The sequence below is a fragment of the Rhopalosiphum padi genome, chromosome 3 (genome assembly GCF_020882245.1).
Source record: "Rhopalosiphum padi isolate XX-2018 chromosome 3, ASM2088224v1, whole genome shotgun sequence".
NCBI lineage: Eukaryota > Metazoa > Arthropoda > Insecta > Hemiptera > Aphididae > Rhopalosiphum > Rhopalosiphum padi.
In genome coordinates, this window is record NC_083599.1 from 52,053,499 (window position 1) to 52,175,170 (window position 121,672).

Genomic DNA, 121,672 nt, shown 5'->3' on the forward strand with positions numbered 1-121,672 from the left:
AAGTATAATTAATCAATAATCACCCACCTAACGAAAACGGCATCCGTTCGATCAACCAGATAGTCACCATAATGAAGAAACAACATAGACCATAATATAGGTACTAAGGTCTACGAGGAACAATCATGTAACGAAGCTTCAGCATTATATCAGTAAATAATTATAATTCACATTTTCACAACATAACCAGATAACCATGGACATTTTTCAATCAACTAGCATCAAACGGAAAAAATAGATCTTCTTCAGACACCGGAAGTGATATCGATTTAATTAAAGTTCGAAAGTTAAAAATCGGTATTTAAAAAGTATAAATGACAAAATTTTATCATTATAATATTTATAAATATTACAATATTAATTAAAAACTGATTTTACATGCTGGAGTTGTAGTAGATCAAGAATTCCCAATACCGGAAGGCAAGATACTAACTTTCGATACTGATAGCTCACCACTTTTTGTTATAGCAGAAACATAGAATACAAATTATATTATTCTATATATATGTAATCTGTGGTTGTAGCTATATAGATACACATACATAATATTAATATATAAGGTACAGGTATATTATAGATAAAACGAATAGTACCTACCTACGCTAACTATTAAAAACGATAGCGAGCGCAATTGAAATAAAAATGAAATACATTTTTTTGTTTTAGCAAACGGAAACGATAGTGTGTATACGACTAACCTATACGGCTATAAGGCTATAACCGATTAAGTATGGAAATTGGAAAATAAAAATAATATTTTGAGAATTAATACAAGATGTGTATTGCGCATTTGTGCTATAATATATAATGATACAGTTAAAAATAGAAATACGATAATAATTAAAAAAAATATTAAATATCTCGGAATTACCACAAAACATTATTAAAAATTCATTGAATAAAATATTATACGATGACTATGTCTTTATGTGGAATATAAATTATTTGAAATAAAAATAACTAACGATAATAACGATCGTGTAAATAAAATGAAAATTATAATTTTTAATACCTACGTAGTGACTAGAGACAACAAAGGTGCATTTGGTATTTTGGTATCTACATTGTACTGTCATTATTAAACAGTCGACGAGTTATAAGCTATATGATCGAAAATTATCTTGATATAATGTTATTAACTTATATTACTACTGTCGTTATTATCGAACGGGGAACGATAATAATATTGGGATGTGAGTAAAAATTAATTGGATTGCAACTCAGATATGACGTAAAAACCGGTAAATGTTAGTTGCGTCCCGATAACAATATGCTTACATGAATAAGTCGCGGTCCGTGTTTCTGCCGTGTATACGTTAATTGCGTCCGACGAAAATGCGTTACTATTTTTACTAATATTGTACCACAACTATTGAGACATACAATGAACTTGTGTTATTTCACCGATAAGGCGATAAGACGATTAGCTTTCGAGTGCACGAATAAATTGGTGAATTTTTCATTTAAAATGAAGGTTGTGAATAGACGAATAGTGAATTAAACAATATTATGTACCACGAAAAGTAAAAACTTAGGCGGTAATAAATTTCGTTTTCATAAGCTTTTAAAAAATTATATTGAGCGTTGGTGTTGCACCCAGGCCCCAGTGGCAGCGCTACACGGAGGCAAGGTTGTGCAAGTGCCCCCCTTCAACATTTGATTTTGCCCCTCAATTGCCCCCCCCCCCCTATAATTTAATGTAAAAAATATGTAAGTAAATAAATTAATTGTAAATCATTACTAATATATAAAATAGTATTAATTACTTTAAAGAGTTTTACTGTTATATTCAAATTAAATATGCTTTTCATACACATTTAGAAATAAAAATACTCAATAAAGTTAATTCTAACTTTACACTTTCTAAAATCTCAAAATCTCAAAAATAAAAAGTTATGTACGTATTATTAGTTGTTACATACAAATAAAATAAAACGGAGGAAGTTTTACTGTAGTACTTTTGTGATAATAATCAAGTAGGTTATTATAAGTATTTTTTGATTATCCGTTTAGAAATATAACACATTTTACCCAAAACATTTTTAGCAATACTTTCCTGAAAATATGGTAAAAACAAATTAATGGGTGATACTAAATCACCTATTAATTTGTTTATACTGTATATTGTATACATACATAAATGCTAAAATGCCCCACCACTCACCAGAAAAAAATTTAGTCCCCTGCAATAAAAAATATCTGGCGGCGCTATTGGTTGCACCGTCAAAACGTGTAATGCTTTGCAAAATTGAATAGTTTTTCTTTAAATTACCTAGTTAATTCTATAATTAAAAATCTTAATGAACATAATCATGAACCATTACCAGAAAATATTTTCTAATCTGGGGCTTAGTACGGAAAATAAGATAAGAAAATACTGAAATAAGTAATTTATAACTTTTAAGTAGTTTATAACTTTTTAACCTTTTCTTAAATCCACAAGACGTTGAAATCTGTTTTACTAAAATCATTATGGTTATACAACCACAAGATGCAAGGATATTAGAATTCTTATAAGTTCCAAGTTATAATAATTAAATTAATTTAAAATATGCAATTTGAAATTTAAATAATAATACATGTATAAATAATTTAAAAACCAATATTATAATTGTTATGTTGACAGTCCTAAGTTTATTAAAATGGAAAGAAAAATATTAGTAGACAATTTGTAACATAAGTACATTTTAAATTTTAATATAAAAAATAACCGGACGCCATTTACATAGGTATATATGCACCAAAATTACACCAGACGCAAATTTTAATTTTTGTACATTTTAAAATGGTACATAATAATAGTTATAACACTTATAACTCATAAGTCACTTGAAAATAAAAATCTAGTACGCGGCAGAATAATGCAATAGGCGACGTAAATCAGATTACATGAATCGTAAATGTATCCACACGTTTTAGGGAACTCGCTCGGGCCAGTAACAAGACTCTTGCAAGTTGGGACGTTTAAAGTAGTAACGTCATTCCGACTTCCAAACAACTAGTGGGCAGTGGCTACTGTTCTGAGCAGGCTCGCTTGCCGTTCATCTCCATCACCATTGCCTGGATCAAATTTTCCACCACGACCAGCTGAGCTTCGTGTGTTGGTAGTCGAGCTTTCTGGATTAGTGGTTACGATGTACAGAAGCGTATCCAGTGGCTATTTCGAACTCCTTAAATATTATACGCAAAATATGAATTTTAAAACTAAAAACGAGAATTAAATACACCGATCACTGAGTGTGAAATGTAAATTGTAAATACATCAGCGTACTGCGTTGTGCACGATCGTCTACGACTACTACGGGTCTTCATAATTTCTCGTTTATATCAATCGAAAGTTCAGTTCGTATTTATTGCAAGATCCTACAAAGAATATTGACGAATACGTCAAAATAAAAGATAGAAGAATTTAAACAAACATTATACTATCGCAGTACGGATAAACTTACTAGTTTTAAAAACGTATTAAAAATTCCCTAAATATAAAAAAAAATGTATACCAACATGTACCGTCATACAAATTATTCTTATAACAGGGATTGACCTGAATTTTGATACCGAACATACCTTGAGGCGGGTAAACGCCAGTGGCGAAGCGTAAGTTTTTAGTTGTGGAGACATTGAATAAAAATTTTGTAACATTAAACATTGAATACGCTTGGATTCCCCCTTTTTATTTTACCTATTCGATAATACATTTTTTTCGTATGAGTAATTAATAATTCCATCGTTCAAAACGACATTAATTAAATCATCAGCCACGAGGACAAATTACTATATAAAAACAACAAATATTAAGAAACACGTAGGTACCTATCGGCTATCGCAATTTACAGCGGACGATGGCGAATGGCGATGTCGATACTCGGTAATTGAGGAACAGAGGAAATCCGAATGGCGAGACGTGTCTCATAGCGTAGATAGTAAACCCCACTTACATTAAAATCCCCCCTGTACCCGCGCGATCATAATATTGGGAGACGTCTTTTTGATATAATACCATATTTGGAATGATCCGCACACCAGCTCATACTAGCACGGCCGTATCAAATCTATTTTAAGAATTCTTAAAGACTAACTGTCAACAACAACTGTACAACAAAAAACCGATTTTAACAAATATTAAAACATATTAAATTATTTTTAAAATATAATTAATGACGTTCAAATTTGTAAATATTTTATAAAACAAAATTCTTTGTCCTGTGTTCTAATTTCCTAGTGGGTAGACGTCGTCTCGTTGTCTCCTACATGACGCTCCGTCACTGGTAAACGCTAAACGTACTCGCCGCCACACGACTACGGAGTTGTTGATGTGAAATGTGAATATCAAAAGCGGCCAAGCGGAATATCTCGACTTCCGGTAACCCGCCGCGGTAGTCTGTCGATAATAATAACCAGAACAGCAATGACGACACGAATCGACCAGAGTGGACAACATCAGCTGGTCGTATCTTTTTTGGCTTTTTGCGCAGCCAACGCGCAAACGCCGAAACGCGACTGCAGCCAGTGCAGCGTAGCAGCCGCGGGACGGCGCCTTTGCGCGGTGTTCATGACGTCGGTCGGTCTTCACGCGACAGTTACTTTGATTTTATAGACTGGTCATACTGATCGCTATGACCGGATAACTTGTCGCCCGACCGGCTCGTGCCGTATGTCGTATGAACTTGTTATTAATATTTTTATCAGACGGTATCCGGATCGCACCCGTGACGCGTGCGACGATTTGCCAACGTGCTCGTGCAGGTTGGAACAGACACACGAGCGCGCGCACGGTAAACAATAAACAATAACGGCGAGCGCAGTTGTGCTTTGGTCACAGTCGCAGTGTTCTCGTGTCTCCACTTTTCGTCTTCTCCTCGGCCGGCGGTCGAATATCCGATCGTGTCTGCCCTATTGATTTTAATCGATTAACTGTTGCGTAATACGCCGTCGACGATGTCTGCCGCGGTGAAAATAGGAAACCATCGGCAGAGCAGACCGGTCCGGAGGCCGAGTCACAACGGTCGCGACGACGTCGAATTGACCATGCGGATTCTGTTCAACGGCCGGGTACGTAGCATAATATATTTTTATTTCGATTCACTCGTTTATAAAAGTGCGTTACACGTGTGGCAATGAGGTCTGTATCTCCGCGACGTTTGTTAACGTTCAATATTATTTTCAAACGATTTTGTTTTCATTAACCGTGTAAATAATATTATTTATAATTAACCTTAGCGTTATTCATTTTTATTTTTTAATGTTTCGATTTTGATTACGAGTCATGGGCGAACGACAGTTATAATCATTCATAATATAAAGTTTTGAGTAAATTTACTCGAATACTTCTATAGCAGGGGTGGCCAACTTTAATAGACTTGCGATCGACATCTGAGATTTTCTAGGTTGTCGCAATCGACCAAAAAAAAAAAAAAAGTTGTCAATAAAAAAAAAAATATGTATATTATATATGTACATGTGTGTTACACTTCTTTTATTCGATATCTGTGTATAATCTCATTTTTCATAGTTATTTATTGCATTTTCTAAATTTAATTTTTATATTCGTTGATATAAAGATATGCAAATTTACAGAAAAAATTCAAAAATTCAAGAAAATACGAAAGGGAGTCGCGATCGACCGGTCAATTGCGATCGACTGGTTGGCCACCCCTGTTCTATAGTATTTAGAATATTTTTTTAATTCAATATTTTGAAAGTATTTCAAATACTATCTTGGACGTTATAGTCAAATACTTTAATGTAAATATTTTCAAAATTCAAAATAGTAATTCATAACACTTCAGATAATCTGAATCATATTGTTTTTTAATATCTAATCATTGTATTATTTTAATCATAATTAAAATCAAACGATTAAGCGTTCATTTGAATATTTTTTTAATATTATATTTTATTTTGACTTTTTATAATATTAATGTATTTCTGTATTTTGTATTTTTATTAAATGCAATTATTTTAAATGTATTTTTATAAGACTAATAATACATAGGTACTTATTAAATATATGTTACTTATCATATGCATTTCATTTTTTAAGTATGGTATTGGATAATATGACCAACAAGAGAGCACAGGCGCACAGCTAATGTTACTGTCTTATGTTCATAGGCACGAGTTTTAAATTTTTTTTTTTGGGGGGGGGGGCTAATACTGTTTATGCTCTCTGAGATATATAAAGGTGGAAGGGGATATATACAAGCCTTTTGGAAGGGATAATCCCCTCAAGCCCTCCTCAAATTGCTCACTTTAATATTAAAACCATAAGAATTTGCTTAACCTAAATGTTGTGTATAAGACAAAGATAGCATAATATACATGTGTATATTTAATATGCACTAAATTGTATATTAAAAATAAATAATAATATTTATAGTATACATATTAATATTTTTAATATATTACAATATGTTGGATATAAACAATAAAAAATAGACATTTTAGTAGGTACTTAGGGTAATATTAAGGATTGATATTATAGACTATTGTGTACCTATCTTAAAAATACAGTTGGTTTAGTAAAATAAAAATGTACATTTTATTTTTTATATTTTATATGTATTTTTATGATGAAATCTTTATTTTTGATTCAACTTTAGGAAGTTGGAAGTGTAATTGGCAAAGGAGGCGAAACTATAAAAAATATAAGAAACCTGGTAAATAGTTAAAAACTGTTCAACCTATTATGAATATTATTAATTATAATTTAAAATATTTGTTTAGTCTGGTGCTAGAGTTATAATCTCTAATGCTTCAACTCCAGAACGTATTGTTCTTATCAATGGAAATAGAGTTACAATTTGTAAAGCTACTGAACTTATTGGTCAAAAAGTTGATGAAGTAAGAATTTTTATAAAAAAAATTAAATTTTAAATTTACTTCTTTAATTTATTCTAGTTTTTTGAGAGACAAAATAGTGAATGGAATGGCCCAAAATCACCTTTGACACTTAAGCTAATTGTGCCAGCATCTCAATGTGGTTTCATAATTGGCAAAGGAGGAAATAAAATAAAAGAAATCAGAGAATCAAGTGGAGCTGCCATATTAGTAGCATCGGAGATGTTATCTAATTCAACTGAACGTCTAGTTTCAATTACTGGTACTACAAGCACAATATCTCATTGTGTTTATCTAATCTGCAATGTACTGATAGATGTAAGAAAATATAGAATATTTATTTTAAGACCTTAATAAATTGAAGTATTGTGTTCTGGAACACATACAAGATATAAAATGTCTTATATATATTAAACTTAATCTAGGTATAGGTAATTATTAAATAATGATAGAGAATACTTTGATTTATAAATTTATCTTATATCTATACTCATATACACTATTCAAGATAAGAACTGTACTTCGTGGCTAATTTGTGTGCAGGGTCGTGTCTTCACTACATAACAGACTCAATTGAGGTGACTGACTAGAATAACTTCACTGTTGCACTCGTGGCCAACAAAAACTGGTCACTGCGCTATACAGTTCTTATCCTGAATAGAGTAATATAATACTATAAAAGATAGATAGACAAGTAAGAGGCTCGAGGAAATTTAACTATGGATGAATCTTATGGTACTAATTTCATTTACATTAAATTTATTGTTAATGCTACTTAACCTAATTTGCAACCATATTTTAATATTTTTACTAAATAGTAAAATTATTCCTAAATACTAGTTAATAGTGTTTTTTTTTATTATATTTTTGTTTTTGATATTATTGTATGTTTTAAGATAATAGTATAAGTATCTATATAATATAATTTATAAATTTTCAGTCCCCGCCTCGTATTGCATCAATCCCTTATCATCCATGTAGTGTGAATTCAGGACTTGCTACTTCTACAGTTAATAAAGATGTAAGTTTCCTAAGCATTAAAATACTAATTTAAATCTAATTAATTTTTTTAAACTATTTTAACTTTAGTATGGAAAAGAACACAATATTCCTTTTACTAACATTGCAACTCTTGGGTTAGGAACTTCGTCAACTGAAGGTATCAATCAAGCTGGTATGTACTAATATAATTTTCAATTTTAATAACAAAAATTAACCTACTTGAAAACATTAAATTAATATTTTCACCTTTAAATTTTATAATAGGTCAGATTATTGGAGCTATTGGTTTGAAAATTATTAACTATTTTGTCCCAGTAGAGAACAAGTCACTTTTACCTATGCATACTGACAGCAACAGCCAATATTGCTGATGCCAATGTTATCTTATCAGTATGTGAAAACGGTGAGGATGCACAGGTGCAGGTTTGAACACATTTTGATCAATGAGCGGCTTGTTCTCTTCTGGGACAAAGTTTAGATCTCTCTTTAGTTTTTTTTATTAGGATAAAAAAAATTATGGTTAATTGTAAAGCCACATTATTTTTTTAATAGCATTTAAATTTGAAATTCCAATTAGAAATTTAGAAATTTACAATATAAAATTTCTCAAACAATTTTTATTATTTTTTAGTAACTAAAAAAAAAATATTCACCATAGAAATTTAAAAATAAAATAACTAAAATAATTATTTTTCTACTTGTAATGAAAATATTTAGACATTATTTAAATTGAAGCTAATCATATACATTTTAAATGTTGTTCCAAATATATTAATATAAACATTTGCCTGGTCAAAAAGCTGTATATTTATTTTTTTTTCTTAATAAGTTGTTCTTATAACAATTTAAAATATGTATATAAAAAAAAAAAATTATGCATGATTCTTTTTTCACTATTTTAAGATATATATTGTTATTTATATAGGGTAGAACAATAATCTTCTTCCTGGTATCACAACTCTTCAAGAGTTTTTGCTGCCACTGACACTTCCTTCCATTCTTCTCGATATTGTACTTTTTCTTCCTAATTTGGTACTCCTAGTTTTCTAAGTCCTGCTTTATTCCATCTATCCATCGCTTCTTTGGACATCCTCTTAGTCTTTTCCCTGTGGGTTTCCACTCGACTGTCGCTTTAAGGTACTCCTAGTCTAGTCTTCTCATCATGTTCCCAAATCATTTGATTCTTTGTGCTTTTACAAAGTTGGTTATACTTGGAACTCTTGTCAATTCTCGGATCTCTTGTTTCTTCTTCTGCGCTAACATCCCAGTTCGTTGTGTAGCTATGTGTTTTTAAATGTAATCATTAACAGTATAGTAGACTGATATTTTCAATGCAATAAGCTTATCATTACATAGTCATTTGCATGAGTTTTTATTCAATTAGGTAAATACAATAAATAATAATGCTTTTAGCCTTGGCTGCATTAGCTGGAAGTCAGTTAAGAACAGCTAATCGTCAAAACCAAAATGTTAGTGGAGAACATAAAAAACAAAATGCCAAATCAAATATTGAGACAATATCAATGACTGTACCTAATGACTTAATTGGGTGCGTTATTGGTAAAAGAGGAAGTAAAATTGCAGACATTCGGTAAGTTGTAATTAACATAGTATTCACGATCTTAAAAAATATGTGTTATTAATTAATAATTAGTAATCGATTGATTTAAGGTGAATTTTGTAATGTATAAAATTCTTTTCCTAAATTAATTAATTTCATATTATATATTATATTTTGGAATAAGATAAAACATTAATTGATCTAGTTATGATAAATTAATACTGTGTACATAATTTCAAACTCTTTTCTTAAGCAAATTTTTTCTATTACAAAATATTTAATTAGGTAAATTTTCATATTGATTATAATAGCTTAAGATTATAAAGTCAAATTATAGTTTTTTACTATGTAAAAATATATGTATATACTTATGATAAAAATAACATGTTTTATTGAAAAGATACTCTTTATCTAAAATCTAGATCAATTAATGATAACATTGATTTATTAAACAATATAATTAATAGTAAATAATATATTTTATGTTTTTCTATGTAGACAAATAAGTGGTGCTATTGTACATATATTTAAATTTGAAGGAAATAATGAAAGTAAAGAGATTGTAGATCGCCGTATAAATATTACAGGAAACAAAAAATCTATTTCAGTTGCCAAGTACTTAATTGAAATGAGGTACCAACTTTATTGTTATACTAAATACAATATTTTCGGGATCCTAGTTGAAAATGAACTCCTAGTGATATCATTAATTCCCTAATATTGAATTATATGTCCTTTTTTTTTTTATCATTAATCCCAATTTCTTCTTTAGTGTGGAACTGCAAAAAGCCAATCTTGAGGATATAAAATCACCCTCTAGTCCTGACAATGGTTCCAGTTCAACTGCCTCCACTCCAACTGTGGCTCCTCAACTATTTGCCAAGCCAGATTCCATTAATACCATATCTAGCTTATATGCTTATATAGCCTTATCCAGTGGTGCCAAACAATCCTCTCCAGTACAGACCACAGGTGTCCATCGCCCAAAAAATTCTTTAAAAAGGAAGCGTAGTCCTTCAGGCGAAAGAATCAATGCAGAAAGAACAAAGTTTGCTCATTACTGAATGCCAATTGATTCCAAATCCGCAAATAATTGCTGTTCATACTCATTTTGATTTATTTATTTTTAAGTAGTTTTTTCATTTTGTTATTTAATTATTTTTAAAAAAAAAGGTTTTAATTTTTGAGTGAATAAAATTCTAAAAAGCCATTTTATTTAAATTTAAAAAGATATTTTATTTTATTTATGGTTATGTTCAAAACAAAATCTATGTACCTAACAAATTTCTTGTGTAGGTAAAATTAATACATTTTAACAATTTAGTAAACCATTTTTATCTATTACATTTTATTGTTTCCAATTAATAATATTTCACTTTTTAGTTTCCAATCAGTACTTAGTTTTAAGTTCTTGCATTATATTGTTGTAGGTAGTTCTTATTGATAATAAGTATTGTATTCCTTATTTTACTTCTTAATTTTTAACATATTAATATGAAATCCAATAAATAAAATTTGCCCTGTTTATATTTGTTGATATTAATTATTCTTAATTTGTAAGAAAGGACAAAAAAAAACATTTAATTCAAAATTGTTTTGCTTATTTTTAATTATTTTTTTTAAGTTTATATTGTTCATATATAAGTACATCAGTGTTCATATTTTTAATTTATTGCTTAATAATTTTATGACTTTATGTCCTTTTTTACATACTGACTTGTAAATCTAATCGCATATGAATAAAAACATATTTTTTTGTTTGATAGAACACATGTCATAAATTAAATTTTTAATTTGTACTTATGTTTTACATCGTTGTTTTATAGTTTTAGAAACAAGTATACTCAGTTATGGAGACACTTTTATTTTTTATAGTTTGGCTAACAACACTATACTGGTTATATCTATGCCAATTAATAAAATTCGATTTCATTTATACCTAATAATGCACAATTTAAAAAGTTACAAAATATTAAATTATGGTATAGTTAATTAGATTTAGATCATATCTAGAAAATGTTAATTACAAACAAAGCATCTTCTTGAACCAATAAAAAAATGAGAAGACATACCTGTAAGGATTATTCATTATTGTATACAATTCTAGTAATAGACTATAGGCTGTAGCTATACCAATTATCTCGCCTACTGCTTATTGATTGACATTTAAGTAGATAAGCAATGGGGGTTTTGTTTTTCAGATTAAAATATTCATGTATGATATGGTGTTAATCTTAATACACTTAAATTTAAATAGTGTTCCGAGTAACTAATTCTAAATTGTTTTAAATTTATTAGGATCAGAAAATTAAATTGATACAATAAATACTATAGTTTTGTAAATTATATTGCAATTTAACACTTTATATTACATATTTTAAGCTATGATATAAAGAAACATTCTACGTACACACATATTTAAATTTCAAAGTATAATAGTTATATACTTATATGGTTAAGTTGTACTTAATAATGGGTAACATAGAATGTGTCTCAAGCAAATGAGATTCACTAGGTATATGAAATATTATTTTGGCATTGATATAATTACATATTATTTTGATATGGTTATGCATTTATTTTTTCAACCAGAGAAAATAAACTTTTTAAATTGTATTTAATAATTGTTAAACGTCAACACAAACAGCAAATAATGTTAATGTAATTTTATTTTTTCAAATTATCCATTCAAAAAGATTTTTTAATTATTTTTATTTTTCATTGTCTCACAAATTTTTGATCATTAATATCGAAAAAATAAAACGCCACGACATAGATAAAATTATCTTCTATTTACTGTGACAATTTGGTTCTACTGCAAGTATTATACTCGTAAGTTTGTCTCACCCAAAACCGTTCATCTTTAGGTATCATCTCACTATTATTTGTCAATACTGACATGGAACCATATTAAAAATACTTTGAATAAGTATTTAAATAAATTGTGATTAAAAATTTTCATTCTTCTAAATTTTTATAAAAATTGTCTATATCAAACCTCTTAGAGATTAAATAATGTGTGTGGCTGTGTTAAATTTCATACCAACTAATAATAAGGACCTTTATTATTGTTATTTTTCATATGTTTATTCTTAATATAAATTTTTGTAATGTAGCAATGTTCATAGAGTATTTTGAATAGATGATAGTGTATTGGAAAACAATTTTAACAGAGTACCAATATTGAAAATTTTCAAAAATGTATAAAAGAAATATTATTTGTTGTCTATGAATAAAAACCATAAAGATTACACAGTTAATATAAACTTAATGTACCTACATAAATCACACACCGACATCTTTATATTTACTATACAGAGTTGACACGTCAGAATAAAACTGTTAAATTGAAGCTAATAATAAAGTAATAATGTTCTATTAGTAACTAAATATAATACAATAAAGTATACTGATATTTTAAAGAATCAAGATAATCATTTGAATTCATAAAAAAATGTGATTTATAGTTTTAAGATAATGTATTGAAACTAAGAGTATATAATAATAACTGAACTCATTAAACATAGCTATTTACAAATAATAACAACCCATAAAAAGAATAATAAATTGATAATATAGTATGTTGCTATATTATAGGTTCCTTGTCATCAATCAAAAAATCCCTCATTAGATAAATGTGAACATATTTTTTCTTATATATTTATGAAATTAATATACATTTTTTTAACTCGCCAGTGTAACTCTTTATTTTAAAAATTTAACATTTTTTTTTCACGAATGTCACTAATTTGAGATTAAATTAAAAATACTTACATAAAAAAATATATTCTTAAAAAACATATTATTAAATTAAAATAAATAATAAAAAACAAGAGTCACATAAAAAATACTAGGAACCTAAAACTCTATTAACTAACATAATTTTCATACATATTATAATACCGTAACCATCTTAATAATTAATAACTTACAATGCCATATTATAATGATAAGTATTTTATTAAAAATAATAGTAAATATAATAAGTTAAAAAAAAAAATAAAATTATGTACATTGAATAATAATAATAATAATAATAATAAAAAAACACCATTATTCTTTTTCATTTAATTAAAAAAAAATTCCTAAATGTAATGAGGTATAAAATTAAGATAGGTAGTATAATTTTGAAAATAATTACACATGGAACAATCACTCAATTTTTTTATGTATATATAACTAATAGGTCTTTTTTGGTTAATAGTGCAACAGTTATTATTATTCATTTAATATAAATAGTAATTGGTAAATAAAAACCAATACAGTGTATGCAATTTTTAAATTTAGAAACGCCATTATAGAATAAAAAAATAAAAAATTAGATATTCATTATATTTATTATAGGAAAAACGGTTTGAAAAATATTTTTCATTTTCATATCAATTTTTGTATTTAACAATTTTATAAGTTTCAGTAGTTTAAAAAAAAAATTTTTTTTATAGTTTAATATTCTTACAAAATAAATCATAAAAATAGAAATAAACAATAATAATTTAAGTAAACATATTTCAGTAAGTAGTTGGTTAAAACATTAATAACTTATATATTTATATTTTATTAGGATTGACATTTATTTAAGTAGTAAAATCATTATTTTTAAAGCAACGGCAATATATATATATATATATAACATTTTTTATATAATATTATGAAACAAAACTATTTAAAATAATTATCATGGTTGATTTATAATAGTCTGATTAAAAATTGTTTATAAATAATATGTATATAATAACAAATTATACATATAATTGAAATTAATACAAAATATATTTAAACTATGTATTTAAATCTCCAATAAAACAGTAAATAAATTAAATTAAATTTCTAATAGTACTTTGAAGTATAACTTGATTACACTCGAATAATACTGAAAATTGAGTTAGAAAACATATAACGGTTTTAAAAACCATTTTTATGTTGTTCTATAAACCTACTTGAATATTATTATTATTATTATTATTATTATTAATAATAAATTTTATTAAAATAAAATTAATAATATATACATTTATGAATATTTAATAAAATTATGACAAAGTTACGAGTTTGGAGAATTATTTTTTAAACATGACATTAATATTATAAATTAATTACTGTTATAGTTAAAAATTAATTATTTCACAGTAAAATAAAATATTAGGTCTTTAACCAAATGTAAGAAACAAATTATGTACTATTAATGTACGTTAAATGAATAGTATATATATATACTATTAATTATTGAAATAGATTATGTGAGATGATAAAGTTACATAGACAGATGAAAATGACAAGTAAACAAAAAAAAAAATTGTGATATGTTTTGGAAACAATAGTTTTGTGTTCATTTTATCAATCGTTGAATTATAAAAATCTAACATAATTATAATTTTAAACTATTAGAAGAATATTAATCTATAGAAAAACAAATCTTATTTATTAAGCTATTTCAAATTGGTTAAGAAATGACAGTATTTTAAGATAAGAATAAAATAATAATTATTTTATTTTAAATTAATGTTTTCCAAACACGCTCTTAATCATTAATTCATATACATTTCTAAAATGGTCAAGTGATCAATCTAAAAAAATTGCCACGAAAAATAATAATTCATAAATATGAAAAAATCTCTACAAACAATTCTGTATACATTTTTTAATCTAATTAATAATATTTAAACGTATAACCATTAGATATAACTATACAAAATATAAGTAATGGTATTATTATCTAGCAAAATTGTTAGAAATCATGTAGCTACTTGAACATCGTGTGATGATGATTCAAGAACTTCCATTAAAAATGTATCAATTGGTGAATCCCCAATAAGTTTATAGAAGAATAAATGTTCCAGACATTTTAAACCAATTGAACGCAACGAAGGAAGCCGAAGAAGTAGTTTAGCAAATCGTCCAGGTTCTTCTGGATGTGTTGCGCGACAATATTCTTCTAAGGCAACATAAACTTTATCACGTAGTACTTCTACTTCATTAACAGACTGTAAACCTTTTGAACCTAATATAAAAATAAGGAGTATTACTAGTATTAGCAATAAAAATGATAAATTTATGTTTTTAATTAACTATTAGAAAATTACCTGGATTAAAAAGAATAATAGTACGCAAACAGCCAAGTTCTGTTCTGTCCATACCCATATCTCTCATTTTAGCAACGAGTTCAGTAAGTACACGATCAAATATAGCTTCAACTCCAGCTTGATGAGCAGAATCTCTATCGACAGTAAGTCCAGTAGCTAAGACTATACCATCTTTTACACTGATCGATCTATGGGAAAATGCTGCAATCATCAACTCATTCCAACCTACAAATAAAAATGTTGTATGCTATAAAAAAAATTGAAACATGTATAATGTATATTCACTAACCAGCTCTCAATAATAAAACTTGATCGCCAAGAGGTAAATTTTTAAAATGCGGTATATGTTTGGCCCACTCAACGAGTTGTATTAATTGTTTGTCAGTTGCTTGACAAATTGCACCAACAGTATGTTGAGGATGCTGAAAAAAAAATGTTTTGTTAGCTACACTTATTTACAGTAGAGAGAATAATAAATAAATCCTCACTTGTTGCTCTATGTACTGCTGTTCAGTCTTTATAGCATCGGCTTTATTTTCAGCCCTTAAAATGAGTTCCACTGGCATGTCAGTATTAGAACTACTTGTGGGTTCAACTTCAATATTATTATGATCTCGATCTTTTGTACGTTGCCTTTCTTCCTAGAATATAATATTGAAACATATAGACGTTACTTATCAATTATAATAGACAAAAATATACGCTTTTTTGTACTTAATATTATTTATGTTTTAACCAATATTCTTACATATTATTATAAGAGTAGACAACTTTATATTTAAATCAAATTAGTATACAACAAGCAATAAGGTTATTCCTTAATAATGTATAAATACATCTGAAGAGAAATTTATTTAATATAATTAAAAAGTCAAACTATCAAAAATTAATTTTATTTCTTTAATCTTTTTGTATAAATATTATTTTATAAACACCAAACAGTCCCATTTGTATGATTTCATTTAAAATCTTGTTATTTTATGAACAAGATATGCATGATTATGTGAAAAATTTCAAATGTGCAGCGTAATCATTAAACATTTTATGAAATTGAATAACTGATTATAATTTATATGGTTGTATTTTTGTGTGAAAATTTATGTCGATTTAGTTTCTGAGATCTGAATATAGTTTTTAAAGTAATATCAAATTTCAATTTTATGATGAATTTAATTAAAATAAATTTTGTTTGTCAAGGAAAATATGTCTGGGAGTCAGATTTAGATTGTTTTAATAATCAATATATAATGACATTAACATAAAAAATGAATTGATATTTGTTTTATTATTTCTCAACTATAAAGGTGTACAAATCAAAAAAATAATGTCAAATGTTTATCAAATTAAACAATTTCCGCTAAACAATTTTATACCTAAACATTTCTTAAAAGTTTTCACAACATTATAATTAGTTTATTACCTACTCGTATTTAATTTTTATAAAAATATCACAAGAATTCAGAGCACCCACCCATTTTAAATAAGCGTCAACATGGTGATATCTGGAGGCTAAAAATAATGTATCTACTACCTAAACACCATTAATGTTTTATTAGTTTTATATGCCATATATACAGTACAAGCACAGAATTGTCTCAAACTGCTTGCAAATAAAGTCGGATAATAACAATAACGTACCTGGACGGCTTCTCTTTTCATGCCCATGGTCAAACACTTTTGATACCTGCAGTACTGGCACCGATTTCGTTGGCGCTTGTCGATGATGCATTTGTTTTCTTCACGACACGCATAAGACAAATTTTTCCTCACGGTGCGTTTGAAGAACCCTTTGCAGCCCTCGCAACTATATGGAGGTAAATATATTAATTAGCATTTTAGATAAAAAAAAATAAACAAGAATGTTACCTGTAGACTCCGTAATGTTTTCCACTAGCGCGGTCTCCACATATGGAGCATAGATGTTTTGAACCACTAAGTGGATGGTTGGGCGGGTAATTCGGAGAGTCTTGTACGTTGCAAGAATTATTCATCATACTGCTCCGATCAACGCTGTATAATCTATATAAACCAGAAAAATGTAATTTAAATTCATTACAAACCTAGTCTATTACATTTTCATTATTAAATATCATAATTTTTTTTAATTATTGATAAGGAACTACTAAAGTTTATAAACAATGTAACATTAAAATTATATCTAAATATTTTTAATTCTAATATATACAATATATTACTCTCTGGAACTTTTTGGGATGGTATAATAATTTTATATTACAATGTAAATTAATGATTGAATAATAAATACATTTATGCACATAAAATATTATAACTCATTATAAATGTATTATTCAATAATATATGTTTCCTATATGAACAATATGTCTGGCAAAAACTAAAGTTTATATTATGTTAAACATTTTAATATTTTACATAAAATCAATTATACATATTATATATATATATATAAATATAATCTAATTTTATTCTTGAAGAATAAATAAAAATAAAAACTACGATAAGAATGTTAATGAATTATGAACATATAATTACACTTTTTAAATAAAATAGATCAACCAAACATTTTTAACTCCTATCCAAAAGTAAATAATTTTGAGCATTTTATTTACAATTCAAGAAGTCACGGTTGTAATGTGAATGTATGTACAAAAATATTAAATTATAGTAGACTCCTGCAGCAGCAAAGACATTTGAATTCTAAACATGTAAACATTTATATTTATAAAGATCAATCATCAATCACATTATACCAACTAGTATGTATAGTGTATACTGTATATAGTATTTACTACTAATAATTATTATTATACTTTACTACACATTAAGCCCTCTTATATAGAAGTACTTTAAAGTACTTTAGTGGTATGAGTACTAATGATTCACAATGAAATTGTTAAAGAAGGGGAACAGTAAATATTTGTAAAGTACTGATGAGAGCTTTTTAATTTTTATATATTTTTTTAATATATATACCCAATAAAATTAATATTTTGTTTTATAACACAGTTAAAATAAAAATACTACAATTCATCACTTGTTTATGGTTTAAAATAATAAAATTTGAGTGATAAAATTAAAATAAAGTAGGTACTTAATAGGTTTTAACAATAATACAATACAATAAGTACTACAATAGACAATAATTATACTAAAAACATTTAGCTAGTCACTAATGTTCATTATATTAAAAAAATATAATAGTTGAGGTTAAAACGCATATGGTACTTATTTTAAAATGTTATTATTATAGTACTTAAATCTTACTTAGAGGCAAAAAACATCATACATGGCATGTTATAAGGTATTTCAAGCTTCACTTAGAATGTCTTAACAACACCACAAAAAATTTGAACAATTTTCTACAATTATACTGTTTTTATTCAACCATACTGTATACAACTGAATATATTTAAATTAAATTATTTATCGATTTTTCATATTACATAATCTCTGTAACTTTTAAACCTTACTTATGCTGATAGAAATACCTATGGATGATTTGTAAAAAAAAACGTATTTGAATAAAAACGATAAACAAATATCAAAACAATACATAGTTTCATATAAGTTCGTTCAATGTTCAAGTTTCAAACAATGCGTTAACTCAATCCATCATTAAAATTTACCTGTCACTTGAATACATGGTGTACGAATTGGAATACATTTTTAACGTCTTCGAAAAATAACAATTTAACATAAAAATAACAATAATCGTTAAAAGACACTATTTGAACCGAACATCGAGTATATAACAAAGCCGAAGACTGAACACACACTATTAAAATATTATGTTCATTGCACAGTGCAAATAATACTATTATGATAAACAAGCACAAAATATTTTGTCAGCCAAAATAAATGTTTGTCTTTGGTTTACTGTGATATACACTACGTACACTGAAATATGTACCTACTATGCTAAAATTAATTTACAACTGAGACGTGCACACGACGAGAGCATTGCGAAATGTAATAGAACGAAATAATTGATGAATACTTGTTAGTGAAAAAAAAATCGTATAAACACAACAATGACGATTTATATTGGTTATAAATTTATAATATTAGGTCATTTATGTTTGTTACACGTCGACGGCGCATTATTGATAATGTTAATAATATGTACATCGAGTGAGTTCGGTGGAATATTAGATAATATTATAGTATTCAATATTTACATTATAATAATATATAGAGGAATTCATTATATATTACCTATGCTATGGTAAGTTGGATTTCCACGAAAAAATAAGATACTACCTATTTAATTAAATGTAAATGTATACGTGTACCTACATCGCTGTATACATTATACATTTTAAAATACCGTCGTATACATCGAATCAGACGAATTCAATTAAACAGTTTGATAATGAGAATATAATATCGGAATGAATGATTATCAGTTTTTTATCGACCGGTTTTATGATTAGATAGGTATACACATAAACACATATATAATATAGGTATACATATATGTAAATATTATTCATGTATGGGGTATCAGTATAGATAAATAACACAAGAATCCGGATTTTTATGGAAAAAAACATTTCATATAAAAGCCTATATTGTGCTTATACTGCATAAGAATAAAAAAATATTCGAGTGAGACAAAACCCGTAGAATCTATATATACATACGATTTTATTTTGTACATATACATAGATGCATAATACAATATGGTAAGAACTAAGAATATTTCCTATTATGAAACGTAGGTATAATGAAATAAAAAATATTTTGTAACAAGTACATTCTTTTTGGAATTAATTTTGTCAGATTAAATCAGGTTGAGAGTTCAACATGAGCCTATAGTAAAAATAGTTGTACAATTATTAATAATTTAATAACTAATAACTATCATAATTATTATTAATAATTAATAGAAATAATAAAGCGACATGCAACCTATATAATTTGGTTTATTCTGTTTTTAATATTTGTAATTAAAATATATTATACCACATGTCCAGTGTCAACCTCTTATCCACAGATAAACAAAATAAATTACAGGCATAATAATATTAAGTTTTGAAAAATATAAATAATTATATAATACTGCGTAATATATTTTTTGTTTTCCAGCATTTTATAAAAAGATAAGTATAAATTGGTTATTATTCCCTTTTTATGTGAGTAGCGAGTTATAAATATTTTCTAGCACAATATTTACCTATTTACCTATTGCGCGGGCGTTTAATTATATAATTAATTTATATTTTACTCGACTATGATGCTTACCCTGCAGGGCTTAGAGGATCTCCAGGGGGGCTGAAATTAACCATCAGAGTGGCCGTATCGGGTTTGAGGTCTAAAGGAGACTGAGGACCCATTGAACTCAGTGACAGATTATTGTCCAATCTTAAACCTGTAAACAACATAAATAAAATATTAATTATTAACTATAAAATATATAAGAAATACAACTTAAATGATATTATAATATTCTATACTCTAGTATATTACAATTATATGTGCACAAGTGATCCCCGTGTATGCAAAACCATTGTACACAAATTCGATCAAAATCCTACCTACGAGTTACTGGATTATTAAATGTATTTATTTATCTATGTATTTCATATGTATGTACTGTAATGTGTATGATGTCAGAGAACAAATATTTTCAGAAACGTTAAAACTTTTAGACATGATCAATCGAGAAAATAGTATTCAATGTCAAAACTCAAAATATAAATGCAATAAAGTCGGGAAAAATAGTTAAAAATGTAAAAATATGCCTCTAAGGCCTTAACCAGTGAAGTGAGTTTAATAAACGATTTTTTCCTGAGTATTAGTATATGCTTACATTTGGATCAGTTTGTTTGAGTACTATAGGTGAATGAGCCAATAAAATTATGAGTCTAAATAGTAAATAGTCTAATAAACGACGACTCTCATCGAAGATACATAACGGATGACGTAGATTGCATGGATTACTGCAACTATCCGCACGACAGTATATTATTAATTTACGAATTATTATGACAAAAAATTAAACTAGTCAATCAAGACATAATATTATTCGATATATTAAAATCAAATATTATGCATTGTTATATTTATCTCATTTAAATGTTTTCTTGGAAAATTGCCGTATATACGACTATGACTTTACGAGTGATAAAGATAATCGGCGTACGATTTTTTTTTTCATGCATATATACACGAAGATCTTTTCACGTACACACGACACGTTACAATAAATACCACAGCTATGAGTGATGTTTCTCGAAAATAGCAACAATATAATGCTGTATATATGTCTACCAGTACAATATAATATTTTATACATTATACTCGTACATATTATGTAACATATATATATATATATATATTATATTCTATACTGCGTTACTGTGAAATCGTGGAGCTATAGAGTAACATTGTACATATCGATATATTATAATATATAGTGTACATAATGCTTATTATAGTATTGACTACGTGTAAATTGAAATATCCATATATGATAAAATGTACACACTAAAATATATGGTAACCTCGGGAAGAACTAAAAAACGTAGTGTTTTGTTATTACATAAACGTAAATTAATATTATAAATTAAAAATATACCAACTAATAAAGAATATATGTAACCTATACGTCATCATATATATTGCAAATGTGCACATTAATTGCAGGTAATAAAAAATATTCTATTAACACATTAACCACTATTTTTATTCCGTCGAAATTATGCATAATATTATATATCAACTGTATTTTTTGGTTGCGGTATTTATAAATGCAAATTGATAATAATAATAATACATTAATTATTTGTGGTATTAATCAACACAACACGTATTACATACGCAGTATCTGTATGATGGATATCAAGTTTGTATACCTGGCAATCATAGAAACATTAGCAATAATGACTAGGTAGGTAGATACTTTAATAGGTACAATATAGGTAAATTATTTTAACTTTGCAGTCTATTTTTAGCCTTGCGCCAAATGCGCTTAGGGCAATCGATATGGTCAATATTATTATGTCACATTTATGTCGCTCTGTTTTCCCCGAGTATATCATATACTATAAGAGCGAAAACTCTCCTCGACCTTCACCTCTACAAATTTAATGTAAAAAAAAAACACAGGTAAGTAGCATTATGATACGACCTTGAATACTTTTATTCACTGCATAATAGGTATCCTCTTTTCAACCGTTGACTTATATGCCCTTGATTTGTTATATATAGTTAACAATAAAAAAATACATTGAAAGAAAAATGAATAAAAACAAATTTTAATTTATATTATCGCATAATAATAACATATATTTTCTGTGTTGTATATTCACAAACAATAACTCGACAGCCAATATATATACAACCTAACAGAAAAGCATATAGTGTTTTAGGCAATGAAATAGGTACACTAAAAATATAGTGTTAATTAACACAGTGTTCAAAGTTAAGAATTTGATAAGTTTAAAATGATTACCTATCATCATCATTAATAATAAGACGTCTGCGATAATGTTTTATACGCAACTATCGGATTACACTAATTGTTTACGAAGAACAGAGTCGAGAATATTAAAGGTAGGTAATATATATAATATAATATAATATAATATACCCAGTACCGGCAGTACCTACATTGATACAATTAAATACGAGTACCAGCTACTCTTTAATTAGGTTGTACATTCACACATAAGAATCGGATAAATTAAAAAATTGCAAAATTTTACATTAATTTATATTTTTATCAAAATCTGTAAAAAAACTACTTATTCTAAAAACATATATATATATAAAAAAGTTATTTAAGATCAGGGAACACTTCAACATATTATATTTTGAGTGTACCTTGTCGTTGTCATTGAGTAGATCACTGTAACGGATGGGATAAATTGTAATTCAATGATAAATTATTCCATATGAAAAATGATGCGGAAACGGTGAGTCACTGATCTCGTTCTATAGATGTTTATTTCGATCTTTCTAAAAAGCATTGAAGTTATTTTTACTACAAAGCACCTATTTGCTATTAGACCTAATTTGCAACAAGAAACCACCTTTAAAAATGAAGATTAAAGCTTTTTTACTGTTCCAAAATATGACAAACATAAAAAATAACATGATTAAACTATACAATACACATTACTTCGCTTATCAGAATCAAAAGGAAGGGATAAAATAATAGAGGACATTAAGAATAAAGCCAGGTTATAGCAGGTTTACACTTTAAAGACGCAAATTTATATGCACTAAAAAATCTTAAATATACATAAATAAATGCACTAAAATTTTAAAATATGCACGAAAAATAAAAATATGCATAAAAAATTATTATAGTAAAAAAAGTTAATTTTAAATTTTATCTTGTTATACTTATTTTATTTTCCCGATTATTGATCGAAGGTCATATTTGGGAAAACCGTTTATACCTACAAGTACCTATAAATTCAAATGTTGTGCTCATTCAGTATATCATAGGATCAACCAGAATAAATATACAAATGCATTCAAATCCGCGCTTTAGCTATCACTATTTTACGCACACACATAACATACACTCGTACTGACGTACTCTACCTCTATAGATTTTCAATTTAGGTACCAGTTATTAGACGATCACATTATCCATAATTTCATCGATTTTTTTTGTATTTTAATTTTTAAGTGATGAGCTATAAGTATAGAATATAGATACTTTAAAACTCTATCGTTTTTAAATTTAAAATTTATCACAAAGTAAATTTACACGCATATATATTGTAACATATTACGTTAGTATATTATGTAACTTATGTGTGAGGGTAAGAAAGACAGATAATAAACGCGTGTGTAAAATATATTATTATTTTGTTTTTATTATATTCGTTCCGTATAAAATACGCGCATATTATAATTATAATATAATATAATTTAATTGCAATATAACATATCATAATATCATAACTACATATATTCAACAACGTTTCGACCTATGATTTAACAGTCGTCTAGTCAGCAGATGCAGAAGGGGTCTCAAGTATTATTTAATACTACCTATACTAAAGATATTTAGTAGAGAATATCATAATATCATATAGTAAATTATATACTGCGGTCCATTTGTACTAGAAAATATTTAATGAAATTACACTTATATGGTACCCTTGTCCCTCCTGCAAATTTACCAGGTGATCTATCAAACGTAAAACACTCATTACTTTAAAAACTATAAACATTTTTGAAAATATTTTTTCTTGCATCATTTTAAGTCGTTAAAAAATAACCTTTTATAAAAGAAATTATAGTATTTTTCACTTTATTTAAAGACAATTGTATTTTTTTATTCCTCATTCCAAAGCAAAATATTTTTGAGAGTATACTGTTAGTAGTCTTAATATACAGTTTATAAAATCAATACTATTAATAGCATAAAAAATCCATTATTATTATTCAGTTAGAAAATTAAACAGTCTAGTTGTTAAAAATTCAAGTATATACTTGTATTGTGATAATATTACATAAACGAACAATTTGTATCTTTAATGATATCTGTTATATTAATATGACCCCCAAAAATTAGAATTAAACTATATTTTATAATTTTTAAAGTATTAATTATTTCATTACATCAACAAAGTTAGATATTAATTTAAATTCATATTCAAATATTCAAACATTTTATCATAAATCTAAATACTTTCGTTTACTTACTTTAAATAATATTTATTTATCAGTTCAATGCAATTTTTTTAATTTATTTGAAATAATTATTATGTCATTGGATTATAAGCTAATGGTTTTAATGAAATTCATAATTAATTGAAGAAAACTAGAATATCAAGAAATCAATGTAATCAAAATTGAATTTTGGACGGTTATGAGTTATACGTATTTAAAAAATAGATGAGCGGAGTGGAGTAATTCAAGGAAACCTTGCAAAATATTGATCCACTTCTCCACTCATATACTCATATAAACTAAGATTCTTACAAGCTATAATTATTCGTCTCGTCAACATACCGCTTTTAATTTACCTACCTCCTCCACTAACTAGGGTTTAAACTTAATAAATGAACCACTTTGGCGCTGTATGTTTATTGCCAATTCTGGCCCCTCCTTTTCTATCTCACAAACCTACGTACTTTTAACGATTATATTTCACTGTTATATAATATCACACTTGTAATTTTAATAGTATTAATATTAAATTTAAATCGGGCTCACGCCAGTATTGTATGCTTAAATAAATAAATAAATATGCTTTTAAAAATGTATTTGTTGTCGATCATATTATAAGGGTAAACAACTAAAAAATAAAAATCCTTTGAAAAGCGTCAAGTGTTTTTCGGAAACAACAAATGTCTCGCGTTAAATGGATCACCCCATATTAATAATTATATTTCAAGTTAATATAATTATGATGTGATGGAACAAGATACGCAATATACACACGCGGTACTTACACCGTTTACTGCATGTATATATTATACTTTATAAACGTTTAGTGTACCTATATGCACCGTGGGTCCGTGGTTTACGAACCATTGGCGGTGGAATTCCACACAATAACGTATGGGAAAAAACACACGTAGGCACATCCAAATGAAATTTTCACGTATGGGGGTAACCCAATCAAATCAATTGCAACGAGGAACGGCCTTGACATTTTGACAACGTCTAATAATGGAACGAGCGGACGAGAGCTTTATATATATATATTTATTTTACACGCGACTATAATATATACTCGCTCTCGTATGTACACGTGTGTTACGTGTAAGTATAAGTTAATTATTTACGAAATGCAGCGAACTGCAGCACCCGGACGGAGTCGGGTGGGAGATTTCAATGCAGTTATAAGTATGTACGCGCGCGCGCATTACAAAAACGCACGTCGAGCGTTCGTTTTATCGAATTTGTACAAGGTCAGTGCTCGCGCGACGATATTGGACTACATGTCGCATTTCGAATTCGAATACCTACAATACTAATTAACCGACAAGTATCTAAATCAAAACGATACGAATATATTGTTATATGTTGTTCTATAATATTATTGTATATATTATACTATGTAACCATATAGGTATATTAAATAAATAAATAATAAATTAAAGAAAACGGTATGGATATATCTCTTCCCCGCCTTACACGTCCACGACAGAAGTTGACGCACATACATATTGGGTCATCGGGCAGTCGCGGTATATGGTATAACGTATATACACACTGTGGATTGCTAAATAGACGTAATATTATTATACGACGTAGGTATTAGGATTGGGTTACACAGAGCATTCAGGGTCAAAACCACATTTCCGCTTCAGATATATCTGCTTTAATGCATTCCATTTTTGATTTACCAATTCTAGACATGCAGTATAGGTAATACGTCTTATTAAGTATATAATGTATATTATGAACACGATGATGTGTACGACACTACGACAGCAAAATCGGTCGTTTTTAATTAAAAATAAATCGTTATTGAAACAAAAACGTGGGTATTATACAAGTACCTAACTTATAAGTATATATACGTACGAGACAACAATAAAAATAAACGTTGGTAAGTTAAAACTCAATACTATATGTATCATGCGTATTGTATACACCAGAGATGGTCAACTTAATTATGGCGATACAAATAACATTTAGTTCTAAGAAAGTGATAAAAAAAGTCAATTTTTATGTAATCTAAACAGCAATCCTAGAAAATTTGAAAATATCCCTTGGTAAGTTTATGTTGTACCTACATTCATAATAGTATAAATAAAACACAAATAATATTATGATTTTTTATAATGATTCAACACAATACAAATATTATACATAACGATTTATATTGTATTTTAACCGAATGATGCAATTGATTTTAATATCAGATAATAATTTTACTGTTGTAACGTCGACATTTTTACGCCAAATTTCCATTGTTTTCTACTGTTAAGTAAACTAAAAAAATGAAAAGAGGAATTCACGAGAAAATATCACTTATAAAGTTATAAATAATAAAACAAATATTTTTAATTCAAAGGCCTCACAAAATATTCGAAAAGTTAAATTTAAATGATCTGATTTTTAGTTACGATAATAAGCAAAAAATAAGTTTTGGACTCTATATGGAGTTAATTGACAAGCTAAATTATAATTTATACTGAAATCCGCCAATCCAATGTCACCTTATTTAAAAATATAAATTGTTTAAATATCCCAGCTACTACAGATTACAATACACAAATAATATTAATTCATGTAATAAAATTAATTAATTTTAGGTTTTAGAATTTTTCAAACAAGATATACTCATAATCAGTATCACAACAGTATGACAGTATGAGTAGGAATGAAAACAGAGATTTAAATATGTAAATTATAAATACAAATGAAAATATGTATGATAAACGTTATAGGTATAATATATTAATATAACTATAATAATCAACTAGGACTTCTGAGTTGTATTATACGTACAATATTTTATCCACACTATCGATACCGTATTATTTAATCATTATTAATATTTTATGTAATAAAACTGAAAAAAATTACACTGATATACTGAAATTGATGTCTGAAAACAAATAAGATGTACCTAGCATGCATCTTTTGCATCTTGAACCTATTGTATACATATATAGCAAAATTTACGTCAAGAACAACTCATTCCACTTTGTTATTTTTAATATTGAGTAAATTGATCTATTATCAAATTGAAGATGTTTATAAATTGCTTCAAAATTATAGTACTAAAAATCGAATGTAAGGCCTTGATAATATTCTTACATTTAATTTAAATCTGAAAAATAGGGCAATTCACTTAAAAATTAAAAATAACAGAAAATTAATTCTTATTAACGTATACTTTACTATATTATGTTCTGCAATATGCAATAGAAAGATGGAGACAACAAATGCAGGTATGTCGTCCTTTTAAGGAGTTTAATATAGGCAATATGAAAAAAACATTCGTACGGGCCGGTTGATTGCGTATTAAATGATCATTAATGTGCGTCTACATAATATCATAACTTTAACACGCGCATGTACATTTTAATATCATACTAACCATACTGTAGATTGCAAGACTGTTTTTTCTTACTAATACTTTTCGTTGTTCATCATAGTCTATCTATGTATAGGATTTCAACAACTTTACATTTTCTTTTTAAACTGTTTCTCTTATAATATATCTACTCCTATATTTTCCACGAAATATTTATTAATATTATTTCATATTTTAAAGAATTTCGATTGTACACAAGTACATTAATATAAAATTCAGTTATTTAACGGTTAAGCAACCCATCCCTTAAATTATTTTGATTATTCAAGACTAACTCTATATAATATGTTGTAATATAAAAATTAAATCTTAGCTATATCCATAGTTGTTTAATACAATATTTCTTACTTCAATATACTAGAGTTTTTTTAGACATTATTCAGAGAACTATAAAGTGAGTATTTTTAAACAATAATAAAAAGTAAATAATACGAGTTAACCACATTTTTGCATTTTACGAACTAATGCAATACAATCATGAATCAACCGAGAATTCTAAGCAAATCAGTAGTAATATTTTCTAATAATAATGATTATTTCAACTATATGTGAAAATAAGACAATTAACGCATATACATACATATATATATATATATAATTATTATACATATTTATATTGATGGGAGATGAACGCACCAATTTTCCATCGACGAAGCATATGAACTACGAAGAGCAGCAAAGGGCATATTCTGGGGCATATTATTCATTTACCTATAGTAATTATAATTACTAATAGTAACTAACCATGTGATCATCTAGATGTCTATTATGATGATATTAAGTGAAAATAAGTCTACAAACAACAAAACTCGAAGCAGAGTAGCAGTTAAATATACTTAATATAGACTACTACACTAGAGGATACCAATTGGTAGCATATATTGGCAGCATTAAGCCGGTTGTCATATTGTATCACGTCCCGTATATTTGATACATAAGTAACAAAATGGTAACATGTTAGTATGTTACATACAAGTTTAATTTAATGTAGGTACACTATTCTACATGACAATATTGTGCGTTAATGGGGTAGTACTAATCAGAATAAGTTGTTGACTATCGCAATAGTGAATTTTATTTGTTAAATGTACCTACACCATTGTTAATTACATAGGTAATAAGGTAATATATACTATAAATTATATCTTTGGTATAGGAGTGAGACAATAATGATAAGTGCTACTAGTTTGGTATATAAAAGTGTACAGTGTATTTATATATTATTTATAGTTGTAAATGATATTTAAGATTTTATTTTTTTTATATGACACATGTGATCCTGTAATAATCTCATGCAGATAATATGTGCACTTAGTGGTAAATGTGGTAGAGGTTAAAAAACATTATCAAACCCTCATAAAATATAATACAGTTGCTTTAACAGAAAAAAAGAATTATACATAAAACTATAAAAAAAAGTTGAATTTAAATTGCAAAACTATGAAACCTGCGTCGGTACCTAATTGAGCAAACCTAATAGATCAACTTTCAGAACTAATATTTTTATATTTATATAAATAATCTATAGTTATACAATATAGTCAGTATTACCTAACCTAACCTGGGGGTTAGTAATAATACAAATTTATTTCATTATTTAGTAATTGTATTATTTTTATCAAATTAAACATAAGTTTGCCAATAATAGAACAATAACTTGATATTTCATAAAAAAAAATATATTTTTTTTATAAATAAACATTGAGGCAACAGGTACCAGTTAATCGTGAAAAATAAATGGTGGAAATGAAATTTGCGAAATGTTATCATAGAATGAACTATATAGTAATTGTATCCATACATTATATCCTCAAGATAATTACATTTCCAAATAATAGACTATATATTATTTATTAATTTGTGTTTTAACTATATTTTTTAAAAATTAAATACATATCTAAAATATTTCTAAAATTATATTTTATGATGATAAAACTACCTAAACGTTTATGATTCAATCTGCACGATCAAAAATAAAATATTAAAAAATAAAAAAATAAAAACTTTGGGCAATTAAATTGTCATTTCAACGATGATATTTTAGAAGCCAGTCGGTAGTGAAAGATTGAAAAAGAAAAAAAAATGTAAACTATTACATTTGAAGTGTTTGCCAAGGATTGAATTACTGCTGCTTACTCGTAAAATGAATAAATAAACATTAAGAAATAACAGTGAACGAAAAAACCACTATAGTAGCTCGTAAATATTCACAAGAGTCGACGTCGCAACACGTGTGGTACGCAACGACCGGAAAAATCACATAAAACAAGGAGGAGGAGATGACGATATATAATATATATCAAAATAATACGGTAAAAATGTAAGATAAATATGGACTCGAGTCGACGACGACTAAAAATAAATTTACGTTTATCAAGTGCATCAAAAAACAGTCAGACGAAATACTATTATATATCATGTGTGCACATATTGTTATACCTTTGACACGACAAATCTGTTGGGAAAAAACTCGATTAAAAAAAGGACTCGCCCAAACCCATTTCGTTTGTTTTAATCAATCACTACAAGTATATGACGTATTTTCTACAATATTTCAGTAAAAATATTATTTTTTATCACACTTACGAAGTAAGTCTAATTTTTAACGCCAGTTGAAGTATTAGCAATTGAAATTTTTCTGTCCAACGGACAGCAGTAAATGCATCCCGGCAGGCGGAACAAATATTATCCAAAGTAGATCATATCACATATCGATATTTTTTGTCTAATATAATATATCAAATTTTATACCTAGTTGCTGGTATAATAGATAGGTTACTCTAGTGATGTTCTATATGTTTGGGGAATCAATAGACACCGAGAACGGTAAGAATATAAATGTCTGAATAAATGAATAAATTATGTCATGTATAACATCTGCAGTAGTTTAAAACAAATAGAAAAATGTTACCAACAAGGCAATAACAGGAAACCCTTTGGTTTTTCGATTTTGAGTGGACACAAAAATGTTTTCAGAAACACGTGTATTGTGTCGCCAAAAAGGATTAAATTTTGTGGGATTTAATTCACTACATCTCCGATTTATCAAGATACAGAAAGTTGCTGTACTGACGGCTTGGTGTACCTACACCTAGCATCACAATTGTACGGTGAGAAGTAACCTATTTCAGTCGTAGACGAGTTAGAAATACACTGAAATACTATCTTTCCATAAAAAAGTATGAGTAGCCAATACCTACGTACCTATACGTTTACTATTAAGTATTATTTGTCATCTTTAACGCAATACCGAAACTACTTATACGTCAATATTTCGGTTAATTCATAAACTATAATAAACTGTTTGACTTTTGGCGTTAATCTGCGCGATGACTATAGATTCACCAAACTGTTTCAAATATACAGAACAAAACACGAGAGTAACCCACCTGCAGTAGTTAGATGGTTATAGGACACTCTTGTACAGTCACATAGAAAAAATTGAAATCGTGAACAGTAGAAAAGGTACTATTTTGGAACAACAAAATAGAAAAAAATGTATATATTTTACATGATTATAGTTACAAATTTAAATAGATAGTTTTAGATGGTAATATGGTTTTATTGTGAATTTCAAACAAATAAATAAATATATTATAATGTGTAGAAACAAAATAAAAAAGTCAAAGGAAGTAGATCTTGAAAAAACGCTTAATATGTTATCATTTTACACTGTTTGGCAAGTTGTTCATTTTCTTTATATATTTTTTACTTTTAAACCTATTCAAATGAAAATAAAAGCCCTGAATTTTTAGTTTGTGGTTTTAAAATTGTCCATAGTATGTCAACTATCAAAAGAGTTCACTTCGCTCGGGGTGCCCACATGGAGACGTTCGTGTATATACAATATTAATCTGATAATTGGACAGTAAGTTATCCACTTTCAATCGGGCCGAAAAAAGCCATTTATTATTCGACAAAGGTCGTTACGCAACGCTTCAATCGATATCGGAAATTTAACTTTCTGATGTGCAGACGCGTTAATTAATATTTTATTCGCGATCGTTTATCGATTATCGTCGTTACTGCGCGAACTCTGGTCTTTTCGCAGCAGCGGTCGCAGGGACGCGACTTTTGCCACAGCGTTCGATCGTTTCGAAACAATATATTTCACATGCAGGTCCGTCGTCCAAAAGCCCAAAGGCCGCCGCAACAACTGCTGCACGTGTCGGCAGAGCGCACATGCGCCGACACGCGCTCGTAGGTCGGTGTTTCGTGTTGCGAAACGTGATGGTTTATAACAATATCAACATTAATAACATATACAATAATTTTACAACGATTTGTTGTGTTATCTGCGAACAAGGGCGGGGCGATCGCGCGAGCGTATTACGACATAGCGGTGATGTGTACTCGAGTACGGATGAGCGCGGCTGTACCGTCGTGTCGTCATCGCGCCGCGCCGGAGGAGTCGGGTGCCGGGCCTACCGCCGCGAGTTTTCCAGCCTGCACGCGCGCGCAAACACGTACGTGTCCCGCGCGAGAGATATGACGACCTTGAGGTGCGAAATAGGAAGCTCCCGGTAGGTCAGCGGAGCGGAGAGGACGGGCGCACGGCGGCGGCGGCGACCTTGAAGGTGGCAACGCGCCCGCCCGCCACCGCTAACGACCGTATCGTCGTTGTCGTCAATCATTTTTCACTCCTTTCCCGCGCCGCCACACACCGAAGACGACCACAACGCCCCCCCTCCCCCCGACGGATATTATTATTATTATTGTCACGATACATAACTATTATGATTATTATTATTATTATTATTATGATTATTATTATGGGTAGGTACGCGCAACGTACGACATACGTCACGTAGGTACACGGGGGAATCGCGATGATAATGTGACAACCGCGGACGATGGAGATGGTGTATGCCTACATCATTACTTATTACGACCACATTATTATATTGTGCAATGTGAATAATAATATAAATTTATAATACGAATAGTTCTATAAGGATCGATGGTGTATGTAGAACGCGAGCGAGCGCGTTTGTCGTTATTATTATACCTATTAAAATATTGTATTTAGGTGTATAAATAAACGACAACGCGGCTCAAACCCATATAATGGCAGCGAAACATAATCTCGACGTGGACGCGCGCTGATCGATTTTGCTATTAATTTTTTTTTCCGACAACCTCGAGAAATACAAGGTGCCTATACGACGGATGTGGTTACACGTACACTGGTGTATGTAATATTGTGTTATTACCACCTACGATTTTGAGACGGACGCGTAGTTAATCAAACTCTAATGTGGATAAAAAATAAAAACGTCCAAATCGAGAGCTGCGTTTGACACGCGCGGCGGATCGACTCGAGATTTCCCATCCGTGGATTACCATATTTTGTGGTTTTAGACTATATATAACACGACAGCAGCAATGGTTATTAATAATATAAATACGATCGCGATACGATTTAAAAAAAGCTTATATTATAAAACGTGATCGGAGATTTTTTTTTTATGACATTAATTCCAATACCGCAGAGTTGACGCGTATTTATCCTACATCAAATGAATATCAAATCAAATTCATATTATAAACAATATATAATTTCATCTAAATGTATGCAGCCGTGCAGCAAAGTGGTTAAAACTAACGAAACGGTTTCGTAACATTGATTATTCCGTTTCTTTTTATCACGACTGATTTATTCAGCGATACGTACATTTTATGATGAATAAAATATACATTGAATTACATTAACTATAGTTATATATAACACTCGGCAATATAAAATTCGTATACGCGAGTAGTACGATATAGATGACCCAAGTGAACAAAAATACGTATTGTGTATTATGCATGGTGATGAAAAGAACTCTGACAACTACCTTATAAATACATTATTATTGTTATTGTATTTGTATTGTACTATATGCCTATATTGTAGGTATCGATTTCAGTTAATACAAGTACAAGACGTGTATAAACTTATATTATCGTTACAAAATAAGAATTATTAAAGTAATAGTTTCAATAACATAGAAAGTTTATGATGCAGCGTAGAAAAATAATTTTAATTAAATTAAGATAATTTTTATACTCAACACACCATACATTCATGCATACTTATATTTTATAAAATAATATGCTTACGAAAAAAATAAAAAATTATTATTAGATGATTGTAAATTTGAAACCAAAAACTAAAAACTGTTGACTAAGTATATAGTTACCCTATTTTATTGATAGACAATTTGGTTTCCGAATTAAGCTGTTTTTCACCAAAATAATAATTCATCTTACAATAATCAAAACGACAGAAAACCCTGGACGACCAACGACATTACCTACAACAATTTTGCTATATATCACTTGAAAGTTAATAATTTTAAAATGCAAACCACCAACACACTTAACATATCACTCTCGGACAAACGATATAATATATAATCTGGGTAGTTCACGGAAAATTATGATTTAAAGATTTCCGCGACTACAAACAGCGAATGGAACGTTGGAAAAAACCACCTCGAATTGTTTGATAAAAATCACGTTCTACATTATTGTATAATATTATCGAATAAAACAATAACTTTTGTGAGCATAACGGAAATCGAAGAGACGAAGAATGATCGCATTCAGACAAATTTGGTTAAATCCTTTGGTAATATTTTAACGAAACTCGTCGAACAGCAGAATATTATTCTCGTCTTGCCTTACACACGTAGTAAATAAATAAGTAGACCTTATTTTTCCCCCGTTTTGAGCCGAGAAGGGAATCGGCTCCGTGCGACCGTTATATAACAAATAACTGTACAAACATATTCTAGAAATTCGGTCGTTTAATCCGGTATACACACAGACAATAACACCCGCAGAATCTTGAATTATATATACCGGTATATCGAGAAATTATTGTTTGACATGTCCTAAAAAACGTCAAATAATATTTAATTTGTATACAACGTAGTCAATGTCATCGTCGCATGATATACCGTATGAAATAATTATATGAAATAGGGGAAGGAATACATAAAAAAAAAGAGGGGACGTTACACATTTACACCTGTATTACACAAGCTTTTTGAACCGGTGTCACAAACGAATTTCTTTATTTTATAGGTACCGGTATATGTTCTTTTTAACGGGAAATTCACACCGGATATTAAACGAACAAATTTCCAGACATAATACATACATGTAGGTACCTATATATAATCATATTTTATAATATAAGATATAATATACTAATTATAATACTACAACATTCGCGTATAACGAGAGTCGTCGCGTTTTTTACCTCTGCCCCAGTGGTGCGCGGCCCTGCTCTGTATGATGGCCGACACAGACATCATGGGTTTTTCCTTCTTGAACATGATGTTCGAGCGCTCGGCCCGGCCGGCGTTGTGCGGGTGCTGTTGCACGGCGGACGACGGAGACGGCACGCGCTCGCGACCCGACGGACGACGACGCGACAATAATAATAAAAAACGTGAAATAGTATTTGAACGGGCGACAAAAACAATGACGACAACAACGGTCGTAGGTAGGTACGCGCGCGGCCGACAAAATCGCAAAACGCTGCGATAAAACAATTATATATTATTATCGTGACGTTATAATATTATATATAGTGTTGGTGCTGTGCTGCAAGAGCGCCTGTTCTCCGGACCGCCGCGGACGACCCACTGATCCCGCGAGCCGGCCGACGCACGCCGATATAACTATATTACGGCGATGTACCTCTGCCCACCCAGTGACACAGTTTTGGCGCGAGTGGCACACACGCCGGAGCATCAGCGGCGGCGATATGTGGTGGCGACGGCGCGACAGCGACAGCACGGCGGCGAGTAGGTACGCGCCGCAACGGACGGCAACCAAATAAGCACGCTGCTCGGTCGGCGGCCGGAGACGAAACCTCGCCGCCGCCGCCGCCGCAGCGCCCCACCATTCGCCGCCCCACGGCAAACCGACGCGAGACTGCAATACACTGCTACTAGATTATTATTATTATTTATTAATATACACGTTGTCGTTTACCGGCGCTGCTACAATGTTGTCTTTATAAAACATTCATAAGTTCGTAACGGCTATATCTGTTACGCCATACATCGTCACCCGACCCTACGATCACCTCTTAATCACCTTTATCCCCTCTCAACGACCCCATAACCCTTATAGAGAGTCTATAAGGCTCAGACGATGACGGTTACCGACATAATATGCTCATTTCCGCCAAAATACAAAATATATGAATGTTTTTTCCGACATCTTATTTACGCCGAATTTACCATGTGTAAACATTTTACAACAACGACTTGGTGTAATTCATGTTTAAAGACAGAACATTATGCTATAAGGAGATATCCTGGCTAAATCAGATACATTGTAATTAAAAATATTTTCAAAAAATTAATTATTCGCTGTATTCCACCATAAACAACAGTAAATGATGAGTTATAATGTGTAAAAAATTAATGGTACTAAAAATTAACCGTTCGTGTAACTGAATAGGTAAACTTTCGGGCGGAAACCGTTTCGACCAAAGCCATTTTAGTCGTTTTAAAATTAAGCTGGCAATGATTATTAAATAATATTTGAGTTTCATTTATCGTTACCTAGGTCCCAGAGAAAATCATGGGGAGGCAAAACACAATAATTATTATAGGTACAGACTCGTAGTTGTCGTGATCACATGTTATCTTCCGATTTCATATATACTTTTTTATCTCACTATCGAATTAATGACAAAATAGTTGAAGGACATCTATATTAATATTATGAAGAAGTTTCCACATATGAATATAAGTTATAACAGTTACCTACATGACGTATAAGTTAGCAGTCACTAGTAATCAAGTTTCGAGTTATGGACAGTTTTAGTAAAAAATATTTTCTTAAATCAATATTGAACGATGGCTAAGTTTAAAAAAAGTAAGCGAGATAAAAACATGGTGGCTTTTAATAAATAAAAAATACAATTTTGTTTGGAAAATTCATTCGCGATGGGTGAAACGTATGTGTAATGTGTTCAGCTATACATGTTTTACACGTTTAATTCTAAAATGATGAATGAAAGTAATAATGAAAGTATATTTTAAATACTGACCACCGTCGACAGGTTAAGAAATATTAAAAGGAAAAACAAGAATATAACAAAAAAAAACATATACTGTTTACTGTTATATAAATTTAGTGAAATCATTAGGTAGGTATGAGTAATGAGTTTGTAAAAAATATGTGTAAAAATTTAAAAATAATAATAATTTGTATTTTGTGATGACTTTACAAAAATTTTAGTAAAAAATAATAATATATTATATTATTTAATAACTATTACCAGGTCCTTTGGTCGAAAGAGCCTAAAGGGGTATCTGGGTGAAACGAGAAAGGTTGATTGCGAAACAATCCACCCCCAAATGTTCGTAACATCTAAAATTTTAATAGTATCTATAATATTGAACAAATTTAAATACCACTTTACATTTACTATTTCAAATAGTTTATTTGAATTTTGAATCCATCTATTTAAAACGGTTCATTTTAAATACCTATCGTAGTTTACTAAATGTACTATTCGCTGTTTTCTATATTTTAATTTTTAGGTAATATTTACCAAAGTACATTATTTGCCGATCTGATTATATATTATGAACCTGCACAAGTTGTAAACATTTTATCACTTATACCATGACTATAATAATTACGTCGTTGTTATTGAGTATATAGTGTATATACTACATTACTATATAGTATATATATAATATAAATAATAACACAATATTATATATTATTGTATATTATTTACGTTGATTAGAATATCCTCGAAAATATCCGAACGCCATTAATAACATGCAAATTTGTGGTCGGGATAGATTTCTTATATAGTTTTCCTATGATACGAAATATTTTATCATATAATAAATCGGTAATATAGGTATATTGTACATGAAAAATGTTTTTATCAGGAATTTTACGAAAACAGTTTAAAAATGTAAGTTCAAGGACAAAACATAGTATTACGGGCATTAACCGCACAGAAGCTTTTATGTACATGAATCATGCAATGATCAACAACTGCAGCATATTAGGTATAATATGCAAACCGCGGGCGTCCATTCTCTTCATTGACCAAACGCAAGAATTATAATGACAACGAAAAACTGCTCAAAAGACAATGTTGAAACGGATATTCAAGAATCCTTTAGTGTCTTTTTTTATTTAACAGTTTTAATAATATATTTTATACATCATGTATATACTATTATATATGTTTAATGCCTATACCACCATTAAAAATCAGTCTACCCATATAGGGATAAAATTAGAATTCACTATGATTGTTGTATCAAATCTGACTTTAAGTACCCATGTTTTTATTCTAGTTATTAATTTATTATTTATGATTAATATGATAATTGGATTTTAAATAAATTAAATGACTTCTAAGTTATAATAATAAAAGTAATAGTTAATAATGATTGATGATTTTTAATATTAATTATAATTTTTAATGTAAAAATTATAACACATATTAAATCAAATTATTGTACCAAACTAGATTCAATATAAAATACTACTGATGCTTAATAAATGATTACTAATTAGTTCAGTATGTTTGTATTAAACATCAATGTTATTAAATATTTGTATTGTTAAATTGTTTGTTTTAGTGCTTAACTATCAAGTTATCATTTATTTAAACAAAATATATTCAACTATCCATAGTTTAAGTCTTTGTCTTCAAAACTTGACAAATTAATCAAATATTTTATCATAGTTGAATAATATTTCAATATCCTTTTACAATCACTTTGATCTAATTTTAAAAAAAGTAACTCACTATGTGTGTAATATACTTAATAATATTTTGATATACTATTATTTAATAAATAACATATATTTAGATAGAAGAGGAAATTATAACCATCCACTGACTACAAGGTTATAACTATATTGTAACTGGTATCAGTAGTATCTACTAAATGTAAAGTATTGGAATTAGTAGAATACATTATAGAGCTTGTGCTAACGTGCAGTTGTGCATAAAATGTGCAGCTCTAATTTAAATGTTGTGCAATTCATAAAAAATAATATGATTTAAATTTTTAATAATTGATTCTATATATATGAGCTTATAACATATGTATCATTTGACATTATTTTGTTTTCCAAAATTATTAGAAATTATTATGATTAAACCATTGATAATTTATCTATGATTATCAAGATATTAAATATCATATATTTAAGATAACTCATGCTCATGACCGCTATGTTACGCCGCCAAATATTATGATTGTACTCAAATTAATAACCATCACCAAATGGAAAATAGTGATATCGAAGAGGTTGTAATAAAAAAGAAAAAAATTTTGTTACTTAAATTGTTAATAGTTATGATAGTATGTGCTATTAATTAAAAGTGAGCTTCAAATTTTTAAATTTTTATCACTTCTGTAAAATAAACAGGATGTGCAGCTCTTAATATTTCTTTAACGCAAGCTCTATACCAGGGGTCCCCAATTAATATTTTTGAAGGGCCACATTAGGGATCTGAAAATTTTTCACGGGTCATCAAAATTCTAAGTACAATTTACATTATTTAAAAACCAATAATATTTATCAAAAATAATAATTTACAATAATAACACATATAATGTTGTCATAATACGTGTTATTTATTATTTGTCTGCGGGCCGCCATTTGGTGACGCATGCTCTATACTAAGTATGTTTTGTGGTAAGTAAATACTTTGCTGCGAAGATTGTGCTGCATTGAATGGATAACTGTGAAATTGTAAATAAACTGAGAAGTATAAGGGTATAACAAAGTGCTTGTCTTGTCAACCCCCATTATGGCTATGCCTATTGTTAAAATATGTAAGCCCTCATGAAGTTTGGATTTAGGGAAAGCAAATAATACAGTTTAAAGCGACAAAAAAAAAAATATATCCTACAATTTGATAAAATTATAAACTGAGAATTAATATGTAGTCTAAATATAGTATATATTATAAGTAGAAATAGTAGGATCTATGCATATGAATACAAATGGACAATAATGTACAATAATATTTATACATAATCTAATACAGTGATATATTGATTAATTAATTATTATTATATAATATGGGATTCTTATTCTCATGTCTCTATTTTACACATTTTATTAGTTAGTAAAAAGTAATAAAAATTGTCTTATCAGCATAGATCTGAAATTGACACAGCTGTCAACAGACAACAAAAATAATATATTTTGTTTCCTTACAATACATACATAATATTATGAAATACAATAAATTCTAAATACTGATCAGAGAAATGATTAATAACTATAAATAACTATCTATTAATACGAGAAACCTGCAAATGCATATTACCTTGACACCCTCGGTAAACTGGTGACTTGTCTTGTCGAACCAAAAGTTATATTGAGACTCACTTTAAGTATATACATTCAAGAATTAGCATTAAATATTAATTTTATTGGAGTCGAGTATTCTTCTAAAATGAATTAATTCTTATTGAGTAAAGTATTATTATTTATTTAAATGTTCAAAAATAATTAAAAAAAATAGTTGTGTAATATATGCTTACAAACACTTAATTTTGTGTTATATAATATCCTACTAAGCATATTAAAAAAATATATTGTGCACGTATACAAATCTATAATAACTGACTTAAATATTTAGCATTGAACTTGTCAAAATAAATTTTATGATGAATAGAGTAGTTTGAACACTATGTACTCTTAATACTAATAATAAATAATGTATAACATATTTTAATAAAAAATATTACCTACAAATGAATTTTAATTACTATGAAACAAGTTAAGTAATATCTGTTAATACATAGTAAAATGTAAAAGAATTTTAAAATGCTTCACTAGTTTTTATAGTAATCATCAATTAGTAATATTACATATTACTATTGTCTAAAAAAAAAAAACAAATTTGTTAGATTATTTTATGATTTCATGGAAAAAAAAATAATAATTTAATAAATTACCCATGCAGTTAAAAGATTTTTAAATATTGTATTATACTAGGTAATATTTATTTTATTAAGTTACTGTTAGATATATTGCAATATTGTAAATTTAAAAAAAAAAATTAATAATTAAAAATATAATATAACATAATATTAATTTAAATTATATAATTTTATTTCGAATTTGCTAATATAAAATAATAACAAAAAATACTTATGTGACTAATGACTGCCCTGGTGTTAATGTTATTTAAGTGTCCATAAATATTATACCTATACATAATTCTGTATATTAGTATATTACATTTGGTATTTTAAATTAGTTTTTATTCTATGCAGTTATATATTACTACTATTTGTTGGTTTTTATTTTTTATCAATGAAATTTGAATTCAAATAATGTAAAAACATTAAGGAATAAGAAGCTGCCATGCCAACATTCGTTTTCTCTATCTCCCACATAATATAAGAACTAAGTTATTCTATATTTCCACAGTTACAACTCTCTAGTTCAATTTAGGGCAAAGGCCTATTATATATTTTATAAAAAAGAATATTTCTTGAACTGGATAGATTTTTAATAATTTTTTATAAATATAAGCATGTTTTAATATAAAATTATTTTAATTATAAATTGTATAAGGGCGAAAATATGTTAAATGGCCAGGAGAACTGATAGATCTCACTACGACTGTTGATAAATACATTAGGAGGTTGTACTTTGAATTGTTAAATATCTACTCATAGGTGTGTTTACCATGTAGGCCTAGGCACTTCCGGACATTTTGTAATTGTGGCCCTAAACTTTTATTCCCAGAATCAGGTGTTTTATCTGATCTTACTAGAAAAAAGGTAAGTTTTGCTAAAATCTGTCATAAAAAAAAACCTGTTTAGTAATATTATTTATATATTAAAAAAAAATTATTTATCTAAAATAAAATAGTTTTTAATTTGTGTGTAAAAACCAATTATCATATTATATTAGTTAAAAGTTATTGCCTTAACTCTATAAATCATAAATAAAAACAGATACTATATTAGAAATACTTTTTAGGAATTGGGAGTTTACCACTGATTAACATTTTGTGATTATGATTTAAGCATGCGCATGGGCGAGCTGGACGAGCAGTATGACTATAGAAGTGCTAAAGAGTCTATACTCTATATCTAGTATAGATAAATGGCTTATCGCCTAGGAAATAGGAAAATTAATTTATCGTTTATTACATAATTACACATTTATATATTACCTACTAAGTTTATATGTATAGTTACATATAAAAATATGCATTAGGTATGTATTAAAATTTTATTTTTAACTTCAAAAATATACAAGTACCTACCTATGTCTAGTACATTAATGTTTTGTTTACATACAACTAGATTCTATTTGTATAGGTATATAAAATTAATACAGTTTTAAATTTACAATTAGAATTTATGTAATATGTTAAAAAAAATTAGGTGCACTGTCCAAGTATTGGGGCACTAATTTTTCCAGGCTCGACCGAAATTTAATGTCTGCGCACGCCTATTGATTTAAGACCATCAGTATACGGTACATAGACATAAATATATAATTATTCTTAATTAAACATTATTACTTTTTTTTTAATATTATATACCCTTAAGTACTATAAAAATTGGTTTCTATAAATTAATTATATGTTATTTTTTTTTTACTTAAATTAATAAATAAATATAGAGCAACTTATTTAAAATAATATTATGTAAATACAATAAAATACATATTATGAATGTATTATGTACAAGTATATTTATATTTTTTCACATTCACTATGGATAACACTAATTGTAGTCATCTACCTTATTATTAAATGCATTATAATTTGGATAGCATTACGATTAAACTATTGGTTTTTTTATATCTCTCATAAGTATTATTTCATATGTATGTATAAGTCATACATTGTCAAATTGATATTTTAATTATTCAATTTTTTAAATCCCAATTTTTTTCTGCGTTACAAAAATATAATAGACACTAAATGTCAAGGCATTAATAAATTTTAACTAATTCATTATTTTTATAATTCTTGGCACTTATATATTTATTTTAATCTTTTAAATTACCTATAGAGTAACAAAATATAAAAACTTGAATTATAGGTTTTAATGTTAATTATGTGAAAAATTTAAAGCGATCCAATGACAAAATTATGATTGAAAGGATAAACAGTTTCTTTTATAAGATATTAAATGAGTACCTCGATGAATATCAACCATATGTATCAAAGTACCACTATTATAGGACATAGATGTCTAAATATTTATTACTATCATAGCTACTAGAGATAATAATGTTATGTAGTCTGGTAAGAATAACAATTATTATACTACCTACTATCAGTTATCAGTTGTTTAGTATTTACTATTTACATATGTTTGTTTATGTATACTGAGACATGGTCTATTGACTTGTTGTAGCAATATTAAATAGAATATTTTACATACATAAATTCATTATAATATACTTAATAAATGGCATCATAATAGTTACTATTAGCTGTTTTAATTGTTGTTATTAATTATATATATGTTACTAAAATGGGTAATTACCTAGTCACACAAAAGATGACAATGCATTATATTTAAGTTTGACACGGATACGGACTTAAATAAAGTTTAGAAGTAAAAAATAAAAACTGTACAATTTTAACATATATAAAATACATTAATAAGAAACTAGTTACCAGTCTTTAAATAATGATTAAAATTACCTAATCGAAGCATACTATCCTGAATGAATTCATCTTAATAGCTTGAATTGACGGGACACGTAAGCATAATAAACTGGATGAATTTACAACAATATAGTAAACATCGGATACCTACGTGAACCATACCGAGTGATTTAAAACAATGATGAAAAATAAAAATATTCTACACTAGAGTGTGGCCTACCGTAGAGTACGTTCAGAAATATGTGATACACACGCACACAACATTATTACTCGTGAAACGCATAACCGAGGGTTTTAGATTATATTTGCTGACGTGAGGTGCAAATGCACAAATACTAACACTCCGTACACCGTATCGTGTGGTGGTCACACACTCTTTCCCCGAGGGTTTAAACGTTCTTAAGAGAGTGTGCACGGGCTTTGCGATGAGCATAGAACATATTATTCTTACCTCGTTCGGAGCCGTCCATGGTGGATCGACGGAAACTGCGGTGGCCGAACGACAGAGGGTACGACGAGCCGCTGCTGCTGCTGCTGGTTGACACGCTCGGACGCGGTTCCCGAAGACCTTTGGGCCGGTGGTGTTCCAAAGTTATTATCGCCGCGAACGGATGCAAAACAATATATTATTATTATTATTATTATGAAGTGGAAACGATATTATTACTATTATTATTATTATTGTTGTTTAGGAATTGGGCGGCGGGTGGGTGGGGAGGACGAACGAGCGCGCGCGCGCGTTTAAGAAAACACACACGAAAACAGATAACGCGTCGATGTGCCAAGGTTGATGAACTAGGTCATTGAGCCTTTTGGTGTTACGCACCCGATCGGTTCTCGCGCACGTCGAAGACGGATGGCGTTCGACAGAAGCGCAGATTTTTTGTTTTTCTTTTCGTGTCGCGGTGGCGGCGTCTTCGGCGGGCCCGACGACAAACGGTCCGAAAACGTAAGTCCGACTACGCACTCGGGGGACGGGGCGGGGAACGGGTGCCAGGTGATCGTGGTGAGCGCAAGCACGAGATCGTGTCGCGGCGTGGGGGGGGTGGCGGTTATCAATTGGTGTCGCGGCCGGAGGAGGAGATACCGCCGCCGCGACCTGTCGGACGGCCGTGGCGGTACGGTCGACGGGGTATCTGGTCGTCGGTGTCGGTATCGCGGCGGCGGGGACGGTCTGGTAGCGCTGCGGTTGCGCAATGCTCGGTATCGACGGCAACCGGGAAGTATTCAACAGCAGTAGTAGTGGCTGTCGACCCGCCCCGCATGACCCCGTTCCCTCCACACCGTCGTACGACGACTGTAAACCACAATATTATAATGGTATAGCCGACATAGCTGCCCTATAACAGCATCGACAGTCGCGCGTTGTCGTGTAATGCGTTTCGGTAACCAGTAGTAACCACACTCGCCCGTACTCGACGACGTTTGTATTCTGTAAAATAATACTATACAGTTAGTACTCAACATGGGCTTGTGGGAGTTGTGCTAATGCTATACCCACCTACCCACTTGTTTTCAACCCACACCGTCGTCCCCGCGCAGACGAAACGTGTGTGCGATCAGTCTAGGGCAGAGGACTTGTAGCCATTAAAAATCACTGAATATGCATTTATAGGCAAAAAAATAAAAACGAGAATATTTTTATTTATTTTTTATATTTTAGATACCTATTTAACAGAATTTATTATTTTGAATTAGTTTTATTTGTTCTACGTATTACAAAATTTACAACTAAAATATATTAAATTAACAGCAATACGACATCACGTCGTAAACGATTATCTATATACTATAAATATACCACAAATTAGTCAATAATCATCGTCTTATCGGCACGCTCTAGGAAAAACGTGCGCCCACGGACAGTTAAAAACCATATACCTATTATATACGACAAAAATTAAAAGTAAATTTATGGTTTGGCTGTATTGTTTAAAATAAAAACATCAGCGGAAAAAAAACTAATAAAATTATTATAATTAAGTTTAGTATGTGTCTGCAAAAGTATAAAATGGATGAAATATACTTCAAAAACGAAAAACTCAAGATATAAATTTATGTGCAAAATAAATTTTAAAACCAGCTTTGTAAAAGCATAAAGCGTATTTATTTCGTAATCTGCTATTTTTGTGACTGTGTAAAACAAATATGCAAATGCTACAAGTCCTAGTGATCAATGTTATGTTTTTTACTTGTACATTATATTATGTATAAAATATACGAAAAGGACTGACAATGGGATGGCCTATAAAGTATAAAGACCTTACAGGCGTACGGTTATGCCAAGACTATATTGTAGTTTATTGTTTTCAAGGCGACTATCGTGCGGTGCGTCGACACCGATAACATATTATATGATATCATAATTACCTATTATAATAATTTATAATAGTAAATTAATAGTATTATAATAGTATTAAAATAAAACTTTTCATTCCCACTTCCCACCAGAAGCATTATGCTTATAACAGAGACGTATCTAAATTCTAAGGGGGAGAGGAGCTTGGGCCCCGGGCGGTAAATTTTGAATTGTAAGGAGTATAGTATTTATAAAATACGGTACTTAGGTTTTTTTACCTGGGGCGCAAAATTAATAAATACATCTCTGGCTTTCAGGGAAGTCTATTAATTATTCTTATTAATATTAAGTTGCATATTATGTATATGTCGCATCCACTTAGTGTAATCGTATTTTTCATGAAATGGATATCCATTTCATGAACTACGATCATATTGTGTAACGTGTAAGTCAAATTTTAGTTCATGAAATGGACATATATTTTATCCATTTCATGAAATAGAAACTCTTATTTTACACTTTGTGTAATATCTATTTTAAATTAATTCATCAATAGATAACTTTTTGTGAAATCGAAATAATAACATTGATACGATAACACGAATCTAGTATCTTTAAATTGTAGGCATTAAGATATTAAATATTGGTATTGTAGAACTTATTGTACTACTAATATGTTATCGACAACTGTTATTGATAAATAATCGCATCAATTGTATGAGTCAATAAATATAGCATTCTGGAAAAGTTTTGTATTATATCATTTTTATTTTTATTTTTATATGATGCCAGTACGTTCTCTGACTTGATGCGAGCCGTATATTACTATTTATTACAAAATAATTATTTTATATAAAATGGAATTTGATTCATTTTCTGAATTTTATGAAAAATTAAATGCTTATTACGTAGAAAAACCTGGGAAAAAACCACCTACGAAAAATGAGGTTCAATTAATAATTGAAGAAATCTTAGCAGCCAAAATAAAAATGTAAGTAATTGTTAAAATATTTCATATTTTTGGGGGACAAGGTTTTTTAAGTTGTATTTGTAAACGCCAATGTGAATCAAAACGATGTGCTTGTTTTAAAGCTTCTGTAAAGTGTAACAGTCGTTGCCATAAGTCATAACTTTAATATTTGTAAAAATAAGTAATAATATTATTATTATAATTATTTATATTTATATAATATATAATTTATTATTATTATAAATAATTATAATAATCATGAATAAATGTAATATATTAAAAGTTAAACTTAATTTAAACTGATTTATTAACTGACGTATTTTTTCATAACACAAAGAGTTATTATTTCGATTTCACAAAAAGTTATCTATTGATTTAATTAATTTAAAATTTTACACAAAGTGTAAAATAAGAATTTCATTTTATATGAATTAAAATTTGACTTACACGATATGATCATAGTTCATGAAATATTTGAAATGGATATCCATTTCATGAAAAATATGATTACATTAAGTGGATGCGACATATATATTTCATGCAAAAAAAATAAAAACACATACCTATTAATATGTATTATTATTAATAATAATTAGTTACGTAATAATATACATAACAATCGAAAAAAAATTCACAAAAAGCGTTAAGGTACCTACTACCTACATAACTTAGAAGATCTGAAACCCTGCGTAAGCTTATGTCAAAGACATTGATTTACAGTGACGGCCAGGGCCGTAATAGCGCATAGGCACTATAGGCACTGTGCCTAGGGCCTACGAACATTTTTGGGGCCTACTAAAATAAAATGTGTGGCTACTATTTTTTTTGTTACAATTATCTTGTTTAATACTTAAATACGCGCGAGGGATAAAGAAATATTCAAATTGGTGTAAAATAAGTTTTTTTTATTGTTTTAACAATTTAATTTTCTATATATTTGTAGACTGAGTAAAATTAATTGTTTTTAAGATTTATTAAAATTATTATCATATAAAAGTTTAGATTTGATCTTTTTTTGTTTTTAAAGGATTAACATCGAAATTCAACACTTCCTCTTCTAAACAGAAGGTTTTATACCCATTACCCATTTAAATACTGGGCATCGCAGTGCTGTATAAGCGCATGGGAATTAAATCACTGTGCCTAGGGCCAAGGCTGCAACTGAAAAAAATTTCGGAGGGAATGAGGGTTCAAAAATTTTTTTAAATTTAAATACTGAACATTTATAGTCAATTAACTTTATTCATCACTATAAAATATTTCTATTTTTAAAAAAATCTTGGGGGGCCCGGACCCCTGGACACTCATACAGCTACGGCTTTAGTGCTTTACCTAGGGCCTACGACTGTATTAATTTGGCCTGGTGACGGCACTACGTATTTTTGGTCCCTGAGCAATATTTTTGGTGAGGCCCTTAATGGTTATGTAACTAGATGGTAAATACTTAATAATAATCATAAAATAAGTAGACGCATGGGGCCCCCTGACCACGGGGCCCCGGGCATTTGAACGGAGTGCCCCACTAGCGCCATCACTGTTGATTTATTTTTGAAAATATAGACACCAACCGACATCTGTATCGTTTTAATTTTTAAAAATAAATATAATAAATTACCATGAGTGCGTCCACGACGAAATGTTTTTATCTGTTTGCCGTCTTGTTGGTACACAAATACTATAAATGTAATTTATAGTATTTGGTAAAATTTAATATCATCGCCCATTAGCACATGTTACGAGTTTACGACTTGCCCTGCATGATTAACATTTAACTCTCGAATCAGTCAATCGACTTTGTTTTTTAAATCGACTTTATCGTTCAATCGTCTATCGCGCTTGTGATTTACGTTTGCAACGTTCGGCACGATACTGACCAGCGAACGTAATGTACCTATAATTTCATTAAAATAGGTATAAATAAATCGTCTATTACTTATTAGACACATTTTGTCTGTTACCTATACGTGGTAGTATACTTAATTTAATTATTAATATAACACTTTATAATTAATATATATTTCTTAGTTCTTTGTTTTTCGCTAAATCCCTTCATTTGTCACTCGCGGTTCGTTGTTGACAGTTCGGTTGTTCGACGTTTGCATTTAAATTCGGTCATTATTCACTTAGGTACGTGGTTAACATATTTATTCGATTCAAAGAAATCTCGACTTGGAGAATAAGAATAACATATTTAATATTTATATGCCCGACATGGCATTTGTAAACAATGATAACGAATGAACGAAGTGAACTATTCTCACTACATTGATCAGCTCCCAGAATACCTAATTTGAATGAATTTGCATTGAAGTGGTTATTAAAAGTATTTTAAAAATTGAGTTGTGGTCCGTTGGTAGTTAGTTACAATATAGGTACCTGAAATAAGTGGATTTAATGAAAATGGTCAATATAAATCTCACAATTGTTTATCAAGAGAATATTTTATTATCAGTGAAACATTTTTCTTATTGCTTTGTATCCAAGTAATAGCTTATTCAGTATTGTGATCTAAATATAGAATGGAATGGAGATTATTAAACAGAATAAAAGTAATCCAACCAATTCCCAAAGGAAGTCAGGTGACTATATAGGTCATAGACCTTTATTATTGTTATTATTAATATTATTATTTTACAAGATTACGTAGTCATATCAGTGTCATACTACTAGATTTATAAATCTGTGAATATGCTAAAATAAGTAAAATATATAACATAAGTAAATAATAATATCATGTTTTTAATTCTAAAAAATTGATTTTAATAAATCATTATTTTATCTTTGGCTGTAACAACTGGTTTCACAGACTACCTATTCTAAAATTTTTAAATAACTACCTATCATTATTTATAAAATAAAAGTTTGTTAGCTAGTTTGTTCTTTAAATTGTTTGATGGTCGCACTTTCTCAGTTTTTGAGTTTCTCTATTGTGTTCAACTTAAATATCACAACAGTACATACAACACATACGTAATATGCTATTTTCAGTGGCCTACCTAACTCATAGGTATTTTTGATTTTAAACAATTATTTTGTATTTGGTATATTTGATTGTTTGGATTTTTTTAAGTTAATCTAAAGTTAAATAGGTAGGAAATTAATTGATATTTTATAAGGAATTGCTGTTATTTATCAATTTCAAATGTTGAAATTCATAAAGATTATAACCTAATAAATGTTAATAACAAAACTAAAATAAGTTGAAGCATTACTTTTGGTGTTTATTCAATATTGTACAATGTTTCACTATAATCTGTAAATCGATAAAAAATTTTTCTTATTATTTTAGTTTTCTATAGTTATAGGATAAAGTATGATCAACTAAAAAAAAAGAAATGATTGAATTGATGTTTAAATACTACTGCCAATGTTGCCTTGAAGATTGGCCACCAATTCACAATATATTTGCATATTAAAAGGTCTTTCTGCAATGTATGCTATACACATATGCTATATTTACAGAATTATGCTAAACCCTAGTATGGTAGATACTGTGATGAAGGGGAGTGCTTTAGTAACTTAGTATATAATATTTATGATTCTCATTTTTTTTTTCAATTTTAAATGTCTGTTTATTACATTAATTATAGACCATTAATGCAGTACAAGAATATTTACTATCAGAAAATTATAATTTTTAATGTTATTTTTTATAAGTTATAAGTTTTAAGTAGAAAAATATAAGCACATTTTTGATTTTTAGAAGTAATATTTATGTCTGATAAAATATCAATAATTCCATGCAATGATGATGGAACAAAACACATTATTATAAAGTCAACTTGATAAATAATATAGGTAACACAACCTTAAGAAAAAAAAATTATATATTAGCAAATATTAACTGACTAAATTATAATTATGATAAATCATAATTACAAAAGTAGAAAAATTAACTAAAACTCTAAAATGTATAAAATCAACCAAATAAAAAAAAAGTAATAAATAAAAATAAGAGAAAAAAATCATAATTAAATAGAATATTAATTAATTAAATTTTCCAATTATTTAATACTAAAACGATTTTGGATACAACCCTCTAACACATATTGTTCAGTCAGTGGCACTGAACTCGGACTTTTTTTTGTGAAGCGAAATCTATAATTGCTATCAGGTAACAATTATAATATATACATAACACCTTATTTAACTTTATTAACTTGTTAATCCCAAGAACTCATCTGTACGCAACCACTCACCTATTTAAGAAATTAAGCGATTGCTTCATATGACATATTAGTTCGGCGCCACTGTGTTCAGTAGAAAAAATGACTACTGCACAAAAATTGCATTAATTAAAATCAAACCAGAAACATTCTTTATCAATTAAAAAATGTGAAGAATAAATAATATTTTACCTACTATTATTTAATTTAATTAAAATAACTTTAAAATGTGATTTGGAATCACTTTTAACAAATGCAGTCTTTTTGAAATAAATATTTGACCAAAATAAAGCTTTTACTGATTTTAGGAAACTATAGTTAGACAAAAATGTTACACAATACTCAGTTATTATAACGAACATAGTATAATATGTATAAGTAATGGTAAAAAAAAAAAGTCGTATTACAGAAAATCATGGATTGTTAGTAATTAAGTATAAAATAAAAATACATCATTGAGCAAACCTCATTCATCAAATTTGACTGAATAAAAATTAAAACTAAACGACATTAAATGGCTATAATTTAAATCAAATCAAATAGGACTACTGACTAGATAATTTTAATAAACTTAAGCTATATTAATTTATTGAAAACAATAACAAAAAATATTATGAATCATTTGATGTAAGTAGAAGTATAATTCACATAAATGATTAAGATGTCAAAATATGTATGAACGTATTATGAGTTTTTTCGATGTTTAAAAATGTTAAACTAGCATTATTTGTTCTTTAACAAAAATATACCCAAACTCAATGTTTGCTAAAAAAAAATATTCTAAATGTCACAAGAATATCATAAAAACTATTCTAAAACATCAAACAGAAATTGGTGCAGTTCAAATAAATCAATTCACAGTAATAAGTAAGTTATTCCAAAGATAATAGTATACAGTATACTTAATAAAAACAATAAATACTTAAACATAGGTAAATCAAAGATAAAAAAAAAACTAAAGATTTTAAAGAATTAAATTGCAAAATATAACAATTTTCACAAGATATAAGAATTCATTGCTTAAAATAATTAATAATTATTCGTATATAATATGTATTACTGGATAACACAGTTTTTATTTTGATGAATCAGACCAGATCTATTGAGATCCCTCACAATTTTATCATCTTCTTCAATTCTGTAAATGAGAAAATACATTTTTAATATTATTTTATTCATACATTTCAATTACTAAATCTCTTAAAATATTATAAAAATTACTTACGCCCTTTCTTGAGAATCTAAATGATGTACTAACTCATCTCGTTTATTCACAATAGTTACTAGTTCTGCTAATAATAAAGTCTCACGACGTTTTTGCTCTTCTGTCTTTTGCCAATCTAGAAATTAATAACATTTTTTACTTGAACCATTTTTACTGAATGTTAGATAAATCATACCTTCAATTGCAATTATACTTCTAAGTTCTCCTATAAGTAATTGGTATCTTCTTTCTAAATCATCTTCTTTTTCTCTATAAAACAAGTAATCACATAGTTCATTGTTTAGAAACTTATTCAAAATTAATTCAATAACATAGTTAATAACTATCTAAATTATACAAATTATAATTATTAAATAGAAATCCCCAATTAAAAATAAAATAATGTTAAAAATTGTTATCTATTAAAAATCAATTTGATCACCATTATATATTATATATTAATAATGAATATTTAAAATATCTATTGTATTTACACAATATCTTTAATAATTTAAAGTATTAATTGATTTAACAAACATTATAAATATTAACATTTTGGTTAATAATGTCTTCTTTTTTTTAATTGCTGGTCTGTAGATAATTTAATTTAGAGAAAAAAATATTTTTTTTGTATAAACTATATGGTTATTAATTATTATATAATAACTAATAAGTTCCGGAGAAAGTAAAAAATGTTATAATTTTATAATAATTTCATTTCAAACACCCCTAAAACATATTTATGTTTCAATTTTCTATGTTATCTGAACGTACTTAGAAGTTTTAAAATTGAAATAGAGAAATTAGTTTTACCAAGGATTTGCACGTTGCACACAATTTAATAACAAATGCAACTGTTTTAAATAAAATATATACTTAGTTGGATATGCCATTAATTCATTAAATTCAATTTTATCTAATATTAATATTATAATATCATGTTTATAATTTATATTCAATGTAATATTAATGATTTTTCTACCCTTTAATTAATAATGTAAATATTTTAACAATTTACCATCTGCAATTGTATGTAAGAATTAGTTATTTAATACATTATTGAGATAAATTAATTGTTTGATTTTATTGTAAATATGTTGATTACATATTTATGTTAAATTATAGAATAATGGATTAAAGACTAATTTTAACATATATTTTATTTCATATGCATAATTACATTTTTTAATTAAATTTTTTAATAAATTTATTGTTTATATCTTAACTTTAAAAAAAAAAATTGACTCCCTTTGGCCCAAATATTTATCCAAATGAACATTTTTTTTTAAATATTAATCATGATTACTGATATGTATTGAAGTAATATTATAAGATATTAAAATCCTATTATTAATTAAATAGGTATATAATTTAAGATTAACTTTATTCAGGACTACTTACAAAATGTTTAACTGCATTTGGCGACGTAATAATGCATTTTTTTTGTTTACAAGTGTAAACCATTCTGTCATCAGAAACTCTTCCCGTTCTCGATCATTTCCTATAGAGAATAAAAAAACAATGTCAATCATCTAACATAATTTTAAATTTATAAATATGTTTTGTTTCTTTACCTGTATTCATAACTCGTCTTAGTTCTACTTCCAATTCATCTGCTTGGCAATCAATTTGTTTTTGTTCACGTTCTAAAGATTCCATTTCATTTTGAATGTAATTGATTTCATTCTTAAAACTCTATTAACATATTATGATAAGAAAAATCATTGGATTTGAAATCAGTGTAAGCAATATTTTATTTTATATCTTACATCTTTTGATACAGAACTTGCATCCAATAGAGATGTGAAAGATTGCAGTTTTTGAGGACTACTTGAGTCCAAAGCTAAATTACTGCTATTTTTACTGGACTCATATGACTATTCAAATATATATAAGGAATTATAAAATATTATAATGATTAATATTTTTAATAGTTATAATTATAAATTATACCTTGTCAAGGTTGAACAAACTAGTTTGAGATCTATCTGAAACTGGAGATACTGAACTTCTAGCACTTCCATTATTTAGACTTGTAATTGGAGATGATGAGGTTGAAACATTAATATTTTTACGCGCTTCAGCTATTAATTTTTTAGCACGATCTCTTAACTGTTGCTGCCTTTCTTCTTCATTCTAAGAAAAATAAATGACATACCGTGTTAAATAGAGTTGAAAGTTAACAAAGTTGATACATATTTATTTTTTTATTTTTTGGACTTAATTTTAATTTTATAAAACCACATACTTTTATATTTATTTAAAACAAAAATGTTTTAAAGCATTCAAATATATGCAATGGATAAAAAAAAAAAACAATGTTATTTACACCAACCTGACTAGGTATTTGAGGTACAGATCGTCTAGCGGCTTCTCGGCGAGCTTGTTCTACAAGCTGACGAGCTCTTTCTCTAAGCTCAATGTGACGATTAGTTGTTATTTTCTACACACATACAAATAAAAATCATGCAACTCTCAATCATATTAATAACAACTATAATTAATTAGTAATTAACAAAATTTATCATTAATACAGGAATCTTAATAATTTTAAATGTTAAGTATTCTAAAAAATATATTATTTAAGAAAAGTAACGCATTGTGAACACCAAGGGATTTTATTCATTTAAAATACTGAATACGAGTGCTGAAACTTACTTTTAGATAAAATGTTATACTTTGTAAGCTTTGAAGAATAATTATCAAGGTTGTGAATTTAATGCATTTGCATGCTTATTTTGCTAAATCATATAAGAAAATGGATTTGGCCAAAATTTGTTTTGTGTTACACAAATATAAAATCTTATTTTACATATGTAATGGCTTAAGGTATATTAATGAATATTTTTATGATTTCTTCGTACTAATGCATCTTAATACTTATATTTTTAAAGTCAATGTAAAATAAATTGCCATTAATGTTTTTGTTTAAATTGTGACTTACATGTTAAGTAGGTTATTAAACTAATCTAATTTTGCTAAACATTGACCAAATCGAGTATTATTGTATTATTATTAATTATAGAAGTTTTTCAAAATATCAACCACGTGTAACTTTGTATAACCAAATATAACCATGTTGAAAAGAAAAACTTTAAAATTGTTTTTGAATTAATAATTTGAACTTACATAATTATATCAAAGAGAAACTAGGTAATTTATGTAAATAAATTACATTTAATTTAACATAAATTAATTTATATTTATAATAAAATGTGTATGTGTAAAAATACTGTATATTTTGTAGTGATATTATCTATCAATCAAAAATTATAATTAAACCTTTAAAATAAATGTTATTTAAAAGACAAATAATAAGCAAACATAAAATTGTTATTTAATATAAAATATATTTTTTATAATACATGTAGAATAATATACCTGTTTAGAAGAAACATGGTTTTTATAGGTTTCCTGTAATGACTTTGGTTCACTAACTTTGTCACCTGAACTTGAACTTTTTAAGCTCTAAATAAAACGCAATCATATTTAAATTTAAATATTGTTGTTACAAATAAAACTTAATACCTCAATAGTTGATAGAGATCTTGTTAATTTTTTACTTCTTTCACTAGAATCTAGAGATAAGCTGAAATTTTTAATATAAAATTAATAAATTTATATTTTTAATGAATAATTTAGTATTATCATACGTGTCATCATCAGAAGTTAAAGGATCAGTAAGTTGCCTCTTAGTTATCTGAGATGATTTTGACGATTTCCCCTGTTAAAATGTTTCAAATTTTAAATACATTGTGTGTGGGATGAAATTGTAAAAATATTTAAATATACCTTTGGAAAAGATAATTTTTCTTTAGATGGAGATAATACTTTATCAAAAATACTTTTTGATCCATTTAAAATTTTATCTGTTATGTTATCTTTTGTAGATGTTATTGAGGAATAGCCATTATTCAGATCATCGATAACATTATCTTTTTTACTAAAAAATAGTATATTATGATAGTTTGTTAGTGAATCTGCGAATAAAAAAATATTTTTTTGTCCAAATATCTTACTTTTTATTATTTCCAAATGAATTTTGGTCTTTATCATTAGAATCATTAGTTCTAAAAATCTCTTTTTCAAATAATTTAAAAGATATATCTCTATCAGGATTATTAAATCGGCCAATCATATATGACGATTCGTCTGCTGTTTTACCAATTTGCTGAACTTCTAACTCATGTCCTAAAACAAATTTAAATTAGTATTAATACATAGTTGTGTTTAAAAACCATCTATTATTTTTTACCAGTAAAATGAGCTCTTAATTGATATAAATATGTCATAACAGCTAATTTATCGGGAATTGTAAGAACACCCATATCAGAAGGTTCAATAACACGGGATATGCCCAATTGTTCTCCGGCATCAAATGCAGCTTTACAGTTTCCTCTAATATCGTGTGGTTTTAGCGCATCAAATTCACTGAAATTTTAGCAAACATACAGTTATAAAACAATTTTTTTTAATGGGTAAATATAAATTTAATAATAATAAGCTTTTCTTTAAACAGTACTGTCAAAGAAATTAAAATTTATTAAGACAAAAATCTACAATTTTTACCAAAAATAATATTTTGCTAGAAAAATTTAGTAGATGTACTACTATTACTACTACTACTACTAATAATAATAATAATAAATGTATTTGTGTTGGTTAAAAATTTAAGTTTAATTTTTCAGATAAAATATCTCAATTATTTTAAGTAAATACTTAAGTTCCATAAAAATAAATTGATCTTAAGTTCTGCTTACACCAAATAAATGTATGGAAAAGATTATATTTGCATGTTATAATTAAAAGTGATATTAAAGTTATAACTTTAAAAATAGATTGAAATGTCTTTTAATTCTTAAACATGCACATCTTTTTTAAGACATTTTTAACAATTTTTATGTAGAATCTTTTAAATGTCTGTTGACATTGTTTGCTGTAGATCTTTTAATGTTCATGAATCATGATTATTGTTGCGTAAAAACAGAAAACAAATAATTTTAAATTATCTTACAGAATATCAGGGCGAAAGTAATGAATTATAGCGCAAAAAGCAAGGCCATTTCTCCAAGAAGTTGTAAGATTGGTAACTTTTACACCAGGATATCCTTTGGTTATGTCTTTACACCATTCAAGTAGATCTTGACCAGGTGTAGTAGTTTCGGTACCCTTAGAAGAATTATCAGTATGGACCTGAAAAAAAAAGATATAATAAATAACAATGCAGTTAAAATATTTACAACAAAGTAATTGATAATGATAAATTAACATAATTTTTAAAAATTATTATTTCACTTACATCTTTTAAGTTTAATGGTTTTAATGATGGTCGAGTGTTCTTTATACCTTCTCCAGAACCAGAATTATTTCTTTATAAAATACATAAAAAAAACTAATTAGTAAAATTTGTTTTTTATGTACTTTAAATTTTTTTAAGAATGTATGTAGTTTTTAAATTACTATAAGGAATTATAGTATCTGCTATATAGTTTATTATATAGAACTATACACGATAATTCTTTAATCGAACACTCATTATTTCAAAAAATATTTGTTTTAAATAAATAAAACAATATTTTTTAATTTTATACTTTTTTGAATGAAAACAAATTTTAATTAATATTTTTGAGCAAAATATTGTTCAAAGTATTTCAATAGATAAAAACTGAAATTTGGACAAATAGTTTTCGAGTTTTAAGAATTTAAAGTTTCAGTTAGTGGAGAATTCCTCTCCACTAGGGTAGGGAATACCACGCAAAATTTTAGTCTACTTTTTTGCTCACCGTATAGTACAATAATAATTATTATCTAAATAATATACATTTGTATTTTGTATATTGTCTTACATGTATGAAAGATTATTATAAGTAGAATTATTTTCAGAATTTGAATTATCGCTGATTGATAAATTGAAATGTTTAGTATTCTCTGACAAATCTTCTTGTTGTGAAAAATCATTTCCTAGTAAGACAAACAAATAAAATAGTTTACTTCTTTATTAAAACACTATTAAAACAGACAACCTACCAACAGAACTATCGATAATTTCAGGATCACTTAAACTATTTGTTAAAAGTTCAATTTTGTTAGTCATAAATGATACATTGTTCATATCTTGTTTAAATGAAGAATCTGGAAAAACATTAAAATAATAAGATTAAATAAATATATTTTTATGTATATTTATACACATTAAGATCAAAAAATAACTAAATAATAAACTACCTTCAATATCTTCTTCGTCAAAATCTTCAAGGGGGGCAATATCACTATTATTTGTACTAAGAAGACTAGCCATACTCATCATATCCTCATCACTAAAAAAAATATAAAAACAAGATTAAGTATCTACATATTACTATATTAGATTTTGATAAGTTATAACAAGAGCCCACAATTTGATATATTTGCATTATTTTTTTCTCGTATCTACAGAAATTTGATTCATGAAATATAGAATCTAATAGTACAATTTTTATTTTGAATTTTTAGGAAATGTTATGCTTATCATTTTTTAATATTTATTATCAATTTTATTCATTTTTCTACTCTTTTATTTTATAAATATCAACTTTTTCTTGTTGAAAGTTACTTTATTGTAACACATTCAGTTGCGATTAACTTATCGATATAAACATATATTCATTATATTTATATTTTGTTGTCAAACTCAACAATTATTTAATAAATTGTAGGTAGGTACGAACTAGGTATGTTATTTATCGGATATTGCAAACCCGTGTTTGACATTATTTGTATCTCTGTTTTTTATTTAAATTTGTGTTTGACAGCATTGCCAGTTTAATAGTGTCTACTGTATAAAGTTTAAAGTGCTGTATTATGTCATAATTATTCATTTTAAATTTACATTTAAAATGCCTAAAATTAAATCACGTTAAATAGTATTTATTGATGAATTTGGAAAAGATCACAGGATTGTTTTACAAAATTAGTTAAATGAAGGTTGTTGCAAACAGAAAATTTACTGTGACAACATGTGTCTCGCATTACACATTAATGACCAAAAAAAAGTATATATGCATAAAGATAAAAATAGATAAAAATTAAAGATTTTAAAGATAAAAGATAAAAATGCACGAATAAAAATATTCCCGACAAACCAATCATGAGAAAAGATTAAAAAAAAAAGTTAGAATACATGAAAAGAAAAAAAATGTAGGTTTCTATTGACGAATCTACTAACATAGAAGAGTTTAATACTGTAAATGTTCTCAATTAAATTCACCAGAAAAGATTGTCTTATTCATACCGATATTCTTGAAAAAGTCAATTATAGCACAATTTTCAAACTTTTTGAAAAATATACATTAAAATACAAAAAATTTCAAAAATATTGATGTAACAAACAATCTAGATAGTTTACCAGATGATACGAATATCAATAATATCATATATTTTAAATACATCCATGTCACATCTGTTGAGGTAGAGAGAAGTTTTTCGATTTACAAAACACTTCTGTCAGATAATGCCATTAATTTTTGTTTGAAAATATTAAGAAAACTTTGATTGTACAGAGTAACAAATTGGAAGGTAAAACAAATATATAAAAATGATTAAGTTAAAGTTTTCACTTTAATTAAATTAGAGAATGTTATTTTGCTCTATGGACTGGTTTGAAATAACAAGAAATTCAACAAAAAATAAATTTTATAAAAAGTAGTGTATATTTTTTTTCAAGTACCTATAAAAAAAAAATTAACTATAGTATATAATATACAGTTTTATTTAGTTAATTTATAACTATAATTTGTATCAAAACAATGTTTATCAATTCTTATAGTAAAATATACATTTTTTAACATTTATATTATGTCATTTTATGCATTTTGTTTTCAAAATGTTTAGGTTATTAAGTTCTGAGCACTAATTGTAACTAATAAGATAAACATATAAATAAATAAATTTTAGATACTACAAAAATAAAACAATAATCTTTTAACTTGTAGGTTGCAATAATAAGATTAGCCCTTATGGAAATATAATAAAATTATAGTGTAAATTAAAAAATAATACGAGAAAAGTTTAGTGTTCTAAATACTGATTGGGAATTTTAAAGATCATAGCACAAAAATATCTTAATACTTTTGGTTAAATGATAGCTCAAAGCAAAAAAATGAAGAGATATTCAATAGGCAATAAAAATTCTTAGAAGAGTAGTTAGAACAGAAATAAAATTAAAAAAACTTAGAAACTTAATTAAATCTAATATATGGTAATTATTGTAAATAACTTACGTAGCTTTTCCTTCTCTTAAAAATACACTTGTTATAGTCATTTCAAGAGATGCAGAAGTTATTTTTTTTGAAGTAGGTTTAAATACTAATGTTATTTGGCTTTGTGTAGAATCTACACTAGCATATTTTTTCATATTTAACACGGCAACTGCTATTTGTCGATGTTTTCCTAAATTACTCACCTACAAAAATAAAATATAAATATAAAATACATTATAAGTATTTGGAAATAACATGGTTGTAAGCAATGTTTATTTATTTTGCAAATCATTTATGAATGTCATCATTTATATCAAGCAGTATATTAATGAAATTTATGTTATAATAATAATCAATGAGATAAATGTGATAAAGGGCAAAGCTATCATTTTACTTCCCTTTAAAAGCAGAAATATTTAAATTTTCTAACATAAAAGATAATTATAATTAACAATTTAACATACATTTATAAAATAAAAATACTTTTACCTTAAGTATATTTATTTCACGTTTCTCTTACTGTATAATAATAATTATGTTGACGTATTGTCAATGTTATAACATTATCTGGATTGAAAAAATAACCCGATAATATTATTTCATTAATTATGAATTTATGACTAAAGGATTATTATCATTCATCACATTATTTTTATTATTTTTTTTCAAACAAATTACTATATCTTTCATTTAAGTACTCTTATATACTTAATTATTTAGTATTTTTAAGACTTGTATAAAAACAAAAAATTAAGTTATGGATTTGAATTTTTGATTTTGGAAAACAATTCTATTGATTACCCACTCTCCCAATTCACCAGATCATTATTCATTACTGCTAATAGTAATGGATCATACAATACCTATCAATAAAATTTTAAAACTATATTATATAAGTAGTTTGTACGATAGATTAAAGCAAATATTAATAAGAACACTAATATTTAATAACTCAAACGTATTCCTTTTATAAAAAAAAGTGAACATAACAAGAATGACTTTATTAATTACATATTTAATTTGAACTAAAACTAATTCAATTTTAAATCGTACTTTTTAAACAATATAAATAAGAAACACAGTTCTTAATACTTAATAATGGAATAATCGAATGAACTTTCAATATGCACCATTGTAGGTTCAAACTAGACAATGGGCAGCATCTCTCTAGGCAAGCAACTATTTGGGAATAGAAACCACCTTACTTCTAAATGGCATAAACTACAAGTGCCTAAATAATAAATTCTATCAAACAGGCAATCAAACTAGGCCTTCAATTCTAATAGCAGTCAAATAAAAAAAAAACTTCTTAATGAAAGATAATTATTATTTTTTGTGAAATACATAAGTAATATTTAACTATGCTCAACTGTTGTACTAAAGTGTACAAGTTAAATAATAATAATAAAATATCACATCATCAACAATATTTAAATAAATATAGAAATCTTGCTTTAAATATAACATTATAGCATTACACCTTGTTCTTTATTACTTACATCTTCAATAGCAAAAGTCCATTCTTTGTCTTCATGCTCATTACTCCGAGGGTCTTTAAATAATGTTACAGATAGCTGTTTATTTTCTGGGACTGGCCAAATTACTACTCCTCTTAGTGGGTCTCTCATTGTAGGTTCCCACGGTAATGCTTCACTAACAAAACGACGGCTTCTGCGACTTAGTACTACAACCAATTTGTTTGGAGTCCTAAAATAATATAGTAATAATAAATTCATAAAAATTGATAATTTGGATGCACATTAAAGATTTCAAAACATTGTTTATTTTATAAATATAGAAAAAATAATATAATATTGTAGTATTTTAAAATGAAATAGCAGTTTAAATCTAAAATTGTATTTTTAAAACTTTAAATTATATAGTATAACAATACTTAGTAAACAAACCTATAAAATATAAATAATGTGTAAAATGTGTATAAAATAAAATGTAATACAGATAAATTAACTTTGATTTAAATGTATTACACTACTTTAACATAAGTCAAATTTTATACTTTGACTTAATAATAAATGTATTTTTAATTATATATAAAAATGACTTAAAATATTAGACATATAATAGAATTATAAAATTAGTTTTACAAAAAAAATAAAAAAACCCCTTACCATTTAGAAGTAGTTTCACATATTATTTGATGATATGATAATGTAAATTGAAATTTTGTTGCTCTTTTATTCACTCTTTGAAGCCGTTTCCACACTGAAGCCATGTTTATTGACACATTGGATATCTTTCTTTTTAACTTGAATTTCATCATTATTAAAAAATAAAACAATTTTTATAATAATTATTTTTTTTAAATAAAATATTAAAAAACACAAGTTATTCTAATAGAATTTGATAAGCGAGCATTGCTGTTGCCTAGGTGTTAGTGACACAAATGTACTATCAAAACTAAATATGTATAATAAATAATAAAATAATTATGAACCAAACTAATATTATCTCAAATGACCTTTGACCACTAATAAATTATACATTCTTTATCTGAATTTCTATTTTCCTCTTTATTATACATAGATAAACATTTATTTAGAATTATTCTAGTTAATATTTATACAAAATACTTATTTGTACATGATATATATTTTTTTTATTTTATTTTATTTTTATTATTCTTAACCTTGACTACATCTTTGTAAGTTACTTATTTAATTTATTTTAATAATAATTATTAAAATATTAAAATTAAACAATCAACAAAATATTTTGAGATTGATATTTTAGTACCTTATTATTAGATACAATATTATAAGTATTATATTATTAATAGTGCAAAAATTAATCCGTGTAAAATACTAATCAATATTATATTGTTATAATATAATTACTATACATTAAAACTAAATAGATTAATTAGAAGCACTAATTTTGATAATTAATTACATTATAAAAATAAATACTTTTAATATTCTAATTAAAGCTAAAAGCTTCTTATAGTTTTATTATTATTATTATTATTATTGGATAAAGAAATAATATACAATTATATTTTATTGTAATTAAAAGACTTTAAATATAAACATATTTAAATAAATTATATTAAAAATGTATGAAAGTTGTTGACAATTATGTATACATTTATGATGCATTACTAGAATTTTAGTATTACTATTAAATTAACTTTAACACCGATCAAAAGAAAATTTACATTAATGTTAAATTTTCAGTTTGATAAATATTCATTAGAACATATAAGTACTAATACTTCTATCCAATTAATATTCAAAACGGTATAAAAATAAAAATATTCATACATGACTTAAAGAGGTTAATCAATTTCAAATATGCATATAAACTTAAATAGGTAATCATGTAAGATATTGTTAACACACAAAAGTATATTACTAAGTTTCTAACTTAAAAATGTTGTAAAAAAAAACAATAACTTACTATTGTAATTTTTAATCTGATTTTATCAAAAATAAAGTTCTATTCATATAAGTTAAATCCTATTATTTTTCTATATTATATTAGGTAATTGATTTAAAAATTTTAAACCTTTAGGTACCTTATTCAATTATTATTAATGAATTTATTTCATCATATCTTTGAATAATGTTGAATCATATAAACAGTATTTAATACAATTGCCACAACTAATAAAAAAAAAAAATGTACCTATGTTGTAAAAAGGAATAATATTTAAAATTGCATTTAACATTCTAGGATTTGTTGAGTAGAACAATATATTCTAACATGTTGGCAATCTACCAATATAATAATCATAAACGAAATACACATACATGTGAACAAAATAACAATAATAATTTGGCAATAACTTGACAAATTCATTTATAAATAGCTGTTCTGGATGCGCATTTAAATCTTAAAGTTATAGATAACTTATACTTTATATATTTAATTCCAAATTAATTTGTTTTCATACAATCATTGAAACATGTTAAAATATAAAGTTATAATTTTATCATTAAATGTACTAAGAAATACCTAAGTAATAAATTAATTCAATAATACTCAATAAGTATAATTTACTAATTATTTTATTAATAATGCAAATATTTATAAGTATATTATACATAGAACATAGACAGGAATAATGGAATTTGAATTTGGATTTTTACAGGCATTTGTATAAAAGTAGCTTTGTCTGCTAAAGCCATAATCTTAAAATGAAACAGCAATAAGTAAATACAAAACCTTAAATATGCTTAAAGTTCTAAGGGTGGACTGATTTATAAAATTAGTTTTAAAAATATTCATAATTTTAATAAATAAAAAACTGTGAGTTTCACCATCTACATTAAATAACAGAGAATATACATTCTAAGTTAAATAAATAGGTATTTACAGTGAGCTATCTAATTGACCTCTTAGTAAAAAAAAACCTAATTAGGTAACATTTTTTTATTGAATACTTGCCTATAACACAAAAATAATGATATATATTATAAAAAATAAAAAGACGCATAATTAATTTATCAATCAATTATTTATATACCGTCTACATTTTCAAACTCAGGCATTGGTACTCACAAATTTTATCAATAAGGACTGGAGTTTATAAAGAATTTAGTATAAAAAATAAAATATTTAATAATATTTGTTTAAAATTGATAAAAATTATATATTTAGTAAAACACATTAGTAAGAACATATCTAATACTGTTTAATTTATTACATAATTTAATATTTTTTTTTTTAATTTCTTAATACCATTTATCCATTTTTAATAAAAAATGTGTTTTATAGTAATAACATATTTTATTTGGAATTGCTGTCATTGTTATTGTGTGAAAAACAATTTGAAAATATTGATGTTATGTAATTTTTCATAATTGTTGGGATACCCACTTGATAAAGCAAAAAAACAAGTGTACATTTATGTAAGAAATAAGACTTTATTACTGAAATATTTAAGAAAATGTATGTAAATGTATTTAAAATTGTATTAAATATAGTCAACTTTTTGATATTCAAAGTACATAAAAATATTTATTTAATAAAAATCCATTCCCTATATAGTATTTAGTAATAAGATATTAAATTATTAATTTTAGTCTATGTAATATTTACATCATATTTCTATACAGCAAAATTATACTCGCTCTTATGAAAAGTTCTTTCTAAAAATGTTGTTTGGCTCTCTAAACATTTTATCAATTTCGGTAAATGATATAAGTGTAGAGTATACTTAACTGTACATAGCAGGTATACAATAAACTATTTATTAATTTTTATAAAAAAAAAAAAAAAATGCTAAATAATCTATCTCTATAATTAAAATTAGATACATTTTATATTGGTAAAATTGTAGTAGTTCTTAATTTAAATTTAAAATTTAATCAATAATTATAATAATAAAAAAAACATTATATTATAAATTTTTAGAATTTCAAAACCATGTTGAGTATCAATTATTACAATATTATATTTAACTAATTCTAGAAATAATACTAGAATATAGACAAATTTCACTCAACAAAATTCCATAATATTATCTTAATTAGTCATTATAATATAAAAAGTAGAATGTCAAATATAAAGTAAGTACCTAAGTGAATTGATTTCTTATAATATAATTTTTCATTATTATTTTAATATCGATTCCAAAGAAGTACAATCACAAAAATTTAAATATAATATGAAATTAATGATAAAAAAACTTTGTTTTATTTTCAAACTACCTAAGTTAGGCTATTATTTCTAATTCATTACTAGTTTAAGCATAAAAAAATAGGTATTGATTAATTATTCAAAATTTACAATTGTCAGTATTATACAATGATGTTATACATAGAAATCTTAATTTCAGTATTTATATTTTGTAATAAAAGTCTGAGTAGGTATTGTAAGTAATAAAAATGATATTTTATAGAATTTTAAATTATCTTTAAATTTTGGTAACTGTAGGTACCCACAGCTTACCTATGTTTAATGGACACAAATTGAATAGGAAAGATATGATATTTTATTACACATATACCTACCTATTAAAAAATTACCAACAATTTAATAAAAAGCGTGAGACTTACTCGGCAAATATGATTTGTTTCTAGAGTTCTTTTGCTGGTCTACCAGTCAGTTACAGGCCATATGATAAATTCAGCATCGCATCGATCTATAATGTACACACCCACAGCCGACATCGTATTTTAATCACGATACAATTTTTTTTCACGGCAGAATTACGGAAAGGACGATAAACAACGTTATTATAATTTATTCATCTTTCTACGAGGTGACCTATGAGTATTGACAACAAGAAATAGATAATTTCGATTTTCGACGGAAAATCACGGACACTGATAACAATGTAAAAATTGATTAGCAAAACGAAAGGGGACTAGAGCCAACTGATCTACCGAGGGCCAATAGAGACGCAACCGTTGTCTCCACCGTCAATTACTACTCCCCCTAAGGCCCGATTAGTCATTACTTCGTTAACGTGAAATAATCGTTTCAAGGGTACCCACAATTTACAGTAAACCGTATAGGTACTAGTTGTAGGTAAGTATGTAGTATAAGGTCTATGCGGTAAACAGTCGTACTACGCTACCTGCCCAACCTATATAACTGATGATTATTTATTTATTTAAATTATTTTTTTGCTCAACCTACTCAACCCATGGCGATATAACGAGACGAGGCCAGTGCGTCCCGCCAATATCTTATTCAAATTTACAAATTATTTAAGTACTTATTGTAATAAATTATTTGTTTAGGATATTGGTGCCTCAGAAGCACGTCTACGAGACCTGTAAGGCTGTAAATATATAAAGGGGAATTATTGGCTATCGCTATAGCTTGAAAAATGTTATTAATCGATAGATTAAACAGGTACTTGTCACAGATACATATTATTATTTATGTACCTATATATTATATTATTATATAATATATCTGCTATCCGCAGTACTTATTTTAGTATGAAAATCATTAATAATTGTATTATTATTTTATTTTTATACCAATTATTATTTTAAATGCCTACCTATACTAAAACCAAAGTAATAAACAATTACTTTCATATAATTTTCGTTTCAATTTATTATTGTTATAAATTTAAATTATAATTTATTTCATATTTTTAACATTTTAATACATAATATTAATATAACATTTTATGCAGATAGTATATAATATGTATAATATTTGAACATACCTACTAGATATTCATTACTCTTTGTTTATTATATATATAAAATACTGTATAATTTATGATAATAATATTTGTATAGTTATTATATGTTGACTTTGCACATTTTCGTATTAGTATTTTACTTTTTACCTATCTGAGTGACCGGAAAATAAAATGTAATTGTTAAGTGTTACCCATCTAATTTTAGCAAAACATTTTTTTTTACTCTCGCTCTCCACAAAATAATTCGAATCTAAATTTATCGAAATGATCTATCCGGATTATCAGAAATTAAACATATAATTACCTATATCTATATTAAATTATAAATATTAATTATATAAGTAACCTAATTAGGTAGGTACCTTAAACTATAAAAAAAAAGTTTTATTAAAACTGTAATCATACCTATATTATACTTCATTAGGATTTAGAAATTGTTGTAAATAAGATAAAATTCGAACAAACGTTTAATGTAAGTACTTGAAAGATTAACCTAACTCAAAGACTTCGCTGACATTTATTCTATGAATAAAAAAAAATAACATTTAATATATAAATAATATATATACAACATAGTACCTAGGTACATATAATAAAATATTGTCTATTTCAGCTAGTAAAGATATATTGCGTGATTGCGATTTATGGACTATCGAGTTCAGAGTGTTATAGACTTGTACTAGGTATCTATATACACGCATAATTAAAACAATGGTAATGATTAACAGAGAACTGCTTACTTTAGTATTAACTATTAATCACTACCATTACTATGTATATTATGTATATATATATATGTGGTAATATTGGTGATAGAGGCATAGAGCTGATATATTGATATATGTATTATAATATTTTTCAGTTTGCAATTTTTTATATATTTAACGTTAGATTTTGTAACTGTGCGTTGGTCTACGCTGTGTAGACTGTAGAGTGTAGACTATATATAATTCACATTCACGTCTCCTATGACTATATGTCTATATCAATACTTAATATCTAACGATTTGTTCGATGGTAGGGTATTTTAAATAATGTATAGATAGGTAGCTTACTACCCCCTACTCGACACATTCCGATTTGTATACACAATGTAGGTACATTAAAAATGTAATCACAATGTAAATATTATATTGAAATATCGAAAAGATAAATACGTAGTACAAAAAAAAAATCAAAAAGAAATAAGGTTAGTATTTACATAATGTTATATTATTGTACAGCGCGATTCTTTTATCATGAATCACTCATTATTTCAAAAAGTATTTACGTTTTTGAAAATATTTTTTAACATTATTTCAAGTTGTTAAAAAATCAACGTTTTTTAAAAAAAATAAATTTTTAAATATTTTTTATCCTAAATTTTTTTTAAGTTGTTTACTTTTTTGAATGACAACATAGAGTTTTAATTTCATATTCCAAAGCAGAATAATTTTTTGAGTATTTTGATACATAAAAGTCGAATTTAGGGTGAGTAGTTTATGAGTTATACGTATTTAAAGTTTAGACAAGTGGAGTAGTGGACAAACATTATGCGGGGTAGCACAGTACCACTTAAATGCGTATAACTCATAAACTGCTCGTCCTAAATTCGACTTTTATGTATTAAAATACTCAAAAAATTATTCTGCTTTGGAATATGAAATTAAAACTCTATGTTGTCATTCAAAAAAGTAAAAAAATTAAGGATAAAAAATATTTAGAAATATATTTTTTTTAAAAATACGTTGATTTCTTACAACTTGAAACAATGTAAGAAAATATTTTTAAAAACATGAATACTTTTTGAAATAATGAGTGGTTCGTGATAAAGAATCACTCCGTATTGTTAGACAAGTAATTATTAATTAAATGAAAAGTATTGTACTGTTGTGTCAACTGCTAAACTGCACAATAATAATTGTGCCTTAGTGCCTTATTAATAATGAATATATATATATATATATATATATATATATAATATATGCTTATCAATTATTTTTATTTCTAGATTTGAGGAACGACAAACAATTAATAGAAACACTGGCCTTCGAAAAGTTTTTACATGCGAATATTCCACTTAATTATCCTGAAATATCATTTCAAATGTATAATGACTTAACAAATATAGACAGATTATAATATTTGCAAAAGTATTAAATATAATAAAACTACAGGTCCACGGGTCCAAAAATGTGTAAACACGCGATTAGTTTGTCTATAAATATGAGGTTGTATCAAATTTTCGTACAGTTACTCGTACACTTAATACTAGTAAGCTTTTTGAACGTTTGCAAAAATGGCATTCAATATACACATATCTGGACCAAAAGTGATTATGCATAATAAAACAATAGCAGAAATGTTCGTGGATCAATTGAATAACAACGAAGGTCTTTTTGGTGTAAGTTATTTGATATTTTACTATACTTACGCATCACATATACAGTACTTTACATACATTTATAATATAATATATACCTATTATGTATTTTAGTATTTATATGTTTTAATGTTTATCAAATCCATGTACAGATCGACTGTTCTACCGGTAAAGAGTACGGTTATCCAAATTTGAAAAAAGACGTTTTGGCAATGGCTACTGCATTTAAAAAACATGATTTTGGACACGGAGACGTCGTGATGATTACGGACTATGGCTCGTACGAAGCGCAAGTAGTTCTGTTAGCTGGGATTTTGATCGGAGCAACTATAGCTGCGTTGGATCACAACTTAAGAAAAAGTAATAGTAATGATTTGATTTAGTACAATATTATATAGTTTGATTTGTTTCGTTTTATTTATCATTAACGATGTTTTATAGGTGTCTTGATAGCGCTCATTGACGAGTCCAAGCCAAGCGTATTATTTTGTAATACACTTAGTATAAGTACAATAACAGATGTTTTAAATAATATTACGCATCAACCGATACTGAAGATTTCTACCATGGTTCGTGACGGCTTTACTACATATTCGAGTATCGTTGTTGCGGCGGAAGAAATTTTGTATGTCCGTCCGATAAAATCAAAAAATCCAATAGGTCCATGTGCTATTATATATTCGAGTGGTACTACAGGAACCCCGAAAGGAATTTATTTGTCTGATGACGCCATGAAATCAGCTTTAATATCATTCAAGCAGTGAGTATTTAAATTAAATGAGTCAGTCGATCAGTGCATGAGTTTAAAAAAAATATTGTTAAAATTTAACGTGATTAAGTGATTTGGCATGATTCTATTATGACATTAAATGTTTTAAGGTCATTAATGGAAGAACCTATTGAAAATAAATTTATGATCACTTCTCCTATATTTTGGTACACGGGAATTTTATTAATGATGCTCGGTATTCATTTTGGCAAACCAAGACTATTTTTCTCGACAAAATCAACCACTGAACAAATACTTGGTTCAATAGAAAAATTTAAAGTAAGCAGAAAATACTATTATTTTTTCTTACTATACTATAAATATTAAATAACGGCTTATATTTTTTAAGTTACAATATATTTTATATGTATAATTAGGTTATAGATAGATAACGCTAAATCAAATACATAATATATATATATATACACGCATTTAATATAATAGTGCGTTATAGAATATATCATACCTATTATACGATATGATTTAGCTATGTTTATGTGTTATTTAGCCAACATTTATGATGACTGGTGTAGCTACAATCAATGAAATGATGTCCTGTCAAATGGCAAATGGCCACAAGTTTAATATACAGAGTTTAAGGACATGCGTAGTTGGTGGATCTTCGATGCGAGCAGATCTACAAAAGACAGTAGTAAACAATTTACTACAGGGAAGGATACCGATTAAACAAGGGTACGGTGCATCTGAACAAGGTATTATAGCGGTTTGGTCGATGGATTCGGATATAGATACCGTCAGAGACGGATCTGTCGGGAGACCAGCAGCTGGTATAAAAATCAAAGTTAGTCGAATAAAACAATTGTTTGTCGTGGTTATTAATAAATTAATAATTATATTTTAAATATCGTTTTTAGGTCGTTAGCTTGGAAACTGGCGAATGTGTTGGCCCAAATACTGAAGGCGAAATTCGTATTAAATCGGTGTCCAACATGATGGGATATGTCAATGACATGAAAAAAACGATTTGTTCGTACGACGAGGACGGTTGGTTCAGGAGCGGTGATATTGGATACTATACGGACGATTGCTGTTTGTTCATTGTCGGTCGAATTAAAGAGATGATGATTTACAAAGACCAGAGGGTACGATGAGATATTCAATTTGGAATTTCGATTGAAAAACGTGTGATATTCTTAAAATCACACTATTACATATTATATACTTACATAATAATATATATTATATAAATGTCCATAGATCGCTCCAATCGACATAGAAACCGTATTGTTAAGTCATCCTGCCGTACTCGATGCCGGAGTGACGGGAAAATACAGTATTCACGGAGATTTGTTGATAGGAGTTGTCAAAGTCAAATCTGGTCAAAATGTCGCACCCGACGTACTCGTATCGTATGTCAATGGTAAGATTCTACAGTCATGGATAATAATAGGTCCCGCCGAAATGTGTTTAGTTTCTTGTTGTCAAGATTTTTGTAAATATTTTTCAGATAGAGTGAAAGACTACGAGAGACTGCGTGGCGGTATTATATTCGTAGACGACGTGCCTAGATCTCCAGCCGGTAAATTGAAACGAGAAGAACTTCTTAAGCTCGTACAATAATTGTATTTACATATAATTCATTATTATTAATAAAAAAAACATAACAGTATAATATGGAATTTTTTTTTCGCGATCCACAGATGGTTTACGGTTTACGTATAATATATACAATAATTAAAAGGAAATAGGTAGTCCTATACGGTTATACGAACTGTAGGTAATAAGTAAACTGTATAAACTGTATAATATAGTATAAGTATTGAATACTTGTATTTTCATATTTAATAAAAGTAAAAATTATTATAGTGAAGTAATTACTAAGCAGTTCTCAAATATTGAAAAATTAAGCAACATTTAACCAAGTTAAAAATAAGCGATATATGCATAATTGAGAATATTTCAGGGATTAGGGAATACTATGTTTTCTTTTCACAGTATCTTGGAATATTTTATAAATGTTGAGAATAAAATAATAATTAATTTTCAATATTATAAATTTTATAAATTTTTATTTCGAGGTGTACCTATACAATTATTTTGAATTCTAATTTAGTTTAAAAATGTATTGTTTTATGTTAATCATATTATTGTGAATCTTTTTATAAAAAACTAAGCGGCTGGTGTGCCTCGATTCCGGGCGTTGTAGAAGCCGCTTTCGGCGCCTTAGAGGTGGTCGAGTGAAAGTCGTTTCACGGGAAATTCGGTTGAAAATGGTAATCGGGTGTCTAGATATCGGTCATTAAAACATGTGATGAAGTCTATTACCATGTTTATGAGTTATGAGTTAATGTGTTATCATTTGGTGTAAAAGTCTGTGTTGACCCTTGCCCGGTGTTTTTTTTTTAATTCAAAAATAATAAATGCATACCGAAAATGGTAACTGAGTGTCTAGCAATCAGTCCTCAACGGGTGCACCTCGACAAATAGCTGGGAAATCCGACTACGGCAGATTGTCATACCTCCTAACGTCGGAAGTCTGATGTTGTATTGTGTTGTAAGTCGAATGGTGTTAACACTTAAGTGAAGTCAGTTATCATCGGGGAAAATCGATTTAAACGTAACTAAACCTCCCAGGTAGGCAATTCGACTGCGTCGGATCGCGGACAATGTGTTAAACATAAATTCGTAATAATAACATAATATAATAAATTATTATGATAAAAAAATGAAAAAAGGAAATAATAATAATAATAATACTTAAAAAATTATATCGGTGGGCTGGGCTTAAAAAATTTAATGTTCCTATTGGACGGGCTTAGGATACAGGCAGCGCCGCGGTGGACCACGGGTCAGCTAAAGATTTATTAGAGCTTTTATTATGCGTAGTATAATAATCTATTATAATATATAGATTATATTATATACTCGTGATTATTGGATATAGGATGTAAATTTCATATTATTATGTGTAACGACATAATAAAAAAAAGCATTGGGTAGATACCAGTACCCATACCACACAATGATGTACCTACCCTATAAGCTTTTTAATGATTATACGGATCAACATTGTATTTTGTATTTAGGTTTTTACTCGTATATGTAGTATGTTTATGGCGACATTTCAAAACAATGAAAAAAGACGTTTCTTTATTATTGACGAGTAATTTTTGTATGTCGTGGATCTGATCAGTTATGATAACGATAATAATGGAAACGAACTAAATAGTCTATATCAGTGGTCGGCAACCTTTTTGGACTCCCAGGCCACATTCATAAATTAATAAGAGTTCGCGGGCCAGACAAAAATAAAAATGTTATATTCAAAATTATTTATCAAAAAAAAAAAATTTAAAGCGGGCCGTATACAATAGACGCGCGGGCCGCCGGTTGCCGACCACTGGTCTATAATATATTCTACATAAAATGTCTGAATTATATAGGTATTAGGTACATTTTACATTTTACTTTTATTTTTATAATCGTTTTAAAAAAAAAAATCTGAATACTGAATTATCAGCTAGATACTTTATTTTACTTAAATATGGTTGAAATGTATAAACATTAAACATAGTCCACAGGGCCACATTTTACTGAAGTTTTTAATAATATAGATATCTAGTTTATTGTGCTCCAATATTTGATTATGATTATATTCCTGTCTTCCGTTGATAGTTCGAAGTCTTGTTTAAAAATGTCTAATAATTATTAAATATAATATAGCTGTGATTAATTCTGTAAAAATTTTTTTTGAATAACTACATTTATAATATAACCTATGCAGTATACGCGTATATTATACAAAAAAAAAGGAAGGCTATAAATAATCGTACATTGACCAGTAAACAGTAAACATTAGACGAGTCGACGGCTTTAGCTTATACATTATTAACACCTTGTTTACAATTCGGCAATTAAACATCCGTCAATTATTAATATAGAGTATAGACTATAGTCATATAAGAGAAGAAGATTATATAATACCTTCATACATTTTACATTGTGAAGCAATATACCTACCTACCTAAATATACTACATGTAGTTATATATTATGATTTATGAGTAATATTATGTATTATAAATTTATAACTGAGTTCGTCCAACTTTTTCATTTTTTAACAATGATAATTGTTGTGTTATTATCACCCCATTGCCTAAAATTTTTTTTTTTTAAAATTATAACATACAAGTTATGTAATTATTACTAATATTTAAAAGTTTACAATAATTTTAGCTTAAATGCAATTTTATGCTTAAATAAGTTAGATGCTCTATGGTTCATATTGTCATGTCGTGGATCTGATCTGCAGTTATGTTAGCGATAATAATGGAAACGAACTTAATAGTTTATATTAATTGACGGATGTTTAATTGTCGAATTGTAAACAAGGTGTTAATAATGTATAAACTAAAGTCGTCTAATGTTAACTTTTTACTGGTCAATGTACGATTATTAATTATAGACTTCCTTTTTTTTGTATAATATACGTGTACTGTTTACATAGGTAATTAATCATAGCTGTAAAATATTTAATAATTATTAGACATTTTTAAATAAGACTTCGAACTATCAACGGAAGACAGGAATATAATCATAATCAAATATTGGAGCACAATATAAACTAGATACCTATATTATTAAAAACTTCAGTAAAATGTGGCCCTGTGGAATATGTTTAATGTTTATACATTTCAACCATATTTAAGTAAAATAAAGTATCTTAAATAAAAGTAAAATGTAAAATGTACCTAATACCTATATAATTCAGACATTTTATGTAGAATATATTATAAACTATTGTCATATAAGAAAAGAAGATTATATAATACCTACATATATTTTACATTGTGAAGCAATATACCTACCTACCTAAATATACTACATGTAGTTATATATTATGACTTATGAGTAATTTTATGTATTATAAGTAATACGTCTATAATGAAATTTAATATATATTTATAGGTTTTAATAATACTTAACAAATTAACTTATTAAATTAAACGAATATATTCGTGTTCTATATTATATTACAATAATAAAGAATAAAGTACTTAGCCCGGTATTATAGCCTATAGGTATAGCATAGGTAATATTTTAGGTACAGATTTATTTATGCATTGCACATACCTACTATATGAAAAACCAACCTAATCTTCTATGTAGTCAGTTGTGGGTTTAGTTTGCGAATGTAACACTAAACAGATATATATAGGTACTATACATTACTAGTGAGAAATTACAATATTATCTACTATAGTCTATAAATACTGCAATACACGTATACAGACATAATGTATAACCTTCATAATACAATATTATATGTATTATTATTTGGTAATATATAAAACCATTTTATGCAACAATCAAGGCAAAACAGTTGTTGAATGAAAAAATATTTTGAGTTTATATTACGTTAGAATGATTTGTTAGAAAAAAATCAACTGCACTAAAAATGTTCAAAGATTTATTAGAGCTTTTATTATGCGTAGTATATAATAATCTATTATAATGGTATCTATACAGAGTGTCCCTTGAGGATTTACCCATTGCGATATCTCCTAAAATAATGAAGATATCATAATTTTGATTTTTTAGTATGTTTCACATAGACAAGAACTACAAATATTTCATGTTTTAATGTATTTTAATGTTTTGGTAAAAAAGTTAAGAAATTAATTTTTTTATTTAATTATTTTCAAAAAAATTGAAGATAGCCATTTTATAGAATTCATTTTTCTGAAAATATTGACGTTTCAACATTTTAATTTTATTAATCTCCTGATTTTCAATATTTTTTCTAATTTCGAAATAAACTACGAATTATTTAATAATACGGTAGTGGTATCAATAATGTATCAAACATGTGGCTCGCGTGCTCGTACGGCCGCCGAACGCTTTCAGTGTAATTCAAAATTTTTTCGAAACATGAAAATATATTAAAAATCAGGAGATTAATGAAATTAAAATATTGGAAGGTCAATATTTTCAGAAAAATGAACTTGTTAAAAAATAAAAATCATGATATCTCCATTATTTCGGGAGATATCGTAATGGGTAAATCATTAAGGGACACCTGTATACTATATATTATATTTACATAACCGCGCATAACTGCAGTGATTATACGAAATACGAATAAGTACTAGGTAGATAATATAATAACCTATAAGTATAGTATTCGGTAAACTTAACGTATAAGTTTACGATTGTAACTCTAAGTACAAAGACAATGAAAAAACTTTAAATCATTTATAGAATTTCAAAATTTATACCCGAGATTATATTATATACTCGTGATTATTGGATGTAAAATGTAAATATATTATTATATTGTGTAACGACATAATAAAAAAAGCATTACGTACCACACAATGATGTACCTACGCTATAAGCTTTTTAATGATTATACGGATCAATATTGTATGTAGGTCGTAACTCGTATGTTTATGCAGAAATTTCAAAACAATGAAAAAAGACGTTTCTTTATTATTGACGAGTAATTTGTGTATGGAAATATTAAAATTTAAAAGACGCAGTTGTACCAACAGCAACAACTTTTTTAAAAAAGTACTAAAAAGTTATAGTTTATTTTAATGTCATAAACAAAACAAGACATCTGTAAAAGGGTAGGCCATTAGGCCAAAGTATTTTAAAATTGACTCCCCCCACTCGTGAAAAAAACTTAGCTATTAAAATTTGTATTTTTTTTAACGTTATAGAAGTATTTACCTTTGTTCATATAATTAATACTCTACCTGCAGGGCTTTGATTTTTGTATTATTATTTAATATACTTATACATACATTATACATATATATTATTGTATATAAATATATATATAGTAACCCTGTATATATTATTATTATACTGTCACAATATATTGAAGCTTTACATTGAATTCTAAGAAAATACACTAATAATTATTAAATTTCGCAGTTGCGATGCAGATACCGTGTTACCAAAACGAACGGTTACCACATCGGCTACTATACCGCTATTTATAATAATATTTAATGAAAAAATATTGTACAAATCCCTCCACAATCGAATCTTGAATTAAAGTACATTGTATTGAAATAAATCAATAAATACAGACAAATCAATTAAATAGAAACAAAATATATAGGTAAGTACCTAAAGATAGTTTTCATTTATTGTATTTAATAAAATATCTTAAAAACCTATTCTTATTTGGTTATTTCTTATAATTTATCAATAATTACGTCAGTTAGAAGATGCTTATATCACAGAATAAATATTATGTATTATTATTATTATAAACAGTGATAAAAATATATATTTATCGTATTCATCACTATATTTCGGAAAAATAACCACAAATCGGTATTTTAGATTATTTTTTTTAATACATTTTTTTTCATCATATACATTATATTATTTATCACATCTGTATAATATCTGAGACTGATAACCTGTTAGCATTAGATCAGGCCAGGGTTCTAACTGAACTGATCCGTAGTTTTATCGACATTTAAAGGATTTAGTAGTGCTTTTTTTTCTGAAAATGTTAGTGGTCGAATTATTCATTTGGATACATCACCTAATTAGGTACTTTTTAACACTATTCGTGTATTTTAAATTTAGTACATTTATTAATTTAACTTAAATTGAAATCAAATTTATAATAAAGCCAAAAATATGCTGCCTCTTCACACGAGGTGACTATTTTAAATAATATAAAACGGTTTTTATTGAAAAAAAAATTGGTGAAAACTAATAACAGATCCAAGAGCCAAGGCTATTCATATTCGTATTAAATATTTACTATTGACTACAGTTTCTCACCCTATTAATATAATAGGTGCTTAGAAGTCAAAGTATACTGAACAGATAAATAATTGTGTGATTAATCTTTAGACTTTCGTTCTCTTTTGATAAAATATGTTTGTATTAGAATACATAGTTGAATGCTGTTTATCATCTATTGTCATGGTATAATAAAAAATAAAAAAACATTAAACTTTGATATTTACTATACAATGTCTTTAATTACTATATACATAAGTAATGGCTTATATTTTGATTCGTTAAACATACTTCACACAAGTCTTGTAATACTTAAAACATCATTAAAATAAACATATAATAAAAATAATAAAATAATTTTGTGATTATTCTTTAGACTATCATTTTCTCTTGATAAAATATGTTTGTATTAGAATACATAGTTGAATGCTGTTTATCAGCTATTGTCGCGGTATAATAAAAAATAAAAAAAAAATTAAACTTTGATATTTACTATACAATGTCTTTAATTACTATATGTATAGGTAATGGCTTATATTCTTGATTCGTTAAACATATTTCATACAAGTCCTTTAATACTTAAAACATCATTAAAATAAACTGTTTCATATTTTCTGTATATGATAATAATGTGCTTATAATATAAACATATATTGGGCAACAAACTGTATAATTATTCATAATTATTAGATAACAGTAATTAACCGGATGTCCGGATGTACCAATAATTATCATTCTGAGCATTGATTCTATTCTAAATTTATCTTGGGATGTCATTGCAATTGGTTATTTCAGAATCTTTTTAACATCTTTATCAGTTCATTAATTTTCATAATTAATTCGCATGACTACAGTCGTGGTATTTGAGAACAAATGTGGGGGTTTACGCCTACTCTCATTTACAATGTATAAACAATACCTAACATCTTTATTGCTTCTGTACGAAGTCCATTATATACTTGTATGCATAAGTCTATTTAAAAATGTTAATCAGCTTCCTTCAGATGCCATCATCTTAAGATTTTTGATTTTAAGTAATTTAATCAATGGCTGCAAATACCGAAAGTTACATTATGTGACTTTATCAAAAATAAATCATTTATGTTATTTTTAGTGGGTAGTTCTATTTATATTTTTTAATATAATAACTAAAGTTGTTAAAATAGGTATTATGATTTAATTAATTAAAATAACCTAGTACCTATATGGCCAAATATAAAAAAAATAAGATACCTATATTTTTTTAATAAATTATCATGAATTCAATTAACTACTTAAATTACTAATGTAACTGTTTATTTTATATTTATAAAATTATAAATAAGCAGCATATATAAATATTATAATTTTTCATATTTTAATTAGGTACCTATAATATACCTAATTTGAAATAAGTAGGTACATTATTACATTTAGTAATAAACTATTAACTAATAACTAATTAAAATACCTACATTATATATGGCTAAATACATTGAGTAAGGAGTAAGTGGTAGGTACTATTATAACAATGCTACCATTGCTACCTACAAATAACAATAGCGCATAATATAACAATATATTTAGGTGTTATAATTACCTATATTATAATGTATAAGCATTATCAATGTTTTTGATTGAAGCGAAAAAGTATTGATTTTACAATGATGTATGTTTTTTTTAATAATTTGTTTCAGAAGCCACTTTTTATAGTACAACTAATGTTTCGATTTTAAACTTCAATATAATATATTCTAGTGAAAGTAATTGGTATTTTAGGGGTGAAAAGTGAAAATAATTTTCGGTAGTTTTTTATAATTAGTAAAAATAGTAAATTTTAAACAAAATCAGTTTTTGACAAAATTGATTTTCTTGTTTTGTTACAAAATTGTAATTTAAACAAATAACATAATAAAGTTCCTCATGAACTGTTATTATAACTATTTAAAAAAATTAAAGATACGTCATATTATTAAGATTTTTTTTAAGACATTTGAAGTTCAAATTTGGACGAGCAATCAGATGATTAAACAAAGAATAACAATTTTAGTTATTTTGTGAAAATTTGAAATATTATTCGCGAAGATCTGAATTATTATTCACGAAGATTTGAATTTTTTACGTGTATCATTTATTTAAATATCTAATTTCTTCCAATTTGAATTAAAAAGAACTACAAAAAAATTTGTTTACCTACCTAATATATTTTTCAATTTTTTTGATAACCAGTATAAACATAAACTGCTTATAAAGAAGTTAGTGTTAAATGTTCCAGGCTTACAACTATAAAAATTAAACATTTAATATATTTTGAACTACAAAATAATTTGTACATTTTCAACAAAAAGAGTCAAAATATTTTTTTTTAAATGTATATACCTATATAATATATATTATTTGTTGAAAATGTCATGTATTTTATAATTTAATTAAGTTTAATTTCAATAGATTTTGTTTTGCTTAATTAGGTCAGGTGTAAACACATCAAATATATAGTAAATACTACATGATTTTTTTATATCCACATTTTTTGTGTGATTTAGAATTTAGATTATTAATTCACGTGTGGGCTGAATGTGCTGAATAATCCTGTTTATACCTGATAACTCGAGGCTTTTAAGTTTTAGGTAATAATACATATAGATTATGGATAAATGGATAGTATATGTATTAATAATTTGATTTTATAATTTATACCAATATACCTACGTGTAAACAGTTTAACAGTAATATTTTATCTTAACTTTAACTCCATATTAAAAATAATATACAGATATTACAGATATACAGATATCGTTTTTGTCAGGTGTCATTGCGTTATAGGCTTACTTTTTTACTATAATAATAAATATTATACCTATTCAATGTTCATAATGAGTCATAATATGACAGCGTGCATATTATATAATATCTACCACTATTATAGCTGGTCCGATCAATAGCTGGCAAGGCGTATCGCGTACGAAAACAGAAAAGTTAAATAGGTAGGTACAGCCAATAGGTATTATAGTTTTTATTTAATATAATCTGTAGTATACTAGTATTATACACAAATACACAATAAATCTATTATAATACATTCTAGAATGTTAGACAGCAATACTTTTATAATATAATTAATTTAGGGCTCGGATTTTATAGCAAAATAAATCCTTAAAAAAGCATTTTAAGTAGCCAAAAAAAGCATTTATTAATTTAATTCTAAAAAAGCAAATTTCAATTACACATAAAATTAAATATTAAAAAAGGAATTCACAACCATATATTTAGTCAAGTTACTTTCATTGAAACTCATTCTATTGGGTGCTAATATATTTTTATACATAGAAAAAGACCTTTCCACGTCAACCGATGTAATCGGTGCATATTTCATATAAACTAAATCATTTGAATCATACTGTTCCACATTTACGTTTAGTGCAGTGCCATTATGAATACTATTGACTATTTGAAGTTCTGCCCATCCATTATTTTTTGAAAAAACACAATTGCACTTTTCTAAAATCAATTTCGATACTTCGCCATTAGCTTTCTCTAACGTTTGTTTTGCTTCTAACACAATACCTATACTTTTTGCCAAGGTTTCGCCTAAAAAATAATAATATATAAATACAGCAAATACTTGAAACAAAAATAAAAAATAAAAAATACCTCTTTTTTCTAATTGTGTAATTGCATGTGGTAAAAATCCAAAATTTGTTGTAGTGTAGACGATATTTGAATGTAGAGATTGATCTTTTATAAGCTCTTTTACAACATTTACACACTGGGCATTCTCGTTGAATTCTTCAACTGCACATTTTATTTCATTTAAATATGTGCAATAATATTCGACTGCTGTAATCCATGTACCCCAACGTGTAGTGATTGGTTTAGGTGGATTTGGAATATCCGGACATTTTTCATTTAAAATAGCGACCCGTTTTGGACATTTCAGAAATGTTTTTTTCATCTCGACAATCAGACGATCAACTTTTAGGAAATGTGCACGCACTTCTTCACACACATTATAGAGGGCATGAGCTAAGCATGTCACATGCAAAGCTTTTGGATACAGTGTTTGAATACAGCGGCCAGCTTTTTTCATATACGGCGCGGCATCCGAAACAAATAATAAAATGTCCTCATGATTAACATTATTTGGCCATAAAATATGCATAGATTTGTCAAATAATTGAAAAATAGTACTATGGTTCACTTTGTCTAAATATCCTGTGTGAATAAGATAAGTTTTACCAACATCTTTTGGTTTCAAAATACCAATAATGACATTAGCTACATTACGTCGCACACTGTCAATTGTTTCAAAATGCAAACCCATATTTTTTGGCCATTCACAGCATCGCGTATTTTAGTTATCATATTAGTGTAGCAAGAATCGAGGTATCCTTTTCGTAAAGTTGATTCATTTGGAATAGTTTTATTGCAATATTTTGAAAGAAATGACCGAAAATGTTCATTGTTTAATTTGTTTAGGGGGATATTCGCCGCTACAAATGCGGAACATAGGTCAGCATTAAAATCAGACTTACAAAATTGTTGAATGAATGGCTGAACTGCATTATGTTTTGCAGCTTCAAGTTTTTTCAATGCTTCTTTGTGTTTTTCTCTGCCAATATGTTGTTGAACGTTATATTTTTTATCCGAATTTATTTTGACTTCACACAATTTACAAAATATAATATTTCCGTCAGTCATAAGCACATTTTCACCGAATTCTCTTACGATTTTTTTTAATTTTAAATTTAAATTTTTAACTTTTGGCATTTTGACGATTAAAGAAATTATTTAGAACACTATACGTTTATACCTCACTGATTGTCGATTGATATTTACCGGCCAACTAAAGTATTAGCACGTGCTATAAAAATACGTAAGTATAATTCAGATAATTTTCTCTTTCCTTGAGTCGTAAATACAACTATAGATAATTGTAGATAAAACTATTTCGGCACAATAATGACAGTTATTTTATCAGTCATATATTTATTACTGGTTTTTTCACTGGTTTTATAATTTCTGGTAATACTAATATAGTCCAAGACGTATAATATACATAGAATAAAGCTAAGTTTTCAAGAAAAATATATAAAAATCAAGAAAAAATAACCAAATAGGGGAAAAGCAATAAAAAGCAGATTTTGTGGAAAAAAGCAAAAAAAAAGCAAAAAAAGCAAAAAAAGCAAAAAAAAGTTTACTTCATTAAAATCAGAACGATTCAAAACGTATTTATATAAAAGAATTATCTTTCTATCACACTTCTCTCAAAAGAAGCATTTGCTACAAAATCCGAGCCCTAAATTAATTATTAATTAAAAATTGTTTATAAGTTATAATAAGAATATATCGATATACCTAATAGCAAAATACAGATTTATTGAAACCAGATATTACTAATAAGCTCGAAATGCCGAAACAGAAAAATATAGAACTGAGTTCGTACAACTTTTTCATTTTTTAACAATGATAATTGTTGTGTTATTATCTTCCCATTGCCTAATAATTTTTTTTTTAAATTATAACTTACAAGTTATGTAATTATTACTAATATTTAAAAGTTTACAATAATTTTAGCTTAAATGCAATTTTATGCTTAAATAAATTAGATGCTCTATGGTTCATATTGTCATGTCGTGGATCTGATCTGCAGTTATGTTAGCGATAATAATGGAAACGAACTTAATAGTCTATATTAATTGACGGATGTTTAATTGTCGAATTGTAAACAAGGTGTTAATAATGTATAAACTAAAGTCGTCTAATGTTAACTTTTTACTGGTCAATGTACGATTAATAATTATAGACTTCCTTTTTTTTGTATAATATACGTGTACTGTTTACATAGGTAATTAATCATAGCTGTAAAATATTTAATAATTATTAGACATTTTTAAATAAGACTTCGAACTATCAACGGAAGACAGGAATATAATCATAATCAAATATTGGAGCACAATAAACTAGATACCTATATTATAAAAAACGTCAGTAAAATGTGAGCCTGTGGACTACGTTTAATGTTTATACATTTCAACCATATTTAAGTAAAATAAAGTATCTAGCTGATAATTCAGTATTATATTACTAATAAGGTCGAAATGCCGAAACAGAAAAATATAGAACTGAGTTCGTACAACTTTTTCATTTTTTAACAATGATAATTGTTGTGTTATTATCTTCCCATTGCCTAATAATTTTTTTTAAAAATTATAACTTTCAAGTTATGTAATTATTACTAATATTTAAAAGTTTACTATAATTTTAGCTTAAATGCAATTTTATGCTTAAATAAGTTAGATGCTCTATGGTTCATATTGTCATGCCGTGGATCTGATCTGCAGTTATGTTAGCGATAATAATAGAAACGAACTTATTAGTCTATATTAATTGACGGATGTTTAATTGTCGAATTGTAAACAAGGTGTTAATAATGTATAAACTAAAGTCGTCTTATGTTAACTTTTTACTGGTCAATGCACGATTATTAATTATAGACTTCCTTTTTTTTGTTTAATATACGTGTACTGTTTACATAGGTAATTAATCATAGCTGTAAAATATTTAATAATTATTAGAAATTTTTAAATAAGACTTCGAACTATTAACGGAAGACAGGAATATAATCATAATCAAATATTGGAGCACAATAAACTAGATATCTATATTATTAAAAACTTCAGTAAAACGTGGCCCTGTGGACTATGTTTAATGTTTATATATTTCAACCATATTTAAGTAAAATAAAGTATCTTAAATAAAAGTAAAATGTAAAATGTACCTAATACCTATATAATTCAGACATTTTATGTAGAATATATTATAAACTATTGTCATATAAGAAAAGAAGATTATATAATACCTACATATATTTTACATTGTGAAGCAATATACCTACCTACCTAAATATACTACATGTAGTTATATATTATGACTTATGAGTAATTTTATGTATTATAAGTAATACGTCTATAATGAAATTTAATATATATTTATAGGTTTTAATAATACTTAACAAATTAACTTATTAAATTAAACGAATATATTCGTGTTCTATATTATATTACAATAATAAAGAATAAAGTACTTAGCCCGGTATTATAGCCTATAGGTATAGCATAGGTAATATTTTAGGTACAGATTTATTTATGCATTGCACATACCTACTATATGAAAACCCAACCTAATCTTCTATGTAGTCAGTTGTAGGTTCAGTTTCTGAATGTAACACTAAACAGATATATATAGGTACTATAAATTACTAGTGAGTAATTACAATATTATCTACTATAGTCTATAAATACTGCAATACACGTATACAGACATAATGTATAACCTTCATAATACAATATTATATGTATTATTATTTGGTAATATATAAAACCATTTTATGCAACAATCAAGGCAAAACAGTTGTTGAATGAAAAAATATTTTGAGTTTATATTACGTTAGAATGGTTTGTTAGAAAAAAATCAACTGCACTAAAAATTTTCAAAGACTAGTCTTTTATAGTTTGATAATTTTATAAACTATTTAATTACAAATATTTGAACAAGTACTTTATTATATTATTATAGTACTTTATAGAATAACTTTACTCTTTTAAACTCATATCTCATATACTCATACCTCCAAAAAGTATTATACATTATAATATTAAAAATATTTTTTTTATGTCATTTCAAAACCATAATTTTGTATAAAACATTTTTATTGTTATCTATTGTTTTTTAAATTTTTTATTTGCTTAAATAACAACAAATATTTTTAATATTTCATATCCCGAAGGAGTGTTTTTTGCTGACGATTTAAATTTAAATATTCAATATATCGTATAAAAATCTAATTTCTTATGAGTAGATATAATTTCTTTTATACCTAAAGTTATATAAAAATTCTAGGTAATGGACGAACATTTTGCGGAGTATTAGAAGTATATATTCGCTTCATTCATGAATTTTAGATCTACCCTTTTAGATCTACTTAAAACAAAATTTAGGATTTAAATGCACATTAAATTTTTTACTTTCTTAATTTTTAATCAAGTAAGTATGGTAATTGAAATCAAAAATGTCTGAATTTTTAAAACTGTAAACATTTTTGTTAAATAGGAAAATGATAAAAATAAAACTCAGTTGTATTGAGTAGGTGGATAATTAAGCTAACTTTAACATAAAATATTAATGAGAGAGATCTGATATCACACCAAAGCGGTATAACGATTTAAACCCACAAAAACGACGGCGTGAACTGTACAAAAATTTCTATTTTTTAATTTTTCTCCAAAACTATTATAGTTAAAAAGTTGGTCGATAGCTCATTAAAAAGGGATTATCATGTAGATACAAAATGTGAGATCAAAAAAAATTATTTGATTTTTCACAGTTGAAAAAATGTTATTTTTGCTAGATTTTCATTGTGGATTATGGAAATTGGAGAACGGATTTTGTTATTTAGAGTCTTGTTAGATTCACATTGGCTAGGAGAAGTGCTGTGAAGATTTTCAGAACTTTATCTTCAATCGTTAACTCACTACAAAGCTATAAAGCTAAAAAACATAAAAACGACCAATAAAATGTATTTTAATTTTTTTTTAAAAGCTCTGTAGTGAATTAACCATAAAAGATAAAGTTCTGAAAATCTTCACTGCACTTCTCCTAGCCAATGTGAATCTAACAAGTCCCCAAACAACAAAACCCACTCTCCGGTTTCAGAGATCTGTCTCACTAAATGAAAATGAAAATAAAATACATTATACATACATATCGCATACAATTAATACATTTTTTAAAAATTGAAAATCAAGAAAGTTTACATGCCGATCTCTTCTCGACTTGTCAATCGTTTTCATAGATATTTGATTATCGTTTTAGTAAAAATTTGTTTCATATCATATTAGATGAACAAATTTATTTTTGGATTATTTAGAATTTTTTAATTCTAGTTATTCTTTAGTTTTTAATGGAATTTTTGTAATTTTTTAGGATATTTTAAACAAAAATGTTGATTTAAAATTTATAATTCAAGATTCTAACAGATTATAACTTGTCTATATAAATTCTTTTATTAACATAAGTAATTAAAATTGATGTAATTTAAAATTCTGTGCAATCGGAAATATTATAGGTTTATGTACAACAGTACCTGGGTAACTTAACACAATAATACTTTTTAATAACAGTATATGTATACAACCAAAAAAACAAAACTACAGTTATTATGCTTCTATAAACAGAATTTTTTTAAATGGTAATTCTATTAAAAACTTTGACTTTTTTTTTGATCCACCGAGCAAGTTAAAAAATGTTCTAAATAATCACTTATAATATTATATTATGTTAAACATTTATGTTCGATTGTGTTTCAATTTAATATGTATTTAATTGAGATTATTGTTTAAATTGCTTACTTTATATTATCTGTATTTACTCGATATATCTGTACTCTTTGCCCTTAAGGGCGTTATTATTTGTTGTACATTTTCTTATTTACAGTAAATTATTATTATTATAAATAAATCAAATTTGCCAATCGGTATCATTAGGTATACTCGATTTAATTAATACGACGTCAAATTTTCATTATAAATAATTAAAATAATATTTTTATATGTAAAACTTATGTTAAATTTTAGAGATTAAAAAATTATGTTAAACATTTTGTATTTTTTATATTTTTATTAATATAATTAATTTTTTAGTATATTATTTTAAATATATAGGACATTAATGAATTTCATATGGAGCATTGAATTTCTTACCTCTACTTATATCTCACGAGCAATGAAAATTCAATACAATGTATTTCGTATAAGTTAAAATTACCTATACCGGCTATACCTTAAATTTAAAAATATCCGAAAAGAATTGTGTCAATGTATATAGGTATTTAGGCATAATTTTGGTTTTATAACTTATTATTATTATTATTATTAATAACTATAATTATAGTAGCTCTACGCACAACGCAGTAACAACATACGTAACTATTTTATAGGTATAACCAGGGCATAAAATAAATGTTTAAAATCAACCCCTTGCACCACTAAAAATTGTTAATTTAAATTCGATTGTAGTTCTGGTTGTTATTGTCATAAAATATATTATATAATATTCTTTCCCTAATATGGCTTTATGGTCTTTCCATAAAATGTAAAATCAATACATATAGGACATAGCCATTATGTATTATATAATACGTAGGTACAGCCGAACAGGGTAGATACTTATAGATGATATACTGTTATAGTATATCATCATGACCAAAATATTAACACTAGTTATTAGTTATCGTTAGACAAGTATTATTAATTAAATAAAAAGTATTGTACAGTTGTGTCAACTGCTAAATTGCACAATCATAATTGTGCCTTAGTGCCTTATTAATGCTTATCAATTATTTTTATTTCTAGATTGACTGATGATTATTTATTTATTTAAATTATTTTTTTGCTCAACCTACTCAACCCATGGCGATACAACGAGACGAGGCTAGTGCGTCCCGCCAATATCTTATTCAAACTTACAAATTATTTAAGTACTTATTGTAATAAATTATTTGTTTAGGACATTGGTGCCTCGGAAGCACGTCTACGAGACCTGTAAGGCTGTAAATATATAAAGGGGAATTATTGGCTATCGCTATAGCTTGAAAAATTTTATTAATCGATAGATTAAACAGGTACTTGAAACAGATACATATTATTATTTATGTACATATATATTATATTATTATATAATATATCTGCTATCCGCAGTACTTATTTTAGTATGAAAATCATTAATAATTGTATTATTATTTTATTTTTATACCAATTATTATTTTAAATGCCTACCTATACTAAAACCAAAGTAATAAACAATTACTTTCATATAATTTTCGTTTCAATTTATTATTGTTATAAATTTAAATTATAATTTATATCATGATAAGTAGCCTACTACTCCCTACTCGACACATTCCGATTTGTATACACAATATAGGTACATTAAAAATGTAATCACAATGTAAATATTATATTGAAATATCGAAAAGATAAATACGTAGTACAAAAAAAAAATCAAAAAGAAATAAGGTTAGTATTTACATAATGTTATATTATTGTACAGCGCGATTCTTTTATCATGAATCACTCATTATTTCAAAAAGTATTTACGTTTTTGAAAATATTTTTTAACATTATTTCAAGTTGTTAAAAAATCAACGTTTTTAAAAAAAAATAAATTTTTAAATATTTTTTATCCTAAATTTTTTTTAAGTTGTTTACTTTTTTGAATGACAACATAGAGTTTTAAAATTTCATATTCCAAAGCAGAATAATTTTTTGAGTATTTTGATACATAAAAGTCGAATTTAGGGTGAGTAGTTTATGAGTTATACGTATTTAAAGTTTAGACAAGTGGAGTAGTGGACAAACATTATGCGGGGTAGCACAGTACCACTTAAATGCGTATAACTCATAAACTGCTCGTCCTAAATTCGACTTTTATGTATTAAAATACTCAAAAAATTATTCTGCTTTGGAATATGAAATTAAAACTCTATGTTGTCATTCAAAAAAGTAAAAAAATTAAGGATAAAAAATATTTAGAAATATATTTTTTTTAAAAATACGTTGATTTCTTACAACTTGAAACAATGTAAGAAAATATTTTTAAAAACATGAATACTTTTTGAAATAATGAGTGGTTCGTGATAAAGAATCACTCCGTATTGTTATCAATTATTTTTATTTCTAGATTTGAGGAACGACAAACAATTAATAGAAACACTGGCCTTCGAAAAGTTTTTACATGCGAATATTCCACTTAATTATCCTGAAATATCATTTCAAATGTATAATGACTTAACAAATATAGACAGATTATAATATTTGCAAAAGTATTAAATATAATAAAACTACAGGTCCACAGGTCCAAAAATGTGTAAACACGCGATTAGTTTGTCTATAAATATGAGGTTGTATCAAATTTTCGTACAGTTACTCGTACACTTAATACTAGTAAGCTTTTTGAACGTTTGCAAAAATGGCATTCAATATACACATATCTGGACCAAAAGTGATTATGCATAATAAAACAATAGCAGAAATGTTCGTGGATCAATTGAATAACAACGAAGGTCTTTTTGGTGTAAGTTATTTGATATTTTACTATACTTACGCATCACATATACAGTACTTTACATACATTTATAATATAATATATACCTATTATGTATTTTAGTATTTATATGTTTTAATGTTTATCAAATCCATGTACAGATCGACTGTTCTACCGGTAAAGAGTACGGTTATCCAAATTTGAAAAAAGACGTTTTGGCAATGGCTACTGCATTTAAAAAACATGATTTTGGACACGGAGACGTCGTGATGATTACGGACTATGGCTCGTACGAAGCGCAAGTAGTTCTGTTAGCTGGGATTTTGATCGGAGCAACTATAGCTGCGTTGGATCACAACTTAAGAAAAAGTAATAGTAATGATTTGATTTAGTACAATATTATATAGTTTGATTTGTTTCGTTTTATTTATCATTAATGATGTTTTATAGGTGTCTTGATAGCGCTCATTGACGAGTCCAAGCCAAGCGTATTATTTTGTAATACACTTAGTATAAGTACAATAACAGATGTTTTAAATAATATTACGCATCAACCGATACTGAAGATTTCTACCATGGTTCGTGACGGCTTTACTACATATTCGAGTATCGTTGTTGCGGCGGAAGAAATTTTGTACGTCCGTCCGATAAAATCAAAAAATCCAATAGGTCCATGTGCTATTATATATTCGAGTGGTACTACAGGAACCCCGAAAGGAATTTATTTGTCTGATGACGCCATGAAATCAGCTTTAATATCATTCAAGCAGTGAGTATTTAAATTAAATGAGTCAGTCGATCAGTGCATGAGTTTAAAAAAAATATTGTTAAAATTTAACGTGATTAAGTGATTTGGCATGATTCTATTATGACATTAAATGTTTTAAGGTCATTAATGGAAGAACCTATTGAAAATAAATTTATGATCACTTCTCCTATATTTTGGTACACGGGAATTTTATTAATGATGCTCGGTATTCATTTTGGCAAACCAAGACTATTTTTCTCGACAAAATCAACCACTGAACAAATACTTGGTTCAATAGAAAAATTTAAAGTAAGCAGTAAATACTATTATTTTTTCTTACTATACTATAAATATTAAATAACGGCTTATATTTTTTAAGTTACAATATATTTTATATGTATAATTAGGTTATAGATAGATAACGCTAAATCAAATACATAATATATATATATATACACGCATTTAATATAATAGTGCGTTATAGAATATATCATACCTATTATACGATATGATTTAGCTATGTTTATGTGTTATTTAGCCAACATTTATGATGACTGGTGTAGCTACAATCAATGAAATGATGTCCTGTCAAATGGCAAATGGCCACAAGTTTAATATACAGAGTTTAAGGACATGCGTAGTTGGTGGATCTTCGATGCGAGCAGATCTACAAAAGACAGTAGTAAACAATTTACTACAGGGAAGGATACCGATTAAACAAGGGTACGGTGCATCTGAACAAGGTATTATAGCGGTTTGGTCGATGGATTCGGATATAGATACCGTCAGAGACGGATCTGTCGGGAGACCAGCAGCTGGTATTAAAATCAAAGTTAGTCGAATAAAACAATTGTTTGTCGTGGTTATTAATAAATTAATAATTATATTTTAAATATCGTTTTTAGGTCGTTAGCTTGGAAACTGGCGAATGTGTTGGCCCAAATACTGAAGGCGAAATTCGTATTAAATCGGTGTCCAACATGATGGGATATGTCAATGACATGAAAAAAACGATTTGTTCGTACGACGAGGACGGTTGGTTCAGGAGCGGTGATATTGGATACTATACGGACGATTGCTGTTTGTTCATTGTCGGTCGGATTAAAGAGATGATGACTTACAAAGACCAGAGGGTACGATGAGATATTCAATTTAGAATTTCGATTGAAAAACGTGTGATATTCTTAAAATCACACTATTACATATTATATACTTACATAATAATATATATTATATAAATGTCCATAGATCGCTCCAATCGACATAGAAACCGTTTTGTTAAGTCATCCTGCCGTACTCGATGCCGGAGTGACGGGAAAATACAGTATTCACGGAGATTTGTTGATAGGAGTTGTCAAAGTCAAATCTGGTCAAAATGTCGCACCCGACGTACTCGTATCGTATGTCAATGGTAAGATTCTACAGTCATGGATAATAATAGGTCCCGCCGAAATGTGTTTAGTTTCTTGTTGTCAAGATTTTTGTAAATATTTTTCAGATAGAGTGAAAGACTACGAGAGACTGCGTGGCGGTATTATATTCGTAGACGACGTGCCTAGATCTCCAGCCGGTAAATTGAAACGAGAAGAACTTCTTAAGCTCGTACAATAATTGTATTTACATATAATTCATTATTACTAATAAAAAAAACATAACAGTATAATATGGAATTTTTTTTTCGCGATCCACAGATGGTTTACGGTTTACGTATAATAATATATACAATAATTAAAAGGAAATAGGTAGTCCTATACGGTTATACGAACTGTAGGTAATAAGTAGATAAACTGTATAATATAGTATAAGTATTGCATACTTGTATTTTCATATTTAATAAAAGTAAAAATTATTATAGTGGAGTAATTACTAAGCAGTTCTCAAATATTGAAAAATTAAGCAACATTTAACCAAGTTAAAAATCTAAAAATCTTAAAAGCTGAATTTTATCCAAAAGATTTTATCAGTTAAAAAGTTCCGCTGTTTATAAAATTAATTGATTAATAAAATCAAACTAATTATTGCAGAATACCATTAAATATGAATACATGAATTCACGGCATTAAATGATACCCACAGTATCTACAGTAGAAAAGATGATCAATTTTGTCAATAAATATGAAAATAAATTTTAATCTTAATTTTAATTATAAAAAAAATATACCTATATGTATATTATACTATAAAATTGTATAGGAAATTTTATAAATTTTTAATTTCATAAGTTTGCTAATTTATTAAAATTTTATAAAAATGTACGCAAATACTTAATAATGATGAATTACAAAATATTTTTCGTACTGTCGTATGATATGTGATGACTGATGAGTATTGAATAATGAATAATAATACAAATGCGTAAGTTACGCATTTATATTTATGCATAACACTGTAGATAGGTATAGTCAATAGACAATAGTCATAAATCATAATATTCTAGTCATAGACTCGTAATGATGGCTCACAAATTATAGGATTTAAGTTTGACAAAGTAAGTAATCAGTTTTCATACCAGCCACTATTGTAGGTATATTTGTATTTTTTATTATTATTTATGAATAAGTATTTATATTCTATAAATTATTATTTATTTTTATATTAATATAAAAGATATATATAAAGAAGAACGAATTGCAGTAAAAATAACTATAGATGCTGTTATAGGATAACCAGCCAAATAACCTGGCTTCGCTCGTGTGTTAAATAATCGCGATTTGTTTATAAATTGATTATTTTATTATAATTTATAATTAAACTATTTAAAGCCTAGTCATATAATGTATAATATTTTTTGTAATTTGACTTAATTTATGATAATTATAACTGAAATTACAAATAAAATGAAATTGGAAATAATAAGAGCGATGATTTTTTATAATGGTCTCATTTTTGGCCTTGTGAAAAAAAATCTTTAAATTATTTAAATGACACCCTAAAAATCCGTAACCTTTAAAGTTTAAATAAAAATCCCCTCTCCTTCCACCCAGACAAAAAAAAAAATCAAAAATCGGGTGATGTGGTGACACTCAAAAGAGTATTTAGAACATCTCTATGAAAAATAATTGGAAAAAAGTTAAATAGTTTCGTTACAAAATTGAAACATAAAAAATGGCCTTTTCTAATTATATATATATATAAGGATAGCATTTTTTACACAAGATATATGGATATATATTATGTGAATTGATTTATATATTATCAATACCCACATACGTGGTATTTTTGATACAATATGTTAGTTCCTACTAAATTGTACATAATACATAGACAGTAATAAAATTAAAATATGTTGCGTAATAAAAATACATTATTCAGTCTTCACTAAACTATGTAAGCTATCAATATATTAAATAGTTGATATGTGGTTGAAATCTTTGATTTTGTATAAGTTAATATTGATTTTTATTTTATATCGATATCAAGCATCAGAAAATAAAAAATACAATGAATAATTATTATATAATAATAATAAATGTATACGACATTTGTATGTGTATGTGTATATTGTTAAAAATGCAATACTCAAATAGAAAATAGCAGTCATAACTCACAAGTAAACAAAAAAGACATCTAGACCTAATTTGAGTACAATTTATAAAATACTCGTAAAATTAAAAAATGTGGTTACAATTTGCACAGTTTGTTGGTTATTTTTTAAGGCCTAAACATTTTATAAAATAAGATTTCAATTATTATAATTTATAGATACGTATCTAATTTTTGTCGCCATTAGAAATTATATAATATTATATTACTTATTAGGTAATTATCTTATTTTTGTAGGTGTGACGTTGTGCAAGTATTAACTTTAATGAGTCATGACATATTGACATCTTATTTTATCTTTAAAAAAATAAATTAACGTAGGTATAATTATGTATAGTTTTACTTTTTACTGTTTTACCTGTTAGACTTGAGTAGAAACATTATATTTTTTTGTAATAATTAGGTGTATGGTACTTAAATAAAATACTTAATATTAATAAACATTGTTTTGATATCACTATTCTTTCCAGGGACGGATCCTGGAGGGCCTAGGGACCCAGGCCCTCAGATATTTTATTTTTCTCTATTAAAAATCTAAACTTCCTTTATCATAATATTGTCGCTATATATATTAAATAATCAATAATTACCTATACCTACTGGCTACTATTATTACAAAATGTTTAAATTATTAATAAAGTACCTATATTACCTATAATATAATTGTATTTGTATTGTAAAAAAAATGTTGTCCTCAGATGGTCAAATCTTTGCTCTGGATCCGTACCTGATTCTTTCTCGTGTTCAGTCTCTGGTATTTCTGTAGTTTGTGTTCGTTATGTCTAAACTTTATAAGACGCATACATGAATACATGATACATGTATGAATTGGTTGAAATGGTGGTTACGAAAATTGTCCACAAAATATGAATTATTTTACTTAACCAATGCTGATATTTTATAGGTCAGTACTGTTAGATATAAATTTTTTTTATTAATGAACTTAGTAAAATAATATAATAAATTAAAATTATAGTTTAAAATGTTAAAAACTGCAGGCACGTATACATAATAACAATTTATTTGTTGTAATTGCAGATTGATTTTTATTGTATCAAGACACTACTGAAATAATAATAAATTAGCTTATATTAGATATTAATTAACTTTAAAGAATATAAATGAAAATGTATAAGATTGCAATGTATATAGTATAGTTATTAAAATAGTATCTTCTTCATTAAAGACCCGTATTTAAATTGTAGACGATATACGTAATTAACTATTTAAATATAATGCAATTACTTACAAACTAATATACTATAAATTAATATAAATATATATATATATAAGCATACAATATGCAACTAATATATATTTATTTATAATAATTAATAGGTAATACTGTGTAAATATTATAGATAAAATAATAATTAGGTAGGTACTTATGTCATTTGTTTCGCAAATGAAATTATTTAATGTTTATTTAAACCGTTCTATAATTATATACTTATATTCATAGTTTAGGCTTTTAAATTGTAACACTAAGTGCACTCAAACATAATATGGAATAATATAACATCATATTTTATTACTTTACTATGGTGTTTATATTCTACTGAGACTGTTGAGTGCAGTAATATACCTAATTAAATTATTATGCCTATTATATACACGATTACTGTATCTACAATCAATAGTACCCTATGCATTTGTCTGTTTTTCAGACTCATTTCATTTTAATATTGGTGCCTAATGCGTAATGCCTATTGGCTATTACAGTAGTATTAGTATTGATCAGTGATGGCGTGACATTATTTTTCCTAGTGCAGCGATATTTTAATAATATAACGTAGGGTAATTAATATTTGCTTAAGTATACTAGGTCTGACTACGTGAAAGTATAAATTACAGAATAGGCTAACCGTCTAGCCACCTAGGTCCTGGAGACTGGAGTCATTGGGATACTCATCCTCATTTTTGCATGAGGCGGTCGCCTTATAAAATAGCTAGGTATTCACGCCACCACTGGTATTTATTATAGAATATAGAACTATTCTATAATCAATAGACTTTATTAATACTTTGGTACAATAAAAAAATGTTTTTTTCCCCTTGACGAGAAAGGTTGAACCGTGTACTTAGATAGCAATTACAAATTTACACGTGTTTAAAAATATAGGTAAATAAAAAGTTGTACATATTAAAAATCTATCAAGTATATAATCAATGAATATAATGTAATTTGTAGGTTTAAGTACTTATTATACCTTAGTACACATTAATAAGTTAGTAAATACTAAAATATTATTAAACATATTATCCCGTCAATTTGTATAACTTTATTAATGTACACATAAATCATAATACATTGTAAATACGCTTTAGTTTATAGACTGTATAAAGTATAAACTGATAACTACTATAGACTTTATAATAGATATTCAGTGTTCACGGTATTCATAATTGTTTTACAAGTAATAATAAACTAACCATGCATAAAATATGTACAATATGGCAATATACCTAACAAATTATTCATAATCTAATTATTACATACATAGATTGTTCCTTCTTCGAATCTTATCGATAGTCATCCCATCATTCCAAGTATGTATATATTAATACAACTGACTAAGATAATCTGTGTTAATAATATATATTTTTCCATTTTAATTTTAATTTCAATTTCCAACGAAATAGTTTCTACTCGTTATAATGGTCATGAATAATTGGTAATAACTTAGTACCAACTACATACAACAACGAACAAGAATCGCAGTTAACGAGTTATATGTACTTACTTATGTCCCGACGAAATTTCTCGTACACGAATTGTGTCCCAAGTCCAAACTGTTTTATGAAATTCTACACAAGCTGTGTGCAGTGTGCTGATAAATTCAATACGATATTTTACACAAGAATAAAATGTGTATAAAATGTATAAAAATGGTATCATTTAAATTTTTGCCTAATATGTAATATTATTAAATTTATTTGTGTAATTATTTTTAATTTTAATTTACATTAGTTAGATCAAAATTATGTGTAACCCAAAAAAAAAGAATTATTGTAGCTTCTGAGTCCTGACTTAGCAGTAAAGGTGGGCAATTTAAAGAAAATAATTAACTCAAGTTAAGTTAAGTTAAGAGGATACAAGATCGATAAGTTAAAAGTTACCAGTTAACAAATTATAGTATACTCGATAAGATACAAGTTAATATGGAAAAAAATATTAACTTAACTCGGTATAAAAAAGTCAATCTATTTTTTAAAATTAGTATGTAAATCACATAAAGAGTGAATGTGTCTCTAATTTCTTATTAATAAATTATAAAAAAAAATTTTATTGAACTTTTATCATAATGTACACTTACTTTTACTTTACGAATACTTATTTATTTAAACTATACAAAATTATGTTATCAAGAAAAAGAACAGAAATGTTTGTGTTATTATAGTATTGGACTATTTTTATTTTATACTAATATAGTAATATTTACGTATAAATGAAAATTTTCAAAATGTTTTTAACTTGATGGATTTTTTTTTAATCAACTGAGAAAAGCTAAGTTATTTCAACTATAAATTAAACTAGTTAAGCTCATAAGTTGATTAGAAAATAAACTAACTAGTTAGGTTAAGTTAAAAAGTTAAAAAAAAATTAACTTTTTAACTAGTTTATGCCCACCTTTGCTTAGCAGTAGAGGAGTCTGGGGAATTAGCGAAGCGAATACTAGTCATTGATATTTCTAAAAAAAATGTATAATATAGAAAAGAAAAGAATCTAAAATATAATATTCACTGTAGGAAATAAGTGAACAGAGTAATGAATTGATAGTCGATAGGATTAAAGTAATGAATATTTTAAAAAAAATTACCACTCCATGTTAGGTCCGCGTTGTTCTCCTATATTAGGCACTACCCTGGATATAACTAAGGTTGAATTGTTGAAATACTTTAAATCTTTGGTTTATTAAATAATAATATATATTATATAAGCCTTATGCTTAGATAGTTAGATCGTATACAATGGTATATTTAGATTTTAGGTATATATAGGTTTTACGTTTATATTCATACACAAAGTTACATAGGCGAATACACAGGTACGACAATAATGGTAGGCACACGTTTATATTTTTAAAAATATTTTATTTTGATGAAATAAGTTTTTTTTATCTATCGTAGACATCTATAAAAAATATTTTGAATTATTTATTACAGTCCATTAGGATTAGACTATAAATAAGTTGAAATCTATCTATACCTACTTGTTATTTACAATAATATCTATATGTAGTAAATTTATTTATTATTCGCTGACCTAGGACGGAGAAAAGTAAAAGTATCGTGGGTTTGACATTCGTCGGGACGTTTGGGATGTGTAATAGTTGAACATAATATTCATTATATACGGTCAAAACGCGTTTGATGGTCATTTAAAAAAATACAAATTATAGCTGGAGGTGATCTCATCGAACGATTAAGCGTTCTAAATCGTTTGTACGTCATCAGTGTAGATACATATAATTTATAATATCGTACGTTCAAACAGGAAACTGACGACAATAATAATAGGTACGTCTTATTATTGTAAAATCACTTTTAAGCGATCGACACCTGTGATCACAGTTAAGAACTGTCATCTGTGTCATGTGTGAGTGTGTGACCTCAGATCAGTGCGCGGTCCTGTCGGCGGCACTGCGGTAGTGTGGCATACTGGACAGTGGACATGGTTTCATATAACGTATTATAGTACTATTGTCTTTATTGTTATTCCTTTTTTTTTATCATTATTGTCACGGCAACACGGTGAACAGAGAAACAGACGTCGCGTACACGACAACTGCCCACACTGCCACAGAAATACAGAACGCAGTCGCCGGAAATTCAGAATAGCTTGTAATTCGGTTTTGTACATTTTCAATTTTGTACTTGTGACCTACACGCAGTAGGTACACACAGACACGGTATTACGGCTATACCGATCTCTGGTGGGGTTGAACGGTGGGAGGGTGGTGGTGGTGGTGGTTTATTGCGCGGTTCCGTGGGCCTGCGCGGTCGCTCCCGTCTGACAAACCGCTGATAAAACGTAATCACTGTAAACGGAGCAAATTTTCTTATCATCGTTGTGTCATTATCAAAAAAAGAGAAAAAAAACCAAAACATTGACTTGTGGACGAGTGCCCCCTCATAACGGCAATGCTAAACGTCAAAATACAATTTTTAATAAGGCATAGCAGCAGATGCCCGTGGTAGTCGAATTCACTGACCTTTTTTCTACGTTCTTCGTGTAAGAAGCAACATCAATCAAAACTACGTTCAAAATCGCAGTCAAAGTCTTTAACAGCCACTCGGACTGCTTTTGTATCTATCGTCTGACTATATTCAATCGAATTTATGGTTATTCGTTACTCTGCATATGTAAGTTTAAAACGTTGTTTTCCTAGTTATGTATTCAAAAACTAAACATACTTACAACACACATGTTTATAAACATTGTTCTTAGGGCCAAAAAGAAAATTTTTTTTATAAATAATCTTGTTCATATCGTATTAATATAGTTAGTTACATTTTTAATTAACAGAAAAATAGTCTCAAGAATAAGATCAAAGATAAGTTTCTTTCAAAAAAGATAGAAAAAAGCATAGTATAAAGTTCATTAAGTTCAATTTAAATATTTGTAATATTTCTTTTTTATAAGTAATATAATCACTGAATAAAACTTATAATTGGAAACTAATTAAATAACTAAATTATTAATGATATAGTGGTAGAACTTTGAATGGACTGAGTAAACAAAAGAAAGTAAACAATGAAAATATCGATAAAAATTCTTATGATGCATTGAATCTTGTTTGCACATATTTTGTAGAGAAAAAAATAAACATAGTTTAAATTAAAGTACAAAGATTAATCATATAAATAGTATCTACATTTTTAAAAATTTTAATTATCATACCTATCATGTACGTACTTATTTAAATTAAAATTTCTATACAATTATTTAATTAATTGATAATGTTAGCTGTCATGTGATAACAAAACATACTTAACTTTTTATTATCTGCTATGAAATATTTAAATTTGAAATAAAAATCTTAATTTTTAAATATTTCTAAAAAAAATTTTTCTGTATATATTTCTTGAGACTTATTTTTTGTATTACATTTTTCATTAAAGTTTATATATTATATTACTTATTAATATGTACATTAAATTTATAAATTTATACTAAAATAGAAAATGTGTTTATACTTTATGTTGATAAAAATAAATAAATAAATTGGTTTTAGGTTTATTTTATATAATAATTATAACTTATGAGATCATTAATATCATTAAATAATAAATTATTATAAATGTTTATTATTGCATTACTAATACTATAGGTACCCAAGTTTTTGAATAGTATTAAAACAAATAAAAACTGACATTTGTCAGTTATTATTAATTTTTGTTTATTAACACATTCACTTAAGAGGACGCCATACCCGCATGTGTTGACTCTGTCTTACTAACAAACGTACATCATAACAAATTTTCGTTTAGTAGAATACATTTTGTGACGTTAGCTTTAATATTAGAGTAAATTTACCTATTATCAAATTTAAAGGTAAGAATATTATCTAGACAATGACATATGATAATATCAATAAAATAAAATGTCATTGTCTAGATAATATTCTTTCCTTTAAATTTTATAATAGGTAAATTTACTCTAATATTAAAGGTAACGTCACAAAATGCATTCTACTGAACGAAAATTTGTTATGATGTACGTTAGTAAGACAGAGACAACACATGCGGGTATGGCGCCCTCTTAAATGATTTACACAGTATTGTAATTAAATATATACTAATAATTCACTTGAAATATATGATAGTTATAAATTAATATTTTTCAAGTCATTAATCTTTTCGATGTTTTTTATTTACATTTTGTGTTATAAATATTATAATTTTTGTAATATTATTTTATATACTTAACAAACCTAAGTATAGATGAATTTTAACTACAACATAAAATGATCTAATGTAGACAATTACTTATTTATGGTGTTCCGTTATTAGTTATTTTTTTAATGTTTGCTGAACTTGTTTAAATTTAATTGTTTATTATTATTACTGCTTGGTAACAAGTGTTTTAATATACTTACCTACAATATGATAATAGTACTTTAGCTATTAGAATATTTTTATGTTTGTAGTATTACCTATAATTTATTACAAAATTGATTCCTTATTCAAAATGTATTCATTTATTAAAGTTATGTAAAACTAAATTCTTACTGAAGTTATGTAGGTATTTTTAAGACTGTGAAAATTGGATTTTCATATTATTAGCTACTTATACATATTATATAACTAATAATATAATAAAATAATAATATATTAATATATAATTTAATTAAATTAAACACTTTAAATATCTTTGTATAATTTGAGTAAACTTAGAAGAAAAAACATGCATAGATGATTTTACTACCTATTAATAATTATTATACTAGGTAATAAATATGAATTTGCTAGCAATTATATCATGATTTATATATCTAATGAGTTTTGAAAAACTAAATTTAATATTTGTTAAATTAGATTTAAAATTAAAACCTAAACGTATTATAAAAGATTGCATTTAAAATGTTTTAATAAAAAAAAAAATGATCAATTTAATAAGTAATATATGTATTGAAATAGCTCATCAGTTAAAAAAAGGTAAAAACCATGAAATATTTTAAATAGACTATTAATAACTAACAAAGAATAATTTAGATATCTAGATCAACAAAATATACATTCTAGTGCACAAAAAATGTACAGATTCTCATTAACAATAAAATTTATATATATATATAATTTTTTTAAACATTTATAACATTCAACTAATTTGATATGAGTTTTTTTTTAGTTACTGAAATTATAAATAGTAAATCAGACTTGTAAAAGAACTGTTACCAAAATAATTGAATATTATAACCTTCGGTAAAATATTTAAATTTTTATGGATATTGATTTTCATTAACATATTACTATATTAACCAAAAACTCACTTATTAATTTATGAATAAAATATAATTTAAAAAATTTTTTATGAATTATATTATGTATTTTTAAAAATAAAATTGTAGTTAATAATATTTTAAATGTTAGATTTTTATTAATTTGAATAAAAAACTATTTAATTTTAATTTTACAGAGTACATGTCTTTAAAATGGCAAATCCAAACAAACATATTTGCAAATTACGTAAGTATAACTATTTAAGTATTGTAAAAACAACCTGTAAAACACTGACTTATTATGAGCCAGATAATAATTAATTATATTTTATTAGTATATAAAATTGTTCTTATTTTGCAAAAAAAAAAAAATATTTAAAAGTTAAAACATTTTTTCTAAATTTTATAATATTTTGTATATATAACTCTATATACCTAAACACAAATAAAATATTGTTTTAGATTTAGATACTGAAAATTCTCAGATTTTCAATGATTTTTTTTTTTTATTAGCTTTTGTTGTATAGTAAAACTTCCATGTAATGGTCATTATAAAGATATCAGAAAAAATTACCTCTGTAATCTGTTCATATACTTCCAAATCATCGCTTTATAATGACATAGAGTGCATACAAATTAATAAAAGGTAGGTTAGTGGGTACCGCTTATGAAACAATTTTAATTGTCTACAAATAGCTCAAAAAGAGTCAAAATAATCTGAGTTTAATAATTTTGGTTATATTTTTGTAATTTCAAAAGATTATTTGTTGGTAATTTAAATTTTTAAAGTATATCGTTATATTTATATACACAATGATATTTTCAAAAGTAATGTTTTTGGAAAAAATAATATTATTTACCACATTACTAAAAGTAAAATAAATTATATTTTAAATTCAATATAAATAGGTACATCATAAAATATACTTGGTTAGGTATATATTAATATATTATATAGGCTGACAAACTGTCTTCACTCATATTTTTTTTTGTATAGGATGATTTATCATTGAATTCAAATTTAACCTATATATATAATGTGTATTATGTATATTGTATATGTATGCAGTGGCATAATTAGGAATTGGTTCTGGGGTGGGATTGGGATATAAGCTTATACTATCGTTCTAATGGGACTATGCCCCCCCCCCATACCACCCTTGACCATTAAATTTCATAGATCACAATATCATACTAATTTATTATTATAAATTCAATGAGGTAAATGGTATAATAATGGTTTTCAAAGACAATAATGTAAACAATTAAATTAAATTAAATATATTTTTCATAAATTATAATATTAAGTCAATTTTTCTTTTTCTTTTTTTCGCCAAAATATGCAGTACGTCATCGGGGTTCAACTTAATGTCCCGATACACTGATAACATCGTAAGTCCATTCAAGCGTTCCTATTAAGTATTAGTTAGTAAAAGTTCATAATTAATATGTAATTTACAAAAATAATGTTTACTATTGTTGCTCAAGGTTTACAGCACGAACTAAGATATTTTAGTCCGTGGTTTACAGTAATATAATATTCGAAAAATAGTTAGTACCTTATACCAATACTATAGAATAAATAATATTATGTTTTCATTTATTACCAGTCTATCAGGGCTTATTCTAAGAATTTTTATCAACTATGCACTTTGTTTAAAAAATAAGCCTATCAAAATAGAACTATAAATCGAAATATAATATCAGATACCTATTTATTAAGGATAGTCAAAAATGATAATATTAAAATCTTGTGGAATAATTTAAAATTTAACCTATAATAAAAAGAAATAAAATAATAAACATTCGCGTTTCACGTTTAAAATATTTTATTTTAATTAATATCTACTTTACTTTTAGATTCTGAACGGAGTGATGAATGTATTGATTTTAGTATTTTACAATGATGTGTATTTTTTTTTTTTATTTATTTTTTTTTTTTGTTGTCTGTCATCACGTTTTGGAGTAGTAATAATGCTTTGATTTTTGACTTCAGCCCCTCTTTGAAAAGGAAATTGAATCTAGTTGGTATATTTGGGAGAGAGAAGTAGAAAATTTCCAGAATTTTTCAAAAGCGTCAGGAAAAACAGGGGGAAAAACCCTGAAAAATAACGGAAAAACGGGAATTTTTAAGCATAACCACTTTTCGACAAAATCGATTTTTTGATTTTGTTGTAATTCAAAAACGAATCATTGTAAATACTTGAAAATTTCCCATAATGTTTATATTAGCATTATCTATTTACGATTTAATTTTCAAAATATTTTTTAAACTATTTAGAGACCATTGAAATTTGAAATTTTATACAATGATACCAGTCATTGCATTAAAATTTAACACATTCATTATAGTGACCTACTCATCTCCGTCTCTACTATACAGCAGAGCGATATCCACTTGATCACCTTTTTTCATAATTAATACAACACAACACAATGTTATTATAAGGTTATAAGTTATAACGTTATTTTTTTAAAATTGTTTTCAGTTTGATATTTTTTCATCATTAGATTTTCTTTTTGAAACTTCAAACTGTCATAAAAATCCCATTAAACTATTCTTTTCTTTGGCTTCAGTACATGAATCTTTGATGCAAAATTCATAATTTATCATTTATTTATTTTTTTCATTATTTAATAATTTCTATATCTATATTAATGGTCTTGAATTTCAATTTTGAAGAGCAGGCGCATGTTGAAATGAATAAAAAAATATTAATTTTCCGTTACTAGTGTTTCTACTTACAAACTTCTACAGTTTATTGATTTATTAAAATTTCTTTTACTTATTAATTGTTCAACATCAGCGCTATGACTAATATGAGCAATTAAAATAGTGATTTTTTAACTCATTGGACCCTGCAGATAAATTTTTCACTTTTATAATTTAGGCAATGACACTTGTTGTGTTTCTTCTAATCTATTATGTTAAATCTTTATATCTACTACCTACATATTAAGATCTGCTAAATTTAAATCGTTACCCAAAACGACAAATGCATTTCTAATATTAGTACCTATTACAAATTACAATCAAAGTTAGCTATACAGGTTTAATGTAATACTAACAAAATATTCATCAATAAAGGCTCTTGTCTATAATTTCTAATAACTTAATTTTTTCAAATTTAAAAACACGTTAATACCTATAGGAACTAATATTTGCTGTATTATCATAATAATATAGCAATAAATTATAAAAAATCAACTATGCTAAAATTGATTATCAAGTGCGCATTTTGCTTTTCCAAATATGCAAAATTAAGCCCAAGTGCGCTTTAGAATAAGCCCTGCAGTCTATACCACGTTCATATTATTTATTTTTGTAAAAAGTTTTAATTAAAAATCATAACAAGAGTCGTAAGTTGTAGATTTTATCAGTGTTATCTTTTAAGTATGAGCTATATAATTTTCTTGTTATATATTGTAATTGTTAAACTACCATAATTTTAAATTAGTAAAATAAAAAAAAAATCTCAACTATGATAATATCCATGAATTTTTATTTCTTATTTTAAAATATTTCTGATCTTAAAATCTTTTAAAGCTAAGTGCTTACGGAGATTGAATTATGATAATTCTAAAAAAAAAAAGTCTCTGGGATATATACCCATATCCCCCGCCCCTTCCATAATTACACTAGTGCATTATAGTGACTACATTATAATAACAAATGAGGTATTTATACTCAATATTTACTATGCAGCTGAGCTGTTGCCTACTTTATTGTTTTTTTTTTTATGAATGAAACTGTAAATTAATTTTTTATTAACAACTTTTATAGTTTTCAATTGTTCATTATTGTTGGATTTCTATGATTTCTTAACTGTAACTTTTTTTTTTAATTCTCAAATTCACAATTCTTTCATTTAATTTTAGTTGTTATAAATATCTAAAAGTTTGATTTTTTTTTGTTTTATTTAAGTGGTTTTGTTTTAATACCATTGAAACTACTACACACATTGAGATATTTTAAACTAATAATAAACTAATGAACTATAAAATATACAGATCCACCATGTTTATTGTGATAGCACAAATGATTTTTAGGATTACTATAAACTGATAAATAATTATAAATAATTTAACATTTTACTATTTCAGATACTTATATTTTGATTGTTACTTTAAGTACCCACTATATGCAGTATTTTCCCCATAGTTGAAAGGAAAAAAATATAATTATTATATAGAGGTGATCATTAACGGAAGTTTTACTAATATTTTAAAATTTTTAAAAATGTTCTATAAACAATTATAAACAGATTCTATTCAGAATCGTTTTCTAAATGATTTATTTAATTTGGAATAATAAATTTATTCTGACTTATTACAAAGTGAGTTATAATTGAGATGAACATTGAACATCCATCATTATTTTTTTTATTTTGGTTGTATTATTTAATATATATATTTGTCTAAATATGATTTCATGGTAAAATAATTTTATAAATAGCTATATTAACTTTTGTATTTATGTAGAAGAATTTGCTGCACACAATGCAAATGTTACTTGTTTGGCTCTTGGTCAAAAGAGTGGCTTAGTATTAGCTACAGGTGGTGCAGATAACAAAGTGAACTTGTGGAAAGTTGATAGTGAAACATGTTTTATGGTAATAATTGTTTCCCTTAAAATTCTATGTTTTATAATTGTAAAAAAAAGTCTAGTACCTTATGTTTATGTAAAAAAAATTATTTTATTAAACAATTTTTATTAATTTATTTAGAGCTTATGTGGCCACGTAACTCCAATTGAATGTGTACAATTTGATCCATCAGAGTATTTAGTCGGTGCTGGTAGCCAAACAGGTGGCTTAAAAGTATGGGACTTAACTAAAGGAAAAAAGGTTAAAACATTTAGTGGACATAAATCGGCTGTTACAAAATTAGATTTTTTTCCTTTTGCTTCATCTTCATATTTTGTAACGGGTTCAAAAGATACCAATGTTAAGGTATAATTGTAATAATCAAGTATTTATATTAAATATGTTATAGCATAATGTACAAACATACTTTTTTTACAGCTATGGGATTATCGATATTCACATTGTATAGGGATGTACAAAGGTCACGAAGCATCTATATCTAGTTTAAAATATAGTCCAGATGGTTTGTGGATTGCTTCTGGCGATGAAGATGGATGTGTTAAGGTTAGTTATTAGATATTATTAATATAATTGTTTGGTATATATTGTATTTCATAAAATTAAGTCTTGATTTTCATTACAAATTCACTGTAAAATGTTAAATATATTGCTATTAATAACAAGTAAACAAATAGTAATAAATGTTATCATTATGAAATTAAAATGTGATAACAATTATTTAATAGCTTCAAGTTCAGTTTAATTTACTGTATTTTTTATATTGTCTTAAAAATATTTTATTAGTCTAATTATTCATATATTAATAGTAAAACTTTTTTATTTTTGCTATTTATTTTATAGATATGGGATTTGAGAGTTGGACGCATGATTCATGTTTTTGATAAACTACATAAAGGAGCAGTAACATCAATTCAATTTCATCCATTAGTATTTTTATTAGCTAGTAGTGGAACAGATAATAAAATTAATATATTAGATTTGGAGCGATTTAGTATTATTTCTCAAATAGATACAGACAAATCTATAATTAGGTACATCATTATTCATACTAATTTTCTTAAGCATGTTTTTTTTAAATATTTTTTAATAGAAAAGAGTTATTATTTATAATAATTAAAATTGTTTTCTCTAGATGTTTGCAATTCAATGACAAAGGAGATGTTTTATATGGAGGTGGTAATGATTACCTTGGGGTATATGGTGTAGAACCAACCAGAGTATGTGACTCGGTAGTAGTAAAATGGGGAAATATGAACGAGTTAGTAGTAAAAGATAATCGAATTGTAAGTTTTTAAATATTTTAAGTGTGAAAATTGAATATAATGAATATATAATAGAGTATAAGATATATATATATATATATAAATGTGTGTTTAAAATTTCTATGTATTATATGTTAATTTATTTTTTATAAAAAACAATTTTAAACATGTTTTGTTTATAGGTTGGTGCTTCGCATTTATTAACAGATGTTTCAACATGGTTAATTAATTTACCTGAAGAATATCCTTTTAAGAATCAATTTTCACCACCTGATAAATCATCAAAAACTAATACAATGTTTACAAGAGATACTAGTGTTCGAAAAAGTTTTAATAAACAAAAGTCACGAGAAATGACTAAACCTAAGTATGTGAAAATAATATATTAGTTTTATTTAGTTTTTGAAATTTTAAATGATGACCTATTTTTGAACAGTTTTTAGTTATTTCAAATTTTGATTATTAAAAAACATATATTTATATTTTTAAATTAAAATTATTTGTATTGGTCTTGTTGGTTAATTTTTTTGATATTATTAAAAACAAATAATGATACTTTGAGCAATTTTTATAAAGTTAAAATTAATTAGGCAATGCTGACATATTGTGGACATATTTAAATAGATGCTAAAAATGTCTGAACCCAAGTTATTTGTTGCTCCCATTGATAATTGATAAACCTAACTATGTGAATGTAACCAACAGTTCTATTGTTATGACAAGTCACCATTTATATTTTAAAAAAATGGTGTTATGTCTTGCTGGTAAAATATTCATAGATTACAAATTATTATTCTTTTAACAGCTAATTTTAGTACTCTTGAACAAAAGTTATGTTATAACAAGAATTTTACCCCACTGGAACTATAAATGTTGAAATATTTACAATGGTAAACTAAGTTGTTTTAAATTATAATATGGATCAGCTCAATTAATTTATCTATGATCTGAGGCATTGTTTATAAGTTGAAATACTGTCCTAAAAAGTTGAAACAAAATTTGGTGACAAAAATTTGTGCAATAAGAAAAATGACAAATAGACTTATAAGATAACGATTTTGAAAGTTATCTGATATATATTTATGGAATCAACTAGTGAACCATGTTAGCTTCAAATATTTATTTTTTATAAAAGTATTCATTTTAACTTGGTTATTACTTATATATTTTTATTTATATGAATTTTAGAACTAATATGAAATTAATTGATGAAAGCGAAACTGATATTGATGATGAAAATCAAACTGTAATTAATAATGTTCATGATTACCATTCAGTGTTTAAGCCAAATAGAACTTGTAAGTATAATTATTTTATCTAATAATAATTTTTATGTAAATAAAGAATTAATAATGTTATAAATTATTATTTAGCGTTTAAACCAAGTAGAATATGTAAGTATGTCTATTTATTTTAATGTTAGTAATCATTTACAAATGTTAAATGTTTAAATTAGGGCTCGAATTTAAATGCCCTAAAAGCTATCAAAAAGTTCTCTAAAGAATTAACAAAATATGGCTTTTCAACACAATAATACTTAAAAAATGATCAACATTTTCTTAAAGATGCTCAACTACGCAAATTAGAGGGAAACAACAGTTTAACTTTTGGCATTTTTACCATTTCTTTATTTGAATTAAATTAACGACCCAGTAAGCCACTATATCTGGTAATCACTATTGATAGATATAGGCGTTATTGAATATTATAAAGAACAATTTATATTTGGTACGAATGTCAAATACCTATTTGAAATAAATATTAAAGCAAATACAGTAAAACTTCACTTGTCTGAAACCCGTCAGTCTGACAACCTCAGTAATCTGAAACTTTTTTTCTTTCTTCTTTTCCATACATGAGAAGTGTTATATTTTGTAAATTTTACTTTATTAATAGAACATTCCGTTTATTTATTTTATTTTTATTATTTTTTTGAAAACATAATGAGCCCACTAAACAAGTTTGTGTATAATGATATGGTTTGGAGATCCACAATATATATCTGATAAAATATAGCTAAATGCGCTATATTATTTTAGTCACTTGTGAGTTTTTAATTTGTGGTCAAGATAATTTAGTAATTTACAAATTATAAATTAAAAATATATACAAACATATTTTTTGCATTAATAAAAGGTACATTGTTTTTTTTTTGGTCAAATCTTCAATAATATGACAACCCTTGGTCCCATTGAAGTTAGACTATGAAAATATTTCTTGATATAATACTTAGAATTTTCAAATTTAAACCAAAAGCTTGTATAATGTTTCAATCTATATCTATGCACTAAAAATTATTAAAACGCTAAGAATGCTCTAAAAATCAAAAAAATTGATAAATGCAATAATTACAAAATAAAAGTTTCATCTTAGAATAGTATCTATTGTATTAAATGAGTTATGTACTTAGAATACATTGTCTAAGAGTATCCAATAAATAATACACTTAGCATTAAAAGTCGAGCCCTAGTTATAGCTTATAACATTTAAGCAATTTAACTATATCATAAGAAATGTGAAAACAAGTTTGCTTTAGTTTCAAGTTTACGAGTATATATTATAAATTTATAAATTACAATAAGTAATGTTACTATAAATGTTATCTCAATGTTTATACTTTATATAATATTGACATTTGTTTAAGCATTTTTATGTGTTGTGTGCATTATTTACTTAGATATTTTTCATATTATTTATCATATATAAAACCGGTATTTACGTAAAATGTATAAAATTGTGATATACTATAATTATACAATTGTAAATTTTTACCTTAATTTATAGTTTGAAAATCTTCCATATTATGTTAACTAAATAGTTGCAAATAAATATAATATATTCTGTATTTAGTAAAAATTAATTCTTGCTGTTTATTGTGTTAAATATAATGTGTATGGAAAAAAAATCAATACTTTTTATAAATTTAAAACAATAATAATTTAATGTGACTAGTAGTTTTTAACTTTGGTAAATTTATATATTGTCATATACAATAATAGCTTGTTAACTGTTTGTTTAAAATCTGATACATCTGTAAGTAAATACTTCATCCTAAAAAACAAACCAAATGTAAACATGTTCATAAAAAATAAATTTCAATGAAGATTCATTTATTTTAAATATAAAGAGCATAAATATAAAAACTTAAAATATCAAATTAATGTTCTAAAATACAGAATAATATATTTAATTTTGTTTAAAAGCATTTTTATTTTAGTATGTTGTCAGTAATAACATTTTTTTTACTAAAGATTTGTATAATTTTCAGTAAATAGAAGTCCACCTCCATTTTCACCCTTATCTGAAGACGGTAATATTGATATTTATACCTATTGTATTTATTAATTACATGAATAATTATGTTAACATTTTTTTTACAGATAATTCCAATAATATATTTACTGGTGAAGGTAAGATAAAACAATAAAAATAATAAAAATAATATAAACTGAATACATATTTTAATTTTCAGTAAATAGAAATCAATTAACTTCTGCGAAATTAGAGGATAAAAAACATAGCATTGGTATAGTATTTTTTTATATATTAAACTATGTTATAAATTATAATTTTACATTTATATTACAATTTTATTAACCAGATCTTTCTCAAGGAGTAATGCAAAGTAGTTATTCAGAAGCTGAAACTTCATCCGTGGATTCTACTCCTTGTGATTCATTTCAGTTACCTCAGTTTGAAAGTTCTGGTGATTACCATACTCCTGACTTACCAACTCCTTTATCAACACCTGATAGTGTTGAGGCATCTGAAAAAAGACACAATCCTTATATAACATCGTCAGTTTCAATGCGTAGTGTATCTTCTAATGTAATTAATGAAAGCTTAACTAAACGTCCATCATCTCTACCAGTATTTAGACAAAATGGTTAGAAAAAAAATATATATTTTTTTTTTGTAAAATCACTTATTTTGTTTGTATATTTATATATTTTAGATCATTTTGCTTATGGACATAAGTATACATCTCCTCAATCTCAAAGAAAAATAATACCAGATGAAATTACATCATTACCTCAACATAAACGACTGTTGGCTGATGATTTTTTAGTTACACCAGAACATAAAAAGACTGATATCATCGCAAAGAAATTTGAACTTCCCCTAGATGATTTTGGGGAATTAAAAAATGTTTGTACAAATGTGCGGAAGTTTTTTATAACATAAAAATATTAAATTATATTTTAATTTTAAAACTAAAATTACCATTCAACAAATACATTATTTTTATGCTTTTTGTTTTATTCATTACAATTTTTGATTTTGACTAGAATCAATATTATTAAAAGTAATGTGTAATACATTATTTTAACTATTAATTTGTAAAATATAATAATACGAGTGTATAATTCATAAAAAAAAGTAATGACTATGTTGTTTTTTTTTTAGAGTTTAAATAATGTCATGTATGATGAAGAAGACATAGTGGAAATTCTTTCAAAAAACCATAAGTCCACTATGGGTGTGCTCAAAGAAAGACAACGTTATCTTAATATTATACAAACATTATGGACTAATAAAAATTTTAAGGTTTGTAATAATAAGTACCTATATGAAACAAATTATGTTATGTATCTGTGTATATTGTATATTAATAAATTAATAAACTTTATTTATTGTTTTAGTGTGCTGTAAATTCTGCTGTTTCCATGAATGATGATGCTGTCATATCAGATCTCATTTCTATTATTACACAACGCCCGTAAGTTACAAATTTTGTATTTTAGTATTATATCTAAACAGTGGTATATACATAAATTTTCTATGTTAAGTTATGTATTATATTTGAGTATATTTTCTGACGCTAAAAAAAAATTGATGTTTAAAAAAAAATCTAAAATATTGAAAAATTAAAATATTATTGAACGACTTGCACTTACATATAAAATAATATTTGCAGAAGATACTAATAAAAAAAAAATTCGATAGAACACAGGCCAAATCGTAGTGTATTTAATCAAAAGTTTGATGGCACCAATTTGTGTCATTCAGCATATGTGAACAATATTTTTTGACGACATTTAGCGTTTCATTGAACATGTAAATAGATTGATGATTAACATGAAATAAGAGATTCAAAGTTTTCATTATTATCAAATTAATAATAAAAATATAGTAACATAGGTTATTACTTTTATTAGCTTTAACTTTTATTTGATTAAATTAAGAAAAATCTTAAAACAGGTTTAATTAAAATTTGAAATAGAATTATTAAGTTATTGGTAATATTTGAAATGAATTGTAAAAGTCATATTGAAACCATAAGAAAACTTTCAAAGTATTATGGTGCTCTTTAAATAACCATTTTTAGTTGATTTTTAACAACTATGTTAGACATTTTAAAATTAGTTGTGTGAATTACACAAATAATTCTATGCTTGATTTAGCAAAAAATAGCTAATTATTTTTATTATAAAAATATAAATATTAAGTTATAATAAAACATCACGACCATATATTAACATTTTATTGTTCTGAACAAACAAAACTGATTTTGATCTTGCTATGACGTGTTCTCTTGTTGGATGGAATATAGATCGATGAATATATTAATATACATTAACAGTCAATCAATCAATAGTTAATATTATATATATATACAATATATTATACAGTAACCACTAAAATAAATAAAATAAATTTCACTGCTTATAACAGATTATGATTTCAGATATAGACAATGTGTACATATTTTTATTTAACAACAGTGATATCACATAGGTGTGTAAATTTTTAGAAGTTTATTTTTGTAATTTTAACACAATTGAATATTAACTATTATTGTTAAATAAATATTTAATTTTTATCTAGATTAAAATTAATAATGATTTAAAACACTGATCATTTTTATTTTTAATGTTATGAAAAAATTGATGGCGGGGTTAGGAATGTTGAATACCTAAACACCTCTTATGTGTATACCACTGTGCTTAAATGTATTTAGTTTTAATTAAAATTGTACTTAATGTTTATTTCAGAAATCTTTGGTGCCTAGATGTTTGCAGTATGCTTCTTCCTTCGATATCTGATTTAATTCAAAGTGGCAATGAGGCGTAAGTACTTAATAAAGGCTTTTATTTGAATGGCTTGGCCTTTTGAAAATATATACAATTATTAATAAATTAAATTAAATTACAATGTATATCATTAAGTACAATGAGTTTATCAATATTATCAAAGGTGGGTCGTGTTCACATTGAAAAAATACATTATTTTTTGAAGTGGTTCATTAGTTAAGAAGTTAATGGTATAATGGTACTAGGAGAAACGCAGAAATTAACGGATGATTGAATAGTTTGTTTGGGAACCTTAAAGTTAATTTGATTTAAAAGGATAGGCTTTGTTTGCTGAGATTTTATACTTTATATGCACTATTGGCAAATAATTAAAATAAATAGGAATAGGTGATAAGTGACCTTGCAGAACACTAGTGTAAACAAAATATATTGAAAAATACACCAAACACTTTACTTGAAAATATTTAAATACCTTTCACAAACACGAAAACATAACCAGAACTAAAAAGATTTGTCAAAACCAGATGCCTCTTAATTAATATCTTTTGATTCATTAAGTCAAAGCCTTTTTGAAATCTGAGCAGATTATATCTACATGAGAATGATTTTTAAATATATCAATTAATACAAATTATATAAATAAAAGAGACACGGCTTATGTTTATGTTTTTAAAGTTATCCCTATTATGCTTTAGGAGTTAAATGTTGCTTACTTTTCTTGGTTGATTGTTTAGTTTAGTAAAAAAAGTTTAAAAATAGAACTGTTATTAATTTATTTATTGTACAGTATTTTCTAAGAGTAGTTAACTACTACTTTGACATGAACATTTGTTCTGACCGAGGGGATGCATTTGAAATTTTTAAAACATTGCTGTTATGATGACATAATTAATTCCAATGATAAATGCATAACTAAAATATATTTTGAATTCCTTGCAATTCAAAATACATGCTTATGATCTATGTCTTATCAATGAAATATAGGTCTGAATTTAGTTTTTTTATAATTTTTAATTATTTTAAATGTACTATAAATATGAAACATATAGTTTATGTATGATACATTCAACCACCTAATGGTCTAATGTATATCTAATGTTTAATTTTATGTAAATCTCTTAATTTTTTTATTTGATATTGATTTTCAGATTCATAAATATAAGTTTCAAAGCCATAAGAGATATACTGCAGTATTTTATGCCAGTCATTAAGAATAATATACAAAGACCACCTTCTGCAATAGGTGTTGATATTATGCAAGAAGAAAGGTTAGTAGAATTTTTTTTTTTAAGTAAGATTTAATTTATTTTTAATTTATTATTTTGGGCCTCTAAAATCTTGTAATATTTAAGATAATAGTTGTATTCATGGATAAACATTCAAATACATTATGTAAATCTCTTTTTTTATAACAGTAATTATTCATAATATGTCTATATTTAAGAATAACTAATTGTTAATATGAATATAATAGTATATTAAGTAATTTTAAAAACAATATACCCTTATATATAGTTATTACTATATCTTAATAATTGATTAGCAAAATTGAGTGTACGCATTCATAGATCTTATATTAGTACAACTTAGAGGATGTAGAGGAATTATAAGCATTTTTAAATATAAATATTTAAAATACTTTTCTGAATTATATATTGAACTCACTTAAAAATTATAGTATTGTAAAAAACTGACTTGAAAACACAGATAATGAATCAGACAATCCTCACCTTTAATTTTGGTAATAGGTTATTCTCTAATATTTAACCTAAACACACTACTGAACAGTTTGTTCTACTGAACAAAAATTTGCAATTTTATATGTTTGTGAGGCGTAGAAAACACATACAGGTATGGCGTCCTCTTAAAAATTAATTCTTTAATTAATTTAATATATTGGAGGCCATCATGGCAATTCACGAGTAAAAATGTATAATATTCAAGTATTGTCATGTTTTCCAATTAATCATATTAAACTTTATCTTAAAATAGAATACACTAGTTCTGTGTACTTTTTTCCCTTTCCACCGGTCATTACTTATGCCATCATGTGGAATATACGCGTATCAAGTGAAAACCGGTTGCTGTCTTGTGTATTCTACTTTGAGACAGAGTATATTTTGTGGTTTTCTTAAGCCCATTGGCTTTATTTAGGCATTATACTTATACTACACAAAATTAAATCACACTAACCGTTTGTTATTTATAGATACAACAAATGTCGCAAGTGTCAAAACATACTTATGGATATCAGGTCATTTGTACTGAAAAGGCAAACAGTCCAGGGTAACTTGGGCAATGTTTTCAGACAGTTGCATATGCTCTTGCAAACAATAGACATCTAAACAGCAAAAATAAGACAAAAATGTGCCTTAATCCGCTAAAGAGACGGCCAATAGGAGGCATTGAACAAGTGGTGAATCCTGTTAATTGCGTGTCTTACGATACATTATTATTATTATTAGATTTTCTTTTTATATAATTTTTAAGCCTTATCAAACTGTCGTCAATGTGTAGTATTTTTTGAATGAATAATTTGTTAATTTTTTTTTTAAAACGTTAATTTTTATAACATTTTCGATCTTAATAACATTGTACTACTAACGCACCACTATATTTTTTAGCTTTTTGAGCCCATTCGATTTTCGTTCTATAGGTACGTATCTAGTTTATAAAGGCATTAAGAACAGTATACTAACAACAATTTTCAAACCCACGCGATACAGGCAGGCCGTGCACATAATAATAATAATATTAATGTTTACGAAGCTCTTTCTATTTTAACCACATAGTCTTATAATATAAAATATAAATCCAGTTCTGTAGACAATGTATGACATATGTAAAATATTCCATTAGATCGGTGTTTTCTTTTTTTTTTACTTCTCACCTTTTCAGAAAAGGTCTAAACATGAATTACAAAAATAGTAATACTACAATAAATATAACTGTGTTGTAATGGGTTATGTACTACAACAGCTGAAATCACATTTATATTATATTATACCTACATTTTTTTTTAATGTTGTACACTTGTGGATTAAACAGAATAATTGTTCATAAATCAAAAAAATTATTATAATATTTACAGGAACTTACGTTACTTTACAAATATTCTTATATACATTTTTATCCCCTTTTTTTTACTTGATTGTAAGCAATTATTATAAAACATGGCTGTGTTTTCTACTTTTAGAAATACAAAATATTCAGTGTTTTCTATCAGTTGAATCCGTCCAATATTATAAATTATAATAATTGTATTAACACCATACTGTTGTAATCACAATAATTATATAATATATATATTTTTAAAAAATTATCAACTGAAGAAATTACTATTCAGCCTAAAAAGGTACCAATAAGCCCAAAGAAAAAATGTTCGGTGTTATTTTTTATCCAAGCATAATGTACATTGTTTTAATTTAATTTTTGATTTATTTGAGCGATCTCATTTCTGTTGTGTACAGATTGTAGTCAAATGTTATCTTTAATAATTAGTGTGTAATTTTTTTTTTTTATTATTACTATATGGCTTAATTGTAACTCCAATTTACTGTTTCTTTTTTTTCATTATATATTTTATTTATATGTTACACTTAATTTTTTTTATACAGATTTTCTCTTATTTTTTTTTTAAACCTATATGTGTCGAGTGTATTCAGTTTTTTATTTTGAAGTCAACAATATTGGTAATAAATTAATTTTCCAGTACCTTTTAATTTATATTGTTTTAAAACACAGTTGTATGTTTTGTGGTTTATATGGTTTAAATTTTCTAAAATTATAAAAACTGTTTGAATATTTGTATTTTTCCACTAACACAGTACTAACTTAGTCCTATATTGTTATATAGATAAATTAAAATATTTATTATGAATACAATATATAATATAAATTAAGTTTCTGAAATATAGTGATAATATTTTACATTACAGAACATGTACCTTTATCAAAATAATACTATTTATAGAAATTATGTTACTTTATCTTGTTATTTAAATTTAAATATGTTTGATAATAATTGTAATTTGTGAAACTAACTATTTATTTAATTAGGTACATTACATAACTAAAATATTTTCAGAACATTCATACTTTATAGGTACCATAACGTTTTATATTAAAACTATATTTCATTACAGCCACATTTAATTCCATTAAATTAAGTTAAAAATCTGTTGGTTTTTTATTGTTTTTTTTGTTTGTTGGTTTTTTTTGTTGCTAATTCAAAATTGTGAAAATAACTTTGTACAAAAAACAACGAGCTTATATTTAACTTTTTGGTTTTTGCTATAATTACTTAATGATACAGTAAACCTTTTGTATTTTTAAGCAATACACTAACCAATTTTTGTATGTTGTTTAATTGATTTCAAATGTTTAGATTATCAAGATGACAATAAACCCTATTATTTTATACTAATTTGTATAAATATTTTAAGCATGAATTAAAATATTACATGAAGAAGGTAAATTTATTTTTACTGATAAATTCTCATGTAAATACATGCTGAAAATTTATTTCATATTTTAAGTTTGGATTTCAAGAAAAAATATACTTTAAGTTTGACTATTTTACAAATGTGTATAAAGCATTAAATCCATATTCTAATACTTCCCGCTTGTTCACAAATTATAAGTCCGTTTATCTAAACATAAAATATTAAAACAATTATATTCAATAATTGACATTTCCTTTATATCTATACGTTAATGGTATTGGGCTTGAGTTTATAAACTATAAAAGAAATATGTGTTTAAAAAAACACTAGGATGAAATAAATTAAATATTTTTTCTTGTACCTGTAGTGTAATAAATATTCTAAATTATATGAGAATAGTTTATTCAAATACACAAACATTGATCACAATGAGTGTCTTAGTGTCTTAGATATGGATAAATATTTATATATATAATGGACAAGGCCATATCTGAGGAGGGTCCAAGGTGACCGGACCCCCCCCCCCCCTGAAATTAAAAGTAGAAATATTTTAGTGGTGAATATAGTTTATTGACTAAAAATGTTCAGCATTTATATTTTAAAAAAAATGTTGGACTCCTCCCCTAAATTTGTTTTAGTTACGGCCTTGAATTAATGGATAACATTGCATAGAAGAATATTCTGGTATTGCATTTTTTTTGTCGTACAATTGGTTATAGCATGCCATGTAAAAAGTATCAGTTGGGACAAAAATATTGAATAGAATTCTATGCGGGAAAAACACTTATAAAAAAAAACATTTTATACAAATTTATAACAACTATCACTGGGAAAGTAGGTACCGATTTATAACATGTTATTACGTTTACATGATATGTACCTATGCTAATATCTCTTTCTCTAACAGTTTAACATGAGACAAATACATTTAATTTATTATTCAATTTTTCTTCATTTCTATTAAATTTTCTAATGATCCTGGAGGTCGCTGTTTGTCAAAAAAATATAATAATAAATATTATTCGTAAAATATGTGTAGATGTCGCGGACAATACTAATTGATATTATGATTAATGTTGTACATCTATATGAAAATATGAAATAATTTGATTAATCAAAATTATTACAATTTTTGTCACATAATATAATTACGATCTATTTAGGTACATAGTACATACTATTTTTGACGACTCTTGTCCAAATTAATTTCTAATTTAATCAACCTCTTTTTGAATGCGACAATCAAAATTTTATTAGGTATTTATTGTACGCCATCGGAGATGATTTTGAGAAGGGCCTTTGAGAGATTCCTTTGTGAATCACTTAATTATTTTTAATATGTAAACAGTAAACAATTTAATAAAAGTTTCAAAATATGACATGAATACATGAATAAAATAGAAGTAGGATACTGGATAGTCTTCGACAAGAAGATGGAATTGATATTTTTGGAATATTTTTTGATACTTCGATAATACATACTATACCATTACTTTTAATTTTGATACTACTTACCTATTAAATTCATCCCCTTAGAAGTTTTGTGAAAACCGCAATATGCATATTGCATATATATATACCACATACGTCATCGTCATATAAAATGGTACCTATAAAAATAAAACTGTAATAATTATTGTTGTATCCATCTATTAATATCCAATGTATAAATAGTAAGTACTTAATTAAATTATTGCTACATATAACATTTTTATTGAATGTAAAAACTAAAAATTATAAATAATGTTACACATTAATTTTAAGTTATGTATAAACAAAATCATTATAATTTGTATAGTTAAGATAACATTTATGTCAGTGCTCGAATTGGGAAAAAATAAGTAGAGGAGCTCAATCCAACGGTTTAAAAACTGCGTTCCAAGTGCACAATTACTTAACACAGACCCGTGGGGGGCTTTGCCCCTTGACAACCTTACTTATATTTTAAATACCAATTTTAAGCTAATTTAAAATTTTAATCCTACCTTCATACTAGTC

General features: G+C 26.4%; 6 protein-coding genes across 11 annotated transcripts; 4 read left to right on the forward strand and 2 right to left on the reverse strand.

Moving 5' to 3' along the window:
- The first annotated feature begins 4,516 nt into the window (after positions 1-4,516).
- LOC132927457 (poly(rC)-binding protein 3-like) lies at positions 4,517-10,930 on the forward strand. Its single transcript, XM_060991996.1, has 9 exons — positions 4,517-5,052; positions 6,603-6,659; positions 6,727-6,843; positions 6,901-7,158; positions 7,781-7,861; positions 7,930-8,014; positions 9,256-9,433; positions 9,902-10,036; positions 10,176-10,930. Exons 1-9 carry the CDS (start codon positions 4,939-4,941, stop codon positions 10,465-10,467), a joined length of 1,317 nt encoding a protein of 438 aa, XP_060847979.1. The 5' UTR covers positions 4,517-4,938; the 3' UTR covers positions 10,468-10,930.
- Positions 10,931-13,035: 2,105 nt separating this feature from the next.
- Positions 13,036-36,309, reverse strand: LOC132924689 (retinoic acid receptor RXR-alpha-B-like). Its single transcript, XM_060989123.1, has 8 exons — positions 35,739-36,309; positions 20,707-20,833; positions 17,350-17,502; positions 17,122-17,287; positions 15,972-16,124; positions 15,773-15,905; positions 15,484-15,708; positions 13,036-15,401 (listed from the first exon to the last, which is right to left on the reverse strand). The coding sequence occupies exons 1-8, from the start codon at positions 35,812-35,814 to the stop codon at positions 15,136-15,138; spliced, it is 1,299 nt and encodes a 432-aa protein (XP_060845106.1). The 5' UTR covers positions 35,815-36,309; the 3' UTR covers positions 13,036-15,135.
- Positions 36,310-52,147: 15,838 nt separating this feature from the next.
- On the reverse strand, positions 52,148-67,265 carry LOC132926541 (EH domain-binding protein 1). Of its 4 annotated transcripts, none has more exons than XM_060990899.1 (23): positions 67,038-67,265; positions 63,147-63,283; positions 62,517-62,724; positions 61,039-61,220; positions 59,006-59,097; positions 58,808-58,912; positions 58,627-58,741; positions 58,080-58,149; positions 57,795-57,973; positions 57,036-57,211; positions 56,800-56,971; positions 56,573-56,723; positions 56,434-56,504; positions 56,309-56,369; positions 56,162-56,248; positions 55,116-55,223; positions 54,734-54,916; positions 54,550-54,657; positions 54,355-54,475; positions 54,182-54,281; positions 52,977-53,050; positions 52,802-52,916; positions 52,148-52,714 (listed from the first exon to the last, which is right to left on the reverse strand). In XM_060990899.1, exons 2-23 carry the CDS (start codon positions 63,248-63,250, stop codon positions 52,633-52,635), a joined length of 2,664 nt encoding a protein of 887 aa, XP_060846882.1. In that variant the 5' UTR covers positions 63,251-63,283; positions 67,038-67,265; the 3' UTR covers positions 52,148-52,632. The 4 variants fall into 4 exon arrangements, with proteins under 4 accessions (XP_060846882.1, XP_060846883.1, XP_060846885.1 ...); XM_060990900.1 differs by lacking the exon at positions 67,038-67,265 and adding an exon at positions 64,435-64,534; XM_060990902.1 differs by lacking the exon at positions 55,116-55,223.
- A 175-nt stretch (positions 67,266-67,440) lies between these two features.
- Positions 67,441-72,910, forward strand: LOC132926542 (uncharacterized). The gene is made up of 9 exons (XM_060990903.1): positions 67,441-67,842; positions 70,137-70,529; positions 70,661-70,868; positions 70,950-71,268; positions 71,388-71,556; positions 71,786-72,079; positions 72,153-72,380; positions 72,496-72,658; positions 72,746-72,910. Exons 2-9 carry the CDS (start codon positions 70,425-70,427, stop codon positions 72,856-72,858), a joined length of 1,599 nt encoding a protein of 532 aa, XP_060846886.1. The 5' UTR covers positions 67,441-67,842; positions 70,137-70,424; the 3' UTR covers positions 72,859-72,910.
- Positions 72,911-90,745: 17,835 nt separating this feature from the next.
- On the forward strand, positions 90,746-93,499 carry LOC132926629 (uncharacterized). The gene is made up of 8 exons (XM_060991003.1): positions 90,746-91,118; positions 91,250-91,457; positions 91,539-91,857; positions 91,977-92,145; positions 92,375-92,668; positions 92,742-92,969; positions 93,085-93,247; positions 93,335-93,499. The coding sequence occupies exons 1-8, from the start codon at positions 91,014-91,016 to the stop codon at positions 93,445-93,447; spliced, it is 1,599 nt and encodes a 532-aa protein (XP_060846986.1). The 5' UTR covers positions 90,746-91,013; the 3' UTR covers positions 93,448-93,499.
- A 6,808-nt stretch (positions 93,500-100,307) lies between these two features.
- LOC132926414 (katanin p80 WD40 repeat-containing subunit B1) lies at positions 100,308-119,655 on the forward strand. Of its 3 annotated transcripts, none has more exons than XM_060990769.1 (20): positions 100,308-100,746; positions 103,523-103,572; positions 107,808-107,938; positions 108,053-108,277; positions 108,350-108,475; positions 108,773-108,963; positions 109,065-109,215; positions 109,377-109,561; positions 110,383-110,492; positions 110,568-110,588; positions 112,463-112,504; positions 112,575-112,604; positions 112,667-112,720; positions 112,796-113,080; positions 113,150-113,343; positions 113,602-113,742; positions 113,838-113,914; positions 115,191-115,265; positions 116,378-116,497; positions 117,439-119,655. In XM_060990769.1, the coding sequence occupies exons 2-20, from the start codon at positions 103,539-103,541 to the stop codon at positions 117,572-117,574; spliced, it is 2,328 nt and encodes a 775-aa protein (XP_060846752.1). In that variant the 5' UTR covers positions 100,308-100,746; positions 103,523-103,538; the 3' UTR covers positions 117,575-119,655. The 3 variants fall into 3 exon arrangements, with proteins under 3 accessions (XP_060846752.1, XP_060846751.1, XP_060846753.1); XM_060990768.1 differs by having other exon boundaries at positions 100,310-100,746; positions 113,150-113,355; XM_060990770.1 differs by lacking the exon at positions 110,568-110,588 and having other exon boundaries at positions 100,312-100,746; positions 113,150-113,355.
- Positions 119,656-121,672: the final 2,017 nt, after the last annotated feature.

Excerpts from the sequence above, each read along its gene's own strand:
- LOC132927457 (XM_060991996.1), top strand. The coding sequence starts at position 4,939 with ATGTCTGCCGCGGTGAAAATAGGAAACCATCGGCAGAGCAGACCGGTC. Across the intron at positions 5,053-6,602 it reads GGATTCTGTTCAACGGCCGG|GAAGTTGGAAGTGTAATTGG; the intron begins GTACGTAGCATA and ends ATTCAACTTTAG. Across the intron at positions 6,844-6,900 it reads TTGGTCAAAAAGTTGATGAA|TTTTTTGAGAGACAAAATAG; the intron begins GTAAGAATTTTT and ends AATTTATTCTAG.
- LOC132924689 (XM_060989123.1), bottom strand. The coding sequence starts at position 35,814 with ATGTTCAAGAAGGAAAAACCCATGATGTCTGTGTCGGCCATCATACAG. Across the intron at positions 20,834-35,738 it reads CGCGCACCACTGGGGCAGAG|GTTTAAGATTGGACAATAAT; the intron begins GTAAAAAACGCG and ends TGTTGTTTACAG. Across the intron at positions 15,709-15,772 it reads AGTTTTATTATTGAGAGCTG|GTTGGAATGAGTTGATGATT; the intron begins GTTAGTGAATAT and ends TTTTATTTGTAG.
- LOC132926541 (XM_060990898.1), bottom strand. The coding sequence starts at position 63,298 with ATGATGAAATTCAAGTTAAAAAGAAAGATATCCAATGTGTCAATAAAC. Across the intron at positions 57,974-58,079 it reads AACCATTAAACTTAAAAGAT|GTCCATACTGATAATTCTTC; the intron begins GTAAGTGAAATA and ends TTTTTTTTTCAG. Across the intron at positions 55,224-56,161 it reads ACCATGTTTCTTCTAAACAG|AAAATAACAACTAATCGTCA; the intron begins GTATATTATTCT and ends GTATGTGTGTAG.
- LOC132926629 (XM_060991003.1), top strand. The coding sequence starts at position 91,014 with ATGGCATTCAATATACACATATCTGGACCAAAAGTGATTATGCATAAT. Across the intron at positions 92,146-92,374 it reads GTTCAATAGAAAAATTTAAA|CCAACATTTATGATGACTGG; the intron begins GTAAGCAGTAAA and ends TGTGTTATTTAG. Across the intron at positions 93,248-93,334 it reads ACTCGTATCGTATGTCAATG|ATAGAGTGAAAGACTACGAG; the intron begins GTAAGATTCTAC and ends AATATTTTTCAG.
- LOC132926414 (XM_060990768.1), top strand. The coding sequence starts at position 103,539 with ATGGCAAATCCAAACAAACATATTTGCAAATTAC. Across the intron at positions 103,573-107,807 it reads CAAACATATTTGCAAATTAC|AAGAATTTGCTGCACACAAT; the intron begins GTAAGTATAACT and ends GTATTTATGTAG. Across the intron at positions 110,589-112,462 it reads GTTTAAACCAAGTAGAATAT|TAAATAGAAGTCCACCTCCA; the intron begins GTAAGTATGTCT and ends TATAATTTTCAG.
- LOC132926542 (XM_060990903.1), top strand. The coding sequence starts at position 70,425 with ATGGCATTCAATATACACATATCTGGACCAAAAGTGATTATGCATAAT. Across the intron at positions 70,530-70,660 it reads ACAACGAAGGTCTTTTTGGT|ATCGACTGTTCTACCGGTAA; the intron begins GTAAGTTATTTG and ends ATCCATGTACAG. Across the intron at positions 72,659-72,745 it reads ACTCGTATCGTATGTCAATG|ATAGAGTGAAAGACTACGAG; the intron begins GTAAGATTCTAC and ends AATATTTTTCAG.